This window comes from Thamnophis elegans, chromosome 10 (assembly GCF_009769535.1).
Source record: "Thamnophis elegans isolate rThaEle1 chromosome 10, rThaEle1.pri, whole genome shotgun sequence".
In the NCBI taxonomy this organism is placed as follows: Eukaryota; Metazoa; Chordata; class Lepidosauria; order Squamata; family Colubridae; genus Thamnophis; species Thamnophis elegans.
Genome location: NC_045550.1, coordinates 36,161,685 through 36,305,863, shown reverse-complemented (window position 1 = coordinate 36,305,863; position 144,179 = coordinate 36,161,685). Strand labels below are relative to the sequence as shown.

Here is a 144,179-nt window from a genome sequence, read left to right as displayed (position 1 = left end):
TCAAGAAGTAATATTTTAGAAATAACCTCATTGCATTATGTTGTTGATAATTCAATGGAATTAATACTTTATTTAAATATATTGCTTAATTTTCATAAGAAACTATTACATGTATTAGCATAGTATTTTCAGATATTTCTATTTTATACATGTGAAAGCTAACTTCTGGACAATAAAAAGAAAAAATTACAATTTTAAAAAACCTTAATGTTCTACATTGGGAAACAAAAATGGCTATGAATTTTCAGTGTCTTGCAGATCTTATTAATATAGTTCATTGATGGATAAACTGTAATGAATCTAATATTCCATTTATTCATATTTGTATACCTTTAAATATATGTGAATATATTGTGTATGTTTTTTCTTTTTAAGCTTTTCCCCACTTTTTTCTAATTGTGTGAATTCTTTAAAAATATTACTTTCTATACATCATATAATGAAGGCACATCACCAAATAATTTACTATATGATACAATAATATACTCAAAATAGCACAGATAATGACAAGAAAGGTATAAGAAGTCTTTTTATTGTAAATTTGATTAAATAGGATGATCATAATATTTGTTGATTCAACACCAAGATATATCAGGCATCTTATAATAAGTCCAGCATTGCCAAAATTTGTACTTGGACTTTCCAATGGGATAAGTCAAAATAATATCTCACTAATGAGATGTTGGTATGAACTTCTCATAAAAAAGTACCATGTTCTGCATATTATTCTATGGGTATTTTGAATGATCTCATGTATTCAATTCTTATATTAAAAGTTGAATTTTCAGACTCCAGTGCTTAATTAGCATTCTCAACTGATTTAAAGTACCTATGTGATAGAAAGCTTGATATTATAGATTTTTATACATAAAAGGATGATAACTAACATGCATTCTGCATTGGCAGAGTATGCTACAAAACAGAGGTGAGTTTTATCGCTTCAATTCATACTGTTCCTTTAAAAAAAGTAAATGGCAGAATTATAAGATATAAACAAATGACTAAATTCAGACAGCTAACATATACAATTGCTATATTTGCATTTTAAAATTATGGTGCTATAATGTAACTAATCAATCTAAAATAATGTTTCATGAGATGGTCTTACCCATGTGCAATAAAGAAAATGGGCTATGCTCTACTCAATTCATTTAATTATATTTTTGGCACAATGTTATAAGCAATAAAATGCAGTGGTGCTGAGGATGTAGATATGTCATGTTCCTTCTTCGCAGTAATTTGCTGCTACTGAAGAAAATCGGTAATTTTGCTATTTGAACCAAGCAGGTGAAGATGTAAAACAAACAGAACCTTTAGCTGTTTTTTTTTAAACCACGCACTGAACACATACAGTATAGAGCATTTCATTATTTTAAAAATTAAACAAAAATATTCTGTATGAGCCCTGTATCAGATTCATCCAGATGCAAGAGCTCAAGGCAAAATTGTTTGATTTAGAATGCATTCCCATTTACTGTGATGGAACAAATGAATCTGATTCCATTTCATTCAACATCAGAATCTCACCATATCTTCATTCTGGATTCTTTTTTTGGAAGATTAAATGATGATGATGATGATGATGATGATGATGATGAAGAAGAAGAAGAAGAAGAAGAAGAAGAAGAAGAAGAAGAAGAAGAAGAAGAAGAAGAAGAAGAAAGCATTATATTTCATACTTAACAGGCAGATAACTCTTAAATCAGGATTATTTCTAAGATCACGCTACCATCAGTCACCCAATCACCACCAGCTTTGGTGGGGTAATGTTTATTCATTTTGATTGCTTGCCTCATGCCATGTGTCTACCCCATTGTTGCCAGTTTCTCATCTTGACTGATTGTGTGAGAGTTTTTTACAAACTGCAAATTCTTTTTTTAATGGGCTAGAAAAATAGTCATGTAAATAGAATTAAGACAAGGATAGCAATGACTTAGCATATAACTTGGGACCCACATATGGTGGGAGATTGCAGGCAGGACTCCAGTCTTTTTTTTTAAAAAAAATGTAAAAAAAAACCATCATTAGTTACACTCTGAAATAACAAATTGAAGTCTACCAAAGCAGCAGGAAATAGATGTTTTAAGGGATTTTTTTTATTTTGATATGACTATTCTATTATCCTATATTTTGCTGACCATAATTTCCTTCTTTGCCCTCACTTTCTTTATACTATTTCATGATTACAGGTTCTTAATCTGATTAGCTAGAGCTGCTCTCTGTTCAGGTCCTACTCCTGGCATACAAGTCATGTAACTCTACTGCAGAAAGTCATGATTTCAATGTCAAAATCTACAAAAGAAAATGGTATTTTTACATGTAATATTTCAATGTTGACTTGCTATATGCACAGATACAGGTTTTTTTCTTGAAAACATTTACATTTAAGGCCATTGGCTGCAGCAGAAATCTTTTCAGTGAGATAGAGATAGATGGAGTGGGTCAACCTGGACTGCTCACATGTAGCTGCACTTGGTAGAATTATATCTTAACAGGTTTTATGTTGTCATCATATTGAAAGTCATTATTGACATAACAAGAGGTAGTAACAAAATAATAGCTTTCTAGCAGACATATAGTTTCTCCTTATGCTACTTACATACACCAATATTACATCTCTGAATTAATGTAGCAAGCTGCCATTTAAAATCAATTTTCCTTAGAGGACTTTTGGGGGGGAAATAAAATAAAGCATGTTAAATCTTCATCTTTGGTTACATATCATGTCACTTCTAACTTGTAATAACTGTGTGTATGCAATGGTTTGTGTTGTGGACTCTTACTTTTGATAGGTGCCATTCAGATCAAATCATTTCAAGATTATAATTGTTTGTTATAGCTACCGAGTATGAATTCAGTATTATTCAATTATCATGCTCCTAAAATAAAATGATCCCAGAGTTCCCTTTTACTCTGTAATTATATGATTCTTTCTTGCCAAAGATGAAGATAACAAGTGCATAAGGAAGGCTTAGCAAAATGCTGACCATTAAAGTCTGAGCCGCAGCTCTGTGGAGACTTAATTTTCTCACCCCCAACTGTGCATTCACAAATGCTTGGAAAATATTTTTCTTCAGTAATGTCTATTTTTTGCACAAAAAAAAATAACATTTTAATTTCAAAAGAAGGTCAAACATATTTAAATTAAGGTTTATTTATGCAAATACAGTCACCTGCCAATAATACTAAAAATGCCCTTAGAGTGTTCATATCAGGGTCACTTGCAAAATATTTCCTTTAGAATTTACCTCCTTCTGGAGCAATGTTCTATACTGCAGACTGATAAGGTCAATTGCAAGAGGTGATTCTGTTGGAATCAAAGATCAAATCAAACCACATTGTACAAAATAAAAAGTTCACCCAGTGATACAGTACTGGAGCCATTAGGCCAACTAACTCCCAGACAGGAGGAAAAAATAGTGCATAAATGTTTATTTTATTTACTTAATAAGGGCAAGCACCTAACATTATGTTTATGTATTATGGAATGGGATTATGGTGATATGCTGCTACTCTTTTTAAAACCCCAGCAGGAGAAAAGGGAATGGCTCCATTGTCTCTGAACAGCTGCTAATAGTAGTAGAATAATCATATTAAGAACATTTAATGGATGTGGAAAAACAGCTTTAGATCCACATCTAACAGATCTCTGGAACTGGGATAGTTAAATATACCAATTGCCTTTTGTGTAAACTAATGTATTTGATTTATTTTTCTTTTAATATCCTTTTACTCTTTTATTGTCAAGGAGACTAAACATAGAAACTGCTGCTCTAAAACTGGCTCACATGTTTCCTATCATGTACAAATCAACATGCCTGGGATTAAGGTGGTAAACCTTCACAATTCTTCCCCTAGCTTGGTAAAAATAATTACCTATACAAAATCTTCAAACTAAGGGGGCGTGGGGGAGGGGAGACGTACAAGAAACATGACAAAGTTACCAATCAGTCATCACTCAGGCAAACACCTACCCTGGTGGATGGAAACCAGGCAATTACATTAACCCACTCATTTCTCCAGCTAAAAGAGATTCTTCTTCATACCCAGATATAAGAGTTGATCTTCAGTGCTTTTATAAGGGAGATTGAAAAAACAATCCCATAATTAATCAAAGCTGTCCTTGTGGTGACAGTTCAATTGAATCTATTCTACACTGTTCCTTTTATAATGATATTCAAAAAAGATTCATCTTCCTTCTGTTGTTCCATGAGCCAAGTTATTCTAAGGGAGTTCATGCTAATTCCCTCTTAGCAGATAAGGAAAGCTTTATGACCCATATGGTAGCAAGTTTGTGTAGCTGCTGTGAATGTGTGTAAACAGCTGTTGCTTCACATGATTGACATCCTTATACCTGATCTATTCACCTCCCACTATGTATGAATGAAATATCAACCATCACTCTTCTAATGTTATTTTAGTAACTATTTTAACATTTTGGATTATGAGGATCCATTCAAACTCCCATTGTTAATTCCTTGCATTTTTGCTCCAGAATTCCTTTGTTGTTTTGCTATTAATGTTAACTATTAGACCCATAAGGCTTTAGTTTTTACAATACAGTATTATTTATTTTCTTATGTTCAGAAATGTGGGGTTTAGTCAATAGTTTTTTCTGTATTTTATTTTATTATTTATTTGTTTATTAAGTGTATATCTATCAGAACTCTGGGAAGTGAACAAAAAGAAAAACACAAAACAATTAAAGTAAAATTCCAAATAATCCAGATAAATTCCCTCTTAGATAAATAATTCCCTCTTAGATAAATAGATAAATAAAAATTATATCAATAATTATCTACCTTACCTAGTGAGCCAGTGAAACAGTCTTAAGGATCCCTGTTGAAATCAGATAAATTTCCACTTGTTATAAAAAAAAAAGGCTGAAAGGCAGGAGCTGTGTTGGCACAGTGGTTAGAGTGCAGTACTGCAGCTACTTCTGCTGACTGACGGCTTCCTGCAATTTGACAGATTGAATCTCAAGGTTGACTCAGCCTTCCATCCTTCCGAGATGGGTAAAATGAGGACCCAGATTGTTGGGAGCAATATGTTGACTCGTAAACAGCTTAGAGAGGATTGTAAAGCACTGTGAAGCGGTATATAAGTCTAAGTGCTATTACTATTCTATTTTATTTTCCTTTTTTAAAAAATAAAATAAAATCCAGGTTGGCCTGAGCAGGAAAATGGAGCTAATCCCTTTCAACTTCAGGTTTTTAAAAAAAAAGAAAATAGAGATTAAATAGCCCAAGAAACCCAATAGTGGATGTCATTTCAGGCATTGGATCACTCTAGGAACTTGTATTTGGTTTAGAAAAAAAATAGGACACAGGTTTTACTTCTATTTTAACTGAGTATATATTTAGCCTACTCTGATTTCTATGGTATTTAATATTTTTTCTTCATAAATTATATATGTGTATATTGGGCAGTGGGGGGTTGCAGGCAGTACGCCCCGGTATGGGCGTACCAGAGCCTGCCCGGAGCACCTGATGCCAGGTATGATGCTTCCAGGAAGGAGGGGAAGCAGTGAAAACTACTCAGCTGAATAACAAGCCAGAAGATAGAATAGGCATTTGTACCCAGAAACTTTCTGGGAGAGGAGTTTTTATATTGCAATCTTCCACCCTACCCAGTCAGCTGAGCTGCTACAAGCAACCATACAATCTTCTAAATGCATCTTCTCTCTTATTCAGGATCAATTTCCATCTAATTCTTTTAATTGTCTATTGATTTTAGTTTATTTTTCATGCATTGTGATTATTGTGGGGAATTTATGTGAATTGCTTGCAACTTATTGAAATGGATAATATATATACATTTATAATAAATATATAATTGGTTGTTTATGCACCACCAAGTCATTTTCAATCCCTGACAGATAGACAGACAGACAGACAGACAGACAAAGATGGACATTACAAATACATTTATAATAACTCATTCTGCCAGATCCCTAAATCATTCCTACTTTTTCTGATCTTTGCCCAGTACTTCCTCTTCGTTTCCTGCTTAACATTAGCCGTGGCAGTGAACTAAACTGTAAAGAGACTTCTTAAACCAGTTATCTTGAAAAAGAAAAGAAATTGCATTAAAGAAATTTTGACTATTGGTTACTTTCATTTTAGTAGGTATTTGAGTTCAGTAGGTGGACATTTCTTTATTCTGGTGTTGATAACACTTCAGTTGACAGGGGAACAGATTGTCAGTTTTCACAGTAATAAAAATGGGCAAGTATTCTAAACTTGTAATGTTTTCTCAATGGCATTTTCTTTCCCACATATTTTATACTGCACATATTCACATGTCACTACTAAAATTTGTTTTCTCACACTTTCTCTATCAATTTCTCCTGTTGTTTTCTGCAACCCTACCCACTGTTGGACATTAATGATAAGGACAATATGGAGACAGTAAATGACCAGAGCTGCTTTCAAGTAAAAGTCTGGTGTCCACCATCTTTCCTTCTAAAAGTTATTTCCTGGCCTGCATCAGTCTAAATATATACTTGCAGAAATAAAATAGCAGGTGCCCTGAGACCAGTAATTCATTCAAGTATAAGAATAAAACAAATGTTATTTCAGTAGTACAGGCAGAGTTACAGTCAATGATCCAGAAAACATTAATTTCCCATTTCCATTTTCTATCTCCATTTTGGACATCATTCTAGTAGCACTATTTTAAATATATTAACTAAGGTATTTATTTGTGCTAACAAATAAACAATTAACCACAACGTAGTCAATATTAGGAATGTTACCGTATAACAAGAAGTTCAGGAGTAGGGAAGTTGGCAAGTCATTAGACTGAAATATTATTTGCATTTTCTATTATATTACAACTTAAGAGCTGATGTAAAATAATCCAAAATCTTTATGGAAATGACTTTGCTTAAAATTCAAGTACCAAGCTGGTTATTTCTAAGTTTTGGAATGTTCTGCTTGAAAACCTTTGATTACTCTTATTCTGTAACTGGCAAGAGGAGAACAAAGAGGTAGTAGTTTCATCATTTTCATGGCACAATGTCCACGTAGCCTATAAGAGTATTAGTCTTGTGGATGGATGAAAGAAAACTACGTTTTTCTCTATAAATACATTTTTTTTAAAAAAAGTTGCTGGAGGAAAATTTATAATGTGGTTTGATGCTCTTCCAAATGTAAAAGATTAAGTTAGCCGGAAGGGTAAGACTTCCATTTTTAATGCTGGCTTTTTGCAGTACTATTTTTGTGATGCCATTAGATATTAGTAGTGGGGCTTGGCAACAGTAGATACATCTGTTTAATTGCCTTAAAACTATTTCCCTAGCAATATCATTAATAACACTAAGCCAAAATTGGATTAAGCATTACATTGCTATAAAGTTAATTCACTGTGATACTAATGAAATGTCATGTGCAGCTTCCGGTAAATCCAAGTGAATACACATTGCTAAGGTTTAAATAAATGGCCTGCTCAGCTCCCATTCTAAAAGGTATCATTCTAATTGCTACCAAGTGACTTTCACTGATATAGACCACATCACTTTCCCTACTGTGTAATAAGGCTTAGCCCTTCCAAGCAGCAGCAGATGAAGCTGTCTTGGTTAATCTTGTATTGACTGCAGATTTAAGCTTTCATGAGTATGGTTCTCATTAAAAATTTAGTCGGGTAGAGACTAGTATGAAAAAAGGAAAAACTTGACTAAATAAGGATCCCCAGGATATGTTGCTCTATCTTTAGACAACTTTTTGGAAAATCGGGTTAGAGGACATTGACATAGAGAACTATGCAAACATAGAGACTGAAAGTGGTACTGGTGAATAATAAGTTTATTTATCTCTCAAGTTTGATGTTAGCTGAGCTTCATCCTTGGAGATTTGTGCAGATCTTTCCATTAATGCCATCCTCTATTGAAGTAACTTCTGAAAGTTTGAGTAAAATGTTGTATCAGTCAACCACATCTTAGAGACACCAGGCTTTTCATGACATCTTGAATTTGCTGAGGCTTTTGGCTTTCTGCCTGTGCCATCAGCTCATTTGATGTAACTGCCATCACATGGGAGTTAAGGTTTTCATATAGTATTGTTACTGTGGGCTAGCAATAACAATGGCAAAGTATGTGGTTGCAAAATGTATTAATGCCTAGGAAGAAGACATGCACAAGTTTTTTTTCAGGCAGTTACTAAAAGGTCACTGATTGCCCAAGTAAAACCTCACACATGCTGATATCAGAATACTTACCTACTAAGTCTAGATTGAGTCGTTAAACAGAGTATGAGTCTACTCAGTGCAATAGTATTAATATTAGCTCAGAAATACAGCAGAGCTATGGGTAACAGGGCAATTCATTAAAAAGAGTCCCAAGTAAGTTTGGAGTCAAAGAATTGTGAAGGCAAATGGGAAAAGGGATAGTTCAAGAAACAATATCTATAGCAGATAACTAAGATTCAGAGCATGTATTGTTTCAACAGCTAGTTGGATTCATTTAACGACTTTTAAAATATGAGCTTTACATTTTTCTAAGACCAGCCACAAATTTCTATTTCTACTCACTATTGTTTAGATTTTTGGGAAACTCCTAAGAAACCCTTTGCTTTCTTTAGTCTTTGTTTTTTGCTTAGTTTTGGTCCTTTAAGGGGAACTGTTTGACTTTCTTTTGATTAAAAAAAACAACAATATGTGCTCTGATTTACACAGTATAGAAGACATTGCAGAACATTACCAGAGATAAAGCTGTAAACTTATACACTACCCCATAGTGCTTAATAGCACTCACTGAGCAGTTTACATTGTCAGTTTATTGCACCCAATAATCTAAGTCTTCATTTTACCAACCTTGGAAAGATGAAAGGCTGAAACAACCTTGTATCCCAAGTCCCCTTTGCTTAAGAAACAAAATCATCACGCTCTTCAAGAGGCTGTTCTTGTAATTAACATTCCATTTTATGAAATAACACTCCAAGCAACTTACAAAGAAAATGAGTGAATTATTCAGAATACATTTAAAATATATCTGTAACAATAAAGAACAGCAATAAAGCTAAAAAAGCACCAATCATAAAAGCAATAATTGTATATAAAAGTAATAAAATTATTTAAAAACAGCAAGATTGAGTTGAAACCAACACAAGTAGCTGAGATTGCAAAAGAAGAATTGCAAAAACAAAAGCATTTTAAATGAACAATAAATAACCCAACATATTGAAACAAGATCTGAGAATTTGAATCCTGGAAGTAGCCCATTTTATAAAGTTACAAACAAAAAGGATCAGGGCTTCCACTGTCTATGTGTCTAGCTAAGGAATATATTTTGGTCTGCAAATTTGCCCTTGATATCCAAATTTGCCAAATCTGATGCTTAATTTGAAGGTAAGCAGTCTATTATATTTCAAGATTTCTCTCTTTCTTACATGGCTATACAGAAGACTACTATAGCTTACAACAGAAGGATTTACTTCTGGGGCAAGATGAGTAGGGCCATACATTGTCTAAGAGATACAAAAATGAAACAAAACAAAAAGACAGAAATTCTCTTTTCACAATTTTTATATTTCCACCCAAACAATGTTCACATTAGCAACTTTACCATCATTTTCATTGTTCATCTGTTCCAAGTGAGATAGCTAGCTTGATCACTGATCTTGCTTTTGAAGCATGAAGGTCCTCCAAGACTAAGATTTACTCTTTATATGCCTTGAATGAGATGCAAAATTAGTTTCTAGAATTATCATAGTAACATTAGATATTTTACACAATTAATTTTATAAAGTTCTTAATATTTCATTGGACTAACTAAAATATTTGTATACCAAACAGGTGCAATATAAATGTGCAGTATATTCCATCACTTTGGCTGCTGCTTCATGGCATTTGATAATTGGGCACAGGAGATTTCAAACTCAACTCACTTAGAATTCATCACTTTTCTGGATGCATAACGGAAATCTTTGATCTCTTTTCCCTGTTCTGGTAGGCCTGCCACGTGGAATAACTGGGACCTTACCAAGGAATAATTCACCAAGATCACAAAATGCTTTTGCTCCATAATAAAACTATTTTTTTCCTGAGATGAAGACATATCTGTTAAAGAGGTCTGCCTAGGAAGAATTATTTGATGCAGTCTGTTCATTTGGGGACTCATATAAAGTTTATGCTTTCATTTTTCCTTCCCATGCTTTTTTAAATATTATAGTTGTTAACTATTTTATTGCCGCTTCATTTATGTTTTTATTTTAGTGTTTTCCAGTAGTATATTGATTATAATGAAGTAATTGTATGATTCTCTGGAATTATTGTTAACCTTTAAAAGGTACATTTTCAGATTACATTAATAAATCAATAAGAATTTAATAGGCTAACATTCACAATGTTTTTAGAAAGGACATGTTTACATCCAAAGTTGTGGGAACTTAAAGGAATTTATCTACTATATGGTTTTCATTTGTAAACCACCAGATTCATGTCAGTAAATGGGAAGTATAGAAATTTAACAAATAAATGAAATAAAGCCAGAGCAGATACTGCTTGCAGAACAAAAGTGTAGCATGAGAATACTAGGGTATACTACTAACTGCAAATGCCACGGTATTCTGGATCACTTGAAGCTTTCAGATGTTGTCATGTACAGAACATTTCAGAAATCACTCAAATGACCAAATCTGAGCAGTGGCTCTCGATCCAGAAAAGGTCACAATTAGTGCACAAAATGTTCAAAAGCTCTCCTTCACAGCTGCGGTCTGTTCATCAGGCAAGACCTATAAATCCAGGATGATGCCCTAATTTGTAGTAGTGGTTCTAGGATAGTTCAACCCAGTGGTGGATTCCAGATCCCGTAACAACTGGTACACTGCAATGGGGCCAGGCGTCCACCATGTGCACGTGCATTGCGCCTGCATGCACACCCACCTGTGATGCTCCAGCTGCTCAGTGGAGTATTGCGCAGGTGCCATACACTGTAGTGCACATGTGCAAATGGCTTGGTTGGCTCAAATGCAGGTAAACAATGCAGGCAGGCAGGTGAGTCCTCCAAAGCACCGTTCCTGTACAATGCTTGCTGCTCCCAGCAGGCACCAATCGGTACGCTTGTACCAGGGTGTACCTGCCATAACCCACCACTGGTTCAACCCCATCCTGAACCAAGAATAAAATATCCCCGGACTCAGGAGTTCCCTAAACCTACTCCAACCTGTTTGATAACTTTATCATTGTTGTTAGTATTTTTGTACCTGTCCCTTGGATTTAGAAATACAATTGTAGAGGGTTCGAAGTAGAGGATAGGAGGTGATGCTTACATATATTGGAATTCTTCGGCAATGGGATGAAATTTTATCATATATAACCTCAGTGTCTTTCTTCACTGTCATTTTAACATGTCCCATATTTTTTATAATTAATGATTTATCAAATGCCAATGTTATTTTCTTCCTGAAGGTCTAAGGTTTTTTGTTACATAATAAGCTACATCTCTGTCACTAGGATCTATAAAATTGCAAAGGCAGTTTTTGACTGCCTATAAGAGTCAAATATAACATTTGACCTTAGTAAGTGATGGAAGATACTGCACAGCATTGTTTAACAATAAGCAAATAGGCTTGTTTCATTGGAATTCCAGCTTCTATATTTAACTTAAGTCCAAAATGTCAGGATTAGTGAAGCCTTTTAGAGACTAGATAATAAAATATCATGTTTTACCCTAGAACACAATTTTAATTAAGGTTCTTCAAAGAGAACTTGATAAAGACAGTATTTCTTAACTTAGAAAGACAATGCAGGATGTTTCAGCTTAAGATAGGGGGCCTAATTTAGAAAATGATACTGTAGTGTCTGGAAATTAGGCTGTTTTTTTCAACCTAGTGATTATTTCTAATGTTTTCTTCCATCTAAATATAAATTACATTGTCCTTCTGTAACAGATGCTTCTAACTGCCACAGTCTTTGAACATTAGTTTAAATGTTATCCTTCCTTATAGGTATTTGTATTTATTTATGATATAGGAAGAAGATAAGAAACTGCTATAATGAAGCTGTGTGTACATAACTGAGTGTATAAAGCATATTATGTTAAATGAAAAATTGTTGCAGAAACATTGTTATGTATTATTAATAAAAATAGCACCAGAATTCCTGAAAATGCCTGCAAGGTAATTATAAAGGTCTGTGCAACGCACCTGAAAAGTGTGCTTTGAAAACCTTAAATGAATTGATTCGCTTTAACTTATTGAGCAGACCTTGTGTGGGATTTGAAACCTATCCTGGTTTGTTTGCACATGTTTGTGCATGAATACATAACACCTGTGCTACAACTAGAAGGGAAATGAAATGCATGCATATTGAAACAGCTGGGGGAAGCTTTCAAGCAATGACAATAGCAAAGGACACAAGTGCTATCAAGTTTCTGCAGGTAATATTTTAGTCACACTACTCTATTTGCTAAGCATGTCATTCAACTGCTTTATGCAGCCATAATAATTAGGAAAACACAAAGAATTTATTTTGAGCCATAAAGCAGAAAGACCTAAATCTGTACAACATCAGTACCTTCATACAACATTTCTATCCCAGCCTAAAGATCTGCGTAAAAACACTAAATGTAATGGCAATTGTATTCATTTATTTAATGGTGCGGCTTCTACTTTGAGACAGCAGTGGTTGGTAACTATTATTACTCACCCATTCCTAACTAAGCTCACACTAATTATGATATTTGGGAAATGATATGCTATGTTTCTGTTCAAGTAGCTAAACAGTATTTAACTTTTAGGGACATATCATAAATTCTTATGAGAAAATGATAGTGTGGAAGTGGCTTCCCTGTTGATAAACTGGCTGCTGGGGTGAATGTGTCAGTCACAACTCCCAAGGGCAAAGAACTAAGATTTCTCTCTTCTGATCCATACGGATAAGATTCACCTCTAAATAAAACACTGGAGTGCAGTGTTTAATTTTCCAAGAATATCTATGTGGCTAATTTTATCCCCTACCTTACATCAGACTAAGGAATAGAAGAAATCACATCAAGTAGAAGTGGCATGTGTTTCCCTATTTAGCACATCAGAAGGCAAGTTTGGGGCCTTTTTACTTTGCTCCTCCCCTTTTTAAAAAAAAGAATGTCAATTATGTTGTTCAATCCTATTTACAAATAGGACTTAGTATGGACTCTTAAAAAAATATAGTGCATAGGTCTTGCAGCTAAAAGGAGATAAATGAAGCTTCCTGTTTAATACATGACATATCTAATGAACTACTAGAAGTTCAAGGGAATAAAAGCATAAGCAAAGTTTTTGCTTAACCACCTTTTGGCTAGAAATCCAAATAGCTAATTAAGATAAAAAGATTCAGTAGAGTGGTGCAGATATAACTTCTCCAGTAGCCTTTGAAACCAATCTTCAAAAAAAGAAACTTCAGAATACTCATGGCAGTTTCTGTGCTGCCTGTATTTTATGGAAATGTAGAAGAAAAGGTTGGATGTTGATTGAAGAAAGAAATACTGGGTTGTAGGGTGATTATTACTTGTCCTTCAAGTTTAAAAAAAATAAAAAATCCACTGAACCCTGAAACTCCTATCATTTTTTCCACTCAGTTAGAAACAAATTCACCACTCTGCTTTTTAAACCCACACTGCTGTTGCAATCAACTTACTGGTATAACCCCAAACTCAAACTAGTTTTATCTTTTTCAAACTTTTTTAGCTCTAATGCCAATAGTAACTGTGACTTCATTCAAAGTTTAAAACAGTATCTTGTGATGAATAAATGAGATGTTTGGTCTACTAGTGATAATTCAATATGATAACATTTTTCTTTTAAAAGTTTCAAATTAAATAATTCATGTTTAATTCTCTTGGGTAGATTATGGCATTGTATTTATTTATTGATAAGGCGGCCAAGGTTCATAAACACCCTGTGCTGTTCAGTTGTGTTTTCAGTGGTCTATAGAATCGATGCCTATTCTTGTTCCAGCTACATCTTTTTTTCAAATTGGGAAGTGTAGTCTACTAGATAGATTTATAATCATGAAAATAAATAAAAAACAACACTTAAGAATATTTTCAAGAGAATAGGCTCAAAAGATTTTTTTAAATTCTCAAAAGAATTAAAAACAAACCAGAAGCTTTTGCTTCCGCAAAAAATGCTTTCATAATTTGCAAAGCAGCATATTTTTTTAATTTATTCAATGTATATTTCACCCATCTCACTATCAAGTCTGGGCTAATAAATACAATATTAATTTAAAATTTAAAAAAGCAAATACAAGTTTGCTTCTTGAAACATAAATAATTTGTAGACATTGGGCTTCATTTCTATATTTTTTTCAAGAGCTGAGTTGGCTTTGAAGAAGATAGTGGGGAGGGGGGAGAAACCTGGAGATTGTATGGGTAGATTACAGACAACTGGCCAGGAAATCTGTGATCCCATTCATTTCATGCAACTTCTCCATTCCAGCTTCTATGGTATGTGTAATATCAAGTATTTTCATGCAAGTCCATTTTAAGATATAGAATTCAAGGCTCTAATTTGTTAAGTCTTTGAAAAGTGCCTTTGTTTACTTCTCAATTAAAGAAATGTCTCTTAGTTTTCAGACAGCTAAAGCAATTTATACTGTTGTTGTTTTTTAAAAGAAAAAACTCTCCTGAGAAATTACCATCAAGGAAACAATCAGCCTATATAGAAGCAGAAAAAGACAACTTTTACTTGATTTAGCAGAACATCATGGCTCATAAAAATCATATATATTTTGCTTTTAGTGGGCCAGTGAAAGGACTGGTTTTTGTGACTCTATTGAGTCTGTTGTTTTAATTTTAATTTGATACGCTATTTAAAAAGAAAAGAAAGAAAGGTCTAAACTAAAAGTTTAACACTATCAACCATCTATAATAACATTTTCACAAGTAACATTTTAGGACAATCAGAGTGATTTGCCTCAAATAAGATCAATGGTTAATGAAATGAAATAATGAAATGAAATGTTGATTTAGCTAAACTGAATAAAGAACAGAAACTGACCATTTAAATAATTTTCAACGCATTTTCTTTTGTATTCATACTCTTCTATTACAATATTTCTTGTATTTAATTGATCATGGACCACCAAAATATGTATTGCAGTTTTCTTTTTTACTTTGGCCATTATCATAGATTCATCGAGCTTTATTGACCTTGGCATGAAGGAAGTTACATGAAAGCGAAGGAAGCGTTTATATTTTACTGCTTCCAACCATGTACATTATCCTAAATTATAGAAAGATAGCCTCAGTAAAAGCTGAAAGAGAGAAGCTAAAAATATCAGATGACACTTTATGTAACGCACCTCTTCCCCAAATTAAATTATTTTCACTGAGAGTGTTATTAGGTTATTTCAAGAGGCTTTAATATCTGGCCTAGACATGATATTAAGCAAAGCATTTTGTTAAGTCACTATTCATCTTCACTAATGGCCTTAGCCTATGATTCTTTTTCAGATGGATGCACTATTCATATTGTGATAAGTGAGATGCCTTGGACCTGCTGGGACAAGCAAAACCATCAGGTTTAAAATATAGTTACAAAAGACAAAATAAAAATAAAGTTGAACTGGAAATCTATTGATTAAAACCTACCAGAACTACCTTTAAAGAATGTAGACTGTAAACATTTTAGGTAAATAAACACTTTTTGAATTTATATGACAAACTTTTGAATAACAGTATAACCATGGTGGCACAGTGATTAGAATGCAATATTGCAATATCCTGCAATATCCTGACTGGCTCAAGGTTAACTCATCTTTCCAAGATCGATAAAATGAGGACCCATATTGTTGGAGCTGAGTCTGTAAACTGCTTATAGAGAACTTTAAAGCAGTGTGAAGAGTTACTGTATTTTCACGCATATAACCCGCGGGCAATGTGCGTTTTTACCTACCCCACATCCCCCCCACGGGGTATAAAAGTGGGCGGGGTATATGGAAAATATTTTACACGAATATTTTCACATCAATATAAAACGTTGTCCAACTGTTGTGCGCGCTTAGAAACCCGTCTTCATGAATGGAACTTCCCCTCCTCCTCCCTTGTGTGGGCGAGCTCATTCCGCTCATCACCGGGGTCCTTTTTCTCATCGGTGGGGGGGGGGCGGGGGCGGCGCAAAATGGTTTCTTCTCCACTGCGCAGTGTTGTTTTTCCTGGAACTGCACTGGCCATGTAAAAGAGCTGCGCACGGCCGGCGCGCCTCGGGTTCCGCTTGAGATCATCTCGAAGCAACGCTCCCTTCGCACCGCTTCTCCTCCTCCTCCTTTTCCTGGGGCGGGCGGGAGCGGCGAGAAAACGGGGGCCGCTGTGCAGTTTGCAGCAATGGCAGAGCTAGAGGAGGGGGAGGGACGCAGCTCGGGTCAGAGCGGGCTCCCTTCGCTTCGCCTCCAGCAGATGGTTGTCGTTCCTCGCTAGCCAGTCAGACCACCGCTGCGGGTTATATAAGAAGGCGGGGTGTATAAAAACTTTTTTACATAAATCTTGAAAACCTGCGGGTTATTTGCGTGGGCGGGTTATTTGTGTGGGCGGGATATATGCGTGAAAATACGGTATTTAAAATTTCTGTATGTGCTATTGCTATTCTATAATATTATTTATATTAATATAGTACAAGCCTAGTGCCATCTGTGGACAGCTATTGCTTTGTTATCTCTTCAACTTTGCTGCTTCTACCTTCTGTCTGACCTGATGTTGAGTTGGTTTTGATGATAAATACTTATAGATGAAAAATGGGATCCTTTGTCCCCTGTTTCTCTGCACATAATGAATGTCTATTAAAGATTAAAAATGGAGAGGAAGACAAAGATAAAAATTAGGATCTCCTGCTGAAATGACCATCATGAGTTGAACATCATGGTGAAGAGAAACATATCAAAGAATTTGACCTTAGTATCACAGTAATTTTAGTATTAGTGACAGAGCTGCAAGCTGTCGCATTTCAAGTTTATTTTTCAGCAACTGTATTGCACAAATTTATCAAATGACTTGTTCTGGTCACAAGAAAGCAGAAAATGCAGACAATGAGATCCTGTAATGGACAGTTCCTTGGTGAAAGGTTAGTAACACAGAGTCTTAAAAGGTTATTCCCTGTCATCCTGCTGATTTGTATCTGGCTTCATCAATGGTGTGTACACTATGTGTGTGTGCGCGTGTGTATTTATTCAGGATTTGATTCATTTCAAGTTCACAATCTGACATCTGACCACAAATCAATTTACTCTGCTTGAAATTCAATTTGGGGGGAAAAAAACCAAATTCAGCCATTGACTACAAAGGGAAATGCCTGTGGCTGCTTCAGCTTGAAGTAAAATGGGTCAAAACAGCAGGGATGGTAGCCCCTTTAGAGAACATTAACCCTGCCTAAGTTTTAATCAGACACTTTCAAGAGTTTTGCCACAATAGATTTCCCCCTGCACCTCATTTACAGTAAAGATAGCAGCGGGGATGAAGAAAGGACAGCACAGCAGCTTTCAAATTGTCTGCCAAAGAATCTAAGTTACAGAAATGACCTACTTCAACATAAAAAGAAAAACTTTCAAAAGCTATGTTAAAAAAATGTCTTACTTTACCACCTGCTTTTCTGCAGACCCAGGTTTTGGCTGACACTGACGAAGGTTCATTGTGAGATGATCTCTGATCACATGATTTCATGGGGTTCCAGGAAAGCTAGCATGCTTACTTGGCTCCTCCTGAGAAAGAAGACTTGGGCTTTGAAGGGATATCCAAGGGATATCCAAGTGTGCAAGTGTGCAAGACATATTAGGAAAGGTTAACATTTTCCTGGACATGACTTAGTCATGTCAGGATTGTAGTTTATCTGCAATGCTCTCATCTCAGATGCAGTTAGGATGAGGTAGCAGAAATAAATTGGCACAGCAAAGTTCAATGTCACAGAAGTATATTGGCTACCAGTAAAGAAACTAACACTGAGATTTGTGGCATTTGTAGCATTTTCTATCCTGTTGTTAACCAAGACATTGACTGCTGCATGATACCTTATCTGCTTGTGTTTTAAAACTCTCCTCATCCAAAATCTTACAAGGGATGCGAAAGCTGACCTGGAATACACATCTAAAATCTGAGTGGGAATTGAGGGTAGGCAGCTTCTGTCAAGGATGTGTTCATTTAGATGTGAAGTGCCACTAGATGTAACACATAGTAGGCACGATGGAGTGACTAATGCCAGAGACATTTGAAATTTCATGTTTTGAAAATAGATAGACCTATTTGTAGACTTGAGACAAGGACCAGGTAAAATGCTGCTGTACCAGCTGCATTGTATCAGCCCTCTTCTTTTATAGTGGCCTTCTGCCCAGTTCACGCAATACTGTAATTAGATTGGTAATGGAATTTTCCACATGTATAATATTGGAAGACTTCATCCTGCCTTTCCTAGTCATGGATTGTAAAGTGGCTTGGGAATTCATGTTTATCATGGTTACCATAGAATTATCTTAGAACATCGAGGACCTGACATTTCTGCGAGATTACACATTAGATCTGGCTTTTGCCTCACAGCAAAGGTAGCATGAACTGGTTTGGAGAATACTGACACCGCACCTGTCCTTTGTCACATCAGCCTGATTGCTGTGGATGTTTTTTTTTTCATGCTACTTACCCCTGCAGGGAGACTGTATCTATTAAGCTATCTGATGGACAAAATTACTTCTCAGAGGAAGTTTGGAGAAATACCTAAGGATCTATGTGATAGTTTGGTCTAGTCAGGTTTCAAGCTAGTAATAAGAGGCATTGAACATACTTGTGGAAAACCTCCGATGGACCAGGATGCAGGAAGTAAATCTGCCCTAGCCTTTCTTGACTTCTCAGTTTTTCCAATACTATTGATCATTATATTTTTCTGGATATATTTCAGGGGTAAAAGTGAAAAGCACAATGCAGTGGTTCTTTTTCTTCCTATACTGCTGGTTCTGATTGGAGGGATAGGCTTTTGCTTCCTGGGTGCAATAGATAATAAACATTTACAGGAAAAATAACTGTATTCTAACAGTAAAAGCTTCTGCTGTCCATTGTCACAATAACTTTCTACAGTCAAGATCCTTCAGGGACATGCATTGAAATAATTTCCTTCTACATATCCTATATAATGATATTGATGACATAAATATATTTCCTTTTAATTCTAATTCAACTTTGAATGCCAATTAGCTCTCATTGATAAGAACTCTGCATTAATAATAGCAGTATAACAGAATTGGAAGAGACCTTCGAGGTCTTCTAGTCCAACACCTTATTCCATCAGAAGACCCTATACTCATGATGGAAAATCTATGGCACATGTGCCACAGGTGGCATGCAGAGCCCTCTCTGGTGGCACGCGAGCCATTGCCCAACCTCAGCTGCACTGCGCATGGGCGCATGCTTTCTGATGCACGGGGGAAGAGTCACACGCAGGAGGCATGCGTGCATTCATGGCGGAGGGGAGGGGGATTGCCCATGCATGCAGGGGGATGTGGGGAGTGCAATGTGCCATTCCTATGGACTGTTTTTCATCCCAGGAGGCTGCAGAGATGCCTGCTAGGCCAAAAATGGCATGCAAGGGGTTGTGTGTACATGCGTGGGAGAAGTGCGGGGAAGTTCACGTGTGCACTGAATTATGGGTATGGGCACCCAATACAAAAAGGTTAACAGTCACTGCCCTATACCATTCCAGAAAAATGGCTGTCCTATCTCAAAACCTCCAGTGATGGGGAACCCACAACTTCCAGAGCCGTTCCACTAATTAATTGTTTTCTATGTCAGGAATTTTTTCCTTAATTCTACATACGATCCTTCTTTGATAAGTTTCTAACTGTTACCTCTTGTCCTACTCTCCAAATGTGTTTTGTAGAATAGGTTGAATCCTTTCTCTTTGTAGAAGCCCTTTAGACAAGATACACACTTTAACTCTATCAATACACGAGGCTCAGATAACACATTTTGTAACTAACAATGGTGTTTGCTACTCATACAGCAGATTTAAATGTGCTTTGCTGATAAAGGATTGACTCAGAAAAATATCAAAATACAGAGCTAAAATTTAAAAACAACTGATTCAGAGAAACAACATCCAGAAGAAACTACAACCCAGGAAGAGCAAAGCTAAACAGTAGAAATTATCAGTTACAAAAGTTTAACATGCATATGCTGATCTCTGAGGATGACCTATAGGAAGTAATTAAACAGATAATCCAGCAAAAATTCCTGAATTTGGGACAAGATAGCTAATTGAGCTGCAGCATCTATAGAGAGTTACCAGCTCATAAAAATGAAAAATACAGCTGGAGGAAGGATGAGATATTTACGGAGAGTGCATGAGTAGACTGATTTTAATACTAAGCTGAATCAACTCCAGAAATACAAGAACACTTGAATTTGGTAATATCCACTGTAGAATAAGCATGAGAAAGGAAAGGAAAGGTAGTAATGTAGCTACTTTATTATAGTGTTCCTTGCCAGAAGTGTACACATCCCTTGCAGACAAGTTTTGAACATGAGCTCATGCTAGACTATGAGGTTATCTGCATTGCCTGGTTGCCCCTTCATCAGAACAAGCAAACAATGGTTTCCGGAAGGCAGAAAGAGATAATTTTGTCCTGTGTTAATCTCCACTCACTTCCAAGTGACCTCAGGGCACAGTTCCCAGCTCTGCTTCTAAATCTAAAGTGTTAGATTGCTTTGAGCACTTCTGTCCATTTGGGCTACACTATTCCAGTTTGTTGTTCAGCAACCTATTTGTTACTTTCCAAAGAAAAATTCTCCCTTCAAATGAGTCACTGCTTGCTTATCATTAGTTCTAGCCCTTCTTAGATCTTTGCTTTACTTGGACTATTGCACTACCACTGTCAGTACATTGCCCTTTAAGTCTTTTTTTAATTATTATTTTTCCTTCCACATTTTATCCTCTTTCTCTGTGTGCTTTGCTATTATTTTTAATAACTGTAGTTCTATGCAGAAAAGCACTTAATCGATTGCAGTCCAGGTATCAATGATGGGAGAAAAAGTTTAAGTAGTTTCTTTGTATCTTTATTTTGAAGTTGCCAGTGGATCAGAGGTTGTTAGGTTTGGTGGTAGAGGTGTGTGTTTTACCTTCAAAAGTTGCATAACATAAAGTTAGAAAATATGCCAAAATATTCAACCATCAACTGTGGTTCACAGAATGCTGTATTTTAAAGCACAGAGCAAGATGGTGGAAAGTTGCAAGCAACTTATTCAGATAATTTTATTTATGACCCAGTTGGTCAAGACCATCTAGTATGTGATTACAGGTATCACAGAACTGGTATGTGTTACTTACAAGGAGTCCAGCACCATTTACTGGACCAGAATAGTACCATTGCTTGACTGATGTTAAATCACCCAGTTTAGCTCAGATTCACTAAAGTGGACGGAAAAAGCTGAGTTCCATGTGGTGAACATAATTTATAACTTCTACTTTTCTCCTATTTCTCCTATTTGATTCTGAATTAGATATCATCCTGGTTGGACTGCTACAACATGCTTAGCCAAGTTAAAGTTCTAGTGGTTACCTACACAAAACATGTTAAATTTGGTTAGTTTTAACTTTGATATGCTTTGATTTTTGGTTGCTTTTCATATTTCAGCATACTTTGCAAATGTATAGAAATTGATTAATCCAGTATCTAGGCAGTTGTTTTGCCAAGTGACAGGGCAATGATCAAGTGTCCCGGGAATTGGTCCTTTTGGATCCAGATACAATAAGTACACCAATAAATAAAGAAACTTTAAGTACAACAACAGTAGTGTTGTGTCAAATTAGCTAATGTATGATCATCTTTCTTATTTTCTTTACCATTTCCTAAACTGAGTCATAGAATTCTGTAATCTATTCTCTCAGCTTAGTTTATGTCACCATGCTATTATTAGATAAATGAACTAGGTGTGGGCCATGGACTCAGGAAATTTATCACTTATGTAGTGCCTGGATGTCCTAAGTCTAAAAAAGTAACTTTTATTTTTCACAATTCTTTTAGCCAGTAGCACAGCACTGTAAATTAATACAGCTCCTCAGAGAGGTACAGAGGAGACTTCAAGCATCTTGAGACTCTGACTTTATCTCTATTTCTTTGGCACAACTGTGTTTGTTTCTTTTTTAATTTGGCAGCAGTGAGACTGAATGCTACTGAGATGAGAGGTGAGTCATCCACATCACACCTTTTTCCAGGTAATTAGCTGCATCATCAAAGGTTGACTCTGCAGTGATCTTCAGGTAACCATGCAGATTGGGATACCTGCAGTCATTCCCCCCCCCCATGTCCTGATATGAAATTTCTGCTCTCACCTAGCTGTTTTCAAAAGCTGTTTTGAAGAATCATATATATATATATAATCTCAGTACCAAGAGAAATTGAGTTGTTATTTTTCCAGGTAATTATTTTGCCATATTTATTACTTAAACTGCTTCAAAAACACATGCTCTAAAATGCTGTGTTTCAACAGTAACTTGCTTGACAGCTTTTGTGATGGGGGAGGGTGAATTCGGAAGGTTTGTTTTTTTTTTCCTTTAACAACACTGCTCTGACAGCCACAGAAGCTGCTTGACAAGTTTGATAGCTCTATTTATGATGCTGTGTTATCCTGCAACAGTCAGAATAGGATTTTTGCTAGACTGACTAGATAGGAATGAGAAAGACAGAAAGAACTCTTGGCATCTTTCTTATTTCTTTCAGACCAAAGACAATAAATAGGACAATTCTTACAGTATCTCAGATTTCCAGAACACACTTGCAAATATAAACTCTGAATCATTTTCTTGATGATGTTCATACCTCAGTAGTTACTTTATCAATGAGGTATCATGGACCACCATGATATTCAGATGGCAAACATACAAGAGGGGGAAAAGCAAGTAGAAACCGTGTTGGCTCAATGATTATGAGCTGTGCAGTGATTAGAATACAGTACTGCAAGCTACTTCTGCTGGCTGCAATTTGGCAGTTCAAATCTCACCAGCCTCAAGATTAACTCAGCCTTCCATCCTTCCAAGGTCAGTAAAATGCCCAGATTGTTGGGGGGCAATATGCTGACTTTGTAAACATCTTAGAAAAGGCTATAAAACACTGTAAAGTGGTACATAAGTCCAAGTGCTATTGCTATTAGCAGTATTGAAGGCTAACTCTGTCCACTGCCAGGAGTTTGATCTTTTTTTTTTCAATTGAAAATTGCATTAGTTTATCAGAATAACAATACAAAGAAAATAAAAATAATGGGAAACAGGAAGGAAAAGGGAGAAGGAAAGAGGTTGGATGAGGAAAGGAAAATTCCTTACTGTTAGTAAGCTGAAAAAAAGGCAATTCAGAAAGAAAAATATGTCTGTGTCAGTCATCCGCCATGTTCACAAGAAATCTCCTAGCACTTTGATCCTGACTAGCTCAAGGTTGAGTCAGCCTTCCATCCTGAGGTTAGTAAATTAAAAATCCAGATTGTTGGGGCAATATGCTGACATTTGAAAACTGATCAGAGACAGCTGTAAACCACTATGGAACAATATATAAGTCTAAGTGTCATTGCTATTGCTATTGAAGTACAATAGCTGGAGGTTTAATTATGAAGAGGTCATTGGATAGATTCTGTCAGGAAGCATCATTATGGGGGAGACTCTCAAAGAGATATAGTGATGGAGCAGAACAGAAATTAATGTTAATATGCCCTGTTTTGAAAATTAAAGTCACTATGGACACAGTTATCCACAGGAACTAACAATTTCATCAAAATGAAATCACAAGGTTGGGGGCCTTATTTATTTTTTAAATTATAATAGCTCTGTTTTGGGGCTTAATGTATTATTGTCATATCTTTCCACTTCCCGAAGAGCGGGAAACCATTCTGTTACTTTCAGTGAAAGAAATCAGAAGGACTTCCGAAGTCACAGAAAGGATTAGGGGCCACCTGCAGTGTTACAACTCTGAATTACCCAACCCTTTTTATACTGTAGCTACTTTGACTTGTTCAGAAAGAAGTAAGATGCTGATTAGTCCTCTGAGAGAGAAAAGGGCAGAAATCCAAATGTGGCCATAATCCTGTGGGAAAATAACTAAGCAAGCCATCACTTGTCATGTGCTATTCCACTTTATAAACTACCGCAGCAGCTGGAATACTAGTTTAACTTCAAAGAATAAACAGAGAAAGAAGAATAATGATGGTAAAGCACTGATATCATGATATATTATATGGCTGCAAAACTCACATATAGAAAAAGAAAGAAGTCTTGCTTCATAGTTGTTGCAGATATTATTTCAACTTGGCTAGTCTTAAAATGGCTTAACCAAAATCAGCAGTTATAATTTACTGTACTCTCAGCATTTTAGCATTCTTTTCATGTGAAATAATTTTAGCACCAGACATAAGTATCTGATATAAACCACAGTTGAATACTGTACAGCATTATATGACACTGTGTAGATATTGTTATTTGTGTGGTGATGTCATTTACTTTCTCTTGCCCACTCTTGCAGATGCTCATATTTTACAAAAGATTTACATCAGAAATTTAGCCCATATAGTTACAAGAAGCAATGGCCTTGAACAAAGAATAAAGCAGTATTTTAGGTAGCTATACACTGAAAAGCTTTTCAAATGTTTGCTTTCAAATGAGAAAACAACTCATTGTAAGACACATACACCCCAAAATGGGAGGGGGTGGAAGTGTCATATGATAATTAAAATAATTTGATACCCATAAGACTCATTATGTTCTATTATTAGCTCTTCCTTCCATGAGATGGAAATGCATAATTTAATGCAAATCTGATGGTTCAATAGAACCTTAAATACCATCTACAAATTCCATCTAGTGATGACATAGAAAACTCCCATTCTCAATAAATGGCTTCCACTTCACCACAGTAGCAGATGTTTTGATAAAAGTATGATGAGTGGCAAGCTGCATTGCTTCTGTTCAGCTCAGCCACAGTGCTGAATCTGCTCTTATCACTGTATACAAAAATGCTTGTGAGTTCAATTGGACCCACTTATTTGAAATATTGCAGATATTTATGCAGATATTTGCAACTAAAGTAGGAAGGAATAATTTCCCCAATATCTCTGTTTCCAATTGCTAGGTATATATTGAGATAGATGATAGATAGATAGATAGATAGATAGATAGATAGATAGATAGATAGATAGATAGATAGATAGGTAGGTAGGTAGGTAGGTAGGTAGGTAGGTAGGTAGGTAGGTAGGCAGGCAGGCAGGCAGGCAGGCAGGCAGGCAGGCAGGCAGGCAGGCAGGCAGGCAGGCAGGCAGGCAGGCAGGCATGCATGCATGCATGCATGCATACATACATACATACATACATACATACATACATAAACTATTTATTTAATGACCAACATTATTTTCTGGTTTTGCTGATATAAAGATAAAGGTTCCCCTTGCACATATGCGCTAGTTGTTCCTGACTCTAGTGAGAGGTGCTCATCTTGGTTTCAAAGCTGAAGACCTAGCACTGTCTGAAAATTTCTCCGTGGTCATGTGGCCAGCATGACTAAATGCTGAACATGGATGGAATACTGTTACCTTCCCACCAAAGGTGGTACCTATTTTTCCATTTGCATTTTTACATGCTTTTGAACTGCTAGGTTAACAGAAGCTGGGACAAGTAATGGGAGCTCACTCCATTATGCGGTACTAGGGATTCGAACCACCAAACTGCTGACCTTTCTGATCGACAAGCTCAGTGTTTTAGTCCCTGGCCACTGTGTCCCTATTTGCTGATATAAAGACTTCTCCAAATTGAGTGCCCTCTGGATGTATTTCACTTTCCCAAATTTCATCACTGTATGATTTTTGTGAGAAACTTTGAAGGTTAAAATATATGTACTTTCATAAAACAGGGAAATAAAGGTTGAAAGAACAAAAAACCTAATGGATTGATTGTGATCGATATGAATTTTGCTCACAAAATAATTATTTTACAAAAAACAGAGTATATACTGGTATTCACCTGCAACCTGAATATCTGCATAGAATCTGTTTTTTATTAAATAATTATTATGTGTGTTAAATTCATATTGATTACAATCAATCTACTCTGGGTTTTTTAATCTCAAATTTGTTTCCTGATTTATGAATGCTTTTGAGTCTGTTTTGAGTCCTTATTGACTCACTCAAATTATAAATCACCATATTTGCAATAAGCTATATCTCTGGAAAGCAATACATGGACTTTTGTTAAAGAACATCAGCTGTATCCCACCAATTTCCAAAACCAAAATATTTGTAAAGCATTGTCTTTACTACTGTTACTATGATAAGTATTAGGATAATGATAACTTGGTAATTTTGTAATGTCACATAACATTCAAACAATAGAAAATAGAAAGTCTTTAACAGCTGTCAAGGAATAATTAAATTTCAAATAGTATTTGCTTTTTTTAAAAAAAAGAAAATGTAAGTGGAGTTTGTAGTAATAGAATATAGTAATAGAATAAGAAGATACCTGTTGAAGAGTTACAATTCCACACTCTGATTTTACTTGTCGTGTGTGAAAATTATTGTTATAAATATTGACTTTTAGGTATATATTTTTCTGAAAATGAAAAGTGTCTAACACATTGCTTGGATTAATTACACATAATTTGGTAAAATATGTTTTTCTTGGGTAATGATATATGAACCCATTACTCAATCACAATAGGACCATTTAAATAAGGACTTTCTAATGTTGTTTTAGGTTATGAAGAGAAAAAATTGGGAAGCAATGATCTAACAATTTCTGCTTGGAATGGGTTCAAATGAAAAGTGGGGTTAAAATAGTTATTTACATGTATATGTATTGTTTCTGTACTGTTCATCTTCAAACTAATCAATGAGAAGGTTACCCCATTTAGATATTTTGGAAGTTTTACTCTTAACATATTCTGAGAGCACCATATTGAAAAGGCTGATCTACAATCCAACATAAATATTCAGAGGAGGTTGTTGTTGCTTGTGCCAAACCAACATTGTGACCCTATCTCAAAAGAGTCAAATACTAAGTTATGAAGCCAATTCAAATGACCATACTACATACTATAACAGAGACAATTATATTGTCATCAGTTTCATCACACACCTAGATCATTAGTAGTTTTGTTCTTGGTTTTTTTAAAAAAATCTACTTATCAAAGGAGATGAAGATATATTGCTTCCTGTCTTGTTGACATCAAAAGTCTAACAAACTGTAATAACATTTGGCAAGACACAGTCTCAGAGTTTTACCATCCTTCCTCTGGAACAGAATTTTAAATGTCTAAAGAAAGCTGATCTGTCCAGGAAATTAGTATCTCTTTTAACTTAGCATTTCAACATATCTTCACTTACCTTTGGATTCTGTGATGCAGCTACCAGTTTGGTGCCAGGTTTACATTAAGACAATTTATTACCTGTGGTGAAAAACAAGTGGCAATCCTTCCTTTAAATGCATTGAAGTTAACCACATTGTTTATTTGTTTCTTTCTTTATTTTTTGTGCAGCTCGACTTCCAGCAACTTTAGTAAAACCCTTTTTAAAAAAAAATACAATAAATAAGAAACAAATATAAAAAAAATAAAAGGTAGCAAAAATAACAGAACCTGGACAGGAATAAAAAGAAAGAAAGAAACCTACACAATCCAAAGGAGCTCAACTCAATGTTGTTAAAGTCCTGGGGAAAAAAACTAGCTATTCAAGTACTTTAGAATGCCAACAGGGTGCAGGGATCCAACTGAATCTCAGAGGATTCATTCCAGAAGACAGATGGAAGCCTTCTTGCAGGATCCTGATAAATGGGATTGTTTTATTTAAGGAACTCAGAGTGCACTAAACCCACCAGATTGAATTAGGTAGGCAGATATTATGGGAGATAGGTTGATTGAATCTTAATCAAGCTTTTCATGGGTCATTGATTTAGGATATTGTTGTGGCCTTTCAAAATTTTAAAAGCATGCAGCCAAAGTTCAACTACAAAACTGCCAAATTTTTAACGACATAATTTCTTAGGATTTTAAAATAATTTTAAACTTTGGAATTAGAATTGCTTCTCTCTTGGAGGCCTTGTCCCATTCCCAACCCCAATGCAAACTGACATGCAGTGGATTACCCCAAACCTCCCAGTCATGTTCTTCTGATTTCATTACAATGTCTTTGGAGAGCTTCACCACAGCTCTTCATAAGATTGGCAATATGAATTTCAGTATCTGACCACCTGTAATATCTGTTTAGGAGGCTCAGTAGCAGTGCATGTGGCCCATATAATAGCTTTATTTTCCAGGTATTATCCCTGCTTCCAGAATTTCAACATCTGCTGAGTGAAAAGAAAATGTTTCATTCCACCTTGTGGGAGGGCTAATTCTGTCTGGTCCTCTCTGACCACATTCCAAACCTCTGTCTCTAAGGAGTTTCAGGAAAAATTGCTGGTAGGTAAATGCAAGCATTAAACACCTATTCCTGTTAGAAAAGGGGTGCTGGAGATTGGTTTCATTGAGCCTGAACACTGAAGTGAGATCCAGGGAAGTACTTCTGTGCCAGAATAAATATGTCTGTATCTGAGCAGAGTTAACTGTTACTGAAAGAAATATAAAAATGTTCCAGATTTTGTTTTTGCTTAAAAAAAAATACTACTGTACCAAAAGCCATGCCCTGCATACATACAGCTTTTTATTTCAGAAGTCAGTTATATGTAATCTATCCAATCTAACAGAGTGGAAACAGTTCAGCTTCAGTGAGAAATTGTTTAATTCATTTCTCTACGTGACTACGGCAGCTCTTTAGAAAAGAAGAATGAAAGAAGAAGCTGCTACATCTAGAACAGACCAGGGGTCCATCTTAACTCAGCACTGGAAATCAAATTAAAGTCTTGTAGTCATGGTCTTTCCCAGTCTTACCTAACACTGGGTTAGGGTGAAAGTAGGATCTTCTCCAAAAAAGCAATATATAATATTACTGAATTATGTTTCTCAGCTCCAAAATATTACAGAAAGATTAAGGTAATACTTCTAATCAATGGCACTCTAGAAGCTTTGTGAAAAGACCAATTTTACCATTTTTTTTAGCTGAGCCTTCTATCCCACTTTACTTTAAAAACTGCAACTTAAAGAAAGTGAATTATTTGATTTTGTAAGTCAAAGGGATTCAACAAAATGATTCTGTCATGGTTCCAAATAACATCCAAAATTAAATCAGAATCCAAGGCAATGTATTGCTCAAAGTTCCAATTTATTAAGAGAGTCATGTTGGGACATCTGTGAAAACCGAATCTGAAGGCTTCTCGGTTTTCCCAACCCAGATGAAAGCTCAAGATCCTGCCCCCACACTCATCACATGGCCCAATCTTCCACTGCTATGTTGCAGTTTCCACCCATCCAGTTCTAGCCAAGTGCAGAGCTGTAGAGACAAAGGATGATCTTGGCTTCTAGAAAGGAATTTTATTTTGACAACATCACATTCTACTCCTTACTATTCCCCCTCCCAATTTCCCCCTAATGAAACAGCATAGTAGAATAGAATATTAGTGTGTCAGGCCAAAGATACCAAAAGGAACCAGCTGCAGGCCTGACAGATTCCTACCTACGAAATAAATTAGAATGTGAGAGTTGAACCACGTCTTTTCTCTTCTGAATTTTTTGTCTTGGCTTTCATTGACTATACATAATAAAAGAGAAATGGAATGTCCCTTCTCTGCAGAAGCAATCTTCCCTCAAATTTTTCCATTGGTCTATGAATTCTGTGGCATTTTTTTTTTATTGGTCCTTATTTCCAATCCTATCCAGCTAGATTCAGATTAGCAGTGCAGTACAGAATAACTTGTTTATGGTGGAAGGGAGTTGGAGTAGAATCATACCTTCAGTTTTGAAATTCTATCATAGTGACTGTGATAGCATTTTGTTTGGGTTCCCCCCCTCCCCCCCAAAAAAATCTCCCTGACCTTTTTTCCTCTTAGTGAACCCGAAGTCAATTTTTAAAGTGAGAACTATTTGGTGTTTTCCTTTGGGGAAAACCGAAGAAAAAATATTTCTAAGAATACTTAAAAATTATATTATACTGCACTAAAATAAAGATGTACTATAGAAACCAGTGTGTAGAAATAAAGCTTAGTGACACACTGCAAAATAAATTCAAGTCTTTAGCTTCCATTAGCTGAGATAAGAGAAAAATTCCAGGATTCTGGCAGCTGCTTTCCTGCCCCTCCCCCCCTAATCCCACCCCATCTTTATCTTCCGCAGTCTGTTTTATCTAAATTATTAAAATTTAAGAAACATTTCTTAAGACATTTTAATGACAATCTAGGAAGTTATGTCTATTCTATATTGATCGGGGGGGGGGGGGAAATGACCTTTTGGAGTTCCAATCTAAGAAATATTGCAAATAGTAGGATGCTTGTATCTTTTGTAAATTTGTATTATCCTATTCCTTTTCTAAATTCCATGAAATTTCCAGATTTCAACTTTGTTAATCCCTCTATAGATTTTAAAAAGAGAGTTAATGTTACTTATGATTTCACCTTTTCCATTTTACTTTTCTAAACAGACTAATAAAGTTAATTTTAATGAAGTATGTTATTTATTTCATTTTAAAGATTTATAGAATGTTCATTTCTGGGTTGACTTCCTTTCTCAGATGATCTCATTCTGCCATCTACTGTTGTGCAAAAAAATAACAAGATGCTTAAATGAATGTCCCATTTTTTTTAATTAGAAGACTATAATTAAGTGTCCAGTGTAAAAAAAAAACTTTTTCTTTGTTGAACTGTGAGCAAGTTTAAATCAAGCATGTAACAGTTCATTCCTTGTGTTTTTTTAAGGAAATTTCATCTTTAAGTCTCCAAAAATGCTTTTTCTTTTCTTATTTATATATCATGGAAACCTGTTTTGGAGAATGCACATTCATAAAAAATCATGTAGCTGTTAAAGTTTTCATTTTTGCAATGCTATGCACAAACCAAAAAAAATGTTTCAGGCAAATTTGGGAAGAATTAGATCTTGCCAACAGTAATGGTGTATTTAAACTGATTCTGTTGGGCATGGGCATGGCCACTTTTCATATGGATAATAAGTAAGTAAATAATTTCTTGTTCTTAAGTACTTGCTGATAGTAAAACTTCTCATATTGTCTTCTAAGTTCTTCTGGCTATAGCTATTGTCTAACTAGATCTTCCTGCCATTATTTTTATTGCTACCATAATTAGAATTTTGCTAATAATTGCCATGTTTTGTTCCAATTGAGAAGAATAGCTAGAACAATCATATCATAAATATGTTGTAGGAAGTTATCACCCAGCCCTTTCCCAGAAAAATGAAATATCCTAGGAAATATTGAAAAAGCAGAATATTTCTCTGGATGTGAAAAGAAAGAAACATGTTTTAAAAGACAGAATAGCTGCCTGTAGCTTCCTGCCCATCCCTCCTTTTGTCAGTGGGCCATTAAGAAGGCCAAGCTAGTCCACTTTACATAATAAAGGCTTCTCCACTGCAGCTGCAGGGGGGATGGGATTAAAAGCATGATAATATTGGCCTTTACTCAACTGACCACATGGCATCTGAGAACTCAACCAAACCTGGATTCAAAACACAGCCTAGAGAGTTGCCCCTGCATGGCCCCATGGGAGTCTAACAACCAATCAGAATACATTTCTTACACAGGAACAGGAAACAGAGAAGTGGGACTGAACAGGTTATAAAAAGCCTAGCAAGCCCCTCCCTCAGCCCTTCTCTTCTTCTCCACCAACATTGAAGCATGTGATCACCTTTTCTGTTCAGGACTCAAGCCATGTGATCCTGTCCAACAATAAACCATCTTTCCAAGCAGCCTCCATGTCTCCAGTGTCTTTTTCCCCACTTGGAGCCGAACCCAGAAGGACATTTCTTTCATCAATGTGAAAAACTCAAATGCAGGAAAAGCATGAAACTACAATAAGCAAGGATGTTTGTTTCCTTTTTTTCATCAGGCTGTACTGAAAATAAGGGGAGCCTAGGACACAACATTCTTTCTCCTCTTGCTGTTTTTGAAAAAGATTTGTATCAGATAAACAAAAGGTATCATGCTATTTAAAAATACGATACATGCACTGCCTATTTTAAGGTTTGAGAGCATGTATGATGTGTTAACACTGAACATCTGCTGTAACTCCTCCACTCTTATGTAGGCAAGCATGACTACTCTCTAAATTCAAAATGACTCATCGTGTGTTTACCCAGTGCTTTAAAAATGTGATTCATGTAGAGACTATAGAGCATCTGCACATTGTGTACAGCCAAAATCTAGCAAGGAGCTTACTGGACCAGTATATAACAAAATTGCAAAAAAAAAAGATAAAATTGAGGCCCAAATAATTCTGTGGATATGACATTTTGAATTATTATAAGATCTGAACTATCAACAAGCTATTGTTGATTATACTCACATGAAGATGCACATACTCTTCATTACTATTGATATCTTGAAACTGAAAGACATCTAGGAAATGAAGAGCCTTCCCTTAAATGCTTCCCCAGTCATTTTGCATGGGGTGCAAACTAGCCTCTCCCCTAAGGTGACCAGATTTTCAGATTGGTAAAGAGGGACACCGTTGACGGGGGAGGGGGGGGCTTGATTAAAAATTTTATATTTTGTCAAAAGGTCACCCCAGGACACTGAAACCATCATAAATACGAATCTGTTGCCAAACAAAATTTTGATCACGTGACCATGAGGATGCTGCAACGGTCGCTAAGTGTGAAAAATGGTCGCACGGTCGCTAAGTGTGAAAATGGTCATCAGTCACTTTTTTAATAGTAAGTGTTTGGTCTAGTGATTAAGGAAACCATCTCTAAACTGGTTTACATAAAACTGGGATAGCGTGATTTCTATTCCCATCTTAAATTTGAAAGCCAGCTTGGTGACTTTGGACCCATCACACTTCTCAGCCCAAGCCAACCCACTTTATAGGGTTGCTGTGGGGAAAATAGGAGTAGGAAAAAGTATTGCAAATGTTACTGACTTATTTATAAAAAAATAAATGTGTGATAAAAAATAAACACATAATAATAAATAAGATACAATTCCTTAAATACACTAAATAAGTATTCTGACCTCTGTTTTCAGAAATTGCAGGATTTTGCCAGCTTGTGGAAAGCATGAGAATCAGGGCCATTCTTGCAATGGAAGACAGGCTGTTCCATAGGAAAATCTCTTCCATAGAAAATATCCACTATCAGCCCCCCCCCCCCCCCTAATGTTTCCTGATATATAGAGACCATTAGTTTGTGCATCCTGGCTGCCTGGCAAAAAAAATATCTGAGAAAAATGGTTCCCTGGATATCCAGGCTTCTAATTCTAGACATAGAACTGGATCAGCAACTTGAACGATGCTTAGAAATATCCCTGCAAGTAGTCTTTCCATACCAGCTGAAGTTTCTGAATGATTTTCATTGGCAGCCCCATGTGGAAGAAATTGCTCAAAATCCAGTCACAAATACTTGTTTTTTTAAATATTTATTTATTCATCAATCAAATATATACAAATAATTTAAATAAATCAATTTATATCCTTCTTCCCCAACCTAATTCCTAATTCAGACCAATTTGAAATATTGAGATAAATAAATATCTATCTGGGACTGGATATAAAAAAAACTATAGAATTCAAAGATATCTGCATTACATTCCAAATTTAGCCCAGAATTTCAAGAAAATTTATCCAATATTTCAGTGAAATAGAGGACATGATGAAACCAACCATATCATAGTTCTAGAATTAACTCTCAATAAAAATTTTAAACAGTGTCCTACAACAGTTCCCAGTAGACATTTAAAAAATGTATCAAATTTAATTCTATCTGTGAAATGTTCAGAAGGCACTTGTTTTGTATTTACCTCTTGATAAATAATATATTCTTCCTGCCTTCCAAATTGCCATGACACAATATATTTCAATTTCAGAACAAGATCATCAACTAATCTAAAATGAATCCAAATATTAGCTTCAGTTGAGAAAGACACAAAGCTCATATATCTTCTGCTTGTTCAAATATGGAAGATTAGATACACAGCGGTAGCTAATAACTTTTCATCACTATCTCCTTTGGAATTCATGACAGTTATTTCTAGTAATCTGGACTGTTGGTGAAATTCAAGAAAACTAAGAAAGTAAATATAATTGAATAATGGAATTATTGTTGTGGAATTATACTAGAAATGAATATAGTAACAGCTATTGACTTTAAAGAGTATTGATAAAAGTATATTTTTCACCACAGCAGAAAGAATCATAATTGAATTTTATTGCTGTTCTTGATACCTTTTTATTGTTTTAACATCACATCACTTCTTATAAATGACAGAATATGAATCTTCAAATAAAATTTGAAGATAATAGATATAAAATTTGAAGATAATAGATATAAACAATGACTTTCAGTGATAAGAGCTTGTCTCTTCAGCATTATTTTGTTTTTGTTTTAATAGAAATATGGTTTATATGACTACAAATGTAAGATCCACTTTTAGGCGGTGATTGATAAACTGACTGACAAGCCTTAATCAACAACCTGTAGTTTGTCCATTTAATTGAAGACCCTAATGTAGAGATGGCTTAATCTACTCAAGATATGCTAGAAGTAATCCAAGCACTTGATATCTGGTTCCAAATCTTTATTCAGAGACATATGAATATATTCTATCAATGAACAGAATAAAGCTCTGTAGCCCCATAGATTGACTACAGTTAGCAATTTATTTGTCTTTTGATTGCTTGTTTGCCTGCCTGCTGCTAGATTAGAATGCAATTTCTAAGAAAACTAGATGTGTAGAGGAATACAAAGAGTACTGAATTACAATAAAATTACAGCATTGATTTTAGAACTATAGTTTGGTTTTTCCAAATACATTTCTTTAATGTTATTGTTTTAGAACAAAATGTACACAAAAATCCTACAATGTAAACCTTCTAAACCAAATTTTCCAGTAGATTGAAAGGGATTAGTGCAAAAAGGAGGAATCTTTGTAAGAAAATATGTTTCTTATTTTTGAATCTGTAGGAACTGATTATGTGCATTGAGACAGAATTGATATCATTAAATAATAAGCTAGATCAATTATCTAACAATATTTTTGTAGCATACCAAATAGTGTTAGTGGAGACTCAGAATTGGAGATAGAGAGATGCCCTAAAATGAAAACCCTGTTCCACTTTGATATCTTTAATTATGCAATTGCTGAATCGCTCATGACTAAATCAAGCAGCACTGAATGTTATGTATTTCTCCAAACAAATTGGTTTTGATCTGTTTTTTGTCTTAAGACTGAAGCAGAAGTCTGAATTAAATTACCATTTTCACATGTAGTAGAAAGAACAAGAGAACAGAAAAAAGGCAAAGAAAAACCCTACTCCACACTTTCGATTAAAACAATAAAGTTGTTTTCCTTTTGCCAACAATAGCAAAATGTTACCCTGTTGTGATATCTCCTCTTTTTAGAAAGTCATGCCACAATAGCTGTGAAATAAAATTAAAAAGTGTATTTTTGTTTCTTAACTACATACTCATGAAATGAATTTGAGCCTTTTTCTCCTACCCATTTCCCTCTTAATGGCTCTATGCCATCACCTTACAATGGATCAAACAAATATGGAATGACATTTGACCTATTTAAACATGCACTAATCACTTCAAGTATGCTAGCTTTAACTACAGTCATCTATTGGGAAAAACATGTCAAAATATTAATGACATAGAAACCTTGATAAAAATGCCACTATTCACCTGCTCACACTTTTTTCTTCCCATTCAACAGTCCCTAATTTTACAAAATTCATTATACAGATTTCATTAATTTTATTAGTTTTGAAACTGGCAGCCGCTCAGCTCTGACAGTTTTTCCATTCTAAGCATATGCTGCTTCTTGCTTTTTCTGTACAGAACTACCTGGTCTGGCCTATTAAATTTCTTTATATATGAAAGGTTTGATTTTTTTGCTTTGTATTTTGCTTAAAGTATTTATGCATGAACTCAGAATATTTTTAAAAGTATAATTAGTTCAGCAAAAGATTTTAAAAAGCATTACATTTTAGAGACTAATGCAGATTTTAGAAGAAATAATCACTATAGACAATTACGATAAAAGCAACAAAATCTTATACAATCTTAAAGGCTAATACATGTATCATGTTGTCAACTTGTATGCACTAGACGTCATTTTATCAGAGACCAAATGCCATCCTAGGAGTGCTGCCTACATGCAGATATACTTTTACATGCATATTGTCAAACCCAGTCTATTCATATAGGCGTAATGGGATATTTAAAAATGTAAAACAGTTATAAGTAATGAGAACATACAGAAATGAAAAATAAAATTATGAGATTGTAATTACATTAAAGTTTATATGTATCTAAAATCAATTTAGCAACTATTTATGAAGGGTTAGCTTTAATCCTGTTGAGGGAAACAAATACCTCTATTTTTGTTAAGATACTTTTTGCATGTACCGTGATTAAAACCCATTATTTTGTTTAAGGCCAAGTATCTTTTCTTTTAGAATTGTAGGACAATTCCACATATTCTTTTCAGATATAAGATCCACTGGTTCATTTAGACTCTTTCCCCAGATAGTGTTACAGACTGAAACATTCAGCCTATCCTCTAAATGATTTTTCTTTCCAGCTTTTATTTGAAATATCTGATTTCTTTCTGTTTTTCAGGTTATTTTTCAACTGAGATGTCCCTGATCACATACAGTCAGCCCATTTAAGCTCAGTGCTGTTACACATCCTCAAACCTAGAACACTCTTGGGAGATGTCAGTTCTTTGTAAAATTATTGTTGCTTTAGATCAACTTCCTTATATTTCTGTTCTGTAATAAATCCTTGGTGCCCTTCTTTGCCACCTCTTGAGATAGAAGAGGTTAATAGTACAGCCAAGAGTGTATTGATAAAACTGAGTTTTACAAAGGCTGGAATGGGAAGAAAAGCTGGCATAAAATAATATGGTGAAAGTAAGAAAGGCATTTTTGTAGACAAACTATATTTTGAAGATATTTAGCACTGGATATAGATTCAATTCGGACATATTCTAATCTTTCACATAAAGCATGTGATGACTAAATGTTTCCTAACCAAACATTCAAGTAACTTTTGATGGTACCTAACCATTAAACATAACCAATATTGTACAGGCAGAGAAAACTTTCAACTTTCAAGATATGAAACCAGCCAATGCTTCCTTCACACACAGACAAAAACCTGGATAAATGGCCATTGTGGAAACTATTTAGTCAGAACACAGTATTGTGTATTTTGACAATATGTAACATGGCAACATATTAGAAATATCTCTTGTGATCAGACAACATATTGCTGAAAAATTTGAAGACTAGTGTCATGACAGCAGAGACACAATTCTGCTGGACAAATCTTATGTTTTGTTTAGATTGACAGAATAATAGAATGAAGTGGAAGTACTATAGACTTCAGTGCAGCATTTGATAAATATAGCCATATCTGTCTTCTTGAAAAATGGAACAGTATGGAATTGATGATGTACATACCAGATAGATGGATCATTGACCAAACAACTGCCCCCACCTATCATCTTTAATGGATCTATGTTTACAGGGCAGGAGGGATGTATAGGGCAACCCAAAGTTCTGTCCTAGCCTCAGTGCCCTTCACATTTCATAAATGACTTAGATGAGAGGATAGAAATAATTTTTTGTAGGTGACAAATTTGTAGATGTAGATGGTAACCTCTCAGAACATACTGTAGGTCCAACTTCAAAAGGGTACGCTTGGAAACCAGGTTCCATACAGCAATATGAGGTTCAATTGTGAAAAATAAAAATTATACCCTTTGAACTTTGAACCAAAATCAGATGCATCAGCATTAGATATGTGGCACCTGGATTGGCAGCGATGCTTTTGAGAATGATCTAGGTGTCTTGTAAACTACAAATTATGTATGAATGCTGCCACTCTCCAAAAAAAACTAATGAAATATGAAACTGTATCAACAGATGTATAGTGTCAAGTTTATAAGAAATAATAATTCTGCTGTATCTTGACCTGGTTAGACAGTATCTAGAATATGATGTACATTTATTGTTGCCACAATGCAAGTATGATTTGGAGAAATGGTAGGGCTTCAAGGCAGAACAACAAAGAGGTTAAGATGCTTGGCAACTGAAGCCTACCAAGAGCAGTAAAAGGAACTGGCTATCAAAGACTAAAGCAACAAAAGCTAAGGAGAGGCATTATAGCATTTTTCTGATTCTTTTGAACGCTTGTCACAGGATATGGATTTACTCCCCGAACCTTGAGGATAGTAGATAATGAGAACCAATGGATTGAAATTTTACAGAAGAAAATCAAAACTTAAAAGAGTAGTTTATTGACTATGAGAGCTATTAAATAGTGGATCAGCCAGTTCCTTGGAACAGTGTGAATTCATTTTTTTTCCTACTGATTCTGTGGGCGTGGCTTGGTGGTGTGGCAGGGGAAAGATACTGCAAAATCCCCATTCCCTTCCCACCCCAGGGGAAGGATATTACAAAATATCCATTCCCACCCCACTCTGGGGCCAGCCAGAGGTGGTATTTACCAGTTCTCTGAACTACTCAAAATTTCCGCTATCAGTTCTACAGAACCTGTGATAACTTTCTGAATTTCACCCCTGCCTTGGAGTCATGAGTCACCATGACCCGTCAAAACCGCGTTCCACAAAAGCGCGGTCGACGAAATCACGTATGTGACGTCATCACAATGCGACGAAAAAGATCGAAAAATTGAAATAAAAATTAAATTACAGCAAGCCGATTCACATAAAGGTAAGAGTTAGGTTAAGGGTTAGGGTTAGGGTTAGGTTAAGGGTTAGGGTTAGGTTTAGAGTGTTAGCGTTACGTTTAGCGTTAGGTTAAGGGTTAGCGTTAGGTTTAGAGTGTTAGCGTTACGTTTAGCGTTAGGTTAAGGGTTAGCGTTAGGTTTAGAGTGTTAGCGTTACGTTTAGCGTTAGGTTAAGGGTTAGCGTTAGGTTTTTCATTAGGTTAAGGGTTAGGTTTAGGGTTAGGTTTAGGGTTAGGTTAAGGGTTAGGTTTAGGATTAGGTTTAGGGTTAGGTTTGGGGGGGTTAGGGTAAGGTTTTCGCTTTATTTTTACATTTTTCGATCTTTTTCGTCGCGCTGTGATGACGTCACATACGCGCTTTCGTCGACCCCGATTTTGTCGTCCGCGGTTTTGTGGTGGAACCATGAGTCACTAGATGATAAGTTATCACTAGATATTTTCCGACAGGGTAGTCATTTGTCTGGAATAGTCTGAGCATTTCTATCTTAGGTAAAGACCTCCACAATCCTTTCTAACCCTGTAATTTTATGAACAGTTGCTTTATTGGGGAGATGGGCAACATATATATTAAACAAACAAATATTCTGATATATTGTTTTATTTTCACCTGTGTGAATTTAGGTTTGGTTTTGGTTTTGTCTGCTTTTATTCATCTTGTTTCATTTTTTGGAAAAGTTTTGAAAACTTAAAACCACTTGAAATAATTTAATTCAATTGATGGCTACCTGTTGCTATAACTTACCAATGTTTTATTAGTGTACTATTTTTTCAGACAGAGGGCATGCTAAATAAGAATAAAACCCCAAAAATGTAAAGGAAAATATTTTCCTGATTTCTCTGCTTAGTCAGCCAATTTTTTCATAATCATTTACTCAGTAGAAATCTGAGTTCCATTTGCAATTTAATATAATTTTCTAATCAAAAATGAAAACATTCTTCTTGTGATAATGTTAAAATTAATGTTCTTTTCCATTCTTTCAGGGATTTATCATTTGTTTTAAATCATTTAGCCAATGCTATCCAGAACACTTCTGTCAGTTAATTCACTTAATCCTGGTTATACAAAAACTAATGCAGGGAATGATTTTTCTCTTTCTAAATCTTTATCCTTGGTCAAATTATAGTTTTATATCATTGTTTTACATAGCCCAATAATGTGTTTTTCAACGTGTAGTCCTTAAAAATGCAATTAACCAGATATAATCCAGATGCACACTAAATGTATATGGCAGGAAATTCTTTGCAGTCCTGTTTCGCATGTACTATTAGTTTATAATTACTGCTATTCATCATATTTTTTACTATCAAGGTTTCCCTTTTTTTCGCAGAGTATTTTACAGGTGTGTAGATTAAGCTAAAGCCAGGTAGTTGTTAAGTTCTCTGATCAACATGAGCTCTATCTTGCATTATATATAACTATAGTAGATACCAAAGAGAACTACTTCTCAAAACAACTACCAAAACAAGCAAGTACTGGACATTTTTATTAATCTATATATTTTAATAATGTGTTTTCTTCTGGGGCATTTGGATAATATACTATATGTTAGACTGTGAAGTATAAATAACTAGACTCAATTTTAGTGCTTCATGCTTAAGACTTTTTCTGGAAAAAAACCTATCTCTTTGAAGAAGTCTGGAAAAGTAAAGGAAAAATAAGAGGAAAAGCAACAGCAGAGTGAATTGAGTCAATTATAATTTCAATGGGTGTAACATTTGAAGACATGAAGGACCAGGTTAGGGTCAGATTATCATAAAGGAAATCTATGTAGCACTAGGAGTCAACAGTGACCTGATGACACATAATCAATCAATTCTCATCAGATCTAATTGGATCAATGGTCAGGGAAAATGGATTATAGTTCAACAAATAGTGTTGTCTTCCTGGAAGGCACCCAAACAGACAAGAGTGTGAGAGACCACAGTAAAAGCCAAAAATTACACAAAAAATATGCCATGAGAATATGTCATCACAAATAGTATATGTAGCTCAATGAAATGAATGCTATTATGCTGTGATTTTTTTAAAGAGTGTACAGTATATGAATAATATGACATGACAAAATACACCATATTCTTATTCTGATTGAATAATCTATGTTCTATGTTCTAAGTCTCTAGTAGACTAAAGGACTGGCTTGTGTAATTGTATCATTACTTAATTATATAATGAAGGCTGACCTAGAAATAAATATTTCTAACTTATTGCAGGTGTACGTAACACAAACATAGGCTATAGACATATTACCTTTAAATGACAGCTAGTTTTGTTATTGCATGCTAGAAGAAATGTGTCATAGCTTAGGCTCTTTTGCACATGTATGATGAATTAAAATGCAAATAGTTCTTTTATTAAATATTTTTAATTTCATTTTAATCAAGTGGCTGTAAATGAGTACTAACAACTACTCAACTAATAGTCCCAGAAAGATTTTTCCTGTGAAGCATAATATGTTTACATAACTCACAATTTTGCAATCATTTCAGTATATTATTATCTTGATGTCAATTCTTTTTAAACCTAATCCAATATTTTAATAAGAAAATTCATTTTACTTGAAAATCAAAATAGGTAGCAGAACATAAACAGAGGAAGAATTAATATTAAGGCAACATACTAGTGCAAAGTCAACATATAAAGTGCACAAAATATAATTTGAACCCAATTGCTTTGGGCTTGACTGAGAACGCTGAATTGATTGCAGGGCCATGAAAATTCTTCAAAATATGATTTGCAATATGTGAAAGTATGGATAAAGCTCCTGGGTTCAAATTAACAAATCAAACACTTTTGCCCATGATTTCATAAATTGCTTAAGCTTTATAAATTCTTCCCCAATACACAGGCATGCTATATAAAAAGCAGCATACAAAGCCGCTGTAGGAGAATATAAAAAGGTAGGGCTGATTTAATGATTCAAGGAGAAATGCTATGAGTATATTCCTACCATTGCGAATATTTTGCTAGTTTTGTATTTTGCTCATCCTTTCTCATTCTACTCTTCTATTAATCAAACATTGCTATCTAGGAACACTATAGGAACTCATCTATTTTTTATTTTTAAACATGCAGACCTGGTTTAATCTTCTCAAGCCAATGGGTATTTTAGAATACAATAATCCTTGTCTTTCACATTGCTTCAAATGTGTAGTTCTAAGTTCAATAAATTATATACAAAATTATGCGTTCCTGCACTGTTCTGGCTGCTCATCTGTAAAAACATGCAGATTTTGAAAAAGTTGTGTCAATGTTCTGTTTGGGCTTTTTTTTTTTAAGAAAAAAAATAAGATGCTAAAATTTGGTTTAATTTGTTTATTATTTGGAGAGGGGAGGGGAGAAGAGGAGAGGGGAAGGGAGGGGACGGGACGGGACAGGACAGGAGAGAAAGATGTTTGGAATAAGCTGATAGCAGTTGTCAATATGATGATCAAAAGATTGCTTATCAGTAAGGGAGAAGTAGAACAAAAGAAACATGAGATGGTTTTCCTGAAGCACTCTGCCCAGCTGGGATTCCCTTCTTTACAGCTCATAGGGAGGCAAAAACTGTGGGAAGGATGAGAGATGGAAAAGATTCTAGGTATTACTAAATAAATTCATAAAGAAAGAGAGGGAGTAAGCTTTATCAACTTCAAAATTGCCCAGTATCTGGAAAGGGATGAAGGGTTAAAAAGCTAAAAAGAAGAGAAGCAAATTGGAAACACAACCCAAAACAGGGATAAGACAGTCAGAAAAAGCTAGAATTTGCAGTGACCACTTTGCCAAAGAGGAGAGAGTTGGTTTAAGTATCTGCTTAAGGGTGCATTGTACCTTTAAGGAGATTGCTCTATTATGTGAGGGAAAGAAAAGGCCATAGTTCTCAGCAGGCTTCTCTGCAGGATACAGAGAGATTCATGTCATTGAGTTTAAGAGCTTACATTAAAGTTACCACTTTTCCAGTCTGCTACTGTCTATATATCTGAATGGTTATTTTTCTCTAACGCCAATAGTGAAGTCCTAGGTTTTTCATACCAGAGGTTTAGTATTGAGTGTCCCAGAATGGATACAGCCCTGCTCCCAGAAGATTTGATATCTTTGGCTTTTTGAAATACACAGGAGCTGAATTAAATCCTGCTTAAGAGAACTTTTGGGGAAATAGCTCCTTGCTTCTTAAAACCAGTTTCTGTGATATGTTGACCAAACATTAACAAAAATCATCCATCCATATCTGAAAACTTTGAGCTGGCACAAAGAAAAGTTAATGAGAACTTATATCCAGAGGTGGGCTGCTCCCTGTTCGGACCAGTTCGCCTGAACCAGTTATTCCGATTCTGCATGGTTCAGAGAACCAGGAAATTGGCCCACCAGCTGGTCCTGCCCCACCTGTTTTTCACACTGTTTTGGGGCCATTTTCAGGCTGTTTCTCTGGCCAAAATAAGCCTAAAAATGGCCTGAAGATGGCTCAAAAGATGCCCCAAAACCAGGCCATTTTGGGACCATTTCTAGGCCATTTTCAAGTTATTTTTACAGCCCAAATCAATCTAAAAATGCCTGAAAGCAGCCTGAAAGGTAGGCTGAAAATGGGTTGAAAAATGGCCAAAAAACAACTTCAAAATAGCCATTTTAGGGCTGTTTTCCAGCTTTTGGGGGGCCAAAATCACCTACTGCTCTGCATCACATGCAGGTTTGCAAAAGCAAAAGATCGCACAATATATCATAATATGTCACGTGACACAATTGAGTTTGACACCTGCGATTTATGGGATTCTGTCCTTATTTTTGATATTATCAGCAAGAAAACATGATGGCTTTGGAATTAGAAAAAAAATCATTCGCCTGACAAAATGTATTGCATATAAATGATAGAGTGAAATCAATGTTCGCTTATAATTCATCTTATTTTTCCTGTAGGATTATGATGTTGCTCATACTGAGCTCACTTCATGCCAAGTTATCATGGGTCCTTCTGACATAAATAATAAAATGCGTAATAAATAATATGTGTTTATCATTTAGTAAATGGCCTCAATGCTGAGGAAGTAGTCAATCAGCAGCACCTATCACCCTATCTTTCAATTGTTCTTTTTTTTTTTTAAGTTGAAGCTCTGAATCTAGAAGAAAGTAGGTTATTTTGAATAATGAAATATAATATAGCTTTCTGCTCTCCTGACTGCTGTGCCAAATGAAACATGAAGCATAATCTGTGAGAAGGTTTTTACTCTGCTGATCCTGTGATGGAGACTTCAGCAGATTCTTTTAGCCATACGCAACAGCACTATATTAGAAAACGGGGAATGGAGGATGTCACCTATCTGCATTATAAGAATCACAAGCATTATGAAGAGGAAGGTGCCTGTGTAAGGGGCAGAGGTTTGCAAAAAGTGTAATGAAGCATGAAGGGGGTCTACATTGCCATTTGGACACTCTGAATCCAGAAATATATCACAAAAACAATGAGTACACACATGGGCTCATAAAATGAGCTACATGTAATAATGTATCTCTTTTTCGGTTTTTCTTAGTTATCTCAGAATCCATATGCTATTGATTCATTGTTTCATTTCCCTTTGTAAGCTTGCAATGAATTATTACAAAGAAACAGGTGTGCGATTAAACTAGGTGACCTTATCATTTAGTGGGAAGTAAGTCCAAAGAGAAAGAACACTATTTTATGTGTTGACACTGTAATATTTTTGTTTAACTCTATCTCTTGGGAATTGCAGATTGATTATTCCATACACTGATTTCAAAATCCTTTTTCTGTGGTGTGTGTGTGTGTGTGTGTGTGTGTAGATATAGAGATAGATTGTTTGTGTGTGTGTGTGTGTGTGTGTGTGTGTTGTGTGTCAGAGGTGATTTCCTACCAGTTCGCACCTATTCGGTAGAACCGGTTCATCAAATCTACCGAACCAGTTAGAAGAGGTTCCACCAGTGGACCCGGAAAGCAGGCCACACCTACAGAAGAGGTTCCAAAAATCCACCACTGGTCCTTGGATATGATTATTCTACACTGTCATGCTCATATTTATAAAACTCAGTGACTCTGTGAAAGGTAAGGATGACTACTGTGTTTGTGGTGCAATCAGAACATTGCGTGTGTTGAAGTTGTTTTAACGCAAACCAAAGATTCCTTTTAAAAAACAAGTTTACATCATATTCTTATGCGTGCCAGTGCTTTGTGTGAGGTAATTTAAGGTGGTTCTGACAAGTGTCGTCGGCAGCTTCATATCCAGATACATGGGTGGCAAGCCACTCCCATTCGGTCACATGGGCGGCAAGCCACTCCCACAAAGGAGGCCACACACACAGAGTAGGTTTGAACAATTTTTGAGACCCACCACTGGTGTGTGTGTGTGTGTGTGTGTGTGTGTGTGTGTGTGTGTGTGTGTAGGTAGGTAGGTAGGTAGGTAGGTAGGTAGGTAGGTAGGTAGGTAGGTAGGTGGATGAATGTATGGATGATAGATAGATAGATAGATAGATAGATAGATAGATAGATAGATAGATAGATAGATAGATATAGACAGACAGACAGACAGACAGATAGATAGATAATGCCAAATATAAGATGCAAAATATATAAAGTAAATTCTACTGACATTATATCTTGATGCACCCTGAAATAATAAAAATATATCCAGTTTTATTATGTGAAAGAAAGATATTTTGGCACATAACTGAGGAAGTAGGACAAAATCACTACCCCCTTTTTTTGGCTTATCAACTGTTAATAGATTGGTAATTCCCAGTGCTAAGCTATTGATTTAAAAAAGAAAAGTATTGCCTTGTAGTTTTTTCAATGGACAAATAAGCTTGTTTTAAAAATGAAAAAAAACCCTCAACAGCAACTTTTCAGAGAAACTTCACACTTCAGGAAAAGATGGGTAGCATCTGGAGGCAGACAAGATTAATTTGGTTTTTAGTGGATAATATAATACTTATCTCTTCTAGTTAGGCAAATTTTATAGTAATGAGCAAGGAAACATTGTGTATCAAGAATATTGTTTAAATTTACCTACCCTCAAGAAGTAGGTACAGTTCATTGGCTGATAGTCACTAGTCACTGCTCTCTCAACACAGTCTTTCTCAAAGAGTTGCAAGAGAAAATTTGTAGAAGATTTAAAAGCTACTAAATGGACTCCCTGGAGAAAAGAATTAATAAAGGAGGCATAGGAAGACAAGGCATTACATTAAAAAGAATAGCAGGGAAAGCAGATAATAACAAGCCCTAGCAATGGCTAAGAGCAGGAAAGTTGAAAAAAGAGGGGCTAATGCTGGCTGCACCAAACCTTAAGAACAAATGTATACAAAGCCGGAAATGAGAATGCAGCAACAAATACCAAGTACCACCTCTGCAAAGAAGCTGAAGAAACAGTGGACCACCTGGTTAGCTGATGGAAATAAATTGCACAGACTGACTACAAACAATGGCATGACAAAGTAGCAGCCAACATCAGCTGTCCTTTGCATTGAAAGATCTGCAAGAAATATCATTTACCTGCAAGCAAGAACTGGTGAGATTGTAAAATAGAGAAAGTCATAGAAAATCAAGATACTATAGTGCTCTGATACTTTAGTCTTTCAAATGGAAAGACCTGACAAGTAACATTTGGATGGTAGACATCTCAGACTCAACAATTGTCAATAGGAAAGACAGAATTCTGAATAATGGGCATTGCAATACCTGGAGATAACAGAATAGAAGAGAAACAACTGGAGAAGATAACAAAATAAAAAGATCTACATGAATGATTGTAGCAAAAGAAAGCAAAGATAGTACCAATAGTCATAGGAACTTGGATGAAATCCCAATATCTGGCGCACCACTTTAACACCGTCAGCATTAATAAATGCACCATCAGTCAATTGCAAAAGGGAGTTTTACTTGGAATAGTTTACATCCAATGAACACACACACACACACACACACACACACATGGAAATATGTTTTCATAGACAATCTCAAACATGCATGCATGCATGCATACATACATACATACATACATCAAATATTGAATTCTGCTTATCTCAGATCCTTGGAAAGAATTAAAAAGATGGACAAAAATACCAGTCTGGACATCTGACTGACTATGAGATAATAACATCCCAACAATACTGTAATTAATAGATAACAACTCTAACTAAAAAAATAAAAAATATTACTTAAAATGCCAAAGTGATTAAAAATCTTCTAACTCAATGACAAGCAAGTTCCCTTGGAGTAGAATTCCAGAATTAGGAGACTAACACTAAAAAAGACCTATTCTCTTTGATCCATCTAAATCATTAAAATGTTTAAATGACATTATACTGCAGTGAGAATGACTTTCTCCAACTGAATTATTTCCATATATTAGATTAAGCATCCTTCCCCATATATAGATATAGTCTGCCTACAATCATCTCCTTTGGTACTTTCTAATCTTCCTGTTCCTCTGTAGCAGCCATTTTGTGAAAAGTAAATTCCTTCCCTAATGATAGGCCAAAAAAACATGGCATGCTTTCAAATTCCAAATATATTTACCAATCAAAAGGGTTAGATGATTTTAGTAAATAGAAATTCTCAGTATGTGGTATACTGGTGAGTAAGTAAGATCTTTATTACGGTCAAAGACGAGCAATATACATTAGTTTTTACACTATATTAAAAAATACTAACATTAAAATATAATTAAAAAGTATTGACATTAAAAGTGGATAATAACATAATGGTCCAAAGATTCTTAAAGGTATGTCCAGATAATTGGTACAAGATGGTACTATACTTCTGTAGCCAATTTTTTTCTTATGGACATTGCAGCAGCACAGAATTTTGCCACTGCATACGTGGTAACCGGGTTAGTGTCCTGGAGGAGAAAGCCTAGATAAAAATTGTCTGCCCTCCCTGGCAATCTCTGTAATAAGGGGAGAATATATGCAGACCTACAAGCTCTGTATAGCTCGCAGTGTAATAGTACGTGTGAATTATCTTCCACTTCTCCTTTACGGTATACTGGTGAATTTTCCTTAGTTATCAAATAATTAGGCAAAAAGAAATAATAATACAGTGTATTATTGGCCTATAATATGCCAGCAACTACACCTACTATGGTAGTTTTTCTCTTTGGTTAATACCTAGTGTCTGATAGTTAGATGTACATTGGGCTAGAGAAATTACAAAACAAAAACAGATCAGAGTGACTGAATAATAGGACGATATAATATAAACGATAGTCTAAAGGGAGAAAACAACTCTGCTAGGATCACTAGGAATTTTCATTTTAGGGATTTTTGTACTTCTATATCTGTTTTAGAATTTAGTCATGAGAGTCGTATGATATTGATTCAATTTGAAAATACATACTGAGCAGGGAATTAAAATTTGATTTATGTTAACCATCTGCACCTAAACGTTGTGCCTAGTAAAATCTTTTTTTTTTAATGTGCCCAAAGAAAGCATATTCGACAAAAGGGCTATTCTGAGCTTCTGATTCCTCAGAAAGGGGAGATCACAAGATGAGTGACGGAAAATAACCATACTTAACAATCAGAAGATCCTTGGGAAATGTTTTTTTAAAGGATTATTTTATAGTTTTTGAAATAATCACAGTGCTATTCCATGAGATCAGGATATATTTTTGTGTCTAAAATCCAGCATCTTGTTGTTGTTGTTGTTGTTGTTGTTGTTGTTGTTGTTTGGTTAATCTTTGATGAGATTCACAGCCTTTGGGACTGGTTGGTAGCTCAACAGCTCGAGTCCTAACCAAGGATCTAGGAACTGTTGTTGTTGTTGTTGTTGTTGTTATGTGGTTAATCTTTGGTGAGTTCACAGCCTTTGGGGCTGGTTGGTAGATCAACAGCTCGAGTCCTAACCAAGGACCTAAGAACTGTTAAGGTAACGTCGGAGAATATAAGCTGTTCCAAGTAGGGTGGTTTTTTGTAGAATCAGAATGTTCAAGTCTGATAAATTTAAAATTTCCAAATAGCGAGGTAGCCATTTAGGTATTGCTCCAAGGGCTCCAATTACAATCGGGACAACACACAATTTCTTTTTCCACAGTCACTCAACTTCAATTTGCAAGTCCCGGTACTTTGTGATTTTTTCTTGCTGTTTATGTTCAATTCGTGCATCTCCAGGTATTGCAATGTCAATGAACCGTACTTTTTTCTTTTCAACTATTGTTATGTCAGGTGTGTTGTGGGCCAAGTGCCTGTCAGTCTGGATTCTGAAGTCCCACAAGATCTTGACTTTCTCATTCTCTAAAACCTTCTGAACCTGATGTTCCCAGTGGTTTTTGCTGTACTCAAATCCATATTATTATTGTTGTTGTAGTAGTTATTGTTGTTGTTATATCATAATAATATGATATAATAAGGTAATTTTATTACAACAAATGTTTTATAAAAAATATATATACTCATGCACACAAAATACAGAAATAAAGAAAACACCTTTCAAATGAAAGACTACATAATGGGACAACTGATATAGGGAAATTATATTTCAATTGTACTTTTGATTCTTCTACCACCCAATAGCAATCTAATCCTGAGCTTAATGGACGTAATCAAAATTGTTGGTGGGGAAGGTATTGGTATATGAGTTCAAATTCCTTAAATGCATGTTACTATGGCTTGATTGCTTAATTTTTCTTGCATATGATGTTTTGAGGTAAACAACCTTATTTTATGTCAAATCCTGGGGAAGTGACTGGTGGGGACAGGAAGGTAATCAGGAAAGAATAACATGCTATTTAAAATCACAAGTCTTCATAAATGCCTCTTTTTATTTATTTCAAGGTTGCTGGAACAGCTGGAAATTTGTGCCTCCAATTTGGCACTAGCAGCAGTATAATTTTGAACATCAGCGAGCCTTCTAACATCATCTTTTTTCAGACATTTTTTTACAGAGGGAGAAATCAAAAGTACACTTTTTCCTCTAGAGCAAATGTTATTGGTGTCATAAAGTGTGTGTAAAATAAAACAGAAAAGCAGGCACTGGGGTTTTTATATACAGATGAATCACTCATGTTTAAGGTCAATGGATGCCTCTGAGAGAACATTATCATACACTCCACATAATACACCATTACATTCAGGGACAGGAGGTTGGGCTGAATAAGTGCAAACAGCTCTTCATAAAAGGCAGCATTATCACTACAGTAATGAATTGACTGATGAACTTTCATCTGACTTGCCAACCACAGAAACAGAAATTATTCTATTCAACAGAGCTTATGATCCATATACAATGATTATGCCAAGGCCAGTCATATTGGACAGAGTTTGTTTTTGTTTTTTAAAGAACTGACTTATAATTTATAGGTATATTTTAACCATGAATAGACTTTTGAATCATTGTAAAAGACAAGATATCAATAGCTATGCAGGGGAGAAAATGTTACTATCTCCCATTATTGCAGCCCTACTAATCAGATGGTGGAAGTGGATTTTTTGATGTCAGGTCTAATTGGATTACAGCTATTTGCTTTATGCCAAAACAAAATGAGGCTAGTCCTATACAAGGACTATGCTCCATTCTATAAATGAGTATGTACCATGGACACATAGATCCAATGTTCTTTTTCACAGTGTCACCAACCTTCTCACATTATCAAACTAAATATTATTAACTTCTTCTCAAACACAGTTCTGGTTGGAACTGCAGAATTATATCAGTGCTATGAATAGTATTTGCTCAATATACTTCTGTAGTTTACTTCTCCCTATGCAGAGGTGGGCTGCACGTACATTCACAAGTGGTTCGCTGGTTGTGAGCATGTTTGTGCATGCGTGTGCGTGAGTTTCGCTCGCACCCACCCCTTTGCGAGTGAAACAGAGCTTCAAAGAAGCAGGTAATCAACTCAGGGAGCTTTGGGGAGTAAAGCAGGGGTGGTGCAAAACTCTGTTGGGCAGAGCGGGTGGAGGGAATGAGCCAGAAAGTTAGTTATAAATGGATAGCTTAGCACAAGGGCGAGTGGGCGGGCCCAGCCAGCGATCAAAGCTAAGGATTCACCCGAACCCGCATGACTACCACTGTCCCTATGCTAAGGTGTGGGTAAAAAAATTAAAGTAAAGCTTAAAAGGCTTTTTCCCATTCGCTAGGTGTGCTTTCAATGCACAGAGAGAAATTCCTAGAGAAATATGCTAATATTATAAGTTCCTAAATTTTAAAGATGAAATTATATGAATCAGTGAGACCAAAAATCAAGATTGACTCTAGATTCATTTACCAACTACATAGATTTGTTTTGGGGAGTTGCATTCTTTTTTAGTTCAGAGTATCTTAGGCTGCTCACTGATGTCAATGTGTATTTATTTGTGATCAGTTTTTTTGACGTACATGGATCATTACCACTTATAGAAGAGTGTACAAAAAGTGATTATACAAATTACAATTACAAGATTACAATCACCTTTCTGCAGTGAATTTGTGATCAGTGTAACACAGATATAATTATAATTAAATAGTATTTCTTGTTGCTTTTTTTCTTCATCCATTCTTTTTTATTTTTTCAGAAATGGAAAATAGATTTAAAAAGAATAAGAAAATTATATTGGTAATCTTTGAATATATTAGGCTTAGCTCATCAAGTCATTCCTTTCAAGATATCAACTATAATGATTCCATGGAAACTTCAGATTGACATATTAACAGAGTTGGAAGGGACCTTGCAGGTTATCTAGTCCAACCCCCTGCCCAAGCAGAGACTCTACATCTGCCTCTACCTAAAATTGAACTCACCACTTCTTGATTGTGAGGCAATAGCTCCCCCTCTAGGCCACGACAGGTAATTCTTTATTATATTTTGGATGATATTTACTTATTTACTGTATGGTTATATTACTGTTATATTAGCTAGGAAACTACAATGCTAAAGCAGAGTAGTAGTTTGGCTGCCTGTTTACCAGTTCTGCTAGGTACATACATGCACACTTCTTAAGGCATGCCACAGGAGGGTGAGCTAGCTTTGCACCAGAAAGAAAGATGAAAGTTTCTTGCAGCAGCATCGAAAGCTTTCTTTCTCCAGTGAAGCAATAGACATCGCAACCAGAAAGATTCAATGCCAACAAAATTCTAACTGCTGTGTGAAATGCCAGCTCATCTCTCCATAAAAGTGGTATCTATTTATCTACTAGCATATAACATGCTTTCAAACTGCTAGGGGACAGAGGCTGAGCCATGTGATGGGAGCTCACACCTCCACGCAAAGCTAGAACTTGGACTGCTGGACCAGAGACTACTTCCAGTGTCATTAAGCCTCCTAGCCACCACACCTGATTTTGGATACTATATCTGCTTCAACATAAGAACCATACAATTAAAAGAAAGGGAGAAACAGGGAAAAAGAGATTATCTATTTATTGCAATGTTTTAGTTAAATGACACAGAACATAAAAAAATTAAAGGAAAATTATAAAATTGAAAGAAACTTTTCACTTGCTGCAAATAAGATAGTGTGCTGTTTGTAGCAGTTTAAACTACTGCCCCTTTTGTCTGATAGAAGCACACAAAGACTAATATTTATTTCTGCCCTGGATAATAATGTCTGATTATCTGATTCTTATACAATGGAAAAGAGATGCAGGTGAATATTAACATACTTAGAGTTAGGGTTAAATTTATTTTGAGAGCACAACTATATTTGTACCATTTTAGAATGTCCTTATTAACCAGGACTTTAATTATTGATGTTAGATTTCTGCTTCGAAATTAATGGTCAGCCTTGACGGGCTTCATTCAACATGCAGTTTAACTTACAATTATTCAGGCCAGGTAACTACTAAAAGGCGCAAAGCACAGAATCATGCTTTCTTCTGATCAAAAGCATTAGATTCCTTAGAGGTTTAACTAGACTTTGCTCTCTGTGTACCTTCAGGCATAGATGGAAAAGAAAGGAAGGGGGACAGGGCTGTCAGCTGCTCTAGGAAGTAACTCTTTATCTGAACATTGTTAGCATTGCTAGAGGCCAATTTAAAAAAGTTACCATCTCCTTCTCCAGCCGTAGCCTAATTCATTGCCTAGGGATCAAATGTGCTCAGAAACAAACACAGCCATATGTTTTAGTCCCGCTGACAGAGCTTAATTATTTAGGTATTGCTTAATCCATTTTTGGCTGTTTGTTTCTACAATTATTTCTGTAGAAATACTTCTCAGATTACTACAGGAGACAACATTCGCAAATTATATATAAAAACATTATAAAATAATATTGCATCCACAATCACTAAACAGAAAAGATAATACTGACAATAGAACACATATTGAGACTAAAAGTTACAAGGCTTGGGGAATCCAGACACAGTTTATCCAATGCTGGAAAACACTAGATCTGTGATGGCAAACCTATGGCATGCGTGCCCGAAATGGCACAAGAGCCATCATGCCTGGCACGCATGGCAGTGCCTGTTCCTCTTCTGGGTTTCTGTCACGCATGCACATGCGATGATTAGTTGGCCTTTGTGCATGCGGCAGTGCCAGAAATAGAAACAGCTGTTCTTCCATTTTCCAGCATGAGCATGTGTGATGGCCAGCTGATCATCATGCAAGCATGCATGCCAGTAACCAAAAAACTACCTGGCTGATGCGCATGTATATGCCAGAAACCATAAGTTCATATTCCAGCAGGTACAGGTCCCCTGTGCAGCTCCTCTTCTGGGTTGCAGCCCGACGAGCATGCATGCTCCTTTTTCAGCACTCGATGACAAAAAGTTTTGCCACCACTGCACTAGAAGATTAACAACTGCAGTGCAGCCTTGCCAATAATGGATCATAGGACAAAACACTGTTTAATATAGTATTTTATTCCTTACTCGAAAAGTGGGATGGAGGAAGATGCCAGACGTAGAGCTGGTTTCTAAAAAGGGTGACTTGTATTATTAGTATGTCAATGTAGCCTCTTTTGTTCTGATATACATCATCCATGCCATTAGTACTACCCCAGTGAATCACATCCAAGGTCAGAGCAGGTGTTCATAGCAGGATCCCTTACCTTCAGGTTGTACCTACTGCATTCATGTGATTGCTAACAACCTGAATCTTTGTAATTAGATCATCAGCCAACCTTAATTGACTGAACCAAGGAATAACTTTATTAAGCCCAATATGTTCCATTATTTAGCCACAGCACCCTAATTAAAACAAACTGCTATGTTTGTTCCCTCTCCCCCTCGCTCCTGCAACTTTAAACTCATGGTACCACCTGCAGAAGTAACACTTTCAGGCAAAATCTGAATACCTAGAAGAATTAGAGTTGAGTGGATAATCAAGTTCTGAAAATAAAATTGAAAATTATAACATAAATCATGCTATCACCATACTGGGTGCCTTATCAAAAAATCTTGCATGGCGCTTAGAAAATATGTACATTGACAAAGTTTCCATCTGACATTTACAAAAGACAAAGAAAGCAAAGATAGAGCCAATACTAATAAGTGTCTTGGGTGCAATTCCAAAACATCTGGAGTAACACTTGAACACTATCAGCATTGACAAATCCAGTCTAAATATCTGGCTTACTATGTGACCATCCATAGTAATAAATCTAAATATCTAAGCAAAGTGACATCTATATATGACACTTACATGGCATGCCAAATGGTGTCTAAAGAAAGACAGGAAAAAGAAGATCTCTATTTATTTCTTATACATGGACAACACTACCACATGAACGTAGATTCTCCACATGTGAATACTTGCGCTGAATAGCTGCTGCTGGATACAATACTGTACTCTCTTTGAAATATCCAAAAAGCCAACAAGTTTCCTACTCCTGTGTCAAACAATAGCTGAATCAGCAGAATTTAATCATTAAGAACAAATGGCATATGCAAAATAATTTAGATGGTTTCAGAACATTGCTTCAGGTTTGAAAATGAAGTGAGAAGAAAAGGCAGAATTATTTTTTGACCTATGCAATTTACTAATTTATTCATTTACTTAATCTGTATATACAGATCTTTTAAAATCTTTAGGCCACAAATTTGTTACATCTTTGTTGACATAGAGTTGCTCTTTTCCTGCAGTTTTAAATAGCTCAATATTTTTAGCCTTGTGTAGTTCTTTAAATTCAAATGTAAAAGTTACTTCAAAGCTTTGTTCGATAGTAATGTACTATCTGTTGGAAAATCACTTCTTAAAGCCAGTGGTATATTTTTCCTACTTTCATATAGTTGCTTTCCACAGCAGGAATGCAATGCTGTTAAAAAGAAATGTTTGCTTTAAAAGACATGCGTGCTGACAGGTGTTAGGTGTACTTAGAATGTATGCTCCAAAGCACCTTTTCCCTTGGCATCTGAGTTGCCTGTACAGTTCCAGTATTTCATCAGTGCTTAGTACTTTCTTACTTGACAGATGGTCTATTGCTTGTTGTATCTTTCTTTATAGCAGTGTCGGTTTATAAACATATTTTCTTTGTGAAAATCTTTCTGTCATTCTATAATTCTAGGAAATGGTTTTGCTATAGTCTTTCTAACTTTTAAAAACTTCGTGTACCTCTGACAAATCTTTTCTTTGGGGTATTACTACAGGAATACAGGTATATGTTTCTCAATGATTTATCTGATCTTTTTAAAGCAATGTTTATTTTACTTTTCTTCATACTTTGTTCTGTTTTGGGGGATTCTTGATTGTAATATCCTTCTTTATTCTCACTTGTTTGACATTGAAATTTTGAATTCAGTTACTCAGTGTCGTTCTTATCCAAGACTTTCATCTTCATCTACCTTTGACTGTTATAATAGCTGGTTCTGAAAGCTTAAATCTTTTTCTCTGAAATAGGGGAAAGTTCTTTCCTGCTCTAATTGTCACAATACCTCTTACTTTTTCATGTATTTCCATCTGTTCTCTTTGTCTTTCACATAAGTTTAGTATACCAAATTTGTTAACTCCATTGGTAAATGAAAGTAATAATTGCTCCCTAACTCAAATTTTCTGACATACCTGCTTAGTTCGACTTCCAAAATTTAACCTGTATATTTCATATGATCTGTTTCAATCTATAGTTGGAAATGTCCAGACTGACTGGATTGTAAATCTTCATGTACTGACTGACATTGTTATTGATTTGATTGCACTGTTGTCCATACCCAGGTGTTGTGTCTTTGTGTTTACTGTTAAATATTCATGAGCCATGTAAAACAGGCTCAGATAGTTAATGTTGCTTCAGCACTTTCTCGGAGGCCAGCAACAGCCTCCTGCGTCCTGATTGGCCAGGACGCAGCAGGAGGCTGTTGCCAGCCGAAAGTTACCTTTAATTGGACCAGGGACTTGACAGCAGTTGCTGGCCAAGTCCCGGGTTCCTATTGGTTGTCTAGTTAATATATATACCGTGGCGCGTTCCGCGGCCATTCGAATCGCTGTCATAAGTTGCCTGTTAATAAAGGAAGTTGTTGCTCACCCTGTTGTCGCGTCCCTCCTTCCAGACCTCAAAACTGGCGACGAGGATGGGATTGGCGATTCCGCGACGCTAGGGTGAAAAGAGAGAGAGAGGCAGTTAGCTGCCGCCGAGTAAGACCGGCAACGAACACTGCTTGGAAGAAGAAAAGAAAAAAAAAATTTCCCTCTTCTCTCCCTTCATCCATCTCTGTCAAGATGACTTCTGCGCTTCCTCCATTCGCCCCCTTTGGTTCGGCCGGAGAATCCTGGGAGGGGTTCATGGAGAGGTTTGAATGCTACTTGATAGCTTCAAATAATCAGGCACAAACCGAGGAAGAAAAGTGCAGCTTCTTCCTCTCATGCTGCGAACCCACAATGTTCGCTTCTGCTAGAGCCCTGGCCGCCCCGAGGCCAGCGTACAAGCTGGGGTGGGACGAACTTATGGCAAGACTAAAAAATCACTATGCTCCCACCCCATCTGTCATCGCACGCCGTTTTGCTTTTCGCCGCCGGGTCCAGAAGAAAAACGAATCAATAAGTCAATTCCTAGAAGCATTGCGCATGGTGGCCGCTCAGTGTGACTTTTCGAATTTAGAAGAGAATCTGGTGGAACAGTTTCTGTGCGGGGTCCGCGACGTCAACCTGCGGAGCCGCATGTTCCGGAACCACCAGATCACCTTGCTCCAGGCCGTGGAGACTGCCAGAGCAGCCGAGCTCTCGGAGCAGTCCACGGCCGATATTGAGCGGCTACAGCTTGCTGCGCCGGAACGGCCACCTCCGGAGCCACCAACGCAAACTCATATGATTGAGGACGAGCTGCCTTTTGAAGACCAGGAGGAAGACGTTGTGGGACAAATGAGGGCACAGCCTAAACGGAAGCCCAAGCCACAATCCACAGCGCAAACCGCAGCGCAAAATGTGCCCTGCCGCGGGTGTGGAGGCCGTCACACCCGCACGGCCTGCCCTTTCCGCAATGCTATTTGCCTCAGATGCAAGGGGGAAGGCCACCTGGCTAAAGTCTGCAGGGCCCTCCTGCCGGCACCGTCGTTCCTGCAACCTTCGAGCCGATCCCAGGCGCAACCGCGCCGCCAGCAGCCGCGGCCCGCGCGGCGGGCTGAAGACTGTTATTCCACCTGTCAGCCGACTGTTCCTGACTGTGTAGCTAACCAAGCCGCTGCAGGAGCCCGGAAGGTCGCAGCCTCCGTCCAGCTGGAAGGTCAGCCTTGCCGGATGGAGGTGGACTCCGGCTCTTCCCGGTCTCTCCTGCCCTGGTCCCTTTTCTCCCGTCTCTGCCCAAAAGTTCCCCAGAGCCAGTTGTTGCCTTCTGAGGTTTCCCTGCGGGATTATCAAGGGAAATTAATTCCCACTCTAGGCTCCTTCCCTATATCAGTTTGCTATGGGCCGTTCCAAGGTAAACTGCCCATCCTTATTGTTAGGGACGACCTACCGGCCCTCTTGGGCCTGGATTGGTTCCCAGCCCTAGGGTTGTCCATTGGGGGGGGGTGCATCGGGTTGTCCCCTCTTCCATCGAAGACATATTAAAAGAATTTGCTGATGTCTTCGATGGCCAGCTCGGCTGCTATAAAGGCACCCCCATCTCTTTAAGCCTTGATCCCCAGGTTGCTCCCATTAGGCTGAAAGCCCGCAGGGTGCCCTTTGCCTTGAGGGCCAAGGTTGACACCGAACTGGATAAATTGTTGGCGCAGGGAGTCATCGAGCCCGTGGACCATTCTCGTTGGGAGACACCCATTGTCCTCCCAATCAAGCCAGACGGGTCGGTGAGGATCTGCGCCGACTACAAGTCGACGATCAATTTGGCCCTTCAGGCAAACCCCTATCCAGTCCCTGTAGTGCAACACCTGCTCCACTCCCTGGGGCAGGGTTGCACATTCGCCAAACTGGATATGGCGCAGGCCTATCAACAGCTCCCGGTGGATGACGATGCGGCGGCTGCCCAGACCATCGTCACCCATCGTGGGGCTTTCCGTTGTCGCCGCCTTCAATTCGGCGTTTCCGTAGCCCCGGGGATCTTCCAGAGCCTCATGGAGCGGCTGCTCCATGGGCTACCAGGCGTTGTACCGTATTTCGATGACGTTCTGATCGCTGCTTCCAGCCGCTCAGAACTCATCGAAATACTCAGGAAGGTCCTCAGTCGTTTCAGGGGCGCGGGCCTAAAACTTAAACGCAGCAAATGCTTGTTTGCTGTCCCTAAGGTGGAATTCTTGGGCTTCATGATTGATGCCCAAGGCATCCACCCCACGGCGTCAAAGGTTGCAGCCATTAGGAACGCCCCGGCACCCACCTCCAAGGCGGAGCTGCAGGCGTTCCTAGGGCTCCTGAATTTCTACGCCCCCTTCATACCTCACAAGGCGTCACTAGCCGAGCCGCTTCATCGGTTGCTCGACCGATCCGCGGCCTGGCACTGGGGGAGCCGTGAAGCGCATGCGTTCGCGGCTGTCAAAGAAACTCTGACGTCAGCGGCAGTCCTGATTCAATACAATGACAGGATGCCCCTGACGTTAGCGTGTGATGCCTCCCCCTACGGGGTCGGGGCGGTCCTGAGCCATGTCCTCCCGAATGGCTCGGAGGCCCCCGTGGCCTTTTATTCCCAGACACTCTCCTCGGCGGAGAGAAATTACAGCCAGATCGACAAGGAGGCTCTGGCTGCAGTGTCCGGAATTAAGAGGTTCCACGATTACCTCTATGGTCGGCCTTTCACTCTTGTCACCGACCATAAGCCACTCCTTGGGCTTCTGGCGGGTGACAAGCCAACCCCCCCCCCATCCTCTCCCCCCGCATGACTCGATGGACGGAGTTCCTCGCAGCGTACTCGTATACGCTGCAGTACCGTCCGGGCAAGCAGCTAGGGCACGCTGATGCCCTGAGCCGCTGCCCCTTGCCGGAGACCGATACCGCCCCCGTGCCCTGCCTCTCAATCCTCACCATCGCATCTTCCGGCCTCCCCATCTCTGCCGCGGATGTCGCGGCCTACACTAAGGCCGATCCAATCCTCTCCCAGGTCGCTTCCTGGGTCTTGAGGGGATGGCCCACAGACAAAGTGGCAGAGGGCTTCCGGCCCTTTAAATCTAGACAAGCGGAGCTCTCCCTCCACGGGGGGTGCCTCATTTGGGGGGATCGAGTAGTGATCCCCGAAGCACTTCGGCCACAAGTTCTGTCTCTGCTCCATAAGGATCACCCCGGCATAGCACGGATGAAGGCATTGGCCCGTAGCTATGTCTGGTGGCCCTTGCTGGACTCAGAGATAGCGGCCTATGTAGGCCGCTGCACCCCATGTCAACAGTCCAGGCCCAACCCCCCCGCCGGGCCTGCTCGCGAGTGGGAGGCTCCGAGAGGCCCATGGTCACGCCTCCACATCGACTTCGCTGGTCCCTTCCACGGCCAGAATTTCTTGATTGTGGTAGACGCCTACTCCCGCTGGGTGGAGCTGGTCTTGATGCCCTCCACCACGGCCGAGAGGACGGTCCGGGCCTTGAGAAGGCTCTTCGCAACCCACGGGTTGCCAGACCTAGTAGTTTCGAACAATGGGCCCCAATTTATGTCCACCACATTTCAAGAATTCCTGGCCGAGCAAGGGATCCGGCATGCGCCCATAGCCCCATACCACCCGGCCAGCAATGGCCGGGCGGAGCGGGCGGTCCGCTCAGCGAAGGAGGCCCTGGGCCGCATGGACCGGGGCGACTGGCAGGCGAGAGTGGCGGCTTACCTGCTAAGCCAGCATTCCACTCCCTGCCCAACGACCAACCGAAGCCCCGCGGAGCTCTTGATGGGCCGGCGTCTGCGGACTCCCCTGGATAGGCTTCACCCGCTCTATTCAGGGGATCAGCCGAGCAACCTGGGGGTTCTCCCTCCCCGTTCGTTTAAACTGGGGGACGCAGTCTGGGCCCGTGCATTCTCAGGGGCTACTCAATGGGTTCCGGCCACCGTAACCGCCCTGACAGGCCCCTGTTCTTTTAGGGTCGGACTGGCTGACGGATCCCAATGGAGGCGCCACCTGGATCAATTAAGGAGGCGCCTCCCGCCACCGGCCGGCAACCCGGACTCTGCCGAAGACAACACCGCCCTTCCGGAGTTGCCAATTGAGGCCTTCGCCAGACCAGGCCTCGCCTCTCAATTGCCTGGAGCTCAAACCGAAGAAGTGCAATTTCGGGCCTTCACCACACCAGGCCTGGCCTACCCGAGCTTCCCCTGCAGGGAGCTCCAACAGAACACTCAAGCCGCCACAGAAAAGGGCCCACCTAGTGCTACAGCCTTCCCCAGTGACTCTCCTCCCATGCCTAACTCTGTTGTTATGGACGCGCCACCTCGTCCCTGCTCACCAGCATTGTTGAGCCCGCCTTCTGGGCCTTCTCGAGAGGGCGTGCCTTGGAGCTACACCCCCTTCCGGGAGGAGCTACTACAAGGAGGTCCACCTCCGACGACGACTCCTGTGGAACTGTGAAGGTCGGGGCGGGTTCGGCGCCGCCCCGCCTATTTACAGGACTACGCATGCTCCACCAGGGGAGCATACGCGGAACTGGGGGGAAGGGGTGTTAAATATTCATGAGCCATGTAAAACAGGCTCAGATAGTTAATGTTGTTTCAGCACTTTCTCGGAGGCCAGCAACAGCCTCCTGCGTCCTGATTGGCCAGGACGCAGCAGGAGGCTGTTGCCAGCCGAAAGTTACCTTTAATTGGACCAGGGACTTGACAGCAGTTGCTGGCCAAGTCCCGGGTTCCTATTGGTTGTCTAGTTAATATATATACCGTGGCGCGTTCCACGGCCATTCGAATCGCTGTCATAAGTTGCCTGTTAATAAAGGAAGTTGTTGCTCACCCTGTTGTCGCGTCCCTCCTTCCAGACCTCAAAATTTACTATTGAAACAATTGCACACTGAATCATATTCCTCTCAAAACTCTTATCTCCCAATCCATGTCTTCTTGCAATTCCAAACTCACATTTTTACATACCTATCATTAAAAACTTACATAACATCTAGTTTGGCATTGAAACTGTTTGACTAAAACATTTTTGTTCTTTATATGAACTACATATCAAAATCTGTATAGACTATCTGTAAATATTGGGGGGGGTTCATGAGTTAGAGTGCTAAGGAGTAGTCTGGTATCTTATTTTAATGTGTAAATTATTTGAGTGTGTGTATGTGTGTTTCTTTTAACCTCAGATAGACAAAATGGCCTTAGGATGGTCATAACTTTTACATAACCTTAAAACATTGTTGAAATAGACAGTATCCAGGATAATTCGATGGAGATTTCAATTAAGATTGTTTTGGATGTGCATTCATTGTGATAATCACCAAATAAGCATTCAATGCTGCATTGGTTATCTCAATACAAATTTCCCCTCTCCTTTTCTTAACAATCATAAATCTTTTCAATAGATGTAATTGATCACTCATGAATGCAAAAATACATCTCAAATTTATATCCAAACATTCCTTTTAATATGAGTTTTACTAAGTTACCCCAGTTACTAGTGTACAGGAAATCTATCTCAATCTTTTTGGGAAACAGGAAAAGAAAGAATGAAAAATAACAAATTCATATTCCCTTGATTTCTCCCAAAATATATTTATAGCAGGAAACCGTGAAGAAAAATGCAGACCTAAATCCCTTTGAGGACAGTTAGGCTGGAAAGAAATGTGAAGACTGCCTAATTCTGTGTTTCTGTTTTGACAGATGAACAGTTTGAATACAGAAGCTTGTGACTTGCTTTTCATTTCTTTAGGAAACTTTGAAGAAAATGAATATATGTCTTGTGTCACAAAGGAATCTTAGCTAAACTACAGTAAGAAGGAAAGTTATGAAGGACCAAAAAAAAAATCTCATTATCTTACCCAAAATCTAATAGCACACGACTGGAGAATATACTGCTATTTTATGCAGCTTTTGTTTTAAAATAAGATCTAACCTTGCAAAATAAACTATACCATAACATATCCACTGACAATAAATCATTATTAAAACATTCTTAGATTAAATATCAAGGAGAAATAAAACAAACATTAAGGAAAATACTCAAAATAGCAGATTGCCAATCAAAAGTAACTTACACTTATTATATAATTGTACCTTTGTGGCTTTTTCATTATGACCATTATTTAGAAAGACTACTGTAAAAAAGATGGGAAAGTGAGAGAATGGTGAATATCTACAGGAAAAAAAATCTGTATTTAAGATTAGAAGTAAACAGGCAGTTAGTCTGTAGAGATTCTCAGTATCCATGTCATGGTTGTCCTAAAGGTGCTTTTTCAGGAAGCAACTTAGTGGTGGGATTCAAATTTTTTTTACTACCAGTTCTGTGGGTAGGCAGAGGCTTGGTAGGCGTGGAAGGGTGAGGATACTGGAAAATCCCCATTCCCTCCCCACCTCACTAACCTGCTTTCCAGCTCCGTTCAAGGCAACAAAAGAATATCAGTTGGGAGGCAGTGGGGACGGGCCAGCCAATTTACTGGTTCTACGAACTACTCAAAATTTCCACTACTGTTCTCCAGAACCTGTCAGAACTGGCTAAATACCATCTCTGATGCAACTGGACTTTCTGGTGTTTTTTGTTTGTTTGTTTGTTTGTTTGTTTGTTTGTTTGTTTTGAAGCCATTTCACTTCTCACGAGGTGGCGCCGTGGTTAAATGCAGCACTGCAGGCTACTTCAGCTGACTGCAGTTCTGCAGTTCGGCTGTTCAAATCTCACCAGCTCAGGGTTGACTCAGCCTTCCATCCTTCCGAGGTGGGTAAAATGAGGACCCGGATTGTTGTTGGGGGCAATATGCTGACTCTGTAAACTGCTTAGAGAGGGCTGAAAGCCCTATGAACTGGTATATAAGTCTAACTGCTATTGCTATTGCTATTCATCCAAGAAGCTTCTTCAGATCTGACTCTTTAAAAGGATGCAGATTACTAGCTGTCTGCAAGGAATATACATCTTTATATTCCCGCCATCCTGTCAGACCTGAAGAAGCTTCTTGGATGAAAAGTGAAACATTTTCAAAAGAAAAAAAAATAAGAAAGTCCAGTTGCTTTCTGAAAAAGTACCTTTGGGATAGGCAGTTAATGGTCATGTATGAAAACAATAAAAGTAAACCAATTACAAATTCTAGGTTTATTCATGAAGAATCAGTTTCAATGAGAACAACATTGAGTATATTTGCAATATTATACTTCAAACTATTATTGAGTTTCCAAAAGCATACTTCCTTTGAAAGGGATCTTATAAAGGCAGTATGTGATGTAAGCAAGAATGGCTTCCAACACTAGAAATATAACAATAAGCATAGTGAATGGTACTGGTGCAAATTAAACCTAGTTTGTTTTCTTTTCTTTTTCTCATGTTTTTAATTTTTTGGGCTTACTATTTCTTAACTCTTTTCTATGTTGCCTACACTGAAAGTAAATGTGTTGTGGGTTCTTTTTTCTTACACCCTGCCTTTAATTTATTTCATATTTTCTACTTTTGCTTTTGGGGGATTTTCCATAACAATCGCATAATATTATCTAAAAGAAACATGTGTACATATTGTTATTATCACTAACATCTGGAATGACAGATAGGGATAGACTTCATCTTTTTGAATATTTAACTTCTTGTTCTTGAAGGATATGACAATGAAGACAACACATCTTTTCAAGTTAATTGAGAGGAAATGATATACTTTAGATTCAAAAGTAGAAAAAGTTATATATACGCAACATGCATATAGCTGAGTACAGAATTTATACACATGTTTGCCGTCCATACTGAAAGCTTGGAATACATCTGGTATTGTTTTTGTTCGCTTTCATCCAAGAAAGATTTCTGTCTCTTAGTGTTTCTGTTTCTCAATTAATCTTCATATAAAGCTATGAGAATAATTCAAGTTTGACTTGTTTTATGGTAAAATTTATTTCTTCAGTGATGCTCTATAGAAAAGAAAGAAAGAAAACGATTAACATATTTTGCTTCAAGGACAACTATTTTAAGCAGAACATTTTTCAAATGAGTTAATCCATGTTTGACATTTGCAAATTATCCACAAGGAGATTTTGACTTAATAGGTTTGTTTATTTGCAAATATTCACTGTGACAGATGTTAGCCCTAGGCATCTCTGCATACAGCTCATTGTTTTCCTAGCTATGGATTGATACTGTTTCTAATTGGTGCTTTTTGTGAACTAAATCTTAAGGAAGAACCACTTTTGCATGTGCTGTAATTTGGTGCCCAAGGGGTACCAGATTTCTTAAAAATCTTCATGAGAAATAAATATATGGCTGAATAATTACTAGCTGCCATTTTATGTGCATCAGAGTCTAGTCAATACATGCACTTTTGAAGCAGCATTTTCACAATATTTGACCAGAAGATATCTTTTGCTAATGTTAGATTACATTGATCCAAGATCATGAGCCACGGAGGCGCAGTGGTTAGAGGGCAGTACTGCAGGCTATTTCTGTTGACTGCCAGCTGCCTCCAATTTGGCAGTTCAAATGTCACCAGGTTTAAGATTAACTCAGCCTTCCATCCTTCTGAAGTGGGTAAAATGAGGACACAGATTGTTGGAGCAGTATGAGAACTTTGTAAACCACTTAGAGAGGGCTACAAAGCACTGTAAAGCAACATATAAGAGCTATTGCTATTTGAGGCAACAGACTCATCAGTCTGCTTCTAGGAGGAGATGGCATGTAACCCTGTGCCAAGCTTAATCTAGTTTCAGAAGAGATGTCGCTTGGATAAATTGTATCTCTATAAACGTCAGTTAAAAGCAGTGCACTGATTTTCAGAATATCTTATATATACATGCTTTCTAGTTATAACCTGTGTTACTATAAAAATATGTTTTCATTGAAAAAAGGTCTATCTACTACTATTTAATTTGCAGTCAGTGGTCTGCTTATGTCTACTATTTCCAAGCTAAGAGACTGGTAATGGAATGGAAGTATCTTGAGAGTGGGTCAACCCTGTGTCTGTAGCTGCTATTGGATTGACAAGGTGAAGCAATAGCCACCTTGTCAATTTTGGACCATGTCTATTTAAAGAGTTCACATCTGCAAGTTATTGAGCTTTTGAATAGATGTTGGATAGACATGAAGGTGGGGTATTGTTATTTATTTTCCACAGGGTAGGACACAGGGATGTAGGGGTGAGACTGGGTTGTAAGGATGCTCCTTGGCCACCTTACTGTATAAAAGTCCTCATAAACTCCCTTTCTCCCTTGCTGAGTGAAAGCAGAATAGTTAGGAGATGGGATGATGTAGGCTGGATGTGTTCAGTGGCTTGGAGAACTGCGTAGTTAATATTGCTGATTAAGAGGCAATGCTGGCAGCAAGTCAGAAGTATCCTCAAAATTGGTACCTATGGTAGGTATAGTTATAGATTTGGTCTGTCAGGTGGTGCCTTTAATCTAGAAGGATAAATATGTGGTCAAGGAAGTTTAGGACTGAGGAGTCAGGAGGTAAGCTTATTTATGGTCATTTAACATTTCTTGTTATGTCATGTTGTGTATTTGTCAAATTAAGAGAAATGAAATAGAAAGTACAGGTGTGACAGAAAGTGAGCTGAACTTGGGGAATGGAGTTGGCTAATTCATTCAGGAAAATGAAAGTATAGATTGAATGAATAAGGATATAATGTATTTTCATTATATTGTTGAATTAGCACATAATTCAATAGAATTAAGATTAAAAATACTTTTTTAAAAAAGTTGTTGATTTAAACTAGATTTTCTATAGGCTTTTTTCTACTATCTAATGAATGTTTATTGGAGACAGATAAGAGACGATCAAGATATACATAACATGGGATGAGATCCTGTAAGACTGAGAGGGAAGTGAAAATTTTAAATAACAAAAGGCAATGCATAAATATAATAAACATAAGGATGGAAGCAAGGATAGTTTGAAGCAACAGAAAAATATAGTGAAGGCGAGGAAGAGCCAATGTCGCGACAATATGGTTGTGTGGTCTCAATGCTCTGAGACCACAGCCAACTCTTTTGTTACTGGGTGGTCCAAACGGACCTAAACCGTCCCGAAAAGATGGTGAACAGGAAGAATACACCTTGCTTATCTCGGGGATATCGCAAAATCCCTGAAAGAGGCAAGAGAAGGCAAGAGAAGTTCTTCAAGCTGGTGACAAAAAATCCAGCCAAGGCTGACAAAGTCGGGGCAGCTCCAAAATGGAAGGAAATGGAAAGAGAAAGTGTTTCCAGCTGGTTAGAAATTTTTATTGTGTTAAAAAAGACACTACCTATAAAAACTTAAAAATCAATTTAAACTGAAGAATAGAAGAATCAAGCAGCGGAATTAAATTTGGAATGGTTTTGGAAGGTGGTTATCCTACTTTTTAAATGCTATTTCAATGGATCGAATCTATGCAAACCTTTTGAAATGGATGGATTGTTTTCTTATTCTACCTTCTCCTTGTGACTCTGTAATCTAAAGACTTAAGTTTTTCCCTTTTATTGCTGTGGATATTTTTATAATTCATTTAAAGATTGGACCTCTTTTTCTAACTTCAAATACAAAGATTTGCATGAAACTGCATGAAAATTGCAAACAGTGATTTGGAAAGGAGCATTAGAAAATTTTTGTTATTAAATATTATGAATGTTTAGCTAAAATAGGACCTAAGGGTTCAGTATTATTGGAGGATTTTAGAAATATTAAATGAAATGCCAGTATGTGGTTATGTATTAAATCTTGGAATATTTTATGATGAAGGACGTTTAAACAATTATAGTCAAATAAAAATGGAGGCACGATAAGTGTAACATGTATAAATATCTGAGTTAAAATACTTGAGTTAATATAAATTATGCTTGATGACTGTGGAAGAGATGCACAAAAGCCTTTTTGTAACCAACTGATACACTTTTTACAGTATGTAAAGAAGGAAGATTTTATGTGTTATGTTTGTTTTGAAAATAAAAAATAAAAAAAATTATAAGAAAAATATAGTGAAGAGTAGTTGCTATTTTATAAACAAGATTTATATTTTGTTTTGATTTTCTATTTTTAATTTTCCTTCTTCTCCTTCACTTTCTTCCAAAAGGAAATCATGGAATTTATTTAAAAAACAAAAAAATTAACTAGAACTATTTAATAATTGTAAATATTGTGCATGTTAGTCTTTTGAAGTAAGATATTAAAAAGTGAAAAGTAAGGTATTAAAAAGCAGAAAAGAGTTTCATGGCATCTTAAGTCGTAACCCATCCTTTGCCATATAAAAGCTTACCTAATAATAAATTTGGTTAGTCTTTAAAGTAGATGTTCTTTATAATAAATATGATGGTTGACCACTAGAGGGGAATCTTAGCCTTTGCAGTTTCAGAATGAATATTCAGTACATTTCAGCAACAATGTTACCTTTACTATTTTTTTAAAAAAAAATCTTTTTTTGAAGTTTAAAAACACTTTTAAACAATGCATTTGAGCCAGGAAGTGTTATGTGAAACTGAAATATGCTTAACACAAAACAGTGAAAATAGCATGACTTTCCTTGGTCTGTAATTTTTGAATTGTTAACTTTATTTCTGCCTTAATTTGAATATTTTTAAAATCTACATAAAAACTCCTGAATGCATCTAGCACCAACATTCACAAATACTGCTGTGTTTTTTATATGCATTTGTCCTAAAGCATACATTTTAGAAATACATTGTTATAAATATTGTACTGAATCTGAAATTATTTTCACCAATATAAAGTTTATTGAGACCTCTGGGAAATGTGAATATTAAAAGCAAAATGCCTTTTATGTCATATACTAAGATATATTATATATTATAAGTGCAAATTACAATTTAAAGCAGGTTGATATTCAGTCTTCTTAGTAGAAAATAAGTTTCTCTGTTTAGGTCAATATGGAAATTGCTAACTCAATCTCCATTTTCTTTTCATAGCTTGATATGCATTAAAACATATGGAAATTACTAAATTCCTCTAAATATTTGAAAATTACAAAATATATGAAAACATTTGCATTTTGGTTTCAAAGTGATATATTTTTATTCAACAGAATCTCTCTAAAAGTCAATATAATCAGCATACTTTATTTTTTTCAAAAAAGCCATGTCCTATTTCCATGGTCCTTATAGTATTGTGAATTTCTATCCATTTACAAATAACATTTTTGCAATTGCTATCCAATTTATTTCAATAATTTTAAGTTGCGTCTTCTTGCAGCTTCCATGGTAGTTAATGTTAAGACAAGTAAGTTTATTTTACAAAATCTTTTGATATGAAAAATATAGTCTTCTTCAAATTGAGTTCAAATCCTGATGACTGTTAAGAACGCATACATGTTGGGATTTTTTTTGCAACAAACTGAAAGTAGTTTGGCACTGTCTTCTTCAAGGATATCTTATCTATCACTCATCTGCATAGGTCATATGATCCTAGATATTCCTAGTAGTCTCCCAGCTAAGTATTAATTAGGTCTAACACAGGTCTTTATTAAATCAGGCGGCCTCGAATTTGATTCATCTTGAATCACATTGTTTTTTTTAAAAAATCATTGAAATAATTCTAAACTATTTTATATACATACAGTACACGTACTTTGGATCACAACGCGTATGCAAATGTATTTTTTAGGAAAATATATATAGGTCAAGACGTGAACCAATTAACATAGGAAATGAGTAAAACGAATAATATTTCTATACTGTTAGAAATTATATCATCCTCTGTTTTTAATTGCAATATAGGTTCATCTCTTTGCTTTGTTATTTTGTCAAACCTGAACAGATCTTGAGTATAAGCACATAAAGTAAATAAAGAAGGTATTCCAGCAGAAATCCTACTCCCCCTATTCAATCAGAAATAGGATTGTCAATGAGACTTTTGTGGTGGAATATTGGTTTGTTTTGTGAATCTCCAATTTATATATCACTCTGAATTCAAATCAGAAAGTATCTAATTTACTGTAATTCAGGCTATATATCTTTGGCAGGTTGACTATACCATAACCAATCATGTCAATGTTTCATTCTCCGGATGTTTTTAGTGCATTACTGGGTCACATAGAATATTCACAATCTTTGAATTGCTTCAGTAGCTGGTTTTCTCTCTAATGATACCCCACAGTCACTATTTGAATTAATTCCAATCCTATGCGTGTATAATTCTGTGCTGCTTGTAGCTTTTGCTCATGTAATATCTATATGCAACATTTGATCTAACTTATATTTTAAAAGTTATTCTAGTTTAATTCAACCATTTCATGATACCTATCTGAATTTGAATCAATGTACTTACTTCCAAGTATCTTCCCAAGAATCTTAAGTGCGCTGGAAGTCCTGCACAGAGGGTCAAGTTAGAAATTCATAAAGGAAATACAGATCCTCCCCCTGGACATCTCAATAATAATTTCTAAAAGACATGTACATTCCTTCCTTGTACCTTTGAAAAACCCAAGTGAAATTTCTCTGTGTTACTCTTTTAGATGAATTATAAATAGCTTCAACTTTCTAACTTTTTAATTTGTGGCATTTTATGCATTATGAGAATTTAAAGCAGGAAATATTCAGGTATGTGTGCCATGAGTTAAATAGGGCTTGGAGAGGAGGAATTTTCAATTTTCTGTAATTTGCTTGAAAAGCTTTATATGAGATGAATGATATACATTTTGTGAAATGTCAATTATAAATTCTATGAAATGTCAAACAGTTTTTATTTCTTTTATTTTTCTATCTCTCACTCTTGATTCCTAGCAACTACCTAAACAAGTCTTTGCAGTTTTCACGGCAACAGTTCAAGAAGTAGTTTGACACTGTTGTCTTTCCAGGACTGAGATAACGTAACTAGTCCAGTCACTCAGATGGCTTCATGCCTAAGGTAGGTAGAATCAGTCTTCAACTTCTAATCCAAAACCTTTAACCATTAGATCAAATTATATTTTTAAGTATGTTTAGTGTTGTAATAAAAGACGTATAGTTTGATGGGTCGTTTTCTGCAGGCTGTTAGTTACCTAACTGCCACAAATCTTGGTAATAATCACATTTGGAACTTTTTATGCAGTTACACTTTTTCTTAAAATGCATATTAAATTAAGTACAAATAGAGTAGGTTACACACCTATAGGGATAGAATGAACATGTAATATTCCTGCAAAAGAATCAATATTTTTACTTAAAAAACAAAAAAAAAACAGCACTACTACATAAAGAAAGAACGACTTAAAGAAGCATTAAAGAACGACAACCACTAAAAATTCTTCAAAATTTTATTTATAGAAACATCTAAACGGATCGTCAAAATGATGCCAAAAAGCGAGTAAAGCTTGAATAGAAATCACAGTTTTAACTGCTAGCACCATTTTATCTTAAAACATACACTAAATTATGATTCTGGGTATATACAAGCTATTTAAAATACAAAATGTAGCATTACTATAGTTTTAAAAAACATTGTACTGTATGATGAAAACATTTTGAAATGGAACTGTTCATTTTCGCATTATGAATTTCTCAAGTTAGATTATTCATAAGATTTTTCTGCATGGATCTAAGTACCTAGAGTAAAAGATAGTTTGAAACACTAGTTTTGTCATTCTTTTACAAAGAAAGTAGAAAACAGTTATGTCACTATAATGTAAAAAAGGTGTTTTACTTTATAAAATGTATTCCCTAGTCTATAAAAGTACTAATGGGACTACAAAATTAAGCATTGTGTTAAGTTGTCTTTTGGTCATATGCAGCCAAATGGTAAACACATTGTTGTTGTTTTTTACAGCATAAATTATTTCAACATATAGATTCTAAAGAAGTGGAATAAAGATGTAAAAACTTTTTCTCCATGTCTATCCCCTCTATATTTTCTTTTGAATCATTTTCTAGCATCTGGCACAACTTGTAATTAGTGTTCAAAGTACACATAAAGTGCTAAAAGTGCAAAAACAGTGTTTTTCTTTCAATATAATCTGCGGGTTGTTTTGTATATGGCATGATGATTTCTAACGAAAATTGCTTCCATATGTTTGGGATTCTAGAAGGCGGCTGCAATATTGTAAATGGAGTCTTATGTAGCTTCTGTGTAAGTTGATCCACATTGGTCATGTACAAGATATTTTTAACAATGCTGGTGCTCCTCAACAAGTCACTGATTACAGGCATTGAGATTGTCCACATGTTCAATAGAGTAGCTTTGAAATAATACTGCCCCATCTTGAACAATCTTTACTCAATCTATAGTGTAAGTGAAACACATAGCTTAAGATCAAGTGTATCCAGAACCTGATGTGCAAAGAACATTTGAATCAAACACCTTTTTCTTTTTTCTAATGGCTGCTTTCTTTTAACTCTTTAAAAATAACAGATTATAAGTACGGGCTGGTGAAATGAAGAAATACTTTCTGCTTTGACATCTACTGGGGTTATTAATATTTGCTTTCATGTTTAAATCTTTGCAGTAGAATACTAAGTAATCAGAATATATGCATTTAGTTACTCAAGTAATATCTGTTTTACATCAATTATGCAACAAATCATGTTGATCATAAAGAAAATAGCTTTTATACTGCTGGGTTAATAGTGGGATATGGCATTTTAAATTAATCTAGAATGAATTTTGGCAAAATTAAAATAATTTCAAGCTATATGCATTTGCACTTAGGCATACGAGACTTTGACAATATCAAACTTCCTCAAAGACAAACTTTTAACAATGCAAAATGAAATACTTTATTCCTCTTCCGTTTAGAACGGTCTTCTCCGACATGCATCATAGTAACTAGTGGTATTAAAAGGTGAAAACATGTCCTGCTTAACAAAATGGACAAATTTCTCTAAAGGACACATTATCATGCCAAAATGCTTGTTAAGATCCCGGCAGAAGGAAGTTTGGAATGTAACATCAACCCCATTGTAAAGGATACGAATAAAGTTTTCGTTATATTTTTTTTCATCTTTCCATAACTCAAAGACTAGTCTAGCAGCAAACCTTGGAAACTTGGCCCCAGTGATGCCTAAGGCACTAAGAACAGGTGACAACGTAACATCATGAGCAGAGTAAAGCACAAATAATTCTTCTTTCTTGCCTTCTGCAATCCTTAGCATCCGATTGACTGTTTGGTTCAGGATTGGATGAGTTGCTAGCAGTGCATACAAGTAATAGTATTTCTTTTTTTGCCTTTCCTTTTCATCTTCAAGTTGATGTTTCTTGATTACTTTAAAGTGCTCGATGTCTATGCAACCATTCTTAGTACAGGGAAAGCTAGCATTATGGCAGAAGTGGCACAACATAGAATCAATGGGATTAGAAGCTCTTAACTGCCGGGTGGGAATGCCAACTATTCTGGCCATATCTGCATATGTCTTTTCCAAATCTATTTTTTTCACTCTGAGACTATACTGGCGACGTTGCTCTTCCTCCAAGTAATGGTTTCTTCTCTGGCATTCACAGTGTCCAGAACAAAAAATTGTGCTCCATTGGTTCCTAAAATTAATTTTCTTCCAATCAAAGTCTGGCAGAAAAGAATAGAGCAATGCTAGTCCACTTTGTAGAGTCCGACTCTTTCCAGTGGTCTCCAAATACAGATGTTTATTTGTCCAATCAATTGGTAACAAGTTATGCTTCTTTATATATATGTCACGTAACAGTTGTCCATTTTGTAGGTGTTGTACAATCCCTTTAAAAAGAAAGAAACAAGGTAAGCCTTCTTTCAAGTAAAATCTAGGAGACTTTAGCCATGTCATTTATTTACTTTTGTTTAATAGTAATAGCACTTAGACTTATATATCGCTTCACGGTGCTTTAAATCCCTCTCTAAGCGGTTTACACACTCAGCATATTGCCCTCAACAATCTAGGTCCTCATTTTACCAACTTCGGAAGGATAGAAGGCTGAGTCAACCTTGAGCCTGCTGAGATTTGATCTGCCAAACTGCTGGCAGCTAGTAATCAGTAGAAGTAGCCTGCAGTACTGCATTCTAACGATTGCACCACCATGGTTAATAATTTACATAACAATAAGTCCTAAAGAGATATCAAATAAACATAAGCTTCTTCTGGTCCTGTTGCTAGCTGACTGGAAAAGAGTAAGCTTTTGCACATGTAGAAGCTTCCTTACATTATTAGAGATGCTAGATGAGGCTTCATGGTAAAGTGAATTAAAGCAATGCAGATGCTTCCTTTTTAAAAAGTGGTGTGCATTTATGGCGTGGTTTTAAACTCACATAGCATTAAGGCATAATATTTAAGGTGCTAGTAACCAGGAAACCAAGAAACTGTTCCAGCCCCACCTTAGGCATAAAAGACAGCTGAGTAACTTTGGGACAGTCACTCTTTCTCAGCCCCTCGCTTATGGAACTAGATGTTACAGAGAAAATAGGAAGAGGAAAGAATATTAGATATATTTGCCATGTTTGGTTACTTAAAACTTAGATAAAAATCAGGTAGGTAGATAGGTAGATAGTTGTGTGGCAAAATAAGATGTACATAATGAGTAAAAGTATATTATTTTCTTGTCAATATGCCTCCCATTCCCTCCCTCCCAAATCCATGAAAATTATTACACAGAAGTTGTTTCCCATCAAATGAGTATAATAATAATATATAAAAAGATAGTGTAGATTTATGTTTTTTGAGAATTTTCACAAGAAACTGAGAAATCCCAGAACCTCTGATCAGGTAGAAAGTAGAAAATTGATACCGATAGTATAACAAACTTTGTGCTAAATGAAGCCTTTTCCTAACAAAAAGACTAATTAAGCATTTTTCCTCAAAGAAAAGCCCCGATCTGAAACTAACTGACTTTGTTTGACAGAATGGCAGGCATGCACCAAAATGGTCATGGTGGGGTTTTTTGAAGAATGCCACATTTGCCAGAAAATGCCTTCATGCTTGTGATAATCATTTTTGCCTTTTCCATTGTACTTTATAAAAATTGCTAGGGACGCTCTGGGCTGCATTTAATGAACCACTCATGCCTTAAGCCCACCCAGTTCTGTTCACACACACGCCTGACTTGCACTGTGCACTTGCGCAGGCACTGCACGCTGTGTGCACGTGCACACTTTGCCCTTTGCAATAAAAACAGGTATAGAGCATGGGTGGGGGTGAGCCAAAAGAGGCACTGTACCGGTATGCTCTCAGCTGCTCTGGGCCACTAACGGTAAGGCTGTACCGGGCCGTACCCGCAGCAATCCACCTTTGCAGTTCTTGCAGAACCTTAGGGCATAGTCTATCTTGGTATGTTCCTGTTTGCAGATTTATTAACAAAACTCCTGTATAGTTTATTATAGAATGATTATCAAAACATTCAACACTGTTTCTTTTTTCTTGTTTTATATAGCAACATTATTTTCTTTTACTTTCTTTCTTTTTAGTTTATCCTACTCTCTGCTCCGACTCTTCTGTTAATTTTCCTTTAAACTTTCTACATTTATTTCTGCCTCTCTTATAATAAAGGAGACAATTAACATTTATGTAGATTTTAGCAGAATGCAAGTAATGTACCATTTCAACACAGGATGCTTGCATTAGCCATCATCAGAGGTAAAAACACTTCTGAAATTTACGCAACATTAATTAACAAGCACCAAACCCACCATTTATTATTCTGAAGAATAACAAAATGAACCTTCAGGTTACATAACCATATAATCAGCACTTAGATATAAATAATATTTTAGGAACTATTGAAAGACTAATTTATTTTGACAAACTATGAAGTAAAATTTCAATTATCTTATTTCTTCACAAATGATTACTACAGCAGCTTAGCTCTAAAGGCAATTCTGTTTTAAAAAAATACAGTCCAGAAAAACACAAAGACTCACCAAAATCACAATGTATTAATCAATGTAACAATAAAAAGTCATTTATAAAAATATGAAATAAATTACTGATGGAAACCCAAGTTCTAAGATAAATCCAAATTTTTCTGATAATGTCAGGCCAAAACAACATAATCCAAAGGAGGCCATACAAGTGCTTCCTATTTATTGTTTATTTATATTTATAGCAAGTACAGCTAGGGGAAAGGAGAGAGCTAATACTATTTGTAAACTGTAGTACAATAAAAACAGCTCATTATTTTAAAGAACTTTGCTAAGAAAACTACAATTAAGGGAACCTCACCGAAGTCTAATATCGATTAGACTTTTAGGCTATCAATTAGACTATTACGCTATTCCGGAACGGGCCAGGGAAGCCAATCTTTGCCGCTTGTCCACAATCTTTAAACCATAGCGCTAATATTAAATCTGAGTGTAGGAGAGTCCAAGAAGTCCAAATTGCGTTTCCTGAGTGACCAGTCAATAAGCCAATTCTGACACATCTCTCTAGGGCCGAAACTGAGTCAAAAACTGGGCCAGAGAAAGAGGCAATGGGGTGTTGCTGCAGGAAGAACTCTGGGCAGAAAGGACAAGTCAACCCATTCTTGATTCTCCCACAAACACACTGAAGAATTAAGGGAACCCCCCCAAAGTCTAATGTCTTTAAAGCATGAAAATTTGATGCTATTTACTTTTTCTCTTAAATCCCTTTTTCCTTTAGCATTGTATTTGTAGATTACAAACCAAATGGTAGGTTTGTCTTTTTTTATATATCAGTAACTATACCAGACGTTTTTTCAACTGACCAGTCAAATACAAAATGGCTTAAAAACGGAAACCATGCTAGTTTTAAAGAATTATTCAGACAAGGAAGGAGAAATGAGAATTTCTTACAGAAACTATATTATGCTGGGGATCAATATGCTCCCAAAAAGGCATTTAAAATATTTTTGAAGTCTTTTCAAAAACTTTTAAGAAAAAAAATAAAAGCATCTCCACCATACTGATTTTTTTTTGGGGGGGGGAATGAAAATAAAAACCAGTTTTACATAGTTACCTGTCTGTGTAAGTTCTCCCATTTCACACAGTGAATGGCTTGGGTATCGAGGCAGGCTGTTCAAAGATCCATCCATTTGGGCTTCTGATCCTTTAGACATATGGCTAATAAAAGCTTCAAGCAAAGGATGGGAAGGCTTTCTAAAAGAGATTAACCAAAACAGCTGTTTAAGGGTATAAAAGAAACTGTAAAGATTAATGTGTTCTAATTAAGAGACTTCAGAGAATTTCATGACAAAAGCATACTTTCTACTAAAAAAAATACTCTTTATGAAAATGAAATACAGAACCATGTAGATGAACACCTGTGCACTTAAATAACTTTGATATTCATATTTTTAATCTATTAATTTGTAGGGAATTTTAAAATACTTTAAAAAAGTAAACTTTATGTTATAAAATAAGAAAAGTTATATAGTTCTAGTGCTGTACATTCAAAAGTTAATTTTTTTAAAAAAATAATTTAATTTACATGTCATCTTATTTTAAAGTTTTGAAATTACAAGAAACACTTAAAACAAGTAGGTCTAATGTTTAGTTTTTTATCTGAATTTTTAAAATACTTTCTGTATACCACAAGGTGGTGCCAAACTGCTTTCATTTAACTTCAGATACTATTACACATAATTACAATTTAAAATAAATCATTTACTTAACTAAAAAGTGGTTTCAGTTTTGCTTTATTACCATATTGGCCAAGAACTCATGTATATTGAACAACCATAAAATATAACCATGCAAAATGATTTAAACAATACTGAAATAAACATATACAGGTGAAACTCGAAAAATTAGGATATCGTGCAAAAGTTCATTTCTTTCAGTAATGCAACTTAAAAGGTGAAACTAATATTTGAGATAGACTCATTACATGCAGAGCAAGATAGTTCAAGCTATGATTTGTCATAATTGTGATAATTATGGCTTACAGCTCATGAAAACTTCAAATCCACAATCTCAGAAAATTAGAATATTACATGCAATCAATAAAACAAGGATTTTATTGTACATAGAACAATATCAGATCTCTAAAAAGTATATGCATGCATATGTACTCAGTACTTGGTTTGGGCCCCTTTTGCAACAATTACTGCCTCAATGTGGCATGACATGGAAGCTATCAGCCTGTGGCACTGCTGAGGTGTTATGGAAGACCAGGATGCTTCAATAGCGGCATTCAGCTCTTCTACATTGTTCGGTCTCATGTCTCTCATCTTTCTCTTGGCAATGCCCCATAGATTCTCTATGGGGTTCAGGTCAGGCGAGTTTTCTGGCCAATCAAGCACAGTAATCCCATGGTTATTGAACCAGGTTTTAGTGCTTTTGGCAGTATGGGCAGGTGCCAAGTCCTGATGGAAAATGAAGTCAGCATCCCCATAAAGATCGTCTGTGGAAGGAAGCATGAAGTGCTCCAAAATCTCCTGGTAGACTGCTGAGTTGACCCTGGATTTAATGAAGCACAGTGGACCAACACCAACAGATGACATAGCTCCCCAAATCATCACAGACTGTGGAAACTTCACACTGGACTTCAAGCATCTTACAGTGTGTGTCTCTCCAGTCATTCTCCATACTCTAGGTCCTTGGTTTCCAAATGAGATGCAAAAGTTGTTTTCATCAGAAAAGAGGACTTTGGACCATTGAGCAACAGACCAGGTCTGTTTTTCTTTAGCCCAGGTAAGATGCTTCTGAAGTTGTTTGTTTTTCAGGAGTGGCTTCAGGAGTGGCTTGACAAGAGGAATACGACATTTGAAGCCCATGTCCAGGATCCGTCTGTGTGTGGTGGCTCTTGATGCACTGACGAGAGCCGAGGAAGAGCCGAGGTGGCTCAGTGGTTAAATGCAGCACTGCAGGCTACTTCAGCTGACTGCAGTTCTGCAGTTCGGCTGTTCAAATCTCACCGGCTCAGGGTTGACTCAGCCTTCCATCCTTCCGAGGTGGGTAAAATGAGGACCCGGATTGTTGTTGGGGGCAATATGCTGACTCTGTAAACCGCTCAGAGAGGGCTGAAAGCCCTATGAAGCGGTATGTAAGTCTAACTGCTATTGCTATTGACTCCAGCCTCAGTCCACTCCTTGTGAAAGTCCCCAACACTTTTGAATGGCCTTTTCCTGACAATCCTCTCCAGGCTGCGGTCATCCCTGCTGCTTGTGCACCTTTTTCTTCCACACTTTTCCCTTCCACATAACTTTCTATTAATGTGCTTTGATACAGCACTTTGGGAACATACAACTTCTTTTGCAATTACCTTTTGAGGCTTTCTCTCCTTATGGAGGGTGTCAATGATGGTTTTCTGCACAACTGTCAGGTCAGCAGTCTTTCCCATGATTATGATTCCTACTGAACCAGACTGAGAGACCATTTAAAGGCTCAGGAACCCTTTGCAGGTGTTATGGCTTAATTAGCTGATTAGAGTGGGACACTTTGAGCCTAGAATATTACACCTTTTCACAACATTCTAATTTTCTGAGATTGTGGATTTGGGGTTTTCATGAGCTGTAAGCCATAATAATCAGAATTATGACAAATCACAGCTTGAACTATCTTGCTTTGCATGTAATGAGTCTATCTCATATATTAGTTTCACCTTTTAAGTTGCATTACTGAAATAAATGAACTTTTGCACAATATTCTAATTTTTTTATTTTCACCTGTATGTTAGCCTTATTAAAATGGTTCCTAGACGCTAAAGAAAAGTATTTTGCAAACATATATACCATCTTGGGCTCCTGGCAACTAAAAATTAATATTTATAAAATGTGTCAGAGTTGCCAGGTATTTTTACTATTACCGGTTGGTTTAACCTTATTTAACATATATTTATTTATTTCATCTATAGGCCACCCAACTTTTAAATGCCTCTTTAGTTTTACAACTAAAAAACAAACCCAACCTATAAAAATATAAAGTAATATTATGCATTGAAGAATATATGCTCTAATGATTCATCTTCCCCCGACTGATATACGCAAAGCTTCTCTATGGATGAACAATTTCTTAATGTTTATAAGATAGCTGATGGAAGAGCATTCAAGCAGGCTGGAGAAGGCCTGATGACACAGGTAGTCCTAAATTTGCAACCATTCATTTAATAATCATCCAAGGTTACAACAGCACTGAAAAAGTGACTTATGACTGTCCCCATGGTCATATGATCACAATTCAGGTGCTTGGCAATTGGCATGTATTTACAACAGTTACAGTATCATGACATCAGATAATCACCATTTAAGACCTTCCCAGCTGGATTCACTTATGACTTCATGAGTGATTCACATAAATGACAAAAAGATCATAAAATCAGGTGTGACTGGTTCAACAACTGCTTCCCATATAACAGAAGTTCAGACCCAATTGTGATTGTAAGTCAAAGACTACCTGCATTTAGAATAACACACAGCTTTAGGTAAATTGCAGGGTAGTATCTTGAATGTTTGCTAATAGACCAATAAAACCTGATAGTTTGATCAGGTTCCTTTGTAATTCTATATCCCCAATCTACTACTTAGTCACCACTTTGATTTTATTGTTGAAGCAAGGATCTTGGAAACTATTCACAGGAAAGGCCACAGGTGTGCAATTTGTTTATAACATTTCTCCACTACTTGAATCTACAGTATACCTGTCTGAAACAATTACTAAGAAAAGCATCATAGTCATCAAGCTGAGCCTTAGCCAGTGAAAAATATTATTTGCCAGACTTCGGCTTCTATCCTAAGGAGAGAAGCTTCTAATCTCAGCAATACAGTGGAAAACACATCTGGATATCTAGGAAAAGGCTATTTAAAAGCTACCGTATATGTAGTATAAGATGCACCAGAGTATAAGACGCAGCAAAGTTTTGAAAGAGGTAAATAAAAAAAAAGGTTTTGCACTCTGCAATCCTCCCCAAAATGGTCCATGTTTTCACAAAAAACTGGCCCATTCCCCCCCCCCCCCAAAAGGCATGAATAGACTTTAGGGAGCTTGCAGAGTGCTCTGGAGGGGCGGGGGGGAAACAAGCAAAAAGGACCAGTTTTTCATGAAAATGACCATTGGCTTACCTGAACGGACAGTCTCTGCGCACTGCGGAAGAGTCCAAGCAAGGGTTAAATTCAGTCTATTCGCCCAATGACTGAGTTAATTTTCTTAACCATGCCTCCTTTCCTCATTGAGCTCAGTTTAAAAACGAAGGTGGTAGTCTGTGACGGACTTGTCCACGATATGTGTTCAGTCAAGAGAGTCATTGCTCCTCACAGCCTGAGGCGATCTGGAGAGAAGAAGAAAACCCCAGGATGGAGTTGGACTCTCCCGCAGTGCCCAGAGAATGACCGTTCAGGTAAGTCAATGGTCATTCTCCTGTGCGCTGCTTGGAGAGTCCAAGCAAGGAACATACCCAAGCTATGTAGTCCCAGGGAGGGAAGTAGAATCCAGGGTGTGTGGAGCCACAAAACCCGTTGTAAAACTCTCCTCTCAAAGGAAGCCTTGGCAGCAGCGCAACACTCAATGCAATAGTGTCTAATAAACAGTGTCAGAGATGACAGGTGGCCGCCCTTCAAATTTCCTCCACTGGAGCTTGTATTATCCACGCGGCCGTAGTAGCGGTGCTCCTCGTGAAGTGAGCCGTAATTCTTGGAGATATAGTTTTGCCCTGATGCTGGTAAGCCATCTTAATGCATGCCTTTAACCACCGCCCAATGGTTGATGGTGACACTTTATGTCCCACTGGCTAACAAGAAATAAAGAGTGATTTGGAGCGGCGAAATTCTTCTGTCCTCTTGATGTATCTGTGGATCGTCCGCTGCATATCCAACTTGTGCCAGGTTTGTTCTTTTGGATGGCGAGGATGAGGGCAAAAATTGGGAAGTACAACTTCTTGAGTCCTGTGAAATAGGGAGTTAATTTTAGGCAAAAAAGCTGGATCTAACCAAAGGATAATCCGGTCAGCGTGAAAAATGCACAGGTCTTCACGGACCGAGAGCACCTCCAGCTCTGACACCCTCCTAGCCGATGTGATGGCTAACTGTTTTCAGGGTGAGATGTCAAAGGCCGATGGATCGTATGGGCTCAAACGGTAATTTGTCAGCTCCACAGGACAAGCGAAAGATCCCATGAAGGAAACCTGTGAATTACAGGCGGATGCAGATTGGCGGCGCCCTTGATGAAGCTTTTCACCTGAGGATGCTGTGTCAACGATACTAATGAATGTCTCATCAAAATGGTAGCGAGAGCTGCAACCTGGCGACAAAGTGTGTTGGGGGATAACCCCTTATCCAACCCTTCCAGCAAAAATTCTAGCAGTTGCGGAATGGTCACCAGGACGGTGTCTACATTATGAGCCCTGCACCAAGTAGCAAAGGCGGCCCAACTGGCGTCATAAATCCTAGTCGTGGATGGATGGTGCAGAGGACCTTGTCTGAAAAATTGCCCTTCTTCAGGAGTTCCCCTCAAGTGCCAGGCGGCCAGCTGGAGCCAACTGGGATTCGGATGAACTATGGCCCCCTGACTGAGTGAGAGAAGCTCCTGAGGTATCTTCCATGGTCTGCGAATGGAAAGGCTGATCAAGTCCACGTACCAGGATCTCTTGGGCCATGTCTGCCTGCCAGTGGTGGAGCCACAGCAGACGGAGTGAAGTAACATTGGAGGCTAATGCCTGGGAGGCAAATTTGGCGGCGTTAAGGGAAGCATCAGCTGAATATTTGACAGCTGCGATGATTTTATTGAGATCATGCTTCCATCTTGAACACTGCTTGGGAGGATTCAACTTCAACTGCCAAAGCCAAATCAATGAGGTCTTAGTAAAGAAGGATGCTGAGGTGGATGCCCTAATTGACCAGGCAGCCACCTGGTAGGTTTTCTGGCATGCCTTCTCCGCTTTCTTATCTTCAGCCTTAAGGCCTTCGAGAAGGTCAGCTAGTAGGGCAGAGTTGAAGGTTAGAGAAATAACCAGGGCATCAACCCATGACAGCTTCAATAAATCCTCTAGGTTGCTTTCAACCGAATAGAGGTTTTTATCAGCCCCACTGTGATTTGTTAGTAAACCAGGCTGCGCCCACTGGCGCTGAACAACGTTCATGAACAGCTTTGGTACAGGCACCAGTTCCTGCACAGGAGCGTTCTCCTTGAAGAGCCACTCCTTCGGATCCTGAGATCCATAAGTAGTTGCTGTTCCCTGGCTGGGAGTGCCTAATTCACTGGAAGTCTTAGCTTTGCACAGGATTGATTTGAAAAGAGAGGAGCAGAACAAGCCAGTGAAGGCAGGTTTGTCAGGGGGAGGATTTTCATCCTCTGATAATTCCTTTTCCCCTATATCATCCTCCTCGAAGACAGATTCCTCTGTGGTGATGGAAGTGCCCAGAGAGGGGGTCCCTGAGCCCAGTCCCATGGTTGGCCTTCTGGGGCGGTTTGGTAGAAGAACCTTTGAGAGCTGCGAGCCTCTTGTGGAAGCCAGCCTCAATGCCCCTTTCAATGGCCTGCTCTATGACCTTTTGCATTGCAGGAGACAGATTGGGCTCTTCAACTTCGGTGGGTCCTTGCACCGCCTGCAACTCCCCTGTCCTGATGCCTTGAGGGCCCCTATTCTTCCTCATCAATGGATAAAGCGAAGGGGCATAGCTCCTCCTGCAAGGAGGAGGATTCTGTGTAACCCAGGGAAGCTGCAGGAAAGGAGCCCTGGGATCCTTCATCCACCAGGGAAGGAGAAACGTCCCTTCAAGGAGAGGGATGGGCATGGGCCACCTGTGGATGTGGTAAGGGGCTTGAACCCTGGGGTTGGTGCCCAGAAGAAAGAGGCAGTCTCCGGGTCCTTTCAAAGATTTTTTCCAAAGCCCTATGCCTGCGGGCCTCAGCCTTAGACAAGGCCTTGCCCCCTCTGGAATTGGGTGTTGCCTTCCCTTGGTGTCCTTACTGCCACCCTCCCTGTCAGAGGCTGTGGCCTACTGCGTTTAGATGTGAATTCAATCTGCTTCTCTGGTGCTTTTAGATTACTGTCAGCCATGGTGTTAACAGGCAGCAGAATGGGAGGCGAACTTGCTTCTTGTGGCAGAAGGCGACTTCACAGATGAGCAGTAGGTCATTGACACCAGCAAGAGCTGCACCTTTCAGATAGTCCTATGGGACAGGAGTATGACCAGTGGGGCCAAAGATCTCCTAAGCCACTCTGCGATGGTCTTCTGTGGGGAGGAGGCCTTGCCACAGCCCCGAATGAAGGCCAAGCACTCCCCAGTGGTGATCTGCAGTCTGTGAGGCAAAGTGCGGCAAATGGAAAACGGTCCAGTTGAAAAGCACGCGAAAAACCATTCCAACATGGTGGCCATGATCTTCGGGTAATGAGGGAGCTGTCAAAGGCAAGTCGAAGCCTCCGACATCTCCGGTACAAACAGTCAATTGAATAGACAGCTGGGAGAAAAGAAGCCTCCTACCTCCCTCACTTTCAACACAAGAGAAGCACGAAGGAAACCGCTAGTTAACTATAGAAAAAAACAATTACAAAAATAACAAACTCTATACTATTTAAGGAGAATTCCAGTCTATTCGCACAAAAACTGAAGAACTCTCCAAAACACGTGTGAACTGGGCTGGACTGAGTTTTTAAACTGACCTCAATGAGGTCCTTGGGTGACTAGACTGAATTTAACCCTTGCTTGGAGTCTCCAAACAGTGCACAGAAGAACGGGGCCATTCGTTTAAAAAAGGGGGGGTATGGATAGCCTTTAGGAAGCTTACAGAGTTCTCCTGGGGGCTGGGTGGGGTAAAATTGAGCAAAAAATGGGCCATTTATTGCTCATTTCTGCCCTCCCCAGCCCCCAGTAGCTCTCTAAAAGCTTCCTACAAGGTATGCATGGCCATTTTGGTGAAGGGGAAGCAGGGTTTCAGAAGACAAAAAAGGCTGTATTCAGTGTATAAGACGCATCCAGATTTTCAGCCTCTTTTTTTGAGATAAAAAGGTGCGTCTTATACTCCAAAAAATACGGTAACTTGTTTTATCAGGCTATTGGAAAGTGGCCTTAATTTTACCCCATAAAGAGTTGAGGAAATTTGAAGCAAAAAACTTAATTGCAGCAGGAATATAGTTCATTCCTTTTTTCTAGGGGCATTTGAAAAAAAATCTGTCATAATTTTTGCGGTTATAAAGGAAACATTATTTAATTGTCCTAAATCATGTGATCACCTGCTGACAAGCAAAGTCAATGGAGAAACCAGAATCACTTAACCACTATGTGACCAACTTATCAACTGCAGTGATTCATTTAACTGTGATAAGAAAGGTCATAAAATGGGGCAAAAACATCACTTAACAAATGTCTCATTTAACAACAGAAAAATGGGATTCAATTGTGGTCATAAGTCGAGGACTACCTGTATTTGAAATCAATGACTTCTCTGCTTGGTTGACTATATACTATTCCTCAAAAATAGAAATGGAACCAATCTAATGTAGTAGTCCAAATATATAAACCAAGTCCTGACTGATATTGCAGTCAGCAATATCAAAAGCTTCTAACAGATCTAGAAAGATTAACAGTCACATGATCTCCTATCTGTTAACAAAGTGATCCATACATGTAATCAAATTTCACTTTGTCTCCAAACTAGGTCTAAGAATAAACATTTTGCACTTCATATCAAGCTCCATCCAAGTAAAGTTGTAACTGCATTCTTAGCCAGAAAAATGTCAGAGATAATTTGAAACAAATAGGAATATAACAAACTTTATTTTCTTGTCATTGTTTATACACAACATTTCAGAATTTGTTATGCACTTGACTATAATTCATCGCTTGTAAGAATATTCTTCAATGTTCTTTATAAAATATCTGCTCACACAAATCATACTACATAATTTGAATACTTTTGTATGAAACAATAAAAACAACTTAAGAATTTACAACAAATTTTCTAAAAACTATATTAAAAACAACTGAAAAGGCTTTTTAATTTCCAATTAAATATTACATTAAAATGTATCTTTTTTAAAAACCTGAAGCTCTTTTAAGAAGCACTTCATTATTATGTATATCCTAAACACTAGCATTTACAATTCATGAAAAACCAGTACTGCTTTGGTTAGAAAGCATTCTGATTATGTCTCAGTAAATCTAAGCAATGCTAACATACATATAGTCATGAAAAACTACTCCTCAAAGGCAATATGTGGAAGCATTTGTACTTCAAGAAATAAATCCTACACCCCCCTATTCTAGAAGTTTCATTAGGCGTGCTAGTATTCACAAGAAAAGAATAGAGTTGAAGAAATGCAAAGAAAGAAATGCAAAGCAGCTAAAAGTACATTCATTGGTTAATTACGTTTCCATTAAAAAAAACATATTAAGAATCTTTCTTTTGAATGGCCAATTAACAGTATCCAGGCAACAGTGTGGAGATTGATGATGCTATCTAGGCACAATGAGAAAAGTATTTTGTTAGTGTGCTTGAGCCTCCAGAAAGACTCTTCAGTTTTAAATTCCATAAAATAGGATAATGTGAAAGTTATTAAATATGCAATCTTACCCTTTAATACATAAATATATAACTTGAGAGGTAACCAAAGTGCCCCTAAGTTGAATCTTACTTCTGACTCCTATTTATCCTATGTAGATAAATATATTCTGATGTATCGTCATCCTGATATATCATCGACCATGGTATCCTACTGTGACGACTCGAGGGGTTGGGAATGGGGGGCACCGTTTTACGGTAGTTCTCCTCCTACCTGTCGGATCGGTTGCAGTTTGTGTTGACAGGAGGGCAGGGATCGACCCCGAGGCACGTCATTTGTGGGATGCCCCGGGGGTCGGTTCTCTCACCCTTCCTGTTCAACATATATATGAAACCACTGGGTGAGATCATCCGTGGTTTTGGGGTACGGTATCATCAATATGCTGATGATACCCAACTTTTCATCTCTACCCCAAACCACCCAAACAATGCCCTCGACGTGATGTCCCGATGCCTGGAGGCAGTGCGGATCTGGATGGGGAGGAATAGGCTCAAGCTCAATCCCTCCAAGACGGAGTGGCTGTGGTTTCCATCATCCCGATTTGTGCATCATGTTCCATCTTTGATGATAGGGGGAGAAATTTTAGCCCCCTTAGAGAGGGCCTGCAATCTGGGCATCCTCCTGGATACGCGGCTTAGTTTAGAAGAACACCTGACAGCCGTGACCAGGGGGGGCTTTTTATCAGGTTTGCCTGGTATGTCAGTTGCGCCCCTTTCTGGATCGGGATGCTCTGTGCAGTCACTCATGCCCTCGTCCTTTCTCGCCTAGACTATTGTAACGCTCTCTACATGGGGCTGCCCTTGAAGAGCACCCGGAAACTTCAACTGGTCCAGAATGCAGCTGCACGGGTTGTCATGGGGGCACCCAGGTACTCCCATGTTACACCCCTTTTAGGCGGCCTGCACTGGTTGCCGGTTGTCTTCCGGGTGCAATTGAAGGTACTAATTATGACCTTTAAAGCGCTCCATGGCTTAGGCCCAGGATACCTGCGAGACCACCTACTGCCACCGGTAGCCTCCCATCATCCAGTGTGATCCCACAGAGTTGGCCTCCTCAGGGTGCCATCAGCCAGACAGTGTCGACTGGTGACCCCCAGGGGGAGAGCCTTCTCTGTGGGAGCGCCTTCTCTCTGGAATGAGCTGCCCCCGGAGCTTCGTATAATCCCCGATTTCCAGTCCTTCCGACGCACCCTAAAAAGTTGGCTTTTCCAGCAAGCCAGCCTGGCCTGAACAAAACAAATCAAAGTATTGATTATTGTTAATTTTAATTTTAATTCTTTTAAAAAAATGTGTCATTGTTAATTTTAATTGGGTTTGGGGATATCCTATTTAATTTCTTTTTAACTTTTGTAGTATGTGTTTCTTTTAATGTTGTATGCTGCCCTGAGTCCTTGGGAGAAGGGCGGCATATAAATCGAATAAACCTCTAAACCTCTAACCTCTGAAATATCTCCAGCAGAAATCTACAGATGTTATGAAGTCATTCCAATTATCACTTTTATCCTCATATTCACTGGTCACCCGTCTTTCTATTTCTTACAATTTTGCCAAACACAAAGCTTTGCTTTTTTTTTTGGTTCATAATTCTTTGCATTACATGTTCCCAGTTTGTAAAGTTCTGCTTTTTTGATGAAATCCTATTCTAGTCTTTATTTAAAACAGAATGGATTGACTGGTGCCTCTTGAAGTCCATTTGTTTTCTTAGTTATTATTTCCAAGGTCATAATCCAAAGGTATCTATCTTTGCTCTGTCTTTTCTTTCGTACTCACTGTTCAGTTTTTAAAGCCATTCATTACTGGCAAAAACAGTGTTTCAAGTATTCTGGCTGTGTTGTCATAGAAATAGATAACATGATCTTGTCTAAGTTCATTATTATTTTCCTCCCTAAAATTAAACTCCTTTTTACTTCTCTGGCATACTATGCATCTTCATTTATTTTTGAGGGTCAGAGAATAAAACTATATATTATTTCAGTTCACTTCATCGCCGTCCATTGTTATCTGTGGTATTTAGCATTCTTACCAATTGTGAATCTTCTTCTAATTTAAGAACTCCACAGATGTCTGTGTGCTTGAAGTCTTTGGTCTATATGAGTTACATGTAACCTTGAAACTCCCAACAATTCTAGGCAGCACATAACTATCAAAACATGGTAATTACAATATATTTTTAAAAGAAAAATGAATAAAAGATTACAAGAAGAACAAGCTAAATGAAATAAAATACTCTCCCTCTCTCTCTTCTCCTAGATGAACGTAATAACAAACCCAAAATCTATTGTCAGACCTTTTTCATTGCTCTACCAGGTGTTCCCAAAATGCATATCCCCCCAAATTCCTTAAATAATCTATCCACCCCCTGTACCAAACCTGGAGCTGTAATGTCTGCTGACTATCCTGTCCTTTTTCCTACAACATACATTAATTAAAAGTTGATATAGTCAATCCAACCAATGCTGCTCTGCCAACCAACTAAACCAGTGATAGCTAACCTTTTTGTTGTTGGGTGCCAAAAATGTGAGCGTGTGCATGCAATAGCACACAAGCATGCAGACACCCATAATGCAAAACATGCCCCCACATGCACATGCACGCACAATCCCCCCCATGTGCGTCGCACTGCTCACCTCCAAGCTAAACTTGGTATTTCCGCCGGGGAAGGGCGTTTTCGCACTGCCCAGGTTCCAAAGCCTCTGGAGCTTGAGGAGGGCAACAAAGGGGCCCAATGGACCTACCAGAAGTTCGGAAATGATCCATTTCTGGCTTCCAGAGGGTCTCCGTTTTTGCCTCCCCTGCTCCCAAGCCTCTGGAGCCTTGGGAAACATCCGGAAACAGATAATTTCTGAACTTCCGGTAGGCCCGTTGGTCTGTTTTTCACCCTCCCCTGGCTCCAGAGGCTTTTTTGAAGCCTCGAAGGGCAAAATCAGCCTCCCCTGGCCCCCCAAAAGGCTGAAAATCAGCTGGCCGGCACACACATGTGCGCTGGAGCTGACAGATCATGTGCCAGTAGATATGGCTTCATGTGCTACCTTTGGCATGCATGCCATAGGTTTGCCATCACGGAACTAGACCATTTAATCAGTATACACTAGGAGCACACTTCCATCATAAAATCAGGAATTTTCTGCCCAGTAAACTTTATCCCACAAAAGCTCCTCTTATTCCAGTATGGAGTTAAGCTTTTCCCTTTCCTCATTCTATGTTTCTCATCCACTTGTTAGTCAAATCCTCGCTGAATTCATCCACAGGACTGTCAAGTGTTTATCACACAAGGTTTTCCACCTTGAAAAAAAAATTCTCAGAATCTTGGAAATTACTAGTTACTGTATAACGAATGATTGGTGATAGTGGATTGAATTAGGAAAAGTCGACACAATTTCTAAATAATTAATAACCAGTGAATCCAATCCAAACCCTAGGAATTTTACTTTCTCTCTCTTTTTCTTTTTTCTTTTTGTGCCTTTCCGCTTCCCCCAACATTGGCAATGATAAAGGAAGTTGCTGTCTTCTTCTGGTTTCCTTTCTCAACTTATTCTATTCTCACCAACTCCAAAACTTTCTCTTCCATGTTGATGGAGAAAGTAGAGTAAAAGAAGTCATATACAATATATAAATGGCAAAAATAAGAGCAAGCACACTATCTAAAGTTGGGGAAACTGATGTATGTACAGGTTTAGGTTTAGGTTTAGGTTTATTAGCATTTGTAGGCCGCCCTTTTCCCTGAGGGGACTCAGGGCGGCTCACAGAAAACCAGGGAGAGGGGAATACAATATTAAGACAACAACATATAATAAAAATAGTAAGCAACATTCATTCATCATTCGGGCGGGGTAGCAATTCTTATCCCCAGGCCTGACGGGCGAGCCAGTTCTTCAAGGCTATGCGGAAGGCCTGGACGGTGGAGAGGGTACGAATCTCCACGGGGAGCTCGTTCCAAAGGGTCGGGGCTACTGCTGAGAAGGCCCTCCTCCTTGTAGTTGCCAGCCGACACTGGCTGGCCGATGGAATGCGGAGGAGGCCTAATCTATGGGATCTTATAGGTCGTAGGGAGGTAATTGGCAGAAGGCGGTCTCTCAAGTATCCAGATCCACTGCCATGTAGGGCTTTATGGGTGATTAATAGCACCTTGAAGCGCATCCGGAGATCGACAGGTAGCCAGCGCAGCTCGCGGAGGATAGGTGTTATGCGGGTGAATCGGGGGGCACCCGCAATCACTCGCGCGGCTGCGTTCTGCACTAGCTGAAGTCGCCGGATGCTCCTCAAGGGCAGCCCCATGTAGAGCACATTGCAGTATTCCAGCCTAGAGATCACAAGGGCCCGAGTGACTGTTGTGAGGGCCTCCCGGTCCAGGTAGGGTCGCAACTGGCGCACCAGGCGTACCTGGGCGAATGCCCCCCTATGCTACACCCATAAGGTAGCATAGAGCTTGTGGAAAATTTATTTAAAAAGTGAAAATGGTTGTTTCTACCTACTTTGTTAAATGAAAATGACAACCTGTTATGTAAGGAGAAACTCTTCGGAGTGTAATGTATTTAAGAAATGTGTATGGTATAAAACATGAGATAAGGTCAAGAACAAATGGTGCTGAATTAATGTGGACTGACTGCAAATATGACTAAAACAAAACAAAACTGTAAGTGGTCGGCACATATATAGAATAAATAAAGATCAAATTAAAAACAAATAAAAATGAGTAAAGGGTTAAAAGCAAGTCATTTGCTGTTGTACAGGAAAGCCTTAAAAAAGTGGGATATAAATGAATACATGAAGCAGTGTATAGATATAGTGACTGAAAGGATATCATGCAAGGGACAAAGTAAATGTTGTAGATTTCTATCCCTTTTTTCTGCTTTGCATAACATAGCTTATTCTGCATGATAAGCATATAAGTAGGAATGAAAAAAGGTTAATGAATAGACAAAGAAAACACTGCCATTTATGAATATCCAAACTCACTTAACATACAATACTTTTAGAATGGCTAAATGTTTCATAAACCATAGGTTATATGGACAGGCACTCATGTAATCTTACACAACTGCACTGTCAGAATAGCAACTGCATGGGGATAACAGCTAAATTAGGGGATATAAACTCAATATTGTTTTGTAACTAGCTTTACATAGAACAAAAGAACTTTGTATAAATAACAGTTACAGTTTAAGTCTCTACAATGTGGTTTGCTGCTTTGGCTTTGTTACTTTTCAGCTTTATAGAAGAATTAAAATAGTGATTTAATCAATATTATCAAAGAATGCCTTTGACAACTTTGGATTTTTTTCTAGTACTATTGTACCAGATATTTTTAGAACTATAGTTGTCATGTCCTATAAAATGTCCAAATGGCTTTGAATTATCTCTCTTTAATTAATATTTCATTCCCTAAAGTAAGTTCATTAAAAATCCAATCAGTGCAATTAACAACTTATTCATCACTTATCTTATTACAAAATGTAATTGCTTACTAGAGCCAATTCAATTTACTTCTATTCAAGGCTATTCTAGAAAAATGCATTATGCATGGCTCACTTCAGCACAGTAGCGTTCTATTTGAGAAAATGTGTTTATCACAAAAGGTTACTGAGTTCTGGTTCTCTGTTAAATGATTTTAGTTTACAATTGTATGGAAAAGTTGAGATGCTTGTGAATTCTGACTCATTGATTGAAACAGAAGGGACAGAAACAGACACAATATTTATATGTTACAGAGTTAAACACAACATTCTTCAAATTTTAATGCATTCTATTTATGAACAGTTATTTATAGATTCAAGGTAAGAAAAGAGTATAAATATGTCAGGTGCAATGTTTGGGCTTTCTTTCAATCAGTACTTGGTATTATCTCCTTTGACATAAATAATAGCTTCTATTATTATTATCAGATAAGAATATTTATATTCTTGCCTTTGTAATTATTTTCCCACTCTTCCTTGCAGAATCCTTCTAGTTTGGAAATAATATTAGTTTATTTGCAATTGTCATTCTGCTGAGATATCCAGCTTCTTTATAACACGAGATGAATATTTTTCTACAGAATTGGCATAATATACTACCTTAAAAATGAAAAACTCTCGTAAAATGGATGAGTAAACGAATGACTAAATGATTGGCTTTTATCTCTTAAAACAACCTTAAATCAATTTTTACTTTTTAATATGTTATTCTGGCAACTATTCCGTCATCAACTTCTCTTATATTCAATGTGATAATGCAACCTCTTTTAACCATTTATGAAAATCTAAGATGTTGTAATTGATAATATAGATATTTTTTTCTTTTCCTCTTCAGTACTGCATCTTTAAATTGTAAGCCTAATTGTAAGCTCATCTCTACTTATGTATAAAATAACTAGAATATAAAACCAGTATAATATGATTAAGTACTAACAAATCACCCGCTCAACAACACGTGCTTTTAGCGCTGATTGGAGGAAAACCAGAAAAGCAGCTTTCTGCTTTCCAATCAGCTGAAATTCCAGTGCTTTCAGTAAAGGATTAAAATGTTTTCTACAGCTGTGAGTCACCTCTGTTAAAAATTCTACCAATTTTGGAGTAAGTGGCAGAAAAGAGATTAATGACAGAAAGCGAAAGGAAGATAAGAATATAAGATTATCAATATTGTGTGAATAAATATGCAGAACACTATAGAGGTGAAGCATGAAAGAATCCTTTTAGAAAAAGTTTGTAGGTCTGAGCTTTGATGACATTCTATTAAAAATGATTATGAATTTTGATCAGGCACTAACATTATTTGTGCAGAAATAAAATATAAAAAGTATTAGTATAATACCGAAATGTTACCTGTTAGGCATTAATGTACAGTCAATGTCTGGCCGTTTTGTTCTGGGAATGGCATACAGAGGATATCGGTCTCCATGGCGAATTAGTACATGAACAGATATCAGTTTAAAATAGTGAGGTCCATGACCTATAAGAAAAAGAGCAAGAATAGACTCATAATGGGGAACCCTTTTAGAATTCCAATTGCACTCCAAAAATTTATACTACATTTACACCTTTATTTAAACATACATTGGCACTGAACAATTGTAACAGTTGAGATCGTTTTCCACAAAAGGTGACTAAAGGTGGATTATAAAACTCTCTGTGTGAGAGACATATTGCAAACAAGAGAGATGAAGTGACTCAGTAGGTATTTAAGCTAGATCAAGAACTCTCCAAATAAACTCTTCTGAGTAGGTTTGACAGTATGGTAGAGAAATAACTGCTGCACTCTTATACTCACTCACTGGATACAATTCGCTCTAAGTTCAGTCAGTAGGATTTGGAACCTTTTTTTAACTTTTTTTAGCCATTTCATGAACATGAACTGGCATCCTTCTTTTGCTGCCAAGTTCCCATAATATTGCCTTCATCTTTTTCCCAACCTATTCCTCAGTTTTACTTAGCATTTTTCCTCCTATGGCAGCCAACAAGCTGCCATAGGAGGAAAGGGCCATTCAGTCCCGAATACAAGAAAGTTATTTCAAATGAGGTTCTCCCCCTAAAATGATCAGGTCTCCAAACTGATCCCAAATAGCAGTTGACAAGTATGTGTAGTGGGGAGATATAAGAATTTTATTTATATATGGGTTATAATATAAAATTAATGATCTGTATTAGATGATTATATATAGAATAGGAATTGCTCATGGTTTGGCATATTTATGCTTTAATTTTTTTTCTGTTGCATTTATTTTCACTTATTTCTTTAAACATGTGTTATGGTTCTTGTTTCTTTTTGGATAATGTTTTAATTCTTGTGTTTTATTTCTTTTGCTTTTCTTATTATTATTTTAAAAGCAATAAAACTATTTTTTTTAAGTATTTGTGGTGGTGCTGTGTATGGTTAAGGAGGAGAGAGAGAACCTTTTTCTCTGTGGTTTCAAGCACAATGACTCCAGGAGGCCTGTCAGCTTCATCAACTTTGATTATCATATAAAAAGCAGCTAATAAGGGTACTGGGTATTGAAATAGCATGCATTTCATGCAAGCCCTACTTATATTCTTTCTGTCAGCTGCGCTTCAGAGTGTCAATAATTTGGGCTGATGCAGGTCATTGCTCTGCATGAAAAGCTCCTTTTCCCTGCCATCTTCTTTCTTTTGCACCAGACAGCTGGTGCCCGGGAAAAGAGAGGGGGATGGGTGAAAGGAGGAGGGGGTGAATCTGACAAGCCAATGGACAGAGCTATTGATTGGTTGCCTGGTGATACTGAGAAGATCCTCTGGCTGTAAGACAGAACAGAGGTAATTGGTAGTGATGATGGGGCAGCAAAATGTATACCCATTTTACTTTTCGGCTGGACCAGACATTTTAACTGATTTAGTGGGGGGAAACCCTGCTTCGAACACAGGGAACAACAATGGAAAAGTTTTGGAGTAATCAAATAGGAAATCAAAGAACCTACTTCCCATGACTGCATGAAACATCTGTATGAGGTACCGATCTAATGGAAACTACTGCTGTACTACGTATAAATAATAGTGCTAATTGGGCTATTTTTAAAAAAATCCATTTTCTAATTCTTGCAGCTCAGATTCAGAAGCTGCATGCTTTTCTATAAAAACCATTCATTCTACTTAAAGCCTCTAAGGATTTTAAATGCAAAGCATGACTAGATCAGTCCTGTGGGGGAGGGACAAAATTATATTTGAGCAGCTGTTCCAGTTTAAGCTAGTAGGTAATGTCTTTACTTTTATGTTAAATGCTGCTTTCTGTTTGGAATTTGAGAGCATTCTATTAGCAAGGTTTCAGAACTGCAATAGAATTAAGCAAATAAATATGAAGAGCAATCAATAACAAAATTGCAGTTACCTTCCATACTGCGTTCAGAGATGCTGGGAACATTACAATAAAACTGGGCTTCATAAATAGGATCAATAGCAGGTGGCTCTGTTAGTGGATTAGGCATTATTCTCTTTCGATTCTTGGAATGCAGACCATCATCTTTAATTGGCTTAACAGGAATCAAATGTACTAAAATATAAATAACCAACATCAATTGATAGTGATTAGTCTAATGCTAAATTATTTATTTGCATAATTCAAAATTCAAAATGCATAAATAAATATGGAATAAATATGGAAACAGGAAATAGACTTCCATAATTTTCTTATACTAGACTTCTGGTATAAAATCTATTTCTACATCACATTAATTAATGATTTCTTAGTAGGTGGTATGTAATATAATTATATAGTTTCCCCGAAAATACGACAGGGTCTTATATTTTTTTGACCCACGAAATATGGCCTTGGGCTTATTAAAGGAGAGGGCTTATTGTTTTTGGGTTGCCGGGTGTCTGTTCCCTTTTGACCGGAGTCCCAAAGAACCAGGCACAGCCTCAGGGTCGGATGGCTGTGTTGCACTGTCACAGCAGCAACACAGCAGCCATGAGGTGGCCATGTTCATGAGCAGCCGCCCGGCAACCCCCCTTTCCAGCCGGGCACAGTGCCGCTGACCGATCTTGCGGTACCCGGAAGGCACCAAGCAATGCGAGCGCCTGTTCGTCGCTTTCCGCCTCCCGCGGCTCGACACCTTCGGAATGCTCCTAGGTAAGTGAATGGGGCTCTGCATGGCTGGAGAGGCTTTTCCGCTCCCCACTCGCATGACCCGCAGGCTCATGATGCCCTTGACTAACTCTACAGTACCTGCAGAGCCAGGGCATCTTCGCTGCTTGGGTTTTTGTTTTTTGTTTTGCTTTCAAAGCATGGAGGACGGATGCCGCTTTGGAGGTATGCTCTATGGTAGCGTACAACCATAGAGCGTACTCCAAGAGCAGTATCCTATCTCCGTGCTTTGGAAGCCGTAATGGAGGATGGATGCCGCTCTGGGAGTATGCTCTATGGTTATACGCTCTGCAGCCCACAACTCTCTCCAGCCATGCAGAGCCCCATTCACTCTAGGGGCATTCCGAAGGTGCCCAGCTGCAGGAGGCGGAGAGCAGCAAAAAGGCGCTCGCATTGTTTGGTGCCTTCTGGGTACCACTAGATCGGTCAGCGGCGCTGTGCCCAGCTAGAAAGGGGGGTTGCCGGGTGGCTGCTTCCGAGCATGGCCCCCTCATGGCTGCTGTGTTGCTGCTGCAACATTGCAACACAGCCATTCGACCCTGAAGCTGGGCCCAGGTCTTCGGGAGCCCAGTCGCAAGGGAGCAGCTGCCCGGCAACCCCCACTTCAGCTGGGCACAGAGCTGCTGACCAACCTAGCGATACTCCGAAAACACCAAGCACCACGAGCGTCTTTGCCCCCACCTCGTTCCCACGGCTTGGCGCCTTCAGGATACCGCTAGGTCGGCGAGTGGTGCTCTGCCTGGCTGGAGGGGGGGATTGTATAGGGGGCTTATTTTCAGGGGTGGACTTATATTTTTGCCCACGCGAAAAATGTCGCAAGGCTTTAGTTTCAGGACAGATTGTATTTTCAAGGATACATGGTATAATTTTGCTGATGGAATGGTATTCATTAGTAAAACAATTTCTATCTTTTCACTATGCATTGCTTTGAGCTGTATAACAGATGCAGACAGTGTAAGAGAAATAGTATCCAAACAAAATCCTGTTGACAAAAGGAACCAGTAAAATAAAATCACAAGGTTTTAATTAAAAGCATAAGCAATAAATAAATTGTTTAGGGCTCTAATATTGCTATTTTATGTAGAGTGAATTATGTTTTCTTAGAAAATATAGTTTTCAATGACAATCCATGTCAGCTTCCTTAAATATGTTTAAATTCTGCCTAAAAAAGAAAATCCTTTGAAATAAATGTTTTTTCCAGGATTATCTTTACTACCTACAGCATATTCTAAATACAACATAATATGAAGTAAGATAAATATGCCCATCTCCTAGTTTAGCCTAATAAATATTCTTCTTTGAGTAACTATTACTACTGAAAACAGCATTTTGTCATAGATTTTATATTTATCCTATTTTTGCCCACCTTACATGATTATGCATCCAATATGTGTACTACTGCTTTCAGTATAATCACTTTTGGAAAACAAAAGGAACAATATAAAATAAAGATAGAATCTCTTGAGTTGTACTATATCTGTTCATCTTTTTTATCCATTCAGAAGGCTCATTTTTTTAAAATTAAGAATACAGTTATTAGAATAGCAAAAACTATTAATACTAAAATAACTAAAAGGAAGATACAGAGGAAAAGTAATTAATATTTACCCCAAAAAATCAGACATGGAAGCAAATCCATTACCTTTTTTCTTTCAACTTTAAAACGTTGACTGTATTTTTTTCTGAATATCAGCCTTAAACACAGTAGGTCCTTTCAGTATTGCACAACCAAACTATTTGAAAGCACTTTTACAAACTCAAGAAACCACATAGCAAACTTTGTTTAAAGGATCCATGGTAAATTTTCATTGGCTTTCAAGATAAACTAGATATACTAGAAAAGTTCTGCCAAGAATGAAAAAAGAAATGTTAACTCATTCATCAGCAGTTATTTAGAAAAAGTGATGTTAAAATATTTTCCAACAGGATTATTTCTCTTATGTGTAAACAGAGAAAAAAAGTGTACTGTTTGACTCTAATTCTGGACTACCTCTTTTGCTAAGCTATGAAATTGAGCAATGTCACAGAAAGGCAGACTCAGACTATTATACTGAGCATGATGATGAGTATAGGAAATTTTCTGGAATGAACTATGTGGAAATGTATTCTGCTGTTTCCCAATCTGGCATCATATATTAGATGTATTTGATTGGGATAAATCAGCTTTTCCCAAACTCGTACTTTTCATGTTTGGAAGGTACAATGTTGGGGAATAGTGGGCTAAAAAAGGGGTACTCCCTTTTTGACTACTCAGCTCACTGAATCATTGCTCATATTCTTTCCATAAATCTGATAGAAATGAACATGGGCATTTGGAAAAGTAGCATTGTTTCTAACAGGAGACAATATCTTAAGAATTACCTAAATTGTTACTGAGTGGTTCTTTAAGTACATGTCAAATTTCCGTTACTTCCATTATCCTATGAAGAAGAAAAAGTGCCATAGAAAGAACAGACTAAGTGCAACAGAAGAGATAAGGAACAAGACAAATTATGCAATAACTGATATGGCATGAGAAGAAAAAGCTTTGGAAATATAACAGAGGCAGGCAAACATATGGTATATTTATGCATTCTAACATCTGCACTCAAATTTCACAGATTTTTTTTTTACAGTAAAAAAAATCCAGGAAATCTATTATTGCTTATTTCAAAATGTCTTTCTTGAGTTATCAAAGTCTCTCCCCCCCCCAGATTAAAATAAGGTATTGTTGTTATATTTCATATTAAATCTATTCATGGAAATATAAAAATCCACAAGCAGGACTCTCAATCCTCAACATGTATTAACAAGAAAACTAACAAACAACAGAAAACTCCAAATCACATTCCAGCCATTCCTTTTAATAACCTCTATAACATTTGTCCTAGGGTCTACGTTGATTGTACATTATACAATGATACCAGTTAACAATCACAGGGTTTCCACGTTTAAAATTGTCCTTTTCAATGACCTTATGTCTGTACCAGTGAAATTGACTAGTAAGATTGAAAAATAATTATATAGCTCTAAGTCTAAGACTCTCATTAAACATTTGAAAAGCTTAAAAATGATGAATCTACTGCAACAATATTAGTAAACTGGAATATTTTGTACTTTGAGAACTAATATTATTTTCCTGTTTACCCTGGTGCAAGAAAAGAGTACTAGTTCTTGATTAAATTGGATTCAAAAACCCTTCAAACCACTGGCTTTTAAGACTGAATTATTACCTATTGGACCACAGCTGTGTTTCATTTATGAGTACAACAGTAAGTATTGATTTTAGTCTGCGAACAGAGGTGTCTGAAATGGCCTAAGGTAAACAGCATTAAGGTTTGACTTTTAAAGGCCTTCAACTATAACATATTTGGCAGTGTTTCCAAAGAAACAATACCTGTAACCTTGTCATCTGTTGTCTTAGGGTGATCTTTCTCCCTTGGGAAAAGAACTTATCACTATGAACTCCTCAAGGGAATATGCCCACACTGTATGTGCACACACCTCACATTCCTTCCAGAATAAGAAATGTTATGTAGAGCACAAAAAGAAATAAGAAATAGTAAGCTAAAGAAAAGGAAACATAGCTATATCTAGTTTACAACGACACTATTAATACCTTTCTAGCCTTGAAAATCTTTACTTCCTCTACATCCCATATATTCAAAAACTGCTTTTGTGTCCTTTAAAATTCTCATCTTTGCCTTTGAGAATTGAATCTCGATCAAATCACATCTTTCTAGGTTGGTTCAGACTTACTCACTTTGCCTTCATGTATTAGTTTTGTTATTTGTCCTCTTTAATTTTCTCTATATAATCAAAGTACCTCAATGCTATCAAAGCTTTCAGAAAATCCAAAGAAATAATTATAGTAACAAAGTGTCTATTTCAGTACTAATAATGTTTCTTCAGATTTATTTTTTCCTCTATGAACATCATCATACCACCTAGATTACAATGGTTCCTAAACCTAAATTGGTATATAATCTTTCATCTGAATAATGACAAAAAGTTCCTTTATACGCCTTTTGTCAAGAGCTTAATTTTGTCCTGAACAGATGCTTTATATTATGAGGAATGCATGATGGTATATACATGAAGAAATCTAAACATTTATTCAAAAGTTAAATAATTCCATTCTTTGTGGACAAAAAAAAATCACCCCAGACATTAAAACAATCCAAATGATTTAATCACACCCTCTCCCCCCGTCTCCCTCTCTCTCGCACAGACAGATACACATACACACAAAAGTCATAGGTAACAATATTTAAGTTTATATACTTATTTTGTGCATAACTCTTACGTTTGCAAGGATGGCACGTATTTTACAATAACTTAAAAGCACATATATACATTACAACTCAATCATGCTATCTTATCTAATACAGGCTTCTTAAAATTAATATGTAACGGACATTTAAACAAAAGACTATTAATTTTTTTAATAGATAAGTATCCGCTGAACTAATTCATAGATTAACATTCCCAAAAGAATAGCCCATGTTATAAGAATATTTTGCTATGAGTAAAAGTTATTGCTACCCTGTTTCCCTGAAAATAAGACTTCCCCGGATAAATAAGCCCAATTGGGCTTTTGAGTGCATGGACTAAAATAAGCCCTCTCCCGAAAATAAGCCCTCCCTGAAAATATTGCAACACAGCAGCAGCCATGAGGTGATCACGCTCGCCCACCTCCTGAACTTAAAAAATAATAAGACCTCCCCTAAAATAAATGGATAAAAAAAAAGAGCCTGTCTTATTTTTGGGAAAACAGGGTAGTTATTCTGAAACACTACTTTCCTCTTGTCTTGAAGAGAGCTCTGCAATATGCCACTTGACATTTTAATCCAGTTTAATAGAAGTCACTAAAGTATATTTGTTTGGTACAATGGTAAAATCACGTGCATATCCTTATAATATTTGCATGTATACAAACCACATTTTACCATCTTCACTATACCCTTTTATATGGTTCATTGAACAGTACTTTATCAAAAGGAGACCCAATTCTTTTGAACAACTTTTCCTTGATAAATTCATGCTGGCTTCTGCCAAACAATGCATTCTTTACTAAATGCTCACAAATCACCCGCTTAATAGCCTGTACTAGAAGTTTGCAAAGGACTGATACTAAGCTGACATCTGTTTTTTATCCAGGTCCTTTTTTATTCTCCTCTTTTTGAAGATAGGAACATGCACCCTACACCAATCATTTGGCACTATATGGTTTCTCGAAGCACTCCACAATGGTATCTATTAGTTTCTTCAAGGTCTTCAGACATTTCTGAATCCTTAAATTTATTCATGGTAGTAAGACTCTCCTCACCATGTATTCACTTGGGTTACCACTCCCTCTTTCTTCAGCTGAGCTTTTCTCTGTCACTATCTTATTATTTTCTCCAAGAAGCAAACCCATTGTCTTCATCATCCCCACCTACCCATCATTATTAATACAATAGCCAAAATAAGCTCTCTTTTTTTTGCATTTACTTTCTTTTGTTGCGCTTCTGTTTTGCCAACTTTCTATGGATATTAGCTATAGATTTTTACATGTAGAATTTTTTATGTATCGTGCACATTGAAATTAGGTCTCCATTTTTGTTTATTCAAATTTTCCATTTTGTGTACTTTGAAGCACAAACTGATGTGTTATGTAGAGAACAAAAAGAAATAAGAAATAGTAAGCTAAAGAAAAGGAAACATAGCTATATCTAGTTTACAACGACACTATTAATAACTTTCTAGCCTTGAAAATCTTTACTTCGTCTACATCCCATATATTTATAAACTGCTTTTGTGTCCTTTAAAACTCTCATCTTTGCCTTTGAGAATTGAATCTCGATCAAATCACAACTTTCTAGGTTGGTTCAGACTTACTCACTTTTCCTTCATGTATTAGTTTTGTTATTTGTCCTCTTTAATTTTCTCTATATAATCAAAGTACCTCAATGCTATCAAAGCTTTCAAACAAATAATTATAGTAACGAAGTGTCTGTTTCGGTACTAATAATGTTTCTTCAGATTTATTTTTTCCTCTATGAACATCATCATACACCTAGATTACAACGGCTCCTAAACCTAAAATAGTATATAATCTTTCATCTGAATAATGACAAAAAGCTCCTTTCTTTATACGTTTATAAGTCGCCTTTTGTCAAGAGATTCTTCCAAAGTTTCCAACTGTTTAGCCTCTTCAATCTGATCCACCTGATTGATTAAGATTAGGCCTAGAAAAGCTTTGTGTCTACTTCAATATTTTGGAAAATAAAACAGTCTGAAAGAACACTTGAAAAATGTATGGTGCTATGCAGTTGGGGCTATACCAACTAACCAAGATGGTTTTTCAACAGCTGTCTTTTGGTATTAAGCCATTGAATTTAACAACTAACTTAGAGCCTAAAAAGCACCACCACCATCAGCCACCCTAAGCAGCCCTCCCATTGTATGTTGGAAACTTTCAACTGGTCATCTTTATGACTGGTTGCAGCATTCTGCAGTCATGTGACTACAATTTGAGACCTTTTTTTGCTAGTTTCTGACATTCAAATAAATGGATTCCCTTAATGATCACTTTTATTTAATGACCACCTTGTTCGTTTAACAACCACAGCACTTCCAGTCATGTGTATGCTTCAATTTATATCCATAACAACATTATTATATTTATTATATTTCTGGTTCCAATTGTAGTAGTAAGTTGAGGGCTACCTGCAAAATTCTAATAGCATATTCCACTATTATGCCATAGATTAGGGAAGTGGCAACCTACTCCCATAAAGATTTGTGGTATAAATTTCAATCTAGAACAGGCTTGTTAATGACAATGACTGATCAGCTGAAGGACGCTCCTGATTGGCTGAGCGTTTGACAGCCGGAGTGGGACAATGGAGCGTCCTTACTTCGGCACATTGGCGAAACCACGGACACAACAGTATTTGCTTGATATCTATCAAAATGCTATGATTTATTTACATTATAGAAATATAAACAAAAGTTCATTTTACCAATCATTTAGCATGAATAATTTTTAAACAACATCCCTTATCTCATAAATGTTTCTCATTAGTTGACATTAAAGCCAAAACTTCTGAAGAAAAGATACAACCTCAATAGAAAAAGCAAGCTTTCCGTGTACGACCTATTAAGATGCTGAACAGACTGAAAGAACTATAGCTACAATCAAATTTTAAGTACATAACTTTCTACCCGAACCTGGCATCAAGACCATATGTTTGTGTCAGAACACCAGTTGTTTCCAGATGTATGAGAATGTTAAGTTAGATAAAGGTTAAATAATGTTATTATGTGACAAGATGATTGGCAGAAGTGTTGTGTAAACAGACTAAAAATAGTGGGGTGGCCAAGATTTGTTCCCTGTGAAAGTATGGATAGTTTTCAAGACTTTTTATCTTTGCACTTATATTTAAGAGCTACATGACAGTATCAGTGACATCATCTATCAGCATGGGATCAAGTATCAGTAGTGTGCTGGTGATAGGTATATGTTTCTGCCTCAAGACCATCCAAGAGTTGCCATCAAGATATTTTCCCAGTGCCTCGAAGTTGTATAGGGAAGAGCAGATTTTGGCTGCAGGTTCTATCAAAGTTGAGTGGCTATGAATTAGGGCTACTCATATGTAATGATCTTCCATTGCTAACTATGATGTGGTAACAGTCTGTGGAATGTAAAGAGGATGACATTGAGATATCTGTTATCAAAGTATTGAGGAGAAAAACACTGCTTAAGCTCAAACAATGAAAAAGGAAAGGTTATGTGCAAACACTGCAGATAGACACAGCTATACAAACACATTCACATTAGTGAGAGAAAAGGAATAGGTAAAACATGAAACAACGTCAGCCTTAAAAGATAGATTAGACCAAGAAATCAACTGTACATCAAGATTAAAATATTTATTACAATTGGATTTTGTAACAGAACCTTGCAAATCTAATTATGCTAATCTCTTTCCTTTTTTAAAACTATGTTCATGTGTTTGAGAATTAGTCTGATGCTCATGTTATAATTATTCAAAAATTTTAATAGGATAAAACTAACAGTTAATTTGCATTTGTTTTTCAAATCTATTCATATGAAATAAACAAAATATTTTGCAGAAAGTAAGGGGGGTAAGAATTATCTTTCCTCATTTGTCATTACACATCAAACAGATCAATCATTTTCAGCCCGCACAGTCATAATTAATATCAGTTTCTTTGAAATATGTTCAAAATTATGTCATCTGTGTCATTTAAAAAGCAGAAAACGTGTCCTCATGTTGTACACACAATCATTCTGACATTTTGATTTTACTTCCTACACATACATTAAAATTCAATAAAAAGAACATGGTATTTACAGATCTTAGCTATGATATAAAATTATACTTACAGAATTGGAGGCTAAGGCTCAAAAAGGCTAATAAGGCAGCTAAAGCCAACAGAAACAGAAAACGATTTCGGAAAAACATTATTCTTCTTTCCACTACTTCTTCATGGTTTTACCTCCAGCATACTCCCTGCAAACATAAATATAAAATATTAATTTAAAATAGTTCTAATATATTAGTCATACTTATGAAAAATATATAAAAATCTTAAGAATTCTTCAAGAAACTTCCCTCCATGTTGCTATGTTTTATAATTTTCTTAATAATATTTGCAAGGTATCTTTGTTACCTGGAATGTTATGCTTCATTATTAATAAATGCTTTATTAAAGCATATTAAAATGTAAAGCATTATTAAAAATTAAAATTTAATAAAGGTGACATTAGCATGGTATTCATGCTTCCTTTTGAAGTTGAGGAAACTGAGTTTTCTTTTCAATCAAAGACATTTCTTTTTTACTTGCAAAAACTACCTTAAATCATAAAATAAACAATAGGGGTTATATTCTAGACCAGGGTTGTTAAACTCAAGGCCTGGGGGCAGAATCTGGCTCGTAGGATGCCTAGATCTGATTCGGAGAGCCACTCCGGAAACAGCCCATTTTCACTGGTAGAGCTCTCGAGCCACCACAGGCACCCCTGACACAAGTGACATATAGCTGGTCACCCCCACCCTGCCTCCTGAGGTCAAACACAATGCTGATGTGATGAATGAAATCGAGTTTGACGCCCCTGTTCTAGACGAACTTGAAACACTTCCAAGTATAAAGATACAAACTTAACTGGGAAAGGAGGTGATGTAACCCATACATTTGCCACCATATTGGCAAATACCAAGTATTTATTACTTTCTCACACATCATATATATAGAATGTGTGCATCATTTGTTTCTGTACCCTATATAATGTCTTATCCTTCATGAATAAATGCTTTTCGCTTTCTCTGAAGTACTGATGATATGTGTTGTGAGGCTGGGGAAGCGGTGAAAAAGCCACTTTGCAAAAGTAAACTCAAGAACTGATTTTTTTAATCAGTTCCACCCTAAACTCTGCTGCCTAAATTTTAAAGACAACACAATGAGAACTGCAGGAAGGAACTGAACAATAAAAATGTTATGCATAATGGTTATCATAATGGTACATTTAAAGTGACAATAAACATTTTATTCTATTTGTATAAATATTTGCAAATATACGTATTTAACTATTGAGTTCTTTCAACATTTTTCCAAATCATTCTAATTACATGAACCTGAACATTAACAACCATACAATGAATGCAAAACATACATTTTTGTTAAATAATTTTAAAACAGATAGGTGAAACTTTATTTAAGTCTGTTATAAGGAAGTTTTCCAGAAGAGAAAAACCTACAAAAACAGATTATGTAATTATCCAAATGTACAAATTTAAAGAAGATAATATTACTAGAGAAATTCAATTATGTGATTGAACAGTTTACACAAATGATTTTCAACTTGATAACTTCTAATATATGTTAGCTGGATACTACAGAATTTTAAATGCAATACATGCTGACAGCAACAATTTGGAAAACGCTAAATTATAAAAAGAGTTATTTTTTCAAGCATATTGTGGGGAAAAATGAAGAAATATGAGGAATATTATATATTCAATATATGAAGAATGCAGGTCTATGATCTTTAGAAAAATATATCAAGATGCATCAATGCTCATCCTTCCTCATCACTTGTAATTAGAAGCTTCCTCTATCCCAACCTAGTAATTGTAAACTAGAGGTATAAAAAGGAACTCACAAGGATGGGAGGCACTTCTTCAAGTGAACTGGTCTCATGAAGCTAAGTGGGTGGCCTTAACAAATGTTGTCTTTTGCTACTTACACATATATGTGTATGCACAAACTACTCTTCAGCTGATACAAGAAAACTAAACACACATGCAAAAACACTTCTTCCCTCACACACAAAATCAGAAATGCTTTCTCGAGCACAATATGGCTCCTTTAATACTTCACCCTTTTTACAAAGTTGCTACTTTTAACACTTTTTAATTGAAACAACAGCCTAGATCCATGATGGCGAACCTGTAGCACACGGAGACATTTGTCAGGGCATGAAAGGTATTGCCCTGTCAGCTGACCAGTGCGCATGTGTGTGCTGGCTAGCTGACTTCGGCCTGCTTTTGAAGCCATTTTTCTTCCTCCGGAGGTTTTACTGAAGCCTCCAAAGTGTGAAAAACCGGCCCTACAGGCAAATCGGAAATTCAGGAACGGATTTCCGGTTTGCTTGTAGGACCATTTTTCTCCCTTCGGAGCCATCAAGAGGCTTCCCTGAAGGCTCCGAAGGGTGAAAAACAGCCCTATGGGGAATCCAAAAGTTCGGTAATGGTGACTTCCAGTTTGTCCGTAGGGTCGCTTTTTACCTCCGAAGCCTTCAAGGACCTTCATGAAGCCTCCTGAAGGCTCCGGAAGGTGAAAATGAACCTAAGGATAAACCGGAAGTCACCATTCATGAACGTCCAGATTCCCCAGAGGGCCGTTATTTTCCCTCCGGAAGGGGTTTGCCAGGCGGCTGCTTGTGAGCGTGGTTACCTCATGGCTGCTGTGTTACGCTGCTGCACCCCTGAGGATGTGCCTGGCTGTTTGGGAGCCCGCTCGCAAGAGAGCAGCCACCTGGCAATCCCAAAACAATAAGCCTTCCCCTGATAATAACGCCCAAGCCATATTTTGGTGGTCAAGAGGAAATAAGAAAATAAGACTCTGTCTTATTTTTGGAGAAACATGGTATGTTCTCCTAGACTGAAGTACACAGGCGTGGAAAATTACTATGCTAGTTAACAAGTCCCACCTTCAATCATGTAAAAACAGTATTTGACATTTCCAAAGAGCCCATTCATTGTACAACCTCTTTATAATATCAACTGCTGGTCTCGAACAAAAGTTAAACACATTATTACAGTGAATCATTGCAATAACTTTAATTAGTTCCAAAATAATCATTTTTTCAGTCTACCTTCTGAAATAATTATACTTATCAGGGATGAGAGCTCAAAATGTGTTTCCAGGATTATTGGAGTGTAAAAAGATGATGCTAGTGCACTACTATGTACTGAAACTCTTTTGGAAAGTGCACACAGTTGTTTTATATACATAGTACCTAAAAAAATATTTTAAAAACTTTAGGAAGGATTCAGACAGCTCCTGAATTCTCCACCCTCATGACAGGCAAGTATGATAAACAATGTACAGTAATCTTTTGCTGACACAGTAGGACTGTTTTATTTCATAAGCTTATATAGTGGGGTAGGAAAGAAAAGTGAAATATGACCAGATAACATTTTTTTCCAGGATGCTCTCATATATACTAGTCTGATTACTAAAGGGGAAAATGTAGAAGTAATACAAAAAAAGTTATCACAGTCCAAGCATGAATATGAAGACTAATTCAAATATTTGATTCGTAAAATGTGCATTATTGTTAGTATGAAGCGACACTATATGTAAAATTGTAGCCCCATTGCCAGTCTAGATGCCAGCAGAATCTGAATTTGATGAGACATCTTGTTTCAAGCATGGACAAGAGAGAAAAACAGATGTTTCTTTAAAGCTCCAAAGCAAAATTCTGGAGAAAGGGTGCGAAAGCTTGCTGGTACCTGACCTGGTAAAGCAAGTGGGAGTACTGTTGTGACTCAGCAGAAGTTTGCTGTGAGTTGAGTCTGGATGCAAGATTAACAACGCAGCCCAAGCTCGTTAGTGGCATCTTCTGGTGATAAAAGGACGGATGGTGCCACGCCCTAGTTGCAGGAGTCAACGTTCATCATTCATCGGTCGTAGTTTATATGTGAGAGACACTTGGAGAAGTGATTTGCTTTCTGTAACCCTGATTCAAGGAGACACTTGGAGAAGTGAATTGTTTTGTAAGAGTTTTGTTTTGCATTCTGTTATCTTCTTGCCAGAAACTTTATTTATGTTTATTTTTGGGCTTGCAGCCAGTCTGAGCCGAGGACTGATAAAGTTCTTTCCTTTTAAGTTTGTCTGCCTGTCGTCTGTTAACAAGCGAAGAAGGGGGGACAGAACAGAGTACTATCAAGAAACTAGGGGAGTCCAGGGAAAAGAAGCAGAGGACTTTAATTTGGGATTTAGGCTATCTCTAAAATTCAAATGGCATAGTGGTTAGAAAACAGTATTGCAGACTAATTCTGCCAGAGCCAGTAGTTCAATCCTATTCAGCTCAAGGTTGACTTAGCCTTCCATCCTTCCAAGGGCCCACATATGCTGACATTGTAAACTGCTCAGAGAGTGCTATAAAGCACTACGAAGAAGTATATAAGTCTAAGTGTTATTGCTATTTTATTGCTACATATTACATACATTTTTTTTTAATCTCCGTGTGCAGCATTATTCTTAGTCTGATTTTTCTGCACATGTATGGCATTCTATGAGAGTTCACTTTTCTCTCTTGGGGGAACTGATATATAACTTAATAAGTTCTATTCCTCCCAAGCTCCTAATTATAACAAAGTATCATCATTTTGTGGTCTGCACATATTTTATAAATTAGGCTTCATATACATTTTGAGTTTATTAAAGTTTTATTTTATGTACACTTTGATTAACAAAGTGGATGTAAGGACTGAAATGCCCTGTCACATATATTTACACTATAAGAACAGGAACTGCATTATAGAAATTATTTTTTCCATGTTTTATGCTTGATTTTCCAGAAAGGCAATATATGATGTAGAATTCCTTTCTCCTAAACTAAGATTAGTGGAGAATGCTAGAGGAATTATTCATCAACATATGTGGTTGCAGCAATAACTACATCATGCTGGAGGCAAGCTTAGTTTTTAGACCCAGGTTAGCTTCTGGAAAAGGATATATGAAATAAATAGAATTAACTCTTCAATATTAATATGCCATAATGATTTATCCTATATGAAATCAGTATACTAATTGTTATTGCTTTTAAAGGATATCCTTTTGGTTCAATGCATTTATTGTAACTGTTCCCCAGAGTATCATTGACTATTCCAGAAATACAGTATATCCATTCCACTACCACCCATATAATTTTCTTTTAATCGTCACATTTAGAAAGACAATTAATATACTAAAGGCATCATACTTGCAATTGCCAACAGAACACATAAATGTTATACATAGGTGACTGTAGATATATGAATCAAGTCAAGTATAGGATCATTATAATTTCTGTATTCATATAGAAGAAAATATTAATGACTATAGATGAAGGAAATAAAATGAGAGTCAGTTTGGTCCAGTAAATAAGGTACTAAATTAGAAGTGGGAAAGTCCTTGTTCTAGTCCCAAAAAAGACAACTGCAGGATTTGGGGCCAATTGCCCAGATGCAATGGCACACTATTTCTGAAAATGTTACGTAGAAAAACTGCATGATCCTTGTAGTTGCCAGGAGTGTGAGTTGCAAGCAAAAAATGAAAGAATTTTTTTTCTAGTTAGACATTAACAATTTAATTTGCTTTTCCTACTGCAACTTAACTTTGTGCTCCATGTCATCATTTTGGTTCTATGCCAATATTACCTACTCATCTTAAAATACATTTTAAGACACCTGTAGTCAGAAATGTATTTTATTCCAGTTGTTTCTATTATTGCATGCTATCATAGGAGGATTCTTATAAATATAATTCTGTAATTCATTGTTCTAGTTGGGGGAACTCGGGTGGAGGGAAAAGGACTGAGGCTAGCCAGTTCTCTCAATGCTCAGAGTTTATTGCTAACAGGTTGCCAATGCGGTACTTCGCTAAGTGCGCATCTCAGCGAACGGCAACAGCTGAAACCCTGCTTGACAGCTTTTTATATATGCCGGCTGTCAAGCAGGTAACCAATCAGAACCGAGTAAGGCACCCCCTAGTCGAACCAGGGAGCTGCCATACACAATACCCCTTCACAAATACCCCTTCACACTTAAGACAGCGCATGCGTAATCAGCCAAATATGCTGGGTGGCGTCGGACCAGCCCAGATATTCTTGATATGCTGGCGGCTTTTAAAGATGCAGGTGGGCTTATCCGAGCTTCTGGATTACTTGGCTGTGTTGACACTTCTGCTGGCTGGACCCTCTTCGGACTTGGACTCTTTGCTGCTGGAGGCACTTGTGGAATACCCAGTAAGTCCCCTGGCTGGTCACTTTCTTCTGTGGCTGGGGTTTCGATGGCTCGTGGTTGGTCTCTTCAGGGCTCCTGGTTGGCTGATTTCGTACTGACATCTGCCGTGATCTGGCAGGCCCTTAGTTGGTTAATATGTCTCCTCCAGACCCTGCCATCCTCTAAAACTATTTCATAGGAGCAGGGTCCTGTGATTCCCATGACTTTTCCTGGTAGCCATAAGGGGTGGTCTGCATTATTTCTAGCCTATACCCAATCATCTAGGCCAAACCCTTTAGACTGCCTACAGGACCCAGGCGGCTTTTCAGGGGCATACTTGGGATATAAAAGGTCCAGGGTAGTTCTAATTTTCCGGGCATGGGGTGGCATGCTGCCAGAGGAGGTATTTGTATATTTTCTACTGCCAGTATGCCCCTTCCAACCTTCCCAGGGCTTCCTTAGTGGTGAGAACAGCTCGATCGACCATCCATTGGCCGCAGAGTTGAATGGGGCCACAAACGCATGGCGGATTCCTAATTCCGCTAGAAAATCAGCAAACTGAGTGGCCCTTAGCTGTGGCCCAGATACCAATTATCAGATATCAATACATCCAGTATCCCATGTGTTGCGGATAATCATCTAAGGGCTGCTATTTGTAGATGACATTGACACTTCGACTCATTTAGAGAACGCATCGACTGCCACTAGGAAAGTTTGACCTTTATAAGGGCCAGCAAAATCTAGGTGAATCCTAGACCATGGTGCTTTCAGCACATCCCAGCCTTGAACCGGAGCCCTTGTGTGAGTGGTCTTGATGATTGGCAGGGCTGGCAACTGGCTACCCAGCAGGCAATATCACTGTCCATTTTGGACCACCAGGTGTAACTATGGCCCAAAGCTTCATACGCACCACGCCCGGGTGCCCCTCATGTAGGATAGCCAGCACAGAGTGACCTAACAGTTCTGGGATTACCACCCTGCTTCCCCATAACAAACACCCCTTTTGTGAAGACAATTTGTTTTGGCGGAGTAAACAGGGGTGGAACTCTGAGTTCAGTTCCCCCACTGGCCACCCATTTTCCTTTCTCATACTATTATTTGTATTTGCATTTCTCATTGTTAGTCACAATGTCCCAGAAATAAATCTCCTGTAGATTCAAAACCTTATAAAATACCTTGTTATGCACCAGGCACCTTCAATCTCATCCCTCTGACCCCCAAAACACACCTTCTATGTAGCAGTCCCCACCTTCTGGAATTAGGTTCATTCTGAGATCCAGATAATGCCCATTCTACCATTGTTTAGAACAGATGTGGAGATCTTTTCATCCTTCAGTGTGAGATATGTCAGACCTCTCACTTCATTGTGCTTGCAGTTTTTAAAAAAGTACAGTTTCTTCTTTGTTGAAAGCTCATGAGAGTCATTAAACATGTACTTATTTATCATCATGTTATTATGGTTATTATCATTATCTCTTTTTATGTAATAGAAATAGTAAAATACCTAGTTGCAAAAGGACAAAAAGCTTTTTTTCTGCAGATAAAAATTCAAAAGCTATGATACAAAGGGCTAAAATAACAAAAATGAAGCAACCTAGAGAACATTCTTTGGACCATATTATACTTTTCCATAGTACATTCTCTATAGTTTTGGAATCAAACTTTCATGGATCTTTGAAATTTAGTCTAATGCAAATTGTATTTCCAATTTTGAGAAAAGTTTTGATACACAACAAATAGAAGAAATTTTCTTATGGTGAAAACATGTAAAATGTGTGGTCTTTTAATATAGCTGAAGAGTAGCCATATTTCTTTTAATGACAAAGCAACATAAGGATTCTATAATAGCTTGAAAATATTATTTAGTAACCAGATTCTTTAAATACCTAGCTTTAAATCTTTCTGTTAAAAGTGTTTCTGTTTTTTGTCAGCTGCCAATACAGTGAAGTAACTTGTTCAAGCTGGCCTTCCCATTTTACATCTGATATTCAGAATCCTGAATTCCTCCTACATTCAAATACAAGCATGTCATAAATCTCTTGAAAAGCTGCTTTTAAAATCTAGTGTAACATATTTTCAATCTTCATTTCCAAAGCCTCTTCTGTGATTTCCTTTCATCTTCATTTTATAAGCTACTGATTAAGATCCATTGTTTCATTTACACTATGGGGAGCTGCTTTATTAGGGGAAAAGTTGGACGATAACAGAGAAAAGTTGGGAGTTGGCCATTTCATCTAATAAAATAAAAAATATTTGCAGGTTTTGCCTAGAAGAAATAATGTAGTTTATGTAATTCATCTTCATTTTAAATCCTGAAGACGTCACAGGTATAAAATTTAAGGGGTTTTGTTGTTATGTCAATAATAAAAGGACTTAAATAAGATTAAAAATGAGAACGTTATTTGTTTTTTTGCTACTTTGATAAAACATAATAAACATATTATCCAGGAAATGAGACACAGAAAATAATGAGGTGGTTCCTTTTCCATGCTTTGAAAAACTATTTTATCTTTTAATGATTAAAAGGAGAAAACCATTATGTCATTCTAAGGTGTAACTCTAGGGGGTGGGGGAATCCTCCAAATAGGTTACTAACATAATCTACTATGAATCACTGTTGAACAAAAATAATGTATAGGAATGTCAATAATTTTATATCACACAACAGAAATTTAAAGAGTTCTATATGCATTATGTGAACCACTTAAAGGCTTAAAAATTGCCCAAACTAAAGGAGAATAACTAAACAAATTAATCTAAGAGGAAAGGAATGGAATAAAACGTTTGATAGACATCAAGCAAAAACTGATAAATAAGAAAAGAATTGTGCCCATTATAATTGTAGTAAAACAATTTGTCAATCTATGTTTGATTTAGAATCTTCTACTCATAAAATCTTCATCAAAGGAGCAGTCTGTGAAAAAATAATGCACAATACATGTTCAATTTACCATTGCAGCTGTTAATATCACTCAACATATATCTGGGATAGAATGTTTCTTCCTTTTTTCTTTGTCACGCTGCCAAGACAAACACAATCTTAGGAAACATCAGGTATTAATCAAGGTTCCAGTTTGTGCTCTTCGGGTGAAACTGGTAAGAACTAAGTAATTCAAAGTAAAGCTTTCAAGTTATTCTCAATTCCTGGTAAATTTATGGGCACATCCACATAATTTGCTTGGCAACAATACAGAAGAGATTTACCATGGCTTTCTACCATTTTCTTTCAAATTCAGCCTGTGGATTCCTAGTGGTTTCCCATTTAAGAAACAACCAACCTTAACACAGATTGCCTTACAAGTTGTGATGTAACATAACATGTACAAGGAGGAGAGGGGAAATTCTGGCAAGAGCACCAAGGTTATTCAGACAATATACAATCCAGAGAAAAGACCAGATTAAGAAATTGAGCAATCTGGATTAAGGAGGCAGGAAGAGGTTAGAAAGTTATATCTTTACTGTGACAAGATTCTATCCACTAGGTATAAGCAAATAAAGAATCCAATCATTTGGATTGCACCATGTTGTCTTTGGACCTAGGCATGACACAAGCCCCACTGCATAGAATTCTCCTTCTTGAGATAGTAAATACAATTATAATATAAGGGCTAATATGGAAATTAATCAAGCAGCAAGATCAAAAAATATTTTATTTACAAAGGGAAAGCCAAATGAAGAAATACAAATATAAATCTGGTTCTTGGTTTACTATCCAATGCCTTTAAGATTTATTGAAATTCATTTCCTATTAGTCCCAGCTATCATGATTGAAGGAAAGAAATTGTGTAAGTGGTAGTTAACATCTAGATGACACTGTATTTTGCATCGTAAGATGTCAAATAACTTGATGCTGATTTAAGAAATTCAGATTTAATAAAGGAACAGAATTTAAGTGTTATATGAAATTAGTGCTGAACACACACACATTTTAAATTACTAAAATGTTATGATTATCTGAATGATAATCTCAAATAAATGAAACAATTATGTTTAGATTTTGTAAAAGGAATTACCACAGTTAACTTGCTAGTGCAATGCATTTCTAAGATATGCTTTGTAAATCATTTTAAGCATATATTCACAAGTATGCTCAACAACGTCAAAGGCCTAATAACTACACATAATTATACATACTGTATATCTCCTTGAGAGCATTAGGACGCTTCCAGGAGAATCTTCTAGCATTAATTGTTCAAAAAACATTGGGAAGAAATTCTGTATTTCCTTCATGAGGAAACATGAAAAGATATAAATGGAGAACATTGCCTGAAACTGATACTGATATTTATGAATAAAGAATAAAGAAGAGTGATTAAAAAATAATAGTACCATATTTTTCGGACTATAAGACACTCTGGAGTGTAAGATGCACATTAGCTTCAGAGGAGGAAAACAAGAAAAAAAATCTGCCTCTGTCTCTACCATCAATTCGCGGTAGCCCATTTGCCGCTGCCACCATGGCCTGTTCGCCACCGCCACCACGGCCTATTTGCACACAGCCTGTTTGCAACCACCTGTTCACCACCACCACCCATTCGCTGCCGTCACAGCCCATTCGCTACTGGCCTTTCACTATAGCCAGCTGCAGTGGCAATCCCTGTCATCTAGAGCAGCTGATCTGTGCCACACCAATCCCCTTCCCCCAGCTGCAATATTCACTCTATAAGACGCACAGACATTTCCACCCTTTTTTGAGTTGGAGAACTGCATCTTAGAATCTGAAAAATATGGTATTAAGTGATGTTCTTGGGTAAATGTGATTTATTACAGAATTCACAGTTTTAGTATCACAATGAATAAATGTAAATGAATAGGAAAACACATTAGTCCAGAGATGCGGGCTGGATGCATCACTCACAGGCCATACCCATCCAGCTCCGCAAAGGAAAAAAACATTGTGATATGTCACATGACGCAATCACATTTTCCACCTGTACATTATTCTCTATTTAAAAAGAGAATATATGAAATATGTTATCCTGTAGTGGCTTCTACATACTTACCTACTTTGTAAGTATTATAATGTATATATAAAGTAATTATAATGATTTAGACTTGGCTTGCTATCCAGTAAAACCTACTCACTTTTTACCCTAATCTTCCTTTCAAAGTTATTGAATGAGACATTAAGAATAGAGACATTCATCAAGTCTATTGTAGACATGAATTTGTAGACATGAAGCAGAACAAGAAAGGAAATTAGATGATAGTATGGTCTGAATTATTTCAAATTACAGCACCACAATGATATCATATTTTTAAAAATGTTTCCAGGGCTCATTAAAAAAGAAAAACAGTACATTCTGTTGTTCCTGTTCTGAGATGGAAACTGTATGAATGCTTTGAATGTTATGCCATACAACATCTTTTATATAGAGCCCAAATCATCAAGACAAATGTTAAATCCAAACAGATATAGTCTAGAGTCTAGACCATTCCCTGCAGTAGAAAATAACCAATCCATAATCCCATCATTCTTGTTCAGCATAAATATATATAATAGTTCTTAGACGCACTGCCTGACAGAAAGTGTTACTCATATATTCAGCACAATAATTTTTATCAATTGCAATGCTGTTTACTTTCATTATTACATCCACTTAGTTCATTGATTTCTTCTAAAACCAATAAAGGTTTTGAAACATGAAGCAAAGCTAAAAGCAGGAGCCATACAGTCTCTTTTCTAAAGAGCAGTATAACCTGAACTATGTCACTCAACTTTTAAGTACTTCCAAAAGCCATTTTGGACTTTTGCACCAAGTCCACAGATATATGAAAGGTGTCACTGGTAATGGATTGTAATTGTAAGGGCTGAAACTTGAAATCAAAGAGCCTAGGAAGAGAATGCCATGATCAAAATACTGTACACGTGCCTACAATGCACAGACTTTAAATCTCTGGATCTGATAAAAAAATATAATTTAATTCCCAGCTCTTACAGTAAATGTAAATGTTATTTCCTAATTTTAGATTCTTATCTAGCCTAGTTTTATCCTAGTCTTAACACAGCTGCTACCAACTGCATGGACTTCTAGAAAGTTTATACTTTTGACTTTAGTGAAACTTAGTCACTGATTAAGGAGATCTTTGTATGATTCAAAATAACAAAAGCTTTATAATATCTTGGAGTAGCAACTTCTAGAAAATCCATCTATCCATCCATCCATCCATCCATTTCTTTGTTGATAAGAAAATGAAAGGGTGATTTATGTTCTCATTTTTATACATTATTTTTCTATTTTATCTATCAATCCTATATTTCAGGTATTAATGAAGGTTGTTTTGAATAATTTGATATTTTAAAAAAACAGTTTTCTCTGTGGCAGTGAAAAAAATTGCTCCTGGAATCAAAGCAAGCCCTTTTCTTATTAAGTTTTAGGAAAAATCTAAAAGTTTGGGAGCAGCTTAAAATTTTGCCATAATCTTTAATATTGTTATGTATTAATAGTATTCAAACAAACTGTTTCAGTTTTCTTGTTTTACATCTCTTTTTTTATGAGTGATATCTTTACTATCCTTTACAAGCTGCCCAGAACCATTCAGAGTGGGTGACATACATATTTTCTATATATTCTCTATATATTTAAATAAACACAATTTTATATAGAAACAATTTATGTGTGATAGATGGTAATAAGAAATTATATTCTGAAACTTCGGAACCCAGAACACCAACCACCTAGAAGAGTCAACTGAGGCATGAAAACACAACTAGGCTATGGAACAAGCATCCTTATCATGAAAGTTACTCATCCCAGTTAAAACAAGAATCTTTCTGATACTATCAATAATAAAGTATTTATTAAAACATAAATATAAAAATAAACTACAACGCTATACCTTACAGCTTAAATGGTTTCTCTAAAAGAGACAAAGTCTTCTGCAGAGTCCTGATGGGACTCTGAATAAATATTTGCTCCCTATCTGATTGCATAATATCCCTTGGCAAATAATCTCATATACTACTGTACATCAGGAAATGCACAATAACCTGGACATGATACAGCTGCAGGGCATAGCAATTAAATACTAATTTGATTATTTTAGATTCAATTGGGTTACCTATACCCAACTTGAATGTAAGTTACATTTCTTGATTACTTTTTACTACAATTGTAGTAAAATGTGAACATATTTCATGGTGGCTTTTATAGCATGGTAAGGCAATATGGGATATGCAGAGGGTAGCAGACAAAGAGGTGTTCAGTGCAGGCAACGGTAAAGTCCACCCGCAGTGATCCGATAGTCTACGAAGTCTCATCAGAAGTGCGAAAGGATGCGCTTTTCTTGGGGGTTTTTCTCCACCCAATCAGTAGTACCTGTGGAAGGAGATCCTAACCGGGAAAGAGATGAAGATGAGCTAGGTGGGAAAGACGGATCTGCAGAAAAGAAACTGAGGCGGTTTGGATGGTGCACGAGAGGGCATGCCAGGGGCTCTTAGTCAAAAAACAACGAACGCGATCGGAAGCAAAGGAACGCGTAGCCGCAGCTTGGCACGGCGGACAGAAACCAGCTGCCTCCGGAGGCGTGGGAAAGAAGGACGGGACTGCCGCCACGCTGGAGCCCAAACAGAGTGGCTGCCTTTGCGCTCAACTGGGACGGAATTGGCCAAGCTGCCCTGCTTCGTGGCTGCGGTGGGACGGGCGATGGGAAAAGCCGTCGATGAAATGTCTCGCCGAGGCAGGGGATGGCGGGCACCGGCTGTTCTCATTCCAAGCAGCCGAAAGGACCTCGGCTTTCTGCTTAAGCTTCGGCTCCTACCTACCTCTTATAGGTGCCTTCCCTGCTCAAGGCTAGGATCCCGCGCCGCTCAGCCAGCGCCGCCGCTTCCACCAGGCAGCTGCTCGTTCCCGCCCTCCCTTCCCGGCTCGTGGTTTTCGGCTTTCTGTTCCGCCGCCGCGGCGCGAGCATTAACTTGAGCCAGCCTCGTTGACTCGCACGGCGAGCTTCGCTTCTTCCTCCCTTCCATTGGTCGTTTCCCAAAGTCCTCGACAGCGCCCCCTAGGCTTCATCCACGCCCGTGGCAAAGAATGACGTATTCCCCCGCGATTCCCTTTCTCTTGATTTTGTCGGAGATTCCCCGCGCGGACGAAAGGGGAGGCGTGTTACGCCTAGATTGGTCCGCACGGGGCCTTGTCTGCTAAGGCTAAAGTTCCTGCCTTACGACTCGTCATTGCTGAGGACGCTGGCGTTTTTTTTTAAATTGAATATTTTTGCATACAGTACTTTCATCTTTGACTCAGGCCGCCCTGCCCTGAAGAAGTGGGCGGAGAAAGAAAGATGAAAACGTGGACAAAAACTGGATGACAAAAACCTGGCGCTAAACGGTTCAAATTTTATTAAGATTGTCAAGATACAAAATACAGAAATGCAAACAGACATGAAAATAATGGGAAAATAGGGGACGAAAAGGGGAAGAGGAAAAAGTGTGGAGAAAAGGGGAAAGGAAAAATAAAAGCACTTTTGGCGCAATAAAATAAAGTAATAGTAATAACATACAACCTCAACTTTTTACTTTCACATAATAATATATAAAAGCCATTTCTACCTATAACAACAGACCTATCCAGTCAGCAAAACCCAAAATCAAAGCTTCGTTTTCATTTAAGTATAATCTTTATTGTCATTGTACTTAAATACAAAGGAATTTCAAGCACAATGTCCAAAAGAGTTGCCAAGTAAAAACAAAATTAATTGTATTTTTTTCCTTAATCAAAGCAATCAATTTCACCATCTCTGATAAATTCCAACTTTTGCAGACATTGTGGGAATCAAGTATCCTTCCATTTTTGTGCATGGAGTATTCTTGCTGCTGTCAGAATATATAACATCAAAAGTTCTCCCCCCCCCCCCCAAGTTCTTTATCCACTAAGCCCAAAAGGAAAATCTCAGCTTTTACCTTTATATTCACTTTAAGAATCTTCTTTATTAAGAGTGACTACTTTGGTTTATATAAATGGTAAAATGTTTCTTCCTTACATTAACATTTCCAACATTCATTTTAAGGTAGGACATAAAGTGAGATTTGGACAAAAGAGTGAGATGAACAGTATAGGGTTTCCTGCCTAGGCAGGGGGTTGGACAGTAGGACCACCAGGGTCCCTTCCAACTCTGCTATTGTATTGCATTGTAAAGTAAAATACATTTTCTGAGTCTTGTAGAAAAACAGAAAGCTTAAACCCACACCTTCAGTCAACCACATATTCTTTGCCGGAAACTTAGAACAGCTTCTTTGCAAGTTGTCTGTGACCTCAATCTACAAAGGGGATGTTTATTCGCTTCTCTGCAAAGTAACAGCAGCCTAAATTAAATGACCAATTAACACTGGAATAGCATATTTCTGTGTTTTGCTGTTTTTGAGAAACTTATAAGAGAGTGCTTCTTCACAAGAGGATGTTCAAATGGCTGTCTCAGTGCCTATCTTGCACTGAAGCTTGGTGCAATAAATAATTTCCTGCAATATCTAGAAGTCTTTATACATTCTTAACAATTTATCCAGTGTTAGGTAGCAATGATACGTCAATTATTTAAAAATTCTTATAAATTATAATTTAATTTACATTTTAAATATTTTGTCCACGTGTTTTCTTGTTCAAGCATTATATCAAAATTATTTGCCCACTGAATTATATATTGCTTCACATACTGATTTTCCAAGTTCAATTTTAATAACAATTTATAAACCTTAGAGATAATAAGTTCATTTTACCACACAATAGTTTCTAGTTCATTTTTTTTACAAAATCAAATCCATAGCTTTTTAAAAATCTAACTTAAACCTTTCTTTCAATTGTAAATATGCAAACCAATTACAAACACATCCTTCTAATTCCCTCTTTTGGATAGCCATTTCTACCTATAACAACAGACCTATCCAGTCAGCAAAACCCAAAATCAAAGCTTCGTTTTCATTTAAGTATAATCTTTATTGTCATTGTACTTAAATACAAAGGAATTTCAAGCACAATGTCCAAAAGAGTTGCCAAGTAATTTTAAAAATTTTTAAAGTAATTAAGTAAGTTTAAGTAAGTTTAAAGTAATTAAGTAAAGTAATTAAAAAATTTTAAAGTAATTTTAAAAAAATATTTGACTATAAGCCCACTAATCTAGCCTTGTCACCATTTCTATTTTTTTTAAAGCTTCCTGGGATGATGCCCAAAGAACATCTTTGCAAAGAAAAGTACATTACATTTATTCCAAACTCTATTTATTCCAAACTCTTAGAATGGCATGTCTAACAAAGTGGTTGGTTGAAATCAATATTTACTTTAATCTTATTATATTATAAATAGGGATGCCATTCAACTCTTAATTAATGGCCCTCCTGCTCAAGTAATATCTTATTTTGGAGAGTCACCCATTCTTTGTTTTAGCCAGGCGAAACAACAAGTATCAAAGTACAATTTCAAATCTTGTAAACCGAAACCTCCTCTTTCCTTAGCATATTGCAATAATTTATATCTAATTCTTGTTTTTTCCATTGCCATATAAACTTAAGAGATGTTTGTTTGCCATTGTTTAAATGGAATATAAGTTATAAGTAATGGTAAAGCTTCAAATAGGAATAGCATCTTTGATAAAACATTCATCTTAATTAGAGATTTTACCTAATAAAGATAGTTGCAATTTATCGCATCTTAATAGATCTTTGTTTTTTCCATTGTAAACATTTTATTAAGTTATAAGATAACATACAAAAGTAAATAGGAAAGCAGTGGGGGGAAGAGAAGTGAGAGAAAGGTGTGAAAAAGAAAAAAAGTGCTGACTTACTACTTCCTCTGTTGCAGTAGAATAAGACATCAACATCAAACCAAAACTTTTTGCTTTTTCATAATATTATAAACTAGCCATTTCTATAAGCAGAGGTGGTATTCAGCAGGTTCTCACCAGTTCTGGAGAACTGGTAGCAGAAATGTTAAGTAGTTCAGAGAACCAGTAAATACCACCTCTGACTGGCCCTGCCCCCCATCTATTCTCTGCCTCCCGAGTCCCAGCTGATGGGAAGAGAATGGGGATTTTACGTATCCTTTCTCTGACATGTCCACCAAGCCACACCCACAGAACTGGTAGTAAATATTTTTTGTACCCCACCACTGCCTATAAGTATCTATCAATCTGATCGATAAAACCCAAAATCAAAGTTTCATTTTTGTTTAACCTCAAGCACAAGTTCAGAAGCGGTCTTCATGTGGAAACAAAAGTACTTATATTCTTTTCTTTAATAAAAATAGTCAATTTAGACATTTCTACCAATTCCAGCAGCTTCTGCAACCATTCATCCATAGTGGGAATCGAAGCTTAATAGACTTGTTAATATCACTCCAAAGAGGCACAAAATTATTTTGAAATAGTTTAGAATTTATATTTGTCAGTGTAACTCCCAGTATTTTACCTTTTTCTCCTTTTTAAAACCTGACTTTTTTGCCAATATTTCATGATTCTGAGAGGTCGTATTCCTAACAAGAAACATTATTTTTGTTTGTTTATTTAAAGCTTGCTAAAGCTCCATACTCATTTTCTTTCTTCATGAAATATTCTATGCTGGTTTTGGGGCATCCTTGCCTCATGCATTTTTGTATTTCACATAGTTTAGTTAATTCTCCATTAATACTAATCTTTGCTTGCTTGTAACATGTAGAACACTTTAACCTTTTGAATAAATTTTACCCCCAAAGCCTTGTCTTCCAGAACTTTGAACATAAAAATCCAATTTAAGTTATCAAATGCCTTCTCTGCATCCAAAAATATTAAAGCTGCTTGTTTCTCATTGTAAATATTCAATAATTCTCAGAACAGTCCTTATATTGTCTCAACTGTCTTTTTGGCAAAAAGCCAGATTGAACTTCATGAATATATGATTATAAAACTTTCTTCAATCTTTGTCTCAAAATTGCAACAAAAGGTTTGTAGCCATTATTTAATAATAAAATTGGTCTATAGTTTTTCAGGACATCTTGACTCTCTTTTGGTAATAAAGCAATATTGGCTTCTTTCCAAGTTTGAGGCATCTTTGTTCCCTATAATACTCCATTCATTATATCTTTTATTGTTGATCGTCCCAACATTTATAATATTGACTTGTAAGACCATCTGGACTTGGAGCTTTTCCTATTTTCATTTTTAATAACTTCTGATATTTTAAAAGAAGTTACTAAATAATCTAAGTGGTCTCTGAGCTTGTAAAAGTTTGGGGAAATGTTATTTTTGCAGATAATTATCTATTTTATACATATCAATTTCCTGATTCTTGTAAAGATTGGCATAAAAATTGTGAAATAACTTTTTAATAAGATCATTAACTGTTATTACATTGTCATCTTCATGGATTTTCTCAGTTATTGTGTTTTCTCTTTCATTTCTTAATTTATATTCTAGTCATCTTCCTGGTTTATGTGCAAACTCAAAATGTTTTTGTTTTATATAATTCAGTTTAATTTCTATTTCTTGAACTGTTAATCTAGACAATTGTTGATGTAACAGTTTAATTTAATGTAAGGCAAGGTGACCAGACGTCCCGATTTCAGCGGGACAGTCACTGTTTATAACAATTTGTCCCGTGTCCTGGGGCGTTTTAAAAAAGTCCCGATTTTCTGGCTTCATGTTGAAAGCCCAGTGGATTTGCTTAAGAAATCCTAAATGGGGCAAGACAAAAGAAACTCTATCTAACCTCTCTCTCTCTGTCTCAGTACTTTCATTGAAGATATTAAAACTTTAAAGCAAGAAAACGGACCCCCCCACCCCTTTTACTCACTTTTATAAGAAAAGATGACCCAGTACCATAGAGCTCCAGGAAATACTTGGCTAGAGAGGTAGCGAGTGTTCTTTCCTGGATTTTCTGGAGGTGAGGGGCACGGAGGTTGGAGGTCGACTCGTGTGGAAAAAATGGTGGCAAAGTTTCTTTGAAAAATATTTCCCTGACTAATTTCACCATTTTAATTTGCTCAGTTCTACATCTACATCATTCTGGATTGACTTGGAGTGCTCACTTGTGCTTGCTGGTAAGTGAGCTGGGTTTTTTTTTCTTTTATTTTTTTAATGTATTTTAAAATAATATTTTATTTATTGTGCATAGGATTTTTTTAAAATAGTTTTATTCTGTGTGGATTCTTTTTTTAAATTGTCTTAGACTATTTAAAAACAGATTCTATCCAAAATAAATTGAAGTGAAACCATTTTTAAAAATTCTATGCACAATACTTTGAAATGTTTTACTTCAATTTATTCTGTGTGGATTCTTTTTTTAAATTGTCTTAGACTATTTAAAAAAAGATTCTATCCAAAATACAAAATACCAGCTGCAGTTATTCACTTAAGAACTGTGGCAAGAAAGATGGTATAGTGACCAAAGTTACAATGGCATTGAAAAAAGTGACTGATGACCAGTTTTCACACTTAGCAACCATTTCCACACTTAGCGACCGTTGCAGCATCCTCATGGCCAAGTGATCAAAATTTTGATGTTTAGCAACAGTTACAATTTATATTTGTAAATTGTAGTTATGTTGAAATTTTAAAAAATATTACAATACTATTTTTGCATTGTATGAAAATTTTTGTTGCTCCGTATAAAATTTTTAATCAAGCCCCCCCGCCCCCCCGGTCAAAGGTGTCCCTCTTTACCAATCTGAAAATCTGGTCACCTTAATGTAAGGCAAGATATCAACTTTTAAATTTTTATTTGCAAGACTTAGACATACCATATCAATTCTTGAAAAAGATGTATGTTACTTCTTAGATACAATTTTTTGTACATTTACCTTTTTTCTCTATCACAGCTTGATTCCCCTGCCTTTGTCTTTTTTTTGAAACAACATTATTTGTGAAGCTCTGTGACTTTAAGATGGCAGTGAGGGAAGGTGTTCCTGTAACTGAGCTAAAGTAAGGAAGCTGGAAACTACTATGGAAACCACTTCAAAAATTTAAGGACTTAAGTGTCTTAGAGATTTTATTTATTTTAAGCTCTCTTTGTTGAACCTCTTCCGTTTTAGAATAAAGACTCATTAAATGGTGCTTTTAAAATGTGAGGAAGGTAAAAAAGTTCCAATTTTACTTGCTGCTGATTGAATAAGAATTAACATCAGACTTAAAGTTATTTGACTGTGAAAGGATATTTGACCACAAGAGGGATCATAGAATCTGACCTTTACTTATAAATTATATTGTAATTCTGTAGTGGTGCTAATTGGCCACCCAGCCAAAGACTGTAATATTATTAATATTACTAAATTAAATGGATTTTCTTTTTTAATCTTTAAACCTTAGTGTTATCTTGGGAGATCTGACAATGACAACTTTAAAAAAAGAGAAGATGATCAAGGAATTGGAACCCTAAGAGCTTTTTGGAAGAATATAAAAGTAAAACAAATGAAGCAATCCAGGGAGCAAAGCTTGAACTAAAAATTGAGGCACTCTGTAAAGAGATACATCACTTAACTGGAGATGTTAGACAGATAAAGGATAGAGTAAACTTCCTGGGACATAAATTGGAGAAGAAGGATGTCCAGTATGAAGCTGAATAGGATGAAATAACTCTCTTGGAACTACTTAAGTTGTTACCAGAGTTGCTGGTTAAGCAATTCCAGTTAAGATTTCGAATGGTTTGCGAAATGTCTAGGGAGGATATTCGATAAAAATGATTAAATCTTTGGCTCATTTAATTAATTGAAAAGAAAACAAATTAGAATCCACAGTGGATAAAATATATAAACTTCAGATTTGTCACCACAAGAAAACCAGCAAGAGATGTTTTACTTACTTTATAAGAATGAGAGATTACATTTTGGATTGCCACACTAAATTAAGAATAGAAAATGTGGATATAATTGTTTTAAAGGCAATTTCTGTCAAAATGTTGGGGAAGAAAAAAGATTACTTTTTCCTATTAGATATCTTGAAGAAGAGAAAAATTCCATTTTACTGAGACAAACTTGAAATAATGATATTTTCATACCAAGAAGAGTCAGATTAAACCCCACAGAGAAACCCCCAGGAGTTCTTGATTAAACATAAACTAATATTGGACCCAGCTGAAGAATGGATGCAGTCAAGCAATTGGAGGCAGATCAATTTCAAAAATCTGATAAGGAAAGGCTGTAGAGAAGACTGTACAGGAACTTGCTACAATTCCAAAGATGGAGGCTAAGTACATAACATAATTACTCTGCCTTAAAGCGGCATGGTGGATCAACAGTTAAGATACTGGGCTTGTCAGCTGAAAAGCTGGCAGCCCAGGTTCGAAACCTGAGTGCCATATGATGGGCTGAACTCCCTTCCTCGCCCTAGCTCCTGCCAGCCTAGCAGTTAGAAAACATGCAAATGTTTTCCACTTTGGTACCACTTTGGTGGGAAGGTAACTGTGTTTTGGGACATCATGCTATCGACATGATTGTGGAAATGTCTTTCAACAGCACTGGCTCAGTAGACTTGAAATAGATGAGTACTGCCCCCTATAGCTGGCAACCATAAGCGGAGTAAAATCTGCAGGGACTCCTTTATTTTTTACTTTTACTGTACCTTACCTTCATTTTGATACAGGAGAAATTCACAGGTTGCACACCATATGCAGGCAGTTATGTCATCGTTATCTGCCATGGCAAATTTTATGATGCCTCTAGACCATTTGTTCTTTGATAAAATATGTTAGTCAATGAATATTGCTGGCAGCAATATCAATAAGACTCATCATCTCTCTTACTGGCACTACAAAAGTAGCTCTCGGAAAATAATGGAATGTTACACGATTGCAGAACCTGATTGAAAAGAACCAATAGCAACCTGAGAGCTGTTTGTGAGCAAACCATGCAGAAGTGAATGTTGAAAAAGACAGTTCCGGGGCACTACCACCTGGGGAATACTGCTGTTTGGTCTGTGTGTATGTGTAGGCATAAATATATGCATTTTCTGGAATATAAATTAACTGCTTCTTATGCTTCATCCCAGAGTCTACAGTGTCTGCCATGGGCCAGTTAATGATTGGAAAATCCTAGCCTGACATGGTGACCTTATATAATGGTATCACTGCAGGAAATCAAATAACGTAAGCAGGCTTTGTCATCAACATAGATAACAGGGCTAAAGGAAATGCAAATATCTTCTTATGAAATGGCAGCATTGCAAGAGAATGAAGGATAAAATTTTGAAATACATTTTCTTGCATTCAGTCAGCTATTAAGAATTGTTTTCCTGAAATAAAAGGTATAGTTTCTATCCATATTCCTTTTCTCTTCGGATGCTAAATAGACCCAAATATTATTTGTCAGAATTTGCTACATATTAATGTCAACCTGATCACTTATGCAATTATCTCTCATACTACATGGATGAAATAATATATCAAAATGAGCAGCTTCTGCATGAAAAGAGCAGGTGCTTAATGGTCTGACCTGGGTTAAGAGAATTATAACAGCTGAATAGAAAATGTTTCAGTTTTGTTTCTCTCAAAGAACTACAATAGGTTTGTTGTTTTTGAGTGTTTTGGCTAAGATTAAGTGTAGTAAAAGTGATCAATACCTTACGGAAAGTTCTCTGTTGGAAAGCCAGAGTCAGTTATTTATAGCAGAAATCAGTTATTTCACAGCGAGTATTGACCAACATTGTTATGGATGGCTCTGTAATTCCTGCTTAGGCAGATTGTAAAAAAGATCATTATGTACACAAAATGAAAACTATTTTTTGAGGTGCCTTTGTAGGTGAAAAGTACTACCTGCAAAACAAACTCTTTAGCAATAACAAAAGTTAAACTTCCACAGTTTGTTCCCCAAAGTCTGGATAAAACTCTCTCATTTAACAACAGAAATGTTGGGCTCAATCATGGTCGTAAGTCGAAGACTAACTGTACTGTAGTAGGTTGGTTGTTCATAGTCTTCAGTACACTTTTTCTTTTTTGTCTCATGTTAGCATATTTGTTTTCTTGATTCACATTTTTAAATTTCTTCTCATCTTCATTTCTTGTTCACAGGTAGTTTTAGGGGACTGATTTTTGCCAGTTGGGGACTTCCAAATGTTCCTTTTCTCTCTTTCATCTCCCCTTCCTTTCCCCTTTTCCTACACTCCATGATAGAATCAATTTTTAAAGAAACATTTCCTTACCTAAACAGAGAATCAGAATGGCTAGACAAAATAAGCAGTGGGAACAGCTTCCAACTTCCTGCCAAATTTCTTATTGAGTTTCCTTGTGGGACATTGGCAGGGAGCATTAGAAATTCCTTCCTTCCTTCCTTCCTTCCTTCCCCAATAGGAAGAAATGACTGCTGGGTGGGACAGAGACCAATGGGTAGGAAGACTAGATGGAAAACTGTCACAGAATGTTTAAAGTGAAGATCACATGGCCACACCACCAACCCAGCAGTGCTGCATCAGTTGGTAGCACAGAAGCAGTGACAACTTCCCCAAATTTGATTTCCTCGGGAGTTATGGACCCAGATTTTGTACGCGTTCAGTAAATTAGCCATTTGAGGTACGAGACAGCACACCATTCAAAGTGGCCAGAACATACCGGTTCGGAGTTGCCACACAAGCATAGAGGGAAGGAGGTGCAAAATTTCATAAATATATTGGTTGTGATATGTACATTATCAAGCACTTTTCCTTCCTTTCCTATATCCTGTGTCCTGTCAAGCCTTGAAGAAGAGATATAAGAATTCACTTTCATTTTCAACAGATGGTGCTTTTTAATTTGACTTTATACCTGTCATGCTAATATTTATGGGTGAGGCCTGCAGCAGTTTCTTTTCATATAAATGGCCATGAGTTTTCATTATAACCAAAGATAAATTTGCCTCAAGTTTTTCTCCACTATGCTGTGTTGTTTTGCTTGGCATCAATAATGGAAATAGTTTTCCATTGTCTCCTTCTCCAAGTCTATAACTCTGGGCTTTCTATGAGGTTTTCAATGTGGTCTGATGTTGCTTTTTCTTTTTTAAATCAGCCTAGATGCTGGCCAAGATGCTGCCACCTGATTGACCTAAAGTTTCTGAACTGAAGTACATTTTGCTGGCTGCAATATATTGCATTATTTTGCTATAGCACTTTATTAAAGAATAATGTTGTTACATTGTAGAAGAAGTCATTATCTCTTTATTTTTATATATATATATATATATATATATATATATATATATATATATATATATATATATATATATATATATATATATATCCACTCATCTTATACAATATAATCCTAGACAACTAGCAATAATGATACCACTATAAATATATAAAAATAAATAAATAAAAACAAAAACCATAAACTAATATTTTCTTTAAAAAATAATATTGTGACTGTATTTAATATTTTGGGACATTCATATTCTTTACAACTACATTCCTATAATTTGGAAACCAATAGCTGCCTTAAAATGCATTTATTAATATTGTCCCGAGTGAATTGAAGACCTGATATTGGTTGCAATTTTTGAATGAGATGCTTATACTACATGCATAGATTAGGTAAATTATTATTTACTTCAATAATAATTTACACACAAAGACGTTTATGACATTTACAACACGAAGTTTTAAATGTGTTTGTGTGCATGTGTTTTGTTTCCATGTCTCCTTTTGTTCTTTTTTTGTTTGTTTGTTCAGTGCAATACAGCCCAGATAAATAAATACCAGAAAGGATAAGTGTAGGAAGGCAAACAGGTAGGGACAGGTGATGGAACAAGTGAGAACATAGACTGAGGAAGCAAAAGCAGGGAAGTAGCCCCTGAGTCAGGGACAGAAAAATACTGTTTGCAGTAGAGAAGGGATAAATTGAGAGGGCAGAGAGAAACAAATGTTAGGGAAATGGAAATGAAATGGATCATTGCACACTTCCCATACATGTTGTTTGCAAACTCAACCAATTGTGGAGGGTTTTTAGAAGAAAAAAAACCTATGACCTGAAACAGTGTTAAAATCAGCATGTATATTTACTGTAGTCTCAATGACCAAATGCATAGGAATGTACCCAAAGTGATCTCTCTGAAAAATTGAAAAACAAAAAGGGAAAGTACAAAAAATGGAAAGAGGAACACACAACTAAGACAGAATATCAGCAGATAGCCAGAATCTGCAAAGATGAAGTCAGGAAAGCAAAAGATCAGAATGAACAAAAACTTGCAACAAAAGTCAAAGATAATCAAAAAAAAGTTTCTTCCAACATATAAATAACAAGAAAAAAAAATCAAGGAAACAGTCAGTCCACTAAAGAGAGAAGATGGCAAGGAAGTAACAGGCAACGGAGAGAAACTAGCAGCCAGCATAGGTTTGTTAAAAACAGATCATGCCAAACCAGTTATTTCATTCTTCAACATAATGACTAAATTAGTAGACAGTGAAATACTATGGACATAAAATGCTTAGACTTGAGCAAGGCATTCGACAAAGTAGACCACAACCTACTTCTTAGTATGCTAGAAAAAAGTGAGATATATAGTATCACCCCCAGATGGATTCGCAACTGGCTGACAAACTGTACTAAACGAGTAGTCCTTAATGGGTCTAAGTCTACATGGAGTAAAGTAAGCAGTGGGGTACCACAAGGTTCTCTCTTAGGCCCAGTGCTCTTCAATATCTTCAAAGGACCAATTGACCAATTCAAAGGACCTGTGGTAGCCCCTCCAATTTTGAGGGGCTACCACAGAGAGGAGGCGGTCAAGCTATTTTCCAAATTATCTGAAAGTCAGATAAGGAATAATGGATGGAACAAGGAGAGGGTCAACGTGGAAATAAGGAGAAATGTTCTGATAGTGAGAACAACCAATCAATGGAACAGCTTGCATTCAGAAGTTGTGGGAGTTTCATCACTTGAGACTTTCAAGAAGAGATTGGACTGCCATTTGTCAGAAATGGTGTAGGGTCTCCTGTTAATTTGTAATCTAATCTGTAAATTTAAATAGAAAAGCTGCTAGCTTTGAATGCTTTTTGCAGATAGCAGAATATTTTGCTGCAAGGCTGGCCATTTAGGTATAGATAGTTTATATAATTTGGCTTGCTGTTGGCTGATTAATATACAGAGATGCAATTTCCAGGCTCCAGTTTGAAAAATTAACAAATGTATTTGGAATAGAAAGGAGATATTATGAAATGCATCTCCTTTTAAGATGAGCTCTTCCTTTTAGTTATTTGAAAGGCATCAAAATGAAGGCTGCAGCATCACTTAATGCAGTGATTAAATGAGAAAATTATATCTGTCTCAGTAGGTTAAATGGGAGGCTGCAGAATGCCATTTAATTGAAGTGGGATTTGGGTGCACATCAATCTGAAAAAGAATGACCCTGAATATAGAGCCTTGCAGAAGAGGTTTCTTTCTTTCTTCTCTCAAAGGCCACATAGGAATACTCCAGAATATGCAAAGTCTGCAACCCGTGGCTTAATGAAACTGGGAGACAATCAAAAGATGTTTACCCATCATCCTTGTGTTATTCACGAGTTCACAAGCCTGTCAAACACCAAGTTAATTTGCAATCTCCCCCATGTACTTTTGTCCCAAGGAAAGATTAAATTTAGATCTGTATCCTAGCACCAAGCATTACTAGGGGTTGTGAGCAGCTGCCCCAGAGTGAAGAAAATGGAACTCTTTGCTTGCACTTCATTGACATTCATTAAGGTGAACAGAAACCATAGTAGGAACCCGTCTCTTTTTGACATTTCGAGCCTTTTACTCAGTCTTCTCTCTGTCATGGAATTTTTGCTGAAGAAAGGAGCACAATGTATGGAGAAATGGCCAGCTCTTTATTCAACAATCTTTGGGTGTCTGTTTTTCAAGAAAGAGGGACCTGAACAATAGAAAGGCAGATATTCTTATACAGTCCACTAAGAGGTTGAGAGACAGGAAAATGAAGGCATCTGAAAAGGGAGGAAGATTTGAGGACATGAGATAGAAAAATAGAAGAAAATATTTGTAGCTCATGGTTGAACTGTGGGATCCTTTCATGTTCCAAGGAGCTTAGTTGTTTTCTTGCAGAAGTTTCATAACCAAATTAGTAACATCATCAGTGCTAGTGCTGATAATGTTGCATAGTTTGGTAATGAAACATCTGCAAGAAAATATTGAAGCTTAGAGAGCCCCAAGGACCTCACAAATAAATGTTAAACAAAAGGAAAAAGTACTTTATATTGTACAACAAGCCACACTTTTGTAACAAGGAAGGCAAGTTAAGGATTCCAGAGTTAAGAAGGATAGAATGGTGAGATAAGCAGGTACATCATTTGATTAGAGTAAACTGCCCATAATTTCTTCATTAACAAGACTTCCTCTTGGAAGCTGCTGCCCCTTGGACAAATCTTTAGACAGACAAATGAGGACATTCAATCTTTGGTCACTGGGACCAAAGGTTTAGTCTTCCAAGCTTTCAGATTTGGGCTGGAGCCCATTCTCAGGGAACTTGTCTCTCACCAAAGAGAGAGAAAGAGAGTACTTTCTCTTGCAGTAACAAAATGACGTTTCTCATCAAAAAATTTGCCTTCTAGAACCTGCTTTGATAATTTCCCAGCAGAATAAGGGCTTATAGCTATGTGGAACAAACTAACATAGCTGCTCTGGTGTTAGAAGCAGTGGTGAGCAGTCCCTTGCACAGATCTAATTGAAAAGGTAGAGCGCCTGCCTTCAAAAATGGCTGAGAAATTATTTTAGGTCTGTTTTCTGAGAAATAAATTATACTGGGTTCAATGAAATCAGTTACAGCCTCAATTTCTGAATAAACTGAGCATTAAAAGAAAAAAGAAACTTAAGACCCAATATTGATTTGTTTTTCTACAAATGCCATCCATTTCTACAACATGGTCCTTCAATTGCTACAACAGCAAAGAAAAGCAGCACATATTTTTTTTAAAAAAAACTGCCTTAACATAAGAATTTTAACTGATATAAATTATCTTAGTAATTGGAACTATAGATTTTTTAAAAAATTGAAAGGAGGAAACATTAAGGGTCATTAAGGGAAATGAATGTAAGAATAAATGAATGTTGCAGAAACATGTATTTATTCTTGTTTATATATCAAACAAGAAAAGGTTTAAGAAATATATGTCAAAATCAAATTCTACAGAAACTAAGCCACAGAATTTTTATTTAAAGTAAGTAAAGCTCCATAAGCTGTCTAATCACTTTACTCTGGGAAATATATTCACCTACAGACATTACAATAGCAGCAATAGCATCAGATCTTATAAAATTTTCAACCAAAATTATTGCGAAAAACTGAATTACTAAAACACAGTCTAGTTCCTGTTAAGGGTGCAACCGTGTTGTGATCCGCCAGCAGCCAGTGGAGCCAGCAGCAGATTTGGATAGTGAGGAGGTTGGGGAGTCATATGCCAGTTATCAGCTGCCTTCAGAGTCAGACATCAGTGAGGCAGACGAACAGCTGGAAGCTGTTCCGAGTGTATGCATGCACAGAGTTGCCAGACGAAAGGAACAGCTAAAGAACAGGGGTCGACTTGGGAGTAAGGCCACAATGAATGGCCCTCCCGAAGGAAATACAAGAGGAGCGAAAGGGAAGTGGAGTTTGCAGGAGACAATTAGTTTGCTTAATTGGTTCGTGACTCTCCCAGACTCCTTGCCAAGTTTTGCAGATATCATCCTGGCAGCTCTCCCAGCTAGATAAGGTCTGTGACTGTAAATCCTCCCTTGAAAGACTTTGCTGGATGTGAATGAGCAGAATTCACAGTAAATTAATAAAAAGGGTTTTTGTTGGGACAAAGAGTTGGCTTCATGCTCTTGGGAAGCCTCAGCCACATGCTAATGTTCATCTCAAAGTCAACATTTTTCGCAGACACAAAAAGAATTGATTACTTAACATTATAATAGAATAAAATTGCTTCCATCTTGGGACCCAGGAATAAGCTTCTATTTACATTAGTTTAAAACATGTTCTTGGTGAAGAAAATTTATTTCATTATTTTTAAAGAAATCAACCTACTTAGAGTTCCATTTCTGATGGAAATCAGCCACATCTCAGTACATTTCCAGATGGGATCTTTGAAAGGGTCACACATTTGAAGTATGAAAGCCACACGACAGAATCCTTCATCATGGTTTCTTATTTCATTTTCTTTTTTTTAAATAAACACAATTCTAAAACAAAAACAAAAAAGTCTTGTTTTCTACAGTATTTTCAGATTAATTTGTATCCATTTCCATTTGTGTTGATCAGTGCTTACCAAAGAATAACAAGAAAAGTTTTAAAAATAATTCAGTATAAGTATATTATTTAAGAACAATTGAGAACAAAAATATAAGGTAGCTCTTCTTTAAATTCATGATTGCTTTGCTAAATAAAAAAGGGAAACATTAAATACAGAAAGTTGCAAACAGTTACTGAATCTTAAAATCCTAATTGTTCAATATATACTTTAATTGCTACATGTGATTATTTCAAAGGGAAATTTTAAAAGACATATCAGAGATTTTTATATCCTTTTAACATAACAAGAAATGCAATGACACCATGTGGAATAATGATATTCTAAAAGTATCTCCTACATTGCAGGCTCTGCATTATTTTTCATATTACGTTTTTTGGCACTATAAAAACCTGTGTGAATAAAACAATTGTATTCATGAAAGATTCATTGTGTTTTCCCTCTTCCCAAGGCGAAATCATTCCTTCTTTTGCTCCGAGATATAGACTCTGGGCTTTGAATAATTATTCAGGTATGATATGGAAGCAAACTTGTATCTTTCTTAAATTAATTATACTAGCAACCAGTGACATACGGTGTGCTTCATGGCCAGTGAGGCAAGCGCAAAAGCCCCGCCGAAGCCCCGGTGCCACGTCCGCCATAGAGCGGGACCCTCACTGGCCATGAAGCTCAAAGCACGTCACTGATCTATAACCACCCTTGGCAGGACTTCCTGCCCTCCTCCATCCACCCAGGACCTCCCCCCATGTCCCTCCACAAGCCCCACACTGCCCCGCCCCCCCCTGGGTGCCCCTCCCCTCCCCTCCCCGCAGCCCCAAAGCCCCCCACCCTCCCGGGGGGAGCACTCACCTGCTGCCAGGGCCGCCGCATCCACGTGGAGCCTGCCGCCATGGCCGCCGCATCCACGTGGAGCCACCGAAGCAGCACTGAATGAGTGCCGATCGAGCTATGGCGGCCAGAGGAGCGCTGAGCCACCGATGGGTGGAGGCGACGGGCTCTTGAGTGTATGCAGAGCGCCTTTGGGATTGCCGGGGAAGAGGTTGGGGAGCGAGGGTCGCCCGGACCTCGCAGCCTCCCCCCAATCGCTCCCGCAGCATCTGCTACTGCTTAGGGACTCTAGCAAAGGAGGAATACAATCAGCGTTTTAGAGTGCTGGCAGGGCTCAGCCCCCATTCAGCGAAACATGTTTCACTGAATGGCGGCCGAGCTCTAAAGTGCCGGCATGCCTTCCGGGCGGCATGCTGGCACTTTAGACTCTAAATTGCCAGCATGCCTTTAAAGTGCCGGTTTGCCTTCCGCGCCGGCTGGCCCAGAAGGCAAGCCGGCACTTTAAAGGCATGCCGGCACTTTAGAGTGCCGGCAGGCAGGGCTCGGCTGCCATTCAGCAAACATGTTTCGCTGAATGGTGGCTGAGCTCTAAAGTGCCGGCATGCCTTCCGGGCCGGCCGGCCATTCAGCGAAACATGTCTTGGTTTGTGGCTGGGCGGCACACTTGCACTTTAAAGTGCATGCCGCCTGGCCACAAGCCAGGACATGTTTCACTCTATGGCGCGCCAAGGCGGCATGGCTTTAAAAAATAAAAAAATAAAATGAAAAATGAAAAATGAAAAATAAAAATAGATGTGCCAGCCCGCGCGCCAGCAGAGGCGGGTAAAACACACACACACATAGACATAATAAAAACAAATTATAATTACTTACATTACAAATAAATTGAATTCCTCCCCCCTGCCCCCTCCCTCTGACCTACATACCTTCCAGCTGCGTGAAAAATGCTAGATTTGGTCTAGACAGGGCCAGGCAGGCTAGGTTAGTTGCTGCTAGAGTCACCATGTGGATGACTCTGCTTAAATGTTTTAAAATAGGCTCTAAACAAAGTGCCCTCTGCAGGAGGAGGCGGGAGAATCACGTGCCTCATTTGCATGTGGAATTTTTTGCTTTTTAACCCTTGGTTAACTCTTAAAAGGCAAAAAATTCCTTATGCAAAGGAGGCCCTAACTGCTCTAAGGAGACTCAGAGTCACTGTGACTTAGAGTCTGGGAGCAACTACCTTGGCCTTTTTAATTATTTAAAAAATAATTTCCTTTTCCTCAGGAGACTGGTGAGACCCCGCCTCCCATGCCTTAGTGACTGCACATCACTGCTAGCAATGTGTAATTCTTGTCAGGGATACTTTGCTTTGCAGCATGCATGCTGATACTGGTAGGTCAGAAGCTAAGTGACAGACAGAGGTTTGTTGCTCTCCTATATGGTTTTCTTTCCCACATAATCTACTATTTAAAAGATTATCAGTCTATCTTAGTAGAAATATAAACTGGTTCTTTGCACAGTTTTTCTTTTTAAAAAAAAAATAGGCATGCAGTCCTAGGATCACTAGTTGCCTATTCCTGGATTATATTTAAAATAATCAACTATTTAAATAAATGTATTATACTTCAGGAGGATAACACTGCTTGCAAAATAGTGGCTAAACATATTTCATATTTTTTTTTATTATTTTAAGACTCCTTAGGTGTTTATCCCAATGAAAGGTTGGGTAATTGATAATACACACACACACACACACACACACACACATACACACACACACAGTTACACTTACAAGAAGGGAACAAAACACTTGAAATTAACTTGTTATAATTGGATCCTGAATTGGGCAGGCTATATAAGCAGTCATCCATTTTATCTTCTTTAGTCTTTGCTTATTTTATTTTATTATAAAGTGTTTCCAGTTATTCTTCAGCCTTTCAAATGCACATAATGATTAGGTGCACTACTATGATCAGAATCATCATGAAATGTGAAGTGAAAATCATTTTAAAAACCTCCATCTAAGTCCGTATCCACTCCAAAAACAGCAAATGAAATAAATAAGGCAATATAGTAGCCAGTTGAAATGCCCAGATAATCAGCAATAGACTGGGCTGGAAATATCAAAGGACACATGGTGCCTGTGCCAGCCAAAACGGGCCATGTGCATCCCCCCATCTTTAATCCATTTTGGCCTCCCTGGCTCCCCGCACCCCATTTTAGCCAGTAAAGTGCTGCAGGAGGCTGTTCAGGTCAAAAACGGGGCAGAGAAGGCCGCACATCCCCTATGCCCCATTTTGGCCAACTGGGTGCTGCAGAAGGCATCCGTCCCATATACCCTAAGGTGACCAGACGTCCCGCTTTTGGCGGGACACCCCCGCTTTTGAATGCATTTTCCCGCGTCCCGCCCGCCTTTTTAAAAGGCACGCTTTTTTTGGCGCTCGCAGCTCCCGCCCATCAGCTGCTAGCTTGCTGGGCTGGCTCATCGTTCTGTTCTCTATCCTACCTACCTACAAATTTAAGCCAGCCCAGCCTGCCGCTCACTGACTGGATTGGCCTGGACTCCAGCCAATCAGTGAGCTGGCTGGGATGGAAAACGCGGCGTGCTTAAAGTTTTCCATCCCAGCCAGCTCACTGATTGGCTGGAGTCCGCTTAGCACGCACGCACCCCCCTCCTCTCTGCCCCCCCTCTGAAACCCCGGATACCCTCTGCCGCCGTGCCTGAAGCATGGGAGCGCTCACCAGCCGGCAGAACGCCGGAGTGGAAGAGGTGGATGTCCCGTCCAATTCCCTCTACAGATACCCCCCAAAATCTGGTAAGACGGAGCAAGCGGGGGGGGATATGCGAGAGGTTTGCGGGGAGTCCCGCCTGGCAGGGTTTTGCGTGCGCTCCGTACTCTGAGTTGAGGGAATGGCGAGCAGCGGCTGCAACCCCAGAGTTCGGCTAGGCGAGAACTTTAAGGCGAGCGGCGGGACGGACCCTTGCTGTCAATCTCCCCCCCCCCTTGTGCCTTTTCGCAGCCGTCCCATCGTTCTCCCGCCAGTGGGGCTGCTCCTGTGATCCCCCCCCCCGTGGCTGCGAAGGAGTTTCCCGAGAGTTTCAGAGGGTCAGAAGTACGACCCTCATTGCAACGTCGCCATTTGCAAGCTCCGGCTGCTTGGGAGGGTGGTTATTTATTTATTTTTTTCTTCTTGCTTCCGCTTTCTTGCCGGCTTGCAAGGATTGTGGTGGCGGCTTGGATGGAAATAGTGACATTCGTGGCATCGCGCTTGGGGTTAAAAACTGCTTTTCGTTCACGGCAGCAACTGCTCTTTGAGAATTCTTGCTTGAAAAAACAGGACTCCCTCACGCGGTCCTGAATTGAGGTCCATCTCCCTCCACCCCTAATTAAAAAGCCCCTGGTAAATTCTTGCCTGTCCTGTGCCACTTGGCATGCCTGCCTGTTTAGTTGTTATTGCGCTGATTGAATTCTAAATACCCCATCAATCTACCCCATCCGGAGGTGGCGGCAAGAGCAGTGCGTTGTTGTTGTTGGGGCCAGCCTGCTCGTCCATGGCTGGAGCCGTGGTCGCGGGCGTTAGGGACCTTCCGTTCTTCCTCCGCACCTCGCCCGAGCAGTCCTTACAGTCGCTGTCCGGCTCCAGCCATGGACGAGCAGGCTGGCCCCAACAACAACAACGCATTGCTCTTGCCGCCACCTCCGGGTGGGAAGCAATCACGCCTGTGCGGCCCCTGTGCTGCAGTGGGAAGCGAGTCTGCAAGGCTTGGTTGCTTCCCATCCGGAGGTGGCGGCAAGAGCAGCGTGTTGTTGTTGTTGGGGCCAGCCTGCTCGTCCATGGCTGGAGCCGTCGTCGCGGGCGTTAGGGACCTTCCGTTCTTCCTCCGCACCTCGCCCGAGCAGTCCTTACAGTCGCTGTCCGGCTCCAGCCATGGACGAGCAGGCTGGCCCCAACAACAACAACGCATTGCTCTTGCCGCCACCTCCGGGTGGGAAGCAATCACGCCTGTGCGGCCCCTGTGCTGCAGTGGGAAGCGAGTCTGCAAGGCTTGGTTGCTTCCCATCCGGAGGTGGCGGCAAGAGCAGCGTGTTGTTGTTGTTGGGGCCAGCCTGCTCGTCCATGGCTGGAGCCGTCATCGCGGGCGTTAGGGACCTTCCGTTCTTCCTCCGCACCTCGCCTGAGCAGTTCTTACAGTCGCTGCCCGGCTCCAGCCATGGACGAGCAGGCTGGCCCCAACAACAACAACGCACTGCTCTTGCCGCCACCTCCGGGTGGGAAGCAATCATGCCTGTGCGGCCCCTGTGCTGCGGTGGGAAGCGAGTCTGCAAGGCTTGGTTGCTTCCCGCCACCGCCGCTTCCCTCGTCCGTCTCGATTGCTGGAAGCAGTAACAAACGGCGCGTCTGCTCCGCTGTCAGCGCCTTGACAGCCACCCCAGCCGGCGGCTACCGGGCCTCGCTGGAGTCAATTGCAAAACCGCGTTCAGCGCTTTGAGGACTTGAGGCATCTTGGGAAATGCAGTTCCCTATCGGAAAGAATGGAGTAGCTGCGAATTTGTAACAACAGAAGATAATAACTTGGTGCTTCGCAGGTTACGAAAATCTCAAGTTTGATTTGCACACTGTTTTTTAAAAGTTAGATAAAGAAATTATGCTGTGAAAGCGACTAGAAAGCCTCCCCTCCCCTTCCTGTGTGCGAGAAAGGGAAGGAGAGGAAGGAAGGAGGGAGGGGGGAAGGAAAAAGAAGGAGGGAGGGGGGAAGGAAAAAGAAGAAGGGAGGGGGGAGAAGATGGAAGGAGAAAAGATGGATGGAAGGAGAAAGAATGGGAGGAGAAGGAGGAAGATGGAAGAAAAAAAGAAGAAAAAGAAGAAGGGAGGGAGAAAAGTGGGAAGGAGGTAGGAAGAAAAGGGGAAGAGAGGGAAAGAGCAGAAAGACAAAGAGGATGAAGTTGATAGGCAAGAGGAAAGAGGAAGGAAGGAAAAAAAGAAAAAGGGAGGGAGAGAGGAAAGAAGAAAAGATGGAACTAGAAAGGAAAGAAGGGAGGGAGGAAAGGGGAAGACAGGGAAAGAGCAGAAAGACAGAGAAGGTGAAGGTAGATAGGCAGAAGGAAAATAGGAAAGGAGGGAAGGAGGAAGGAACAGAAGCGAAGAGGAAGAGAGAAATGGAAGAGCAGAAAGACAGAGAAGGTAGATAGGCAAAAGAAATGAAGCTGAAAGAATGGAAGGAGGAAGGAAGAGAAAAGGAGGAAGGGAGTGAGTAAGGAAAGAAGAGAGGATGGAAGGAGAAAGGAAGGGAGGGAAAGAGCAGAAGACGGATAAGGTGAAGGTAGATAAGCAAGAGGAATGAAGGAAGAAGTGAGGAGTCTCGGGGAGGGGGAAAACATTTAGTGACCAAAGTTACAATGGCATTGAAAAAAGTGACTGATGACCATTTTTCACACTTAGCGACCGTTGCGACCATTTTTCACACTTAGCGACCGTTGCAGCATCCTCATGGTCACGTGATCAAAATTTTGTTTGGCAACAGATTCGTATTTATGCTGGTTTCAGTGTCCTGGGGTGACCTTTTGACAAAAAAAATTTTTTAATCAAGCCCCCCCCCCCCCCCCGGTCAAAGGCGTCCCTCTTTTCCAATCTGAAAATCTGGTCAGCTTAATATACCCCCCTGCTCTACGCCACTCTACCACCAGCAGCCCATGGAAAACTACAATGCTGATCTGGCCCTTGAAGAAATCCAGCTTGATACCTCTGTTCTACAAGTAAGTATCATGAGATACACAAGCAGATAAAGAACAGATTCTCCCAAAGAATCAAAGACATCAGAAGACACTCATCTTCACTTGCTGACTACCAGGAGTATATTTCTATTTAAAACATAGTAATTATTTCTAGTTGTATACTTCTAACATATCACTGACACTTGATAATACTGTGCAAATGTGGGTTTCCTTTTTCTTTTATAACAAACATTTCTTTCTATGGGTAATATAAAAGTGGCTACACATGATAAGCTTTTTTTCTATAGGTAGGCAGATTTATTGGAATGGAAGTATAATAGTTTGCACTATGCTAGAAAAATGGCTCTTGAACACGTACAGTAGCATCAAGGTAAACAGTTTTTCTTTTCAGGCTCATACAAAACACTGAAGTTTCAGCTTCATGTTTTCCATTACTTTATATCGATCTGAATTATTTAGGTATAATGCATTCATTCTGAATTATAGAATTGACCATTTGAATTCAACTATGTTCATTATCTGTATTATTTATGCAGTTATAATTTCTATTTTATTACTATTATTACATGCATTATTAACTATGCCAGCAGCAGGACATCACAAAATGCAGAATATGTGTTAAGAACCATCTCTGTTATCAGCAGGGAATAATTAAACATATCTTTCAATAACATTTAGCATCCTAATAAATAAAAGATCACTCACGTTAGCAGTTCAGAAGTCTGAATAATGTTCTCTAAGGTGTTAAAAAAAAAAGCAGAAGTTCATAATTCAAATGGAACTGCTACTCAGCACTATAGTTTGGTGTCAGCAGGCAAATAAAGTTTGGGAAATATATAATTAAGAACCACACCTAAAAGAAAGAAAAGCTTCTAAATATATAGGACAGGGTTATTTAAAGGACACTCCAACATAGAAAATCACCTGTTTGTTAAACTTTATAACAGCAAGCTACAGAGATAACTCTCATGGAAAGATGATTTTTTTTTTTGTAAAAGTGAACATTCTTGTGTATTCTGTAATTTGGTAGCTATCCATCAGGAGAAGGCCTAAATAATAACAGTTTATTCACAGTCTGGTAACTATACGTTTCATAACCTCTCTAGAATTTCTATAGAACCCATCTAACATACAAAAAAGCCACCTGGTAAAACAAGGAGATATTCTCTTTTCAGTAAATTACATGTCTGGTATTACATATACACTATTTTGGTAACGGGAAATCCCATGGTACATTCCCAAATCAGTTATTTGCAAATGACACCAACACAGCCTAAGGCCATAATGGCGAACCTATGGCAGATGGAGCCATTTGTCAGGGCATGCGAGGCTTGCCCTGTTAGCTGGCCAGCGCGCATGTGCGCGCTGGCCAGCTGACTTCGGCCTTCTTTTGAGGTCATTTTCGCCCTCTAGAGGCTTCCCTGAAGCCTCGGGAGTGCAAAATACCGTCCCTAGAGACAAACCGGAAGTTTGGGAATGGACTTCCGGTTTGCTCATAGCGCTGGTTTTAGCCCTCCAGAGTGTTCAGGAGTCCTCAGGAGGCTTACCTGAAGGCTCTGGAGGGCAAAAAACAACCCTAGAGCAAACTGGAAGTCATTTCTGGATTGCCCATCGGGCTGGTTTTAGCCCGTGGAGGCTTCAGGGGCCTTCAGGAGGCTTCCCTGAAGACTCTGGAGGACGAAAAATGGCCCTACGACAAAGCCTCCAGGTGGGAGGCTGTTTTTAACCCTTCCCAGGCTCCTATAAAGCCTCTGGAGCTTGGAGAGGGTGAAAAAATCATGCAAAAAATTGGGGGGGAACACTGGTCGTGCGCACATGCATGCTGTGGTGTGCATAGCATTATGGGTGTGACACACCCGCGTATGACCCCCTCTGTGCTCCCCCCGCTTTTGGCACACAAGCCAAAAAAGGTTCACCATCACTGGCCTAAGATCAAAGCCTTCTTTACTTTGGAGCTTCTAGTTACAGTATGTTACTAGTAACAGATACAGACTGTTGTTTAAATGGGCACTTATCTCCATGTCAAGCAAATCGAGTTCTTATAGACTTGCATTAACTTTATATCTAACAAGAAGTTTCTAGCATGGCTAAAAAAGAAATGCAGCTTTGTGGATGTCTGTAGAAGTTTATGATGAACATCAAAGAATGTCAAGAAGAGGAAAGTTGACTTTAGCTAATGAAAGTCATTATCCTAGGAACTAAGCCATCAGTAGTTTTGGAAATGTGAATGAAAGGGAAAGGGAAACAGTAAAATAAATAGGCTGATTATAAATAAATTAAAGAATTAACTATCACTAATACCCTCCAGATAGTTCCTGGAAAGTTACCTTTACACAGCCAGAAATGCAAATGGGATGGTGGTGTCATTTTTTCTTTTACTGCATTGGAATCCAGATTGATCATAAAAAGGCTACCAACTTCCGTTATTATAAGAAACCTCTCCCAATATAATTTGTTTTTCTTATTCAGAAAATCCGTGTTGTTGTTATTAGCAGGAATTCTTCCATCATCCTATCCATTGCTAAAGAATTGATGAAATACTTAACAATAGCTCTGCTTATTGGTTTATGTATATGGAGAGTCTCAGTCATCCAGGTAATGGTTCGGTGGTGGGATTCAAATTTTTTACTGCTGGTTCTGTGGTCGTGGCTTGGTGGGCGTGGTGTGGTTTGGTGGGCGTGGCTTGGTGGGCATGGCAGGGGAAGGATACTGTAAAATCTTCATTCCCTCCTCACTCCAGGGGAAGGTTGCCATTTCCTCCCGATCAGCTGGGTCTCAGGAGGCAGAGAATAGATAGGAATGGAGCCAGTCAGAGGTGGTATTTACTGGTTCTCTGAACTGCTCAAATTCCGCTACTGGTTCTCCAGTACTGGTCAGAATCTGCTGAATACCACCTCTGTAATGATTGTCTCAAAGGTGCTTTTTTCAGAAGGCAACTAGACTTTGTTTTTTTAAGATGTTCCACTTCTGATCCAAGAAGCTTCTTGGATGAGAAACGAAACATCCTCAAGGAAAAATATAGTTGCCTTTTGAAAAAGCATCTTTGAGTTTTACATATGTAACTGGTGGTTTAGCCCCAATATCACACACTGTATTATGAGAACTCCGACAGTTCCTAACTAGAAAGGCATGCTGACCAGGAATTCTGAAAATTTTACTTTAGTACATTCATTTTTATATAAATAAGATTTAAGGTAAATATACTGACCATGTTTAGATTCTCTACTTAGAGAGTGTAATTATAATCTGGAGGGGAAAAAAACAACTTCAAGAAAACATTTTACATTTTAAATCTTTCTCTTTATATTTTTCTCTGATTTATCCTACTTTACTTTAGTCTCTTCTTATTTAATACAAACAAGCCAGAAATTGAAATAAACCACCTTTGTATTGCAACATCTGTTTAGATTTAGTGCAATTTGAAAGTAGAAATATTAACAGTTTAGATAAGCAACATTGTATCATACATTTAGTAAAGGAACACAAGCTCCCTCTGGCAGCAATATGTAGTATTGATCAAGATTGCTCTTCCAAGGAAAAATTAATGCTGTAGAGCTACAAAAGCTATGAAAGAAATACTGAAAATCCATTGATGTACTGGAAAATATGAAGATTTCATAAACTTTTCATTGAGAAAGCAAGCTCATTTATTTCCAAACAAGAAACTCTCTTTCAAATGGCCACCTCATTAAAAAAATACGTCCTCTTTAGTGATGAACGTAGTTTTCTATTCTCTATATAGTGAAAAAATAAATCAGTAAAAAGTAGTGAACCATTGTTTTTTAATTGCTATTACTGTTACTATCATTATTTCTTAGGCAAAGGAGATCGACATATTTCAATTCATCCCCAAAGAATCTACATTTACAAACCCCACACTACAGAATATCTTCTGTTTCAGTCTGTTTCAGCATCTTCTATGGAGCAGGGAGGGTTTGCCAGCACAATTAGGTTCATGATTATCCATTTGATTTCTGAAAAGAACAAAGTAAGGAGATGCGGTAGACTAATATGTTTGAAAATACCGGTACATTCCATAACTAAAATGTGGATAATATGTTTTTTTTCTTTTGCTGATGTCTAAATTAATTATACTGAATTACTGGGTGAAAATTAGATTATATAAATTTCACTAGAGAATACCCAAATGACAATGGGGGGAAAAACACATCCCAGATATCAGTTTCCCTAAAAAGCTTGCAAGCAAGAAGAGCTAACATTTTTAAATGATGAAACAGTTCATCAAACACACAAGAATAAAAATAATAATTTTAAAAATTAATTATTTAAATATATAAAAGATTTTAGTTCAAAATTGGACTATATGTGAACAGAACATGATAGCAAGTAGAGATTATAACAATCTACCAATTAAAAAATGTCAATTTGCAGTGCCCATTTCTTCAATTACAAGATATGTGTCCATCTTGTAAATAGAGAGAGTACGGAATTGTATTATGCTGTTTGCCATGTATGTATTCAGCAGCAATTGTATTTCCCCAAATTACTGCCATTAATATGCTATATTGTGCATCCAAAGGGCTGCAGTAAAGATCCTTCCCATTTTCCTTTTATATTAGTAACTTATACAATTTTCAGTCATGTAATTTGGACTAGTTTATTTTTACATTTCATGTAGAGAAGTGGAGCAGATGTAGCACTCCTGAGGAAATAATTCCATTTTATTTTATTCATAAGTAGCAATGTTATTAAAGTGTGTTAGCTTGTCAGGCAAACAGTGGTCTTAGTGACTAGCGCATTGCAAGACAACAATACATTGTTTGTTACATATTGTATGTTATATAAATCACAAATACGCCTGTACAGGGAAATGAGAATAAATTTGAGGGAGAGTTGGAGGAGTTGTAACCAAGACAATGGTCAGATAAAATAAATCTCATTTGAAAGCAGGAATGGAGTTTTATAAAATATCTCAGACTTCACCCTATCTAGTTCTTCTTAGGAAAAAAGCAGCAAGGTCCATTCAAACTTACAAGGTTTTGTTATTGTAACCCTATAATAAAGTAGTTTTAGTATTCATGACTTTGGT

The 144,179-nt window shown here is 37.6% G+C and overlaps 1 protein-coding gene across 3 annotated transcripts; it reads right to left on the bottom strand.

Moving 5' to 3' along the window:
* Window positions 1-70,562: 70,562 nt before the first annotated feature.
* Window positions 70,563-117,538, bottom strand: PXYLP1 (2-phosphoxylose phosphatase 1). 3 transcript variants are annotated; one of them, XM_032225301.1, is made up of 6 exons: window positions 117,220-117,538; window positions 103,349-103,475; window positions 94,219-94,380; window positions 92,205-92,331; window positions 75,929-76,068; window positions 70,563-72,723 (listed from the first exon to the last, which is right to left on the bottom strand). In XM_032225301.1, the coding sequence occupies exons 2-6, from the start codon at window positions 103,425-103,427 to the stop codon at window positions 71,792-71,794; spliced, it is 1,440 nt and encodes a 479-aa protein (XP_032081192.1). In that variant the 5' UTR covers window positions 103,428-103,475; window positions 117,220-117,538; the 3' UTR covers window positions 70,563-71,791. The 3 variants fall into 3 exon arrangements, with proteins under 3 accessions (XP_032081192.1, XP_032081193.1, XP_032081194.1); XM_032225302.1 differs by lacking the exon at window positions 117,220-117,538 and adding an exon at window positions 116,295-116,356; XM_032225303.1 differs by lacking the exon at window positions 117,220-117,538 and adding an exon at window positions 116,300-116,320.
* Window positions 117,539-144,179: the final 26,641 nt, after the last annotated feature.

Excerpts from the sequence above, each read along its gene's own strand:
- PXYLP1 (XM_032225301.1), bottom strand. The coding sequence starts at position 103,427 with ATGTTTTTCCGAAATCGTTTTCTGTTTCTGTTGGCTTTAGCTGCCTTA. Across the intron at positions 92,332-94,218 it reads CTCTGAACGCAGTATGGAAG|GTCATGGACCTCACTATTTT; the intron begins GTAACTGCAATT and ends TTTTTCTTATAG. Across the intron at positions 76,069-92,204 it reads TGTACATTAATGCCTAACAG|AAAGCCTTCCCATCCTTTGC; the intron begins GTAACATTTCGG and ends AATCTCTTTTAG.